Genomic DNA, 144179 nt, shown 5'->3' with positions numbered 1-144179 from the left:
TTTTAAGTCACTAAATTAATTCTTAATTAATTTATGACTTACATTAATCAAATAATATTATTATTCCTTTAATATATTACTCTTATAATATACACTACTAGAAAAACAGCCTTTTACAACGCTCATTGCGCGTTGTAAAAGGCTTAGACGACGCGCAAATGCGCGTCAAGGAAGACCCTGTCATAAAGAAAGACAATGCGCATTTACGATGCTCATTTACGACGCGCAATTACGACACGCGTTTACGACGCGCGTTTATGACACGCAATGCGTATCAAGGAAGGCCCTGTCATAAAGGAAGACGACACGCATTCGCGTGTCGTAACCTTACGACGTGCGTGGTAATGACACGCAATGCGTATCAAGAAAGCCCCTCTCAAGAAAGGTCATGTCATAAATGAAGATGACACACATTTTTGCGTATCATAATTTTAAATGTTTAAAAAAAATATTATTTATAGATTTACTTATTTTCAAATTAAATTTGTATTTAATGTTTCATAATAGAAATTAAAATATAATATACAAAAAATAGAATCCATTGCATAAAGTTAATGTCATACAAATAATCCTTCACAAAAATTCATTTCAAAAAAATCACATGTCAAACAAGTTACCTAACATTACATGTCAAACAACACTACATGTTAACACTAATAACACTTAAAACATGATTTTTCTTACATTTGGAGCACCCACTATTCCTATATCAGCAACCAACTTTAGGTCCAATTCCAACCACCTGTAAAAGAACAATATTGTAAAGGAACAACATTAGAAAAGTTAATTAATATATACATGTACAATATGCACTACTAGAAAACAGCCTTATACGACACTCATTGCGTGTCATAAAAGGCTCAGACGACGCGCAAATGCGCGTCAAGGAAGGCCCTGTCATAAAGAGAGACGACGCGCAAAAAGCGCGTCGTCTATAGACGACGCGCATTTACGACGCTCATTTACGACACGCATTTACGACACGCGTTTACGACACGCGTTGCGTATCAAGGAAGGCCCTGTCATAAAGTAAGATGACACGCATTTGCATGTCGTAACCTTACGACGCGCGTGTTAATGACACGTAATGCGTATCAAGAAAGCCCCTATCAAGAAAGGTCATGTCATAAATGAAGATGACACACATTTTTGCGTATCATAATTTTAAATTTTTTTAAAAAAATATTATTTATGGATTTACTAATTTTCAATTAAATTTGTATTTAATGTCTCATAATAGAAAATAAAATATCATATACAAAAAATACAATCCATTGCATAAAATTTAATGTCATACAAATAATCGTTCCACGGAAAGATAAAACAAATCAATAGTTGTAACAAAAATTTACAAACTAATTAGATACAAGAAATATCAAAAAATATACCCTCAAATGCTTTTCAAAGTCTAATCTCCATGTCAGCTCTTCAACTCACTTCTCCATCTTCAACTCACTTCTCCAGTTTGTTCTTAGGTTCTCTGAGGGCTCCAGCATCTCTTGCAGTTTCAAAGGCAGAAAGAAGAACAGAACGTGATATTATTTTGCCATTGGAAAGCTATGTTAACTTTTTTTTTTTTTTAAATTTAGAAAAATAATCTGCTTCTCTAAGATATTATCCAACAACAATGCTAAAACGTGTTTAAAAGTTAAATGCAAAAAAGAGAACCTGTTCTATGACAATTCCATTAACAGGCCTAGAAAGAATTGCACGTGACTTTATACCCCTTTCAGATTGTGGAGCTTTTTCAGACTCAACTCCATCCTACAAAATACATCAATCAAGAAAAATATATAAGTAAACATGCAAAACCACAAAACTTACAATAAAACATAATATTATAGCTATTAACGATATATTAACCACACCTTTTGCCTCGACACTGTTGTTGCAAGCTTAGAAGATTTCACTTGCTGCAAGGTAACCTCCACAACTTTACTCCCACACACAAAATTCGGGTGTGATGTGTTTATGTAATCCATCTACCCAAAAAAGCAATATTTTCAGCCATGTCACGATAAAAATAAAAAATAGAGATAATGATACGTACCTCCATTTCAACTATTTGCCCAGTCATGGTTTCAGAAGGTTGAAGACCATCACTTAAAAAATTCCCTATGACATCATCCATTCTCTTTCTGAGAACAGTAAATCTCTATAACTCATTCACCATACATCGATGGCCCATCTAAAACATGAACAAATCAGTCAGCTCAGTGTCCAATTATATGAATCTTGCACATTGAAGGCTTGGATCTAGTAAACAAGCAATCTGTGAGTGAGGGGTTATAAAAATAAGACCTACTTCAGGTATAAACAATGCAGATCTAGGGCCTGTTGCATTTTGTATGGCAGTTCTGATGTCATCATCAGTCAAGTCCTCACAAGGGTCAACTTCCTATATCAGTAACTCGATTGATTAAATATATTTATTGCAAACTAAGGGATTTGGGCGTTAAATATTAATAGGTGAAAATGTGTATTCTTGCTCCTCCTGACATCTCCTCATGTGTGTATGGAAACAACATGTGATTAACAGCAAAACCTGTACAACTCCTCACAACAACAGGCGCTTCTTTTTATGACTTTTCCAACTATCATTAGGTTAAGAATCACTTGTGCAGATGTCTTTTCTGTTCTAACTATCTCTAGTAGTGGCATCACATGAGCTGGATTGTAATCATTTCATTTAATAAAATAAAAAAAAAGAAATTATTAGTTGAAAATGTTATATAATCTTAAGATAAAGATGTGGATTATTTTGTTTAACCTGAAGAAATTTGCCCCGATAACTCGATCTTGAGATTTGATTTTTATCCAATTAAATTGAGGTCAATGGTGGATGTGTTGGTTGCTAAAATGCAATGAGGAGGAAAAATGTTTTCAATTTCACTGAAGATTTTTTTTCTTCAATGGAATGTTCTCAATTACAGCCTGCATTCCCAAATAGATGATAAGAAACAGGGATAACAATGAAACAGTAGATCCAACTATTAACACAACATAATGGAATAAAAAAACTTGCATTCAAAGATAATGGTTCATTCTTTCGAGAGGAATGAAACTCTCCAGAAATCAAAAAGATAACTACAATATTCTCTGTCCTTGACAACCAGGGAACAAAAGGGTTAAATACTCACAGACACGTAGTGATCCCCAAAAGGCCTGTCTGGACACAGATAGTGCTAACACCACAAAAGGACAACTAAAGTGTGCACAACAATAAAAAAGTAAAAATGACTAAACTGCCCCTCTGTGATTCTCATGGGTTATGTTCCTGTGAATTGGGCTGCCCCTTGGCGTGCTTTGTTTCTCTTCCTTTGGTAAACCAACATTTGTTTGGGCTCATCAATAGAGTTGTCAAATTATGTGTTCATATTTTACGTTTTTATTAATTTAGCCACTTGACTATTTTCTCTAGTGATTAAACTATTACGACATAAAACAAGTAGTATTGATTTTTTTTAGAAGATCATACCTCTATAACCATATCTACATCTTTGAATTGTGAGTAATCCAATACCCCACTAACTAATGAGCTTGTGCTAACTTCTTCCTTGCTACCAATCCATTAATATTTCCTGAAAAAGTCATAAAATATATAACTAATATGTCACATAATAAATTGGCTACAAAATTGTCCTCTAACCTAACAGCACAAAAAGAAAAGAAACCATGTTAAAGAGATGAACTTTCATTCTATTTCTAGTTTTCTACCAAAATCACTCAATGAAATCAGTGCCTACCATCAGGATTTGCATTTCCAACGATTTGAAGTGCATCTGAGTTGGCAAGGTCAACATTCGCGGGTGTGACAGTTGGGAAGCCTAATGTATGACATTAGCATTGTCCTAATACGAGCTTCAATGTTTGATGGCTAATCTCCAACATGAACTTTTGTTGTACCAGGTAAATCCACAAGGGTAATGTCAAGTACATTAGGTGAAAAAATCTTTAAACGAATTTGTTTATCAGAGACACCCTTGTTTCCTCCTGCTTCCCTATCTGTCTCAGCCTACAGTATTCAGACACCCAACTAAGGTGTTAGTGATCAGACTTTGTGTTGGTTGACATAAAATAAAGTTTAGCTTTTTCATAGAGGCTTAAAGAATCAACACTTATCAAAGCTCTAACATTTTTTCCTCTTAATGAATCCTTATACACAAACATATAATTGATTCAGATGAGTTATACCAAAGACACTCTCTCTAGCCCTGAATAATCTAATCACCTAGCTGATGTGCAGCTTATGAGTATATACAAAAATTACTTGAACATGAGAGGATATATATGCATTGCTGGACTAAAAGACAAAGACTCGTTTTGCTAGGTTTAACAGGCAGTTAGACAAATTCTAAATCATTATCCATATCAATTAAAATGTCACGTTCTTTAAGCTCCAGTAAAATACACTCAGGGTTCTATCAGACATGTAGTTTTGAGTGTTCTGAAGTTGACGAATTTAGGCAGTGTGTTATTAATCTTGGTAGGTAGAAAAAACTGCTTTTGGTCTAAGTATATAAAGCCCTTTATTTTAAATACAAAAGATCTCAAATATACATGATAAGGTTTCTCACAAAGTGTGATCTTATGCTTGTTTTCTATATATAATCCAAAGAAACACAACCATTAATTTAACCAAAAGAAACTCAACACAATTTAGATATCATGATTTGTTACTTACCCTTTTTCTGTCGGAAGGACGAGGTGCTAATTCCTTCTTGGTGACAACATGCCCTTTGTTTAGACCCACAAAGAGTCCTGTGTTTGGCTGTTTTGGAGCCATTGGAACCTAAAAACATAAACATATATTAGCGTAAAGCAACATACACTTCACAACAGATCATCAACTTAGCCTATGCAGTTTTGATTCAATATGACCTGAAAACCTTACAAGCCTCAGACTACAATCAAAATGCGCAATATATATTCTTATTAAACATGAAGCTGATTACAAGATATAAATGAGTTTATGCGTGCCAATAAGTTTGTAAACACCAGCAAGCTTATAAGCACATGGAAAGCATCTCGGAACTATAAGAAGATGCGGGAAAACTAAAAGTACAACGAGGGCAGAAAAACAACCTGGGCAAGAAGAATTTGAGACCAAGTAAACTTTAGTTGTTGTACATTGTACTTGCTTCTTGAAAGAAACCCCCAAATATCTTGCCTTAATTGTTGTACAGTCGGAGACTAGGATACAGTCAGGAACACATCTCCTCGTTCATGTTATTCTTCGCCTCCTCCAACCATCATCCTTCACCACCTCCTCCGATTTTCATGGACTCGATCCGCTACTCCAGCCTCCGAGCGGAACCCTCAAGTCGATCAAACCTCGGTGGTCTGGAATATCACGTGATGTACGTCAACGAGGATGTGAGCCTGGAGTGGGCCCTCAATTCTTAACTCCACACCGGAGAAATTGATCTGAGATACGAGCTTGGTTGCGTTATTCCTTTAGGATAAACAAAAGGGATTCGGTAGTAATGGAGGCGGATTAGGTTTTACAGAGAAAAGGAGAAGGAGAGAGTGAAGGTCCTCGGCTGGTGGAGAGGATGAATTCGTTATTCCTTCCCAAACAGCAACAAATCATTCAAAACTAGAAAAAGATATGTGAAGAAATGAAAAATAAATTGATTACCTGGGTCTCTAACGCAGAAGTTCCAAAGGTGATGACGAGATGCAATCGGGAAGCTAATGGAGCAAAGTTACGGTTCTTCGTCTATGTGTTTTTCGATTTATTTGTGGGGAATTTGAAACAAACGAGAATCAAGATTCACATTCCTAATATTGAGACTTGAGAATATAATTAGGGCTTTTTCTAACAATTTCAACATCGAGTGGGAGATATGGTGGTTCTAGTGGGTAAAAGTAAGTGGGGGAAGAAGTAGGCGGCAATAAGGAAGGAGCGTTCATAATTTGGGCAAGAGGGAAAGGAGAAAAAAAGGAGGGCGGGGTTTTTAATTTTTTCAGAATTTCATTTCCCCCTTTCCCCAACTATGGAACGCGCGTTCCATTAAAAAATATAAAATGACATCCTTAGACGACGCGCATTTTATTATAGGTGCCCTCCGTGTTTTTTTTAAACACTAATTTAAGGGCACACAATAATGCGTGTCTTCTATCCTTAAATTTTTTGAAGAGATAACGTTTTTTTAATGTCACTCTCCTTTGCGTAACATAAATCAACGAGTGTCGTGGTTTGCGCATCGTAAAAGGGTCTTTTTCTTGTAGTGATGTATGAATAAGTTCCTTAGTTTATCTATTTTATATGTAATTTCTCATCAATAACAGGTCTTGTTGCTGAGTTATTCCCATGCTGCCCTTGGTTGAAGTTTTACATTTGATCCATGTAAGTCTAATCAATGGCAGGTCTTAGGAATGAACCACAAACAAACCTAAGAACAGAAACAATTGATTAAGGACTAGATTCCCTTACTAAACCTGTTTGTTGTAATAGAATAATTCCAAAAGCCAGCATAAGAAAACATCCAAAGTAAAAAAGATCCGTTGTTGAAAGCGACTTCAACTTCCTATCAAAACAATAAAAGGTTGGTTGTTTTCTAGATTATCAAACTATTTAGTGTTTATTTTAGCATGCATGCAATGAATAACATTGAAAACCAAACCAAACCAAAAAGAGCCCAAGTCAAAAAATGCATGACATCAACATGTAAGGACTGCTTACTATTTTCGTTCAGATACCTTCAACAAATTCAACCAATATTATCAAATTGTTCATTATTCTGTACTTTTATTGAACCAATGTTATCAAGATTCAAATCTATAGAGCACCCATGTCTTAGACACGCGAAGCGATCTAGCAAGCATGTACAGGTGGTTGCTGACATGTGCAAGTCATAAAAACATAAATAACATTCTTTTTCATTAGTTTTTTCAAAATCATCTTCCATTTTTTGAAACTGAAAACTGGTTTGAGGGTGCTGGATCCTTTTTAGCTCCATTTCAACTCTCATTTGAAATTATTATATTAAAAGAACATTAGAAAACAACAAATAAATAAATAAATATATAAAGTTTTTTTTACCTTGACAGCATTGGTGAGTATCCCATTCTTCCCACAAACATGTTTCCAATATAAATTCTCGCAAGTTTCTTTATTCAAAAATCAAGCTTCCCATAAAGCCCTAATCCTTTCTCTAGCTAATAACAACTTATGAGATATTGATGTTTTTCGTCTTTGTTGACTGCACACCTCGACTACACCTTGTCCATGTTCCAGCCAATCAACAGGCACCATGTAACATCCCGAAATAGCGAGAGTAGAGTTGAAGGGCCAAAAGCGTTAATTGGGAAAGAGTGACTCGGCGAGTCCATGGATGGACTCGGCGAGTAGAGTCGCGGCTTGACCGCGTGTTAAGTAGCCGACTCGGCGAGTCGATGAGATGGACTCGGCGAGTAGGCGCTGGGTGGAGAAAACCCTAATTCTCGGGGTTGAGCCCTATATAAGGAACATTATGTTCCTTCCCCAGCCTCTTTACTTCCCTCTTGAGTTCTAGAAACCCTAAATCGCAGAGGAGCTCCATTGTTGAGTGGATTGAAGCTTGGAGAAGTAATCTTTGAAGGAATTTGTGGGAATTGAGGGCTTGGGGCAAGGGGCTTTGCTTGGAATCAACTTCATTGCAGTTGGGGGCGTCCATTGGAGGTAATATCTCGTTCTTGGTCTGATTGTATGTTGTTTCTTCATTTTGGGGTTGTGGGATCTTGCCTATGGATGTAATTGGAAGTCTAGAGGGTAGATCTGAGGTTGCTACCTCAGATCTGGAGAAGAGGAGAATCAGAGAGCATGAAAGTCCCTGTGTTGGAGTGTTTAGTGAAGCTTGCAAGTCCCAAACCCTAGTTATGTGTGAATATGGCCTAGATCTCTATGGATTCACGTAAAGATTGCCACTTTACGTGATGGATGAATTGTAGGAGGCTAGATCTATGTTTTGGATCATTTGCATGGCCTGGAATGCTTCTGAATGGATTCAGATCGGTGGTACTCGGCGAGTCACATGGGTGAACTCGACGAGTTGCTTGAAGATGAGCTGGGACTCGACGAGTTGGAAGAACAACTCGGCGAGTCGGATGAAGATAGCCTTGAACTCGGCGAGTTGTATGAACAACTCGGCAAGTAGGTTGATGATAGCTTTAGACTCGGCGAGTCTATTCTTGGACTCGGCGAGTCTTGTCGAAGAGTTTCGATATTCTCTGGTCGAGTCGAGAATCGGTGAGTCAAGGGATGACTCGGTGAGTCGTGTGCGAGTGGACTCTGAGTTGTTGGACTCGGCGAGTCTCGGGGTGACTCGGCGAGTTAGGTCGCGGATGGAGTGAAGTCTGAGTATGGGAACTCGGCGAGTCATAGGGTTGACTCGGCGAGTAGGGTCAGTCAGGAGTTGACTTTGACCTTGTCTTTGTCCAAGGGTTGACCAATGGTGTCCAGGGGCATTTTGGTAATTATTATTTGTTGTTTTGAGTTCAGCGCATTGGTGGTTGACCAGTGGTGGAGATCGTATCAGTGATCGGAGTAGCTTGGATTATCTGTTCAGTCGGCAGCTTCGAGGTGAGTTATCCTCACTATATCAACGGGGTCTAAGGCACCAAGGCCGGCCCTTATCGGATTGAGATCCGGGTAGTTGTTTTTATGTTGCTGCTTTATCATGTTGCATCCTGTGAGTTAGGATGGTATATGTTAGTGACCTGTTAGGTCGGTATCCTGGTTAGGATAGTGGCATGTTATGTGATCTGTTGATCTGCTTGTTATCTGTGAATTGTTAGATGATTGTATGTATATGTGCACATGGATGTTTGGACTGGAGTTGGGTTGAGGCGGGTCCTGCTGTGTGCAGTAGGCCAAGATACCCAGGGGGGACCGGTTGTCCCGTAGGCCCAGCGAGCGGTCCAGATAGGCTGTAGGTCCCGGTAGGGGCGGACCAGACGTGCCGAAGGCTCGGAGAGTGGACCAGACAGACTGAAGGCCCGGTGCGGGCGGACCAGTCATACCGTAGAATCAGAGAGTGGACCAGGTGGATTGAAGGCCCGGGAACGGGCGAACCAATCACACTGCAGACTCGATGTATGCGGATTGACTTAGAGGGTGGACCAGATGGACTGTTGGCCGGTGCGGCGGACCAGTAACACAGTAGACCCGGAGAGCATGGTTGTTCTGTGATCGGATATGTTATGGCATGTTATGCGTGTATGGTATTTGTGGTTGGTATTTTGGGGGTATCTCACTAAGCTTTCGGGCTTACAGTTGTGGTTTCATGTTTTTCAGGTTCTTCAGGAGATCGTGGCGAGGCGAAGGCGTGATCGTACCGCTCCTCATAATTTTGTGGTGTTAAGATTCTGGGAATACGATAAATATTTTATATTGAAAACCTTTTTGTAAAGAATTATTGGAATTGAGATGCTTTTGAAAAATTTAAAATTGGTTGTGTTTTTCGGTCGTTACAAGTTGGTATCAGAGCCTTGGTTTGAGTGAATTGGAGGAACATTCGTGTGACTCCAGTCTCAAATCGAGGAGGGTTTTAAAAAGAGAAATTAAAATGGTTTTCAAATTAATTAAAAAGAGGACGCGGAGGTACGATCAGCTGGAGCCAGTAAGTAACCCCAAAATACCATGCATGTTATTTGCTTTTGAGCTTTGATAGAACAGCATGCTAGTGTTAGGCTAGGGATCTTCAGGATTTCATGATATGTTGCCTGATTTGTGATGCCTGTAGCCTAGGGTCCCTTATGGGAGATTCTCAGTGTTTCTCTAGTGGTGAGGGTTGATTATTGTTATGCTTGTTCTCTAGGGTATTGTGGTAGTACTTCATACAAATGTGGGTAGGTGTGGAAGGTAGTATGGGCCCGTACTACTGAAAGCACAGGACCCATACGCGTATCAGGGAAACCATGATCTCTAGGGTGGGTTGAGAGAGAGTTGGATCCCAGGGTGTGGGAAGAGTCTGAGATTTTGTGTGGTGTTTCTTTTCAGTATGGGGATTCCGAGGCATGATGAGAGTGGATCCGGGTCAGGATCGGGAGCTGGAGAGAGGGTTCCGGGCGAATCGGTGCCGCCCGAGGTTGTCGGTCAGATGAGCACGAGCGAGTTGGACGCGAGGATTCGTGAGATCCTGCGTGAGGAGATTGCGGAGTTGTTCCGGGCTGAGTTGCCAGAGCTGTTTGGGTCGATTAAGACCGCCATGGTTGAGTATTTTGATGAGCGTTATGCGGCTCTCACCGAGACAGCTGCCGCGGCGGCTACAGTAGCTGTAGCAGCGGCAGGGGGAGGAGCTAGTTAGGGTTTTGAGTATCGGGACTTCGATAGGACGAAGCCTCCCACATTCGACGGAGTTCAGGACCCGATTCTTGCCATGAGGTGGTTGTCTAACGTGGAGGGATGTTTCTTCACGTGTTCATGCCTTGCTGATCATAGGGTGAGGTGTGCTCTGAACTTGTTGAGGCTCGGGGCGAAGGATTGGTGGAGATTGACCACGGGGTCATTTTCGGAGGCGCAGAGGGCTGCGGTTTCATGGGATCAGTTCAGAGAAATGTTCAGTACTCGTTATGTTCCGCAGGTTGAGAGGGAGAGGTTGGCTCAGGAGTTCCTTGAGCTGAAGCAGGACTCGGAGTCGGTGACTGAGATCACCAGGATGTTCACTGAGAGGGCGATGTTTTGCCCAGAGTTCGCTTCGGAGCAGGCTCAGATGTCTCGATATCTGAGCATGCTCAAGAGGGACATCAGGCAGTTTGTGTCTGCGCAGAGATGCGAGACCTTGTTGGAATTGCAGGAGGCCGCTAGGCGGCGTGAGTTGGAGATTGAGTTGCAGATGCGTGAGTTGAGGCAGGCTCCGGTGCAGTCGCAGCCGGCGCCGAAACGGTCCAAGACCGTTGATGTTAGAGTGGGGGATTTGAGCAGCCACATTTGTGGGAAGGGTCACACCGGGATTTGTAGGACCGGTGGTGCATGCCGCAAGTGCGGAAGGGATGGGCACTATGCGAGGGATTGTCGGCAGTCAGCGCCAGTTCGGGATTTGAGGATCTGCTATCATTGTCATCAGATTGGACATTTGAGGGCCAATTGTCCACAGTTTGCTGCTGGATCGGTGCAGGCTCCAGCACCGGCCACTTTGAGGATCACAGGTGGAGGTCAGGGTGGAGCGGAGCCCCCAAGGGCTCAGGGTCGTGTTTTTCAGCTTGTTGCAGAGGAGGTCAGGACAGTGCCAGAGACAGCTGCAGGTATGTTTCTTTCTTGATGTCTTGTTATCTTGTGATTATTGTGGTGTAATGTTCATGAGCCGGTAATTGTTTGGTTTTCGTTGTGATATTCTTCGTTTTGCGGGTTGTGGTTTGGGTTATGGATTTGTGTTTCGGGTTTTCGTCTTGGTATCCGTTGCTCCCTGAGGGTTTGATATGATTATGGTTAGTGTTTTGGTGCTTTCGTTGGTTATCGATCGTAAGGGTTGTTAGTGGAGATGCAGCATTGGGTTATACGTCAGATAGCATCTTCGTTTGTGGAAGGGATAATTGAAGATCGGATTCTTCTTGAGCGGATTGATCAGTGAGGAGATGTGTTTTGCTAAGGGTTGTTTATGCCGGTGGAAGCGGCCCGTGTGTAAGTGGTCTCTTGGTGCAGGGTTGTTTTGGAAGGTCGTTGATGGCGGCTAGCGGTTGTTAGTCAGTGTTATAGCGGGGGAGAATTGGAAAATTCTCCGGGAGATCGATGAGTATTGGAGGGTGCTTAGCTGTTGGGATTCAGCAGTGTTCTGTCAGCCTAGAGTGTAGGCTGATAGGAGCGAGTGTCGGACATGCGGGGAGGGATACAGACCTAGGGCATTGGTTGTGGAGGCCTGGAAGCAGGCCGGGATCGAGTATGTCGACAGAGTTAGAGTTCAGAACCCTAGAGGGATAGAACGGTATGCATGGGAGGAATTCCGAGGGGGATAGCATGGATTGTTGTTTGATAGTGAGCGGTCCGGATAGACTGAAGGCCGGAAGGCGTACCAGTCAGACCGAAGGCTCGGAGAATGGTCCAGCCAAACTGAAGGCTCTGAGAGCGGTCCAGATTGGCTGAAGGTTCTGAGGGAGTGGTCCAGATGGACTGAAGGCCTGATGAGGCGGTCCAGTCATGCTGAAGACTCTGCAGGTATTGTTGGATCAGTTTGAGATTGCTGATTGTGGATGTTGCAGTGTGATTGCGTTGGAAGGTCTGGCCCCGGGTAGTGATTTTGATGAGTTGAGAGAGTGCATGGGCTTGAGAGCCCCTGCAATAAGAACCTGAGTATGTGAATAGCGGTTACGCAAAAAGGGTGGTGTCGCGTTGGGCGAGCACCGTGGCACTTGTTGGGGTGGCAATGTAGCCAAGTGGATTCCTTGGAAGAGGAAGAGAGGAAGGTGTGTAACTCCGAAAGGGAGTGCAAGTTCACGAAAGTGAAAGCTGCAGAGCAGAGTTATGATTAGAGTATTTCGGGTATGGTTTTGAGCATCGTGTTCGCGGCAGTGAAGTAGGAGCTCATCCGGTTTGGGATGTCTGCTGAGGTTGCGGAAGGAATTCCGCAGGTGTAGAGCCCAGAGGCTTGGAAAGGATGCGGGGGGAGAGTCCTGGACTCTTAGCATGATTCTGTTCAGGGTATTGGTTATGTATTAGTGGTTCATCCTGGGGGATGTTTGTGGGTGTCATCAGTGTGTCGGGTTTTCCAAACCTGAGGATGCTGGAGCTAGTTCAGCATGTGTATGGGTTTGTAAGAGGAGGACTCGTGGGAGTGCTCTGTGTTAGAGAATGGGTTTTCCATCGTCACGGAATGGATAGAGTGGGATTCGGATCGGGGATCCGATGGTTCATGGTTTTCTAGTCTTTATGAGTCGAGTGATGGTTGTGATTTGGAGCAGTGTTGCATTATGGGTAATTCTCAGGGGTTAAGCGAAGATATTAGAGGGTGAATCTGGTGCCATATTTGAGACGGTGGTCAGGACACCGTGAGGGAAGGAAAGTGTATTCGAGTTCGTTTGGGTATGCCTTGTGGGACCTGGTCTGGTTGAGTCCAGGTGGAGCATTGTGGGAGTATCCTTGGAGTTGAGCTGCTATAGGCTTCGAGGGCGAAGCCTAATATAAGTGGGGGAGAATTGTAACATCCCGAAATAGCGAGAGTAGAGTTGAAGGGCCAAAAGCGTTAATTGGGAAAGAGTGACTCGGCGAGTCCATGGATAGACTCGGCGAGTAGAGTCGCGGCTTGACCGCATGTTAAGTAGCCGACTCGGCGAGTCGATGAGATGGACTCGGCGAGTAGGCGCTGGGTGGAGAAAACCCTAATTCTCGGGGTTGAGCCCTATATAAGGAACATTATGTTCCTTCCCCAGCCTCTTTACTTCCCTCTTGAGTTCTAGAAACCCTAAATCGCAGAGGAGCTCCATTGTTGAGTGGATTGAAGCTTGGAGAAGTAATCTTTGAAGGAATTTGTGGGAATTGAGAGCTTGGGGCAAGGGGCTTTGCTTGGAATCAACTTCATTGCAGTTGGGGGCGTCCATTGGAGGTAATATCTCGTTCTTGGTCTGATTGTATGTTGTTTCTTCATTTTGGGGTTGTGGGATCTTGCCTATGGATGTAATTGGAAGTCTAGAGGGTAGATCTGAGGTTGCTACCTCAGATCTGGAGAAGAGGAGAATCAGAGAGCATGAAAGTCCCTGTGTTGGAGTGTTTAGTGAAGCTTGCAAGTCCCAAACCCTAGTTATGTGTGAATATGGCCTAGATCTCTATGGATTCACGTAAAGATTGCCACTTTACGTGATGGATGAATTGTAGGAGGCTAGATCTATGTTTTGGATCATTTGCATGGCCTGGAATGCTTCTGAATGGATTCAGATCGGTGGTACTCGGCGAGTCACATGGGTGAACTCGACGAGTTGCTTGAAGATGAGCTGGGACTCGACGAGTTGGAAGAACAACTCGGCGAGTCGGATGAAGATAGCCTTGAACTCGGCGAGTTGTATGAACAACTCGGCAAGTAGGTTGATGATAGCTTTAGACTCGGCGAGTCTATTCTTGGACTCGGCGAGTCTTGTCGAAGAGTTTCGATATTCTCTGGTCGAGTCGAGAATCGGTGAGTCAAGGGATGACTCGGTGAGTCGTGTGCGAGTGGACTCTGAGTTGTTGGACTCGGCGAGTCTCGGGGTGACTCGGCGAGTTAGGTCGCGGATGGAGTGAAGTCTGAGTATGGGAACTCGGCGAGTCATAGGGTTGACTCGGCGAGTAGGGTCAGTCAGGAGTTGACTTTGACCTTGTCTTTGTCCAAGGGTTGACCAATGGTGTCCAGGGGCATTTTGGTAATTATTATTTGTTGTTTTGAGTTCAGCGCATTGGTGGTTGACCAGTGGTGGAGATCGTATCAGTGATCGGAGTAGCTTGGATTATCTGTTCAGTCGGCAGCTTCGAGGTGAGTTATCCTCACTATATCAACGGGGTCTAAGGCACCAAGGCCGGCCCTTATCGGATTGAGATCCGGGTAGTTGTTTATATGTTGCTGCTTTATCATGTTGCATCCTGTGAGTTAGGATGGTATATGTTAGTGACCTATTAGGTCGGTATCCTGGTTAGGATAGTGGCATGTTATGTGATCTGTTGATCTGCTTGTTATCTGTGAATTGTTAGATGATTGTATGTATATGTGCACATGGATGTTTGGACTGGAGTTGGGTTGAGGCGGGTCCTGCTGTGTGCAGTAGGCCAAGATACCCAGGGCGGACCGGTTGTCCCGTAGGCCCAGCGAGCGGTCCAGATAGGCTGTAGGTCCCGGTAGGGGCGGACCAGACGTGCCGAAGGCTCGGAGAGTGGACCAGACAGACTGAAGGCCCGGTGCGGGCGGACCAGTCATACCGTAGAATCAGAGAGTGGACCAGGTGGATTGAAGGCCCGGGAACGGGCGGACCAATCACACTGCAGACTCGATGTATGTGGATTGACTTAGAGGGTGGACCAGGTGGACTGTTGGCCGGTGTGGCGGACCAGTCACACAGTAGACCCGGAGAGCATGGCTGTTCTGTGATCGGATATGTTATGGCATGTTATGCGTGTATGGTATTTGTGGTTGGTATTTTGGGGGTATCTCACTAAGCTTTCGGGCTTACAGTTGTGGTTTCATGTTTTTCAGGTTCTTCAGGAGATCGTGGCGAGGCAAAGGCGTGATCGTACCGCTCCTCATCATTTTGTGGTGTTAAGATTCTGGGAATACGATAAATATTTTGTATTGAAAACCTTTTTGTAAAGAATTATTGGAATTGAGATGTTTTTGAAAAATTTAAAATTGGTTGTGTTTTTCGGTCGTTACACGCCACATTGATAGCCTCCACACAGTTAAAACCACAACTGAATCTCGCATGATATGCCCTTGGAAAAGTAACAATAAACTCTCCACAACACTGAGAAGCTCGATAAACTGGGACCCCTTCAGACTTCAAAATTTTAGGGCTCAATTGACTAACCTGTTAAGATCAAATCATTTATTCATTATCCAACACTATATCGAGACACTACTTATTGCGAAAAAAAATCTTATGAGTTGATGGAGTAGATCTGTTTGTTCCTTAAAAAACAGATAGATGCTTCCTCATTGCATCTTCCAAGGCATTCACATGGCTTCTGGGGTACTCCATGCCACATATTCAGGTCGCGCCAATGCATATAGTTTACCGAATAAAGGTGGTGATCATCAACATGCATTTCCAAAAACAAATAAAAATATAAATACACATAAACAAAAAAGAAAAAAGAAAAAAGAAAAAAAAGTATAGTTGAAGTTATTGGTGGCCTACAACTTTAACATATAAGGGACTCAAAATTCTTACTTTCTATCTATGTAGGAGTAAAATTAAATTTTTTGTCCCTGTATATAGCTGAGTTTTGTAATTTTTGTCCCAAAAAGGTTTTTCTTGACTTTTGGTCCTTATTTAAGGTTCATGTAACGACTTTGGTCCCTGTTCCAAGTAAAATGACTATTTTTGGTCCTTAAGATAGCTGATTGTTTTAGTTTTGGTCCAAAAATAGTCATTCTACTTGAACAGGGACGAAAAACATTATAAAAACCTAAATAAGGAGTAGAATTACAAGAGAAAACTTTTTGGGACCAAAATTGATAAAATCAACAATAATCAGGGACCAATAATGTAATTTACTCAAAATGTAAATTAAAACTTTAGAGAGCTTGTGATAATAACATATTCAAAGTTCAAATACACATCAATATTCATTCTATGATTGGCAGAGAGTACAATTTCTTGTAAACTAATACATTTGATTGTGCCATATACCTTCTGTAAATTGCAAAGATGCTCACAGACCGTTGTTGGTCCTCCATTACATAACAGTTGGATAGAGATTGATGAAACACTGATAGCTGGAATATGTCATGTAGTTTTCTCCTCAACCCACTGGTATCCAAATACAGTTAAAAATGTAAAATAGTGTACTTAAGACTTTAATAGTATTTAACGTCTAATGAGGATAATGGAAAAGGATAAGCATGTGTAATACAAGACATTTACAGTGTCAAGTTGAAAGATTTACACATTGATTTATATTTTGTGGTAAAAAAAAGAGGTTTTGAAGTATAGTACTGATCAGAATCGGCAAATGTACATCTTCAATAGTGAAATGACCTCCTTGTAAGAAAAAAGGGCAAATGATCCAAGCATCCATTTCACCAAGTACTGAAACAACTGCATCTGGTTCCTATAAGAAAAAGGGAAAATGACCAATATATTCTAAAAAGTTCCTTAAGAAAAAGCTACCATAAAGTGTGTATACTCACCTCTGGAAAATGACCTCTTAATGTCGAATCACCACGTAACACCAATGTGTAATCGTTGTTTCCAATTGATTTTGTAGCAGTAATCAGGTTTTGACAAATATCTGTTATCAGTGCACTAGCCTATACGAAAAAGAATACTTAGTCTATTCTATATTGCATGAAAAAGAATATTAACGATGATGGATGTGGATGTAGATGTGGTGTACCTTATTAGAGCTTAAGGCTCAATCAATGACCCAAATTCCACCTAAAATTAATTGCCATGTCAGCATATACCATACTCCTATATACTTGACTATGATTCAAATAAAAAGTAGACTAAAGATGATATACATACTATAAGTTGAAACCTGTGAATACACCCTTGTACACCAAGGTTTAATCAAAATTGCACTCAGGTAAGAAGGGAACAGAAAAAAGAGCAGAGCAAAACAGAAACAGTGAACATGGAAGAATGAAATGTGGACAGGGGAAAGGAACGGTTTTGGGAAAATCGCTTGTTCACCAAGCTTTATTAGAAACAAGAACGTAAAAACTAAAACTAAAATACTTCTACTTACCCCCTATATATACTAAAAAAGTTAGACTCCTAAAACAACTCAAAAACGTTTAAAAAACCAAAATTTCCAAAAATACCCTTGGGACTCTTTTTGTCCCAGAATCTGAATTAAGCCAACACATACCAGGCAGAATAAGTGCTGCAGCCTAAATCCTAGTTTATGGGAAGTGTTGGTCAGTGTAATAAATATTTCTTGCACAATCAGCACAAAATAAGACTGGTAGAATTGACTACAAAACTCCGAGTTCTGCAATCAAAATCAAATAAAAAATATGAAATAAAACAAATTAAAAGAGCCTGGTTTTAATAATGAATTGTAGTAGTAGCACCTTAAAGTTTTTAAGCATCTCCAACTTGTGATAAAATATTCGCTTACTAGTACAATAGTAACCTGCAATTAGATAACAAGTGTTATAATTGAGTAAACCTATTAGAAGCTTCTATGGCTAAGGAAAGTGACAACTCAGCTAATGAACATGAACTTGCAATCTCCATTTCCCCAAGAGTAACACCTGCATATCAACCATATCTCCATTTTAAGTCAATATGTTTAAATAAAAGCACCATATATATTCAGAAAAATGTAATATCCAATCACCATTTTTAAAAGCTTTGATAAAAACTCCCTCTACAAATGAAAAAACCATCCATCTGAAGCATTAATCTGACCATGAGCTGCTTCGAGTTTTAAAGATAATTTTTCCCATGATTTTATTAGTTTTTCCCCTAAAGGTCTGTTCCTTTTTACACCAGGCTTCTGCGTTCCAATTTTGACCACTGTACGAACACCCTTTTGTAAACCACTAAATAACACGTTCCAATTCTTGTCACTGACTGATTTTCTTAATATGGCAAGAAAAATCTCATTGTCCTGCATTTGTTCACCAAAAGACATCAGGGTTTAGTGTTTAAGTTTAGGATTTAGGGTTTAGATAGACTGTAACTTTAAGGAGAAGGTACTTCTAAAGAGACTTTCAAACTCCTGATAAAGGGGAAGGCATAGAAACTGTGCATTCATAGGTTTAAAACCTCCCAACAGATCCGCAACATCACTTTGCTGGCTCAAATTCTGCAGCATAAATTTGAGCAAAAATATATTATATGCTATTTATGTCATTAAAGAAAATTTAATCAAATAGACCATTTTACCGACATGTCCAATTAAACTATAGGCTACGAATGTTACAGAATTAGCTTAGTTACTAGACTAGATTATTAATTTCAGTTAATTCTCAGTTGGTGTTTTATTTTCACTCAATATCATATTATCTCACTATGAGTATCTTGGTTTTTCAGTTTAACAAAATTCATTAAACAATTCAAATAACGATTCAAGGTTATCTGAATGAGAAAAGAAATACTATCCTAGTTGAGTTAATCAAGCATTGTGCCAAGAAACAGAAACACTAGATATAAAAATGAAGAAACCCTAGTCAATGTAACTCTTAAGATTAACAGACACTAATTGATTTAGGCCCTAAAATTAACAAAGAAGTTGTGCTAGCATCCATGCTTGTACAAGGAGATTAGAGAACTAACCAATGAGTGCATACTTAGGAGCTAATAAACTGATGGTGCCTGCTACGCGTGTATGCAAAGAATCAAGAAAAGAAACATAAAAAAAGAACTTAATTAATCGACTAACAAGAAGACTTATTGGATCAGTGATTTTATCTATATCAAAATTGATTTATTTCAACCTTTTACAAAGTCAAAAGCATCAAAACAAAATAAAACCCACCGATATTAGAATATGAATGAATTAGGGCTCACCCGAATATGAGATCTATCCATTCATGTAAATGTGCAGAGACATGCTCACTCTCAAGAGCCATGCGATGCCTATGTACAAAATCAACAGGGTTTTCGGCCCAAGGAGGAAACTTAACACAATCGGACGTCATCGATGGAGAAGTGCAGAGTCTCTCTCTCTTTCTCTCTCTCTCTCTCTCTCTCTCTCTCTCTCTCTCTCTCTCTCCGCCTTCACCCGCGTCTATAGTCTTCCTGAGTTCTGAGTACACACAAATCGATTGAACATCGATGGTCGGCATGAGAGACGATTGAACATCGATAAAGACTTACATAAAAAATCGTATTTAGGGCTATGATTAGGGTTTCGATCTTTCAAGAATCTGATTCCAAAGGAGAGAAAGAGAGAGAGAGAGAGAGAGAGAGAGAGAGAGAGAGACGAACTGCTTAAAGGATTATTAGGGTTTTGTGGGAGAGGATTTTAGAAGGAGAAGAAGGAGATGATCAGGCGAGGTGTTTAATTTTTTGGGATTTCATTTCCCCCCATCGCAGGCAGAGAACGCGCCTTCCTAAAAAAATATAAAACGACACAGTTACACGACACGCTCTTTATCATTGGTGCCCTCTGTGTTTTTTTTTTGGACACTAATTTTAGGGTGCGCAAAAAATGCGTGCCCTCTATCCTTCAAATTTTAGAAAACTGACATTAGTTTTTACCACACGCACAAATTCGTGTCCTCTATCAGCGCGTGTCATTGTTTGCGCGTCATTAAAGGGCTGTTTTCTAGTAGTGATATTAATAATAATATCTCTTCTCTCTTTATAAATCACCCAGTCAAGTTGCTATGGTGAAGGCAACCCAAAAGGACCATGCACAACCGGGTCAAGTACTTACCAAATATAGTTACAGGCTTAGACACTAATCCAACAACAAATTTCCCGACCAAAGAACTCTCTCGAGTGGATTGAAAGTGGGCCCTCTTGGTCAAACGGTACACAATAACCCATATCATGTCGAATCCCTTAGCCGTCTGAGGAACCTTAGTGATGAAATCCATATTGATATGTTCCCATTTCCACATGGGAACCTCCAATGGTTGCAGCTTTCCATGCAACCTCTGGTGCTCGACCTTGATCATCCGACAGGTCAAGCACCTCTCAACATACCAGACTATCTCTCTTTTCATGCATGAGCACCAATCACTAAGCCTCAAATCCCAATACCTCTTGGTAGCCTCAAGTTGTATCGAAAACCTGGACTTGTACGCCTCCACCATCACAGTTTGCATGACCCCACCAAAATCCGGCACCCAGGCACATCCATATCAGGTCAATAATCCATGACTGTTAGTGACGAATTTGTCAACCTCGCCCGTGAGTCTCTCCTGCTTCCAATTCTCCTTCTTGACTCCCTTGGACCGAGCCTTCCTAATCAAATCAAGAAGCAGAGAATCAACCGGTATTCCCATACATAGACTCTCAATAGAGGAACTATCCGTCTTGAGGATCAAAGCATCAGCGACCATATTCGCTTTCTTGGGGTGATACAAAATCTTGCAGTCATAATCCTTGACCACGTCAAGCCACCTACACTGTCTCATATTCAGATTTGGCTGATCCATGAGATATCTCAAACTCTTGTTATTCGTGTAGATAGTACACCGGACCCCATACAAATAATGCCGCCAAATTTTTAGAGCAAACACCACTGCTCCCAACTCCATATCCTGAGTCAGATAGCGAACCTCATGCGGCTTCAGCTACCGAGACTAAGTTAGCCAAGTTGGATTGAGACCGAGTGCGTTCCTCACGACGTGACCATGGGTTGGTCACGACGTGAGGGTCAGCTAATGGTGATGATGACTGTTGACTTTGACCCAAACCATTGTCTTGTTGACTTGAGTCGACTTTTCGTCAAAATTTCTAGTTCTAGAGTATAGACTAAGGTTGGAAACTATTTGATTCAATAAGTGTGTTGTAGCACTTGTTGTGTGACATTGAGTTGTGGTTTATCGGACTTCATGAGACATGTGAGTCTTCTCAATATATTGTGTAGGATGTTAGTTGTCTTTGTGACTATTGCACTGTATGCTAGGCAGGGACTGCTATGAAAGGCTGGAACTGATGTTATGTATGATATGTGGTATCTTGGCGAACCCACTAAGCTTCATGCTTACGGTTTTGTGGTTTGAATATTTTTATGTACTTCCAGTTTCAAAGGGAATGACCCGACTTGACCGCATAACATCCATTGATGTTTTTTTTTCGCACTGATTATTATCGTTTTACTCTGATGTTGAAAGATACATTTTACTCTGATTGGTTTTAAAACATATGGTTGTATAGATTTGATGGTTTGAAAAATTAAAATTTTTATCAGTAGATTTGAGATGTTACATTTTAACCTTTTTACCGGTAAATCAGTCACCAACATAATATAAAGATTTTTTCGCAAATAAATACAAAATATAGTATTTTATTAAAGATATATTATATTTTTTATTTTTTAATATTATTTTAATATCTTAATATTTTTTTCGTCTAGCAAATTGTATTATTATATATTAATCTTATGATATTTTATTTTTCTGAAAAATAATATATGTTATGGAAATAGTATTTTTATTCTGAAAAATAACTGTTTTTATAATATTTATGTCTAACAAATTGTATTATCATACATTAATCTTATTATGTTTTATTTTTTTGAAAATAATATCTATTATGAAATATTTTTTCTTTCTAAAAATAACAGTTTTTTATAATACATTTGTCTAACAAATTGGTATCTTACACTAATCGTACGATATTTTCTATGTCTGATAGAAAATATATATTATGAAAATATTATTTTCGTCTACAAAAACCGTTTTTATAATAATTATGTCTAACTAATTGTATTATCTTACATAAATCTTATGATTTTTTATTTTTCTGACGGATAATATCTATTATGAAATATATTTTTCTTATAAACATAACCATTTTTATAATACGTAAAAGATTGATATCTTACATTAATCTTATGGTATTTTATTTGTCATACAGAAAAGATTTATTACGAAAATAGTTTTTTTTTTTTTTTTCTAAAAGGAACCATTTTTATAAGACTAATATAAGATAATAATATATTTGACAAAAATATTATAAAAACGGTTATTTTTAGATGAAAAATGTTATTCCATAATATATATTATATGTCAAAAAAATATATATATATATAATAAGATTAATGTATGATAATAAAATTCGTTAGACATAAAGATTAGATAATATATATTATTTGTCACACAAGGAAAATATCATAAGATTAATGTAATATACAACACGAAAATATCATAAGATTAGTGTAAAACAATACAATTTATTTGACAACACTATTATAAAATCGATTATTTTTATAAGAAAAAAAATTATTTTGATAATAAATATCATCTATTAGACAAAGATAATATCATAAAATTAGTGTAAGATAATACAATTTGTTAGACAAAATAATATGCCAAGCTAATAAGATTATATATATATATATATATATATATATATATATATATATATATATATATATATTATATTTTGGATTTATTTGCAAAAAAGTGATTATATTCTGTTGGTGACCGATTTATTGACATTTTACTGATAAAATTGTAAAAATGAACACAATCGATGGTTCTTGGAACTTAATTGACTAAAAAAGTAAGGATGAACATCAGAATTGGGTACTTGCTTTCGGACAGAAACCGCCTCGGAACCGCTACCCGCTGGGTACCCGTCGGAACCGATATATATATATATATATATATATATATATATATATATATATATATATATATGTGTGTGTGTGTGTGTGTGTGTGTGTGTTATTTAGGCTAGTTTAGAGTACATTGGTCCAATTTTGTTAGTCTTTGATCCGAGTTGATATGTTTTTGATCGAACTAAATTGCGTTTTTATTGATAAAAGTTAAAAAAAAAAAAAAATTGATGTAACCGGGTTACCTGCTCTTGGATTCGGAACCGCCAGTTCCGAGACTGGTTCCAAAATTTTAAGAACTGCGTAGACTAGTTCAGGTTGCGGTTCTAACTTTCTAGGAACCATTGGTTCCGATTCTCGTCAAATGAGGTAGGTACCCGCCCATGCTCATCATTAAAAAAAGATAAAGACTAAACTGATTACGAGGCCGAAACATAAAGATTTTCCAATAGATTTCTCATTCAACAACACATAATTCAAAAACTTATACGACACACAGTTCAATGACATAATTCAATCCGCTAAACCTAAATCATATGATATGTAATATTTTTATTATAAACAGACTACCCCAAATTTCATTTTATCGTATCAAATTTTGAATATCAATCTGGGTAAGCAATGAAATAAGTTGGCAAGAGTTTTTGCCATCGTTTGATAAGTTAAATTACGAGACATGTTCAGTTGTTACTATAAATATATTTATGTTTATGTAAATCACATATTAATTAGACATGTTCATCTTGTTTTTCCATGGTAACTGTAATCTGAAATGTGTTGATGGTTATGCTTTGCATTATAGCCCATATCCTAATTAGGGATGTCAAAAAGTTTTGTCTGACCCCTAACCTGTGGGGCCCGGATCCCATATGGGGGATATTTGTTAAAAAAAGTTGAGGACGGGGGTCGGGGCGGGGGCAAGATTAACCCCCATTTTAATTTTTAGGGGCGGTGACGGGGATAGGCAGTCTCGTTCTGAGCCCCTCATTGGGGCCTATATATATATATATATATATATATATATATATATATATATATATATATATATATATAAGAGAGTAAGAGAGAGAGGGAGAACTAGGTTCAAATGTTTCTAGCAGCTATTGTGTGCATGAATGCACCAATAGGAATTTAGGAAATAATAAAATAAATAAATAAATAAGAGTGATTTAGTAATTTGATATATAAATTCCATAAATATTTCCTATAATCTAGTTGTATTGACTTTTACCATAATTTCTCCCATATTTATCTAGGATCGTTCTTTTTCTCTCACCCCACTTGTGTTTGTGTGTGTACGAGAGCACATTCTTCATCATCGACAAACGCTCCTGCATCCCTCATCATCATCATCATCTCGTGCTGCGAGTGCTCCAAGATCACATTCCCTCTTCCTGATGGAAATCTTAAAGTTTCCACATCCATTAGCTATAAACGTGATCGAACAAGATTTGAAGATGACAATGTTGAATTGATGTCAAGGGATCAGATTGAGAGGTTTTCTCCTTCTAGAAAATATGGAATTGACGCCTTACAGGAAACTCATTTGCGCTATTGTTACTGTGCTTTCTTCAGTACCTTGGAATTCGTCTTGATCTGTAAGCAAAACATTTTAGTTTATACTTTACTTGTGTACATTTTTGAAACTAGGCAATAACATAAACTTTTGTCTATTCTTTTGTTTGAGATTAACATTATTTCAATTTCACTACAGTCCACAAACTACTATTGGAATTGCTATGGTTCTAGGCCACCGTTTTTTTGTCCAGGGGTCTCATGCATCGCATGACAAATTTGTAAGTTATCATTTCTCTTTGGTCAAGAAATTTTTGTATCTTAGATGTTAATACTTATTGCATATAGGCCTTATTTCCTTTATTATTCTATTCTACTTTCAAAATGTAATCTTTATCTGATAGAATTTAATAGATAATCTTTATACATTTTGCTGCAGCTGATTGCTACTGTTGCTCTTTTTCTTGCTACAAGGTCGGAGGAGACACTTTGCCCTCTGAATGATGTATTGAAAGTGTCCTTTGAAATTTTCCACTAGCAGGATTTCAATGTGCTCTGCTATTTACTCCCCATTGTGACTTGTTAAACTTTCTATTATCATTCAATCTTTTTATATTACTTTGTATGATTACTTTATCTAACGTACAACTAACTATTCAAACAGAATTGGTTTGATGAATACCGAGAATGAGTGCTTGAAGCTGAGCAAATGGTTTTGACAACTCTAAACTTTAAGCTGAATGTGTAGCATCCATACACACATCTCACATCCATTCTTGACAAAGTAGGGCTTACACAGTCACTTTTGGTAAACCTGGCATTGAGCTTGGTCATTGAAGGGTAAGCCATCCATTTATTCCCTTTTATAGAGTTAATAAAATAGATGAATTAGAAATAGAATGTTGGTTGCTTTTTCATTTTAACTATAGTGGTTATGAGCTGGAGATGGAGGCTGAAGCCAAAGATTCTAAAGATGAAGCAGGAGGCATTTTAACTATAGTGGTATGTTCTTGATAATACAAGTTCTTTAAGAATATTCAAAACCATTATGCAAGAATAGTTTATTTTGTAAGAATATTATTGTTGTATTATGATAGAATTGTAATTAATTATTTGTATGTTTAATGTGCAGTTGTTATAAGTGTATCACTACAAATTATTTGGCAATGAATTTTTGATAGAAATGACTTGAAGACCTGATGAGAAATGATTGAAGAGTGAATTAAAGAATGATCATACTCACTGTTTAAGAATGTTGTTATTTTTTTAAGAATTATACTTGTTATTCTTTCAGAATGTTTGTTATTATTCAATGAATTACAATCATACAATGTAATTATTTGGTATATTATTAGTTCAAGAATCGATTTTGTGTATTCTTTCGAAATGTATTTACTAGTTTATGATTGACATTCTGTCATTCTGATATATAATAAAATCGAAAAATATATTTACTAGTTTATGGTTGGCATTCTATCATTCTGACAGAAAAAAATCGGATTTTTAAATTTGAATTAATTTAAAATATTCAGATTTTTAAAAATAAATGAATTAATTATTCCTAAAAATCCGAAAATTTTCTTTTTTAATATAGGTTAACTGACTAAAATGCCCTTATGCTGAAATTTGTATGTTTATATGGTACATGTTATCCTATTCTAATATCATAGACCCTCATATCAAGACCTTTGATTCTATTCCATCCGACGGTCCAAATCTGTGTATTCTGGCACATAATAGTTAGTAAAAACAAAATAACTTAAACATATATATATATATATATATATATATATATATATATATATATATATATATATACACACACACACAAATATAATAAACAATAGCAAAGATTTTGAACTTCCAAAAATCAACAAAAATAATGTTTTAAGTTGTTAGTATAACGTTTTTAAGATGTGATAACATTTTTGTTTTTAACGTGTAAAATTATGTTATAAATGACTTATTTTGGTCCAAAAAACAACTTATTTTGGCCCAATAAAAGAATATTTCAAAATCGATTGTGGATGGGGAAACGGAAGGAGGGGTAATCCAGGAATTCGTGGCAGGGACGGGTGTGGAAATGCTGGAAATTTCGAAGGCGGGGGCGGGGACAAAGGAATGGAGAAATTTTGAAGGTGGGGTCGAGGGATGCAATCTCCTTTTCGTTTGTAAACTATTATTGTTAGTTGAATTATGCCATTTTCTAATAGATATTAATCAAATATAAATACTGATTTTAAAAAATATATACATATCAAAGGAGAAGAAAGGCTATGAATTTAATATTTGAATATATCATTATTTGATTTATTCATTTCAATTTTCATATGTAAAATAAAAAATAAAAAAGTTGAAATTATATAAAATAAATAGGCTTTGTTTGATACTAATATATAATTATATTATTTTCATAACTATGAATCTTTAATATATATTAAAAATAATATGCAAATTATATAAAAATTAGAACGGATAATAATTTGTAAAATGAAGGATCACATGTAAAATTTGTTTGTAAACGATTGGATTATTTATATTTAATAATACAAAAAATCAAAATCATTAATAATATAATTAATAATACACAAATGAAGGATCATAGATATAATAATATATAACACAATGGACCATAGATATAAAGATTGTTTATATCGTAAACAGTAATGAATTAATAATAATGGTCAAGGTGGTTTAGGAATCTTAAAAATAGTACTCTTCCTAGGTCTTGATTTTTGTTTTCTATGAAAATTGTATTGTTTGACCGTAAAAGGTCAACATACCCAATTTTAAATTAAGGCTATTCGTAGTGGTCTCGGTAAGTCATTCGGATACCTCGACATGTCGAGTTCGGCTCGACAATTCGGTGGAAATGTGCCAATGAAAGAGAGTGTATGGTTTAGGGAAAATAGAAAGAAAGAAGGGATTAGTTTTTGATTAAATGAGTTGTAGTGAACAAAAAAAAGAAAAAACTTGCATCCAAATTCAGGGAGAAGATAACAAGTTTTTCAAGATTTGATATAAAAGGTCCCTAGGGTTTGGTCTACTAACAAAACATACCCCCTAAATTTTCTTTATAAAAATAGTTTCTGAAATTACAAAATTAACCCTTAATTTATAAATCCTAATTATTATTCTAGTTAAATGAAATTTTAGTTAAAAAAATAGTATGTTTGAAATATTTATTTTTATATTAGTTATTTAAATTTTTTTTTGATATGACAAGTGTGACAACCCACGTCATATAAATGACAAAAATTAGAGAAATTGTGACAACTCCTAGGTGGTGCTGATGTGCGTCGTGGTAAGTGTGACACTACACCATCAGCCTAAGAGAGTTTACATAAGTGATCAAAATTAATTGTTTATAGTAGGATGTAGATGTTATTTGTTGTCCATTTATGTGTTTGGTTGCGGTTTCAAATCAATATGTATACTAAACATCTTTAATTTAACAAAAAATAAGTTGAAAATTGCTATTTAACTTGTTTTTGGAAGGTCAAACATATTTGGAGAGGGTGTTACTCACATAGTGAGATTCAAAAGTCTGTGTTATTTCACTTGTATGAATTTAGTTTCAATAATGTAACTTTTTTAAGTTACTATCTTTTTAAAGTTTTAAAAAATATATGTTTTTTAGTAGCATTTTAAAAAAACAATAATATTAAGACTGCAGACTCCATATTTTTTCTGAAGACATGCCAAAAAAAAAACTACAAATATTTTTTTTAAACAAACAACACCTAAGTCGACTTTTGATTCTAAATTTTGAAGGAAAGTATTGTCCACCATTTAATCGAACCGATGGTCCTCAATTTGTAATCATCAATTATGGCATACCAACTTTGGTGGTTACATCCCATAGTTATTTCCACCATCTATTTTGGGTTTTAATTGGGGATGCCAAAAAAATCGATATGAATTAATTTTGGGATGAAAAGTTGAGATAGTAAAATGACAAATTGTCCTATAACTTATAACACATGTGGTCCGTATGTGATTTATGTTCATGTTCGGTATCTTATCTCAAAATTCAAGGTCCTATTCGTTATACACCGACTATTGATTGTTACAGCTGAGAGATTTAGGATGAACTTTGTATTAGCTTAAAGAAGCATATTCCAAAAACGAAAATTTTAATTTACTAAAAGATTCAAAGGCAAAACTCTTTTTCGAGGTCAAAGTAGTAATTTCACGCACGATAAGAATACTCTCGAGTCAAGTATTTGGAGTGTGGAGTGTGGACGCATATAAATTACTAGGACCACTCACCGTTGATTCCTATCGAAGAGAGAGAGAGAGATAGAGAAGAAAACCCTTCGTCCGGCCGGCGTATAATCTCTCTCGTAAGTAGATCGATTCCTTTTAATTACCATTTCTTTTAGATCGATTACAGGTTTCTTTTTCTTTTGTTCAACTAAAGATCGAATCTTACTTATTGATTTTTTTTTTCGTAGTAGCAGATTCAATGGCGTCAGATCCCAAAAATTTCGTATTCGATGATGTTATCAAACACAACAAAACCAAGGATTGCTGGCTCGTTATCGACGGAAAGGTCAGATCTTTTCTAATTCGCTTTTGACTTCGCTGATTTATACCTAAGCTTTTGTGCTTTGATAGCTTGATACGATCTGAGCTTTATTGATTTTTATAGTAAATTTTTGCGATTTGACTCCGAGTTGAATCTAGGTATCATATAAGGTTATCACTCATCATCTGTGCTCCTATTGTTTGATTTTGGAGTTGTTAGCAACAGCTTTTTTTTTTTTTTTTTTTTTGGCTAAACATGTTTATCTCCTTGCTTTCATTGGTGATTGAGTTTTATTGAACCTAAACTGAATCTAAACGTCAATAGGTTTATGATGTAACCCCATTTATGGAGGACCACCCTGGAGGCGATGAAGTTCTGCTAGCAGCAACTGGTAAGTATTGAATGAAATATTACACACAGACCCAATGAAGATGAAAATCTCATGTATTGATAAATGATGTATGCATGATTTTAGGGAAAGATGCAACCGACGATTTTGAGGATGTGGGACACAGTGATGATGCTAGAGGCATGATGCACAAATATTACATTGGCGAGGTGGACAAGGCAACTGTTCCCAAGAAGCGTGCTTATGTTAAACCTGCTGATAGCAACTACAATCATGACAAGACTTCGGAGTTTGTTATTAAGATATTACAGTTTATCGTGCCTCTTGTGATCTTGGGTTTGGCTTTTGTGGTCAGATCTTACACCAAAGAGAAGTCTGCTTGAAAGAGAAAGAGAGAGCTTGCTTGCTTCCCTTTCATTATTTGAGGTTTAGATGGTGTGTTGTGTTGTGTTGTGTTGGTTTTAATTTATGGAGAATATTTATGTCTATTAAAAACATGGTGACTTTGGTTATTTGTTAGATGAATATGTCGTGAGGACAGGTTTCTCGTTAGTTATTTATTGTCCAAGAATTGCTTATGTGTCACAATTTCAACATCATCTTTTTCAGCCTCCATTATGTCATCCAAATGAATTGCAAGGTAGTGAATAAAAGAACCGATCATCTTTTAAAAAGGTGCATAATCATTGCGAGAATGATTATGCCATTTTGGAGAACTGTAGATGTTTGTTTCAAACCACATATACATCCATTTATTGAATTTTGCATACACAAATTGGAAGATGCCAAAATATGGTCTTTAGTAGAGATTGAGAGATTTTGTATCTTTTATTTCAGAGCTCCGGGATATTGGTCCTAAAATGACCAATGTAGGGTACAAATACAAGAAAAGTTTAAAAACATTGTTGTTAAATAAAGGTAGCAAAACATTACATTGAGTAGCTAGAGCTTAGAAGCTGCATCCTTGTCCAAAAACCATGTTAGGTCTCCTTCAGGTGAAACCATTTGAACAGGTAAAACCTCAGAATGTTGACCATTTCCAAGAGACACATGCACTGGATGTGCTTTACCAGCCCCAGCTACAACAAGTGCAATGTTTGCAGACGCATTGATTACAGGGAAAGTAAATGTGATTCTTTCTGGTGGTGGCTTTGGTGATTCCTTGATAAATGTAACCCACTTGTTCTTCTCTTCAAGTAGAGGATGCCCAGGAAATAAAGATGCCACGTGTCCATCTGGGCCCATACCCAATAGCATAACATCAAACTTTGGAATCCCGGTTGTTTCAGATGTGGCGATTATCCCGTTGTGAACCAGATGCTTGATACAGGTCTCGTAGTCTTCAGCTGCACCCTCTGCTGATAAGGCATCGTTAATGGCGTACACATTTCCAGGAGGAATCGGCACCTGAGCAACACAAATTGGAAACTAATTTATACAAGAACAGGACAATGCTTTTTTTTTTTTTTTTGTTTTTCATATACAAATTGATAATCTTGATAAACATACCTTGGAGAGAAAACCATCAAATGCCAGAAGGTAATTGCTATCTGGATGATCTTTAGGAACCACTCTTTCATCCACCCAGAACATATGCCATTTCGCCCAATCTATCGAATCAATGTAAGGTGCTTCAACTAGTTTCCTTTAATTCCAATTTCAAAAACAATCATCAAATATCAGTCCCAAATTCAGTAAGAACAAATATGCTTCTTTTTGACGTTTACCTGAGCGACTTGATCAAAGATCCACCAGACACAACCACCGTGAAGGAACCCTTCTGTTTGACGAATTTTTCCGACAAATCGGCAGTGTATTTTGCAAGAGACACCGATAGAGCTTCTTCAGAATCAAATACCTGTACTTTCTTCTTCTCAGTTGCCATGTTCGCAGACGTTGACGCTTTTGTCTTCAAACAGCTGAATCTTTTCGAGCAGTGGGTGGCGCCGATTGCTTGGATACTGTGATTTGGCGGTGGGGAAGAGAGGATCGATCGATTCGTCACCGGAATCCACGACGACGGAGATCGTGCCGGCAATGGAATTGGAGAAGTGCGTTTGAGTGTGCGCAGGGGAGCAAAAAGAGTTTGCGATGAAGATGCCATAGATACGATGTGCACCCTTTTGTTGACTTCAACAGACAGGGTCGATCCACCGGCGTTAAACCTAAAACTTTTCACGTGTCCGTCTGATCACTTTTCTTGGTGGGCCAGAAAATAATCGTTGAGCTTAGGATTCTCCACCGTTGATCATAAAAATATTTTAATCTATAACTGATGTAAATCCAATACTAGTCAATCTCGTCTTTTTAGTTCTTTTAAAAGATTTTAATTTTTTAAAAAAGCTTGAATTAAAAAGACTTCCAACGAAAATTTTAAAAGATTTTATTTAACATACTATAAATCGGTTTTAAATATTTAAAGTTTTCATGTTTTTATGTTGTTATATGACTTCATTATACAAATTGTAACTATTAGTTGTCATAATACCGAGTAGTTTATATCAAATACAAATTGGAACAAGCATCTAGTTTTGTCAAATCGTACCTAGATCTAGAAATAGTTTTCAGGTGTATCCAAATTCCGCTCAATCATTATGCAACACATATGACACCCCAAAAGTCATAGCACGTGAGATTATAATATGAAGATAACTTCTTTTAAATGCTTTATCTCATGTAGGTTCAACATTAAACCATTCAAGAGGTGATCGATCATCTACATTACTATTGCTAACAATTTGCATGTGAACAATAATTTTAATATTCGGTAAGTGTAAGTTGATTGTTTGTAGTTTTCTAAGACGTTTTTGTTTACCATCAGGGAGGTTTATATTCGATTCCTCTCTCTTCCAGGGGCGGATCCAAGGGGATCGGTAGTGTAATTTTTGTTTACAAATCCCTCAAAAAAAAATTCGGTGTAATATATATATATATATATATATATATATATATATATATATATATATATATACACGCATCCCTCTACTTATAAACACAAACAAACAGTAGGTTTGTTGGTTAAGGTGTTGACTTATTGAAGTAAAGGTCTTGAGTTCTATTCTTGCTTCTTATATATTCTTTGATTATTTTTGTTTTATTTTTCCATCTATTATATCCCACATCGCTAAACACATATAAACTCAACCATTTATTTCTATTATATAAATCTGTTATGCTCATGCTTTATTTGATATCTACTTTGAGTCCCACATCGATTTAAGTATCAAAATATACTTCAACTTCATGTTTATATAACAAGATTTGAGATTAGCTAAGGATTCTATTAAGATTTGGGTTTAAAACCGAACCCAGGAAACCCAAGTCTCGGGAAAAAAATTTGGTTACCCTAAAAAAATTGGGATACCCCTTTACTTTGATCCTGACTCCGCCACTGCTCTCTTCCCATTTTTGTATACAGGTCTCAAAACTTGGGAACTATCATGTCATAGGTTTTTGACAAAATTGCAAAAATGGTCCCTGTGGTTTGTCAATTTCTATGGGTAAGGTTCAAAAAAAAGTTTATTAGCAAAAAAAATCCCTAATTGATGGTTTTGTTGCGATTTTGGTCCCAACCTCGTTAAGTTTAACACCATGGCTGTTAACTTTTGGCAAATGATGGATTTATCATTGGGACCATTTCTGCAGTTTTATCTTTTTATCAAACTATAAGGACCAATTATGCAATTTTTCTTTTTCATTTTATTGAATTATTAAATAATTGAATTACTTTTTTCTTTTTAACTTTTTTCTTATTGTATTATTTTTTTATTGGATTATTATATATTAATAAATATTATTTTTAATATAATATATTTATATTTTAATAAATATTACTTTTTTATTATTAATTTTTTAATTTCTTCTTTATTGCATTAATTCTTTTTTATTGGATTATTATATATTAACAAATATTATTTTTAGCATATACTAGTATTTGTCTATTAGTAAGTGTTACTTTATTGGATTATTAATTTTATTTAATTATTTTTTTTATAATTTTTTTATTGCATTAGTTCTTTTTATTAGATTATTATTTTTATTTATAATAAATAATATTTTTTTAATTGTTTTTATTTTTTTAAATTTCTTTCTTTATTGTTTCAAATAAAAATACCAAAAAATCTCACCACCCCACATTCTCTAATTTATTTTAAATATTGGAAGATAACATATTTTGGACACTACCACCACCATCACTCTGTCATAACAAACAACTATCGGGTCGTCTCCAACCCTGTTACTATACATATAAATATATAAGTTCAGTAATTATTCACGATGTGAGATCATCATGTGTATTTTAGTTTTTATGTATTCACATATATCTAAATTTGTTATATATTTCAATAAACTTATGATTTTGACATATATAATTTCCCTAAAATTATTTCTACATGAATTACCAAATTTGAGTATTCGTTGTTTGGCGGTCAACCGAACGATTACTGAATAACGAGTTCTATAACTTTTTCACCACCTGCAGTGGCTATGGTGGTCTGAAAACCCTCGATCTAACATTGTCGTCATCGATGGTAGTATTTGTAATGAATAGTCGGCTGGAGGAAGTATGATTTCTGGGTTTGTTTCACATTGTGTGGGTAGTCAACTAGTGTAGTTTTTCTCGAGAATGGCCGAATGTAGTCGATGATCGATGATTTCCAACGAGATGATACGACGACGAAAGGTGGTAAAATGCAACAAATGGAGGAGCTGGCCCGGAGTGTTTGGTATTTTTATTTAAAACAATAAAGAAAGAAATTAAAATAAAATAAAATAAAATAAAATAAATATTATTTATTATAAATAAAAATAATAAATTTAAATTAATAATCCAATAAAAAGAACTAATGCAATAAAAAATTAAAAAAATAATTAAATGAAATTAATAATCCAATAAAGTAACACTTACTAATAGATAAATATTATATGCTAAAAATAATATTTGTTAATATATAATAATCCAATAAAAAAATAAATACAATAAAGAAAAAATTTAAAAAAAAAAAAATCAATTCAGAAAATAACATAAAAAAGTAATATTTACTAATATATAAATATAATATATTAGAAATAATATTTATTAATATATACTAATCCAATCAAAAGAATTAATGAAATAAAAAAATTAAAAAAAATTAATTAAATGAATTTAATAATCCAAAAAAGTAACACTTACTAATAGATAAGTATTATACGTTAAAAATAATATTTATTAATATATAACAATCCAATAAAAAAGAATTAATGCAATAAAGAAGAAATTCAAAAATAATAATTAAACGAATTAATAATAAAAAAGTAATATTTATTAATATATAAATATAATATATTAAAAAATAATATTTATTAATATATAATAATCCAATAAAAAATAATACAATAAGAAAAAAAGTTAAAAAGAAAAAAATAATTCAATTATTTAATAATTCAATAAAATGAAAAAGAAAAATTGCATAATTGGTCCTTGTAGTTTGGTAAAAAGATAAAACTGCAGAAATGGTCCTAGGGGTAAATCTGTCATTTGCCAAAAGTTAACAGCCATGCTGTTAAACTTAACGAGGTTGAGACCAAAACCGCAACAAAACCATCAAATAGGGACTATTTTTGCTAGTAAACTTTTTTTTGAAACTTACCCATAGAAATTGACAAACCACAGGGACCATTTTTGCAATTTTGTCTAGGTTTTTTCTTAAGTCTACCCATCCAATTTTTCTTTTTATTGTTTTGGCTTATATTATATTGACAAAACTTTAAAAATGGTCCCTGTGGTTTTCGAAAATATCAAGTTTAGTCTCTAAGTTCAAAAAACCTCACAAATGGTCCTTGTGGTTTCAAAACTTTTAACAATGGTCCTTCCGCCTAACGCCGTTAGCTTTCTACCGTTAAGTGAGAGGTATTTTCGTCATTTCAACACTCAGCGACCATTTATGAGGTTTTCTATTTTTTTTTTGAAAAAAAAAGAAAAAAACATAAAATTTAAAGGGGTCCCACCTCTCTCTCTCTCAATAAAGAAACGGGTTAGGCCCTTATCCACCCAAAGCTTTATCATCTCCTTCACTCTCTTGAGAGTCACTACCATCGCCATCCTTGTTCTTGATTTCAACCTACAAATCAGAAAGCAAGGTAGAGAGAAACCCCATGATAGCATCATTTGTAGTTAAAAGATACCCCATGAGAGCACCAGAACAAAAGGAAACAATAAAAGCCTTCCCTACTACATTTCTTGCTTCAAGAATCACACCCCAAAAGTCCTTATAATTCAACCTCCATTGTTATGATGGAGTACAAATGTTCGGTAAAAATGTAGAAATGTAGAGGCGTTGATGATACGTACTGTTCTTATCCAAATTCTCCGGTTGTGGCACCTTTTACTATGTGTTTTACAAGAAAACCCATTTGATGAAATCGAAATTGGTTTCCGACCATAAGAATCTGTTAAATTAAGCACCATTGGAACCACATCGCCATCCTCACCATCATCCTCGTTTGATAGATTAACAACACGGAGACCAGATATGAATGAAATATTTGATGGGATAGGTCAAACAAAGTTGTATTCTTGAAACATATCCAACTGATTAACCAGCAACGGAAATCTCATAATTCCACTGCTCTATTTTCTACCCAACCTCATTCCTTGATTTTATTGTTGATTCGACTTGTCTATGAATCTCCTCAAAAATCTCATTTGAAGTTGTAATGAGAATGTGTCACACCCCCGAACCGGACGGCGGAAACGTCCGTGGGCTCTTGTGACTTAAATTGAATACCATCACAATGAATATACATGAATCATAACATAATTCATCACCATGCATTGAAATATTACAACTGATATTGTTTACATTCAGTATATTGCTTTAGACATTACAAATTCATAACATAAACTGTTCGATAGATAATCTAAGCAAAACACCATGACATAACTTGGTACTTATTCTTCGGCTTACCTGTTACCTGAGAATACAAGTTATTTTGAAAAACGTCAACATATGAAATGTTGGTGAGTTCATAAGTAATGTTGTAGTAAAATGATTTGGTGTAGTTTGTAAAACCCAGAAAATCCGATATTTTCTGAAAATATCATTGTTTATAAAAAGTGTGAAGATCCGTGAATATATGCTTGTTGATTTTTAAAAACATGTATAATTGTTGAACTTTTGTGTAAATCACGCAAGTGAAATTGTTGAACTTCCCGGGAAAACCCGATGTTTTCCCATCACAGAAAAAAATACGGTGACTTGTCTATTGTTATACCAATACGCCGAATGATTTTGATTACCCGGGTGGCATTGGATTAATTAGGGTTGTGAGTTGTTATAACCACGCATTAAAGAGAATGACTTGTTTATAACTACAGTTTACGAACGATCCTTAAAGGCGTCGGCCATTACTACTCACTTAATCCACCCACCATGATTACTCTTGTTTATCGTCCTGAATCTGTTACTTTGATTTCTCATAAGCCCAACAACCGAGGAGATAGGAGAGTACGAAGTCTCTTTATTTCCATGAGTTATTCTAGGCTATCGGGAATGCGAAAGACACTTGGCCCCACTCGCATTTGACTTCTCGACCTCGCTAGCAGTACTAATGGGCCATTAGGGCCCAATAACACATTAGAGCTATTGAAAGTCCTTTTACATGGAATTGGGTCATAGAAGGCTCAATATCACGTAAGCATATTCCCTTTGGGCCCAAAGATCATGTTGATGGGCTAGCAAGGCCCAACAAACATGATTTGAAACTTCTAAGCCCAAAGTTTTGTAAGTTAGTTCATCATAAGTATTGCATGTTTAATGAAATGCATGGATTTATCGATTTTTGTTTTGTTATTGATTCGAGACCGAATCAATTTGTTTTGTAACGATATTTGTTGTTGAAAGTGTAATTGTTTTCCATTTCGTCGATAGTCGTGGATCTTGTATTTGAATTATTGATTTAGTTTGTTTGAAAATGGAGTTTGGTCCTTTTCATTTCCTTCCTTTTATAAAATTAACACTTTTGGTCCTTTTACATAAAAGAATTTCATTTTTAGTCCTTAAAACACTTTTCTTGATACTTTGGTATAATTTATTTGATGAAAACACGTTTTTAACCCAAAGTTTATTTGGTTGACAGCTTCAGCCCCTCTAGAATAGGGATTCTCGGTTAAGGACCCATTTTTCATAACTTTTATAGTTTTGACACAAAATCTAAAAGGTTTGCATTTTTAGTCCTTTTTGGTAATGAAAAGCATTTTTGAACCTTATAAACATTTTGTTATGCTAATTACCCCCTGTTTTACAGAAAATTGCATTTCCAGCCCCTTAAACTTATAAATTTCACATTTTGAGGCTTATTGGGCCGAGAAGCCCATAATTAGCCCATTAGGTTAAAAATTTACATTTTTAGTCCCTAGAAATTTCTAACATTCAAAAAAATATTTATAGAAACTGTTTTGAATCTCTTTAACCTTCAAGAAACCGTGACGTGTTACCCCAAGTTTGTATTTTTGACATTTTAAGCCCAAAAATGGGTTTTATGTTATAGTATGTTCATCACAACCTTATCAAATTATTTTTCTTGACTTGTTTAGTATAAAATAGCTTAAGTTATGTTTATTTCCTTTCTCGTGTCTTAGATCTCGGGTTTACACCCTTTTTGGTTAACATATTCATCACATAACACATGAAATCACACACATACATGCATCAAATCACACATAACATACATATACACATAGATCTACACATTTTCTTGTATTCTCCCCCATACAACTCATGAAAACCGAAAAGAAAGGGGTATGAAGCTCACCTTGAGTGTGGTTTCGATTTTTGATGGAAAAGATGAAGAAGAATTCGATCCTAGCAACCTTTCTTGGAGGATCTCGAACTTAGATGTTGCTAAAGTGAAAGATCATGAGTTTGAATGAATTAAGAGATGATTTTTGAATGAAATGAAGTAGCTAGATTATGGATTTAACATCATCTTACCTCAGATGATGTGTTTGTGTGAAAAATCTCCTTGGAAAGCTTCCTAATCTCGAAAACTTGGTGAAGAAATGAGAGAGTTTCTTAAGTGGATTTTTGAGTGAAGTGTGTGTGTGTGTGTGTGTGTTGGTGTTGTTTCGGCCGAGATAAAGAGAGAGGAGAAGAGAGAGGTCTTGAAGTAATGTGTGCATGGAGGCATGGGATAAGTTGCATGGAATACCATTATGTAAAAATGAGGTGGCCATGAGAAGTCAACTCCCCCTTTCCTTTGGGGTTTGGGCCGAGAATGGAGAGGGGAAAAGAAAAGGATTGGGCCTTGTATGCTTAAGCCCATTTCATGGTTATGTTGAGTGATGTTTGGCCCAAATAAATATAAATATGATTTTTATGACCTATTAGAGCTAAATTAGGTTAATTATGGCCCAATACGATCCATTTAAATATTTTATTTCATTCTAGGCCCAATATGGCCCAAAATATTAAAATAGATGAAAGTGGGTCCAAATTAAAGCCCATTCAAGAGTTCTAAGCCCATGATAGTCAAATCGGCAACTTATTGGCCCATTGGGCCCAATAAGGAAATCCTAGTCCAAAATGGACTCAAACAAGGATTTCTAGGGTTTCCAATTGTTTGTTGGCTACTTGCAGTGCATGTATGAAGTGTTTGATTGAAATTTTGTTGTTATTGAGTAAGCATATTACATGATTTCACATTGTTGGTTTACATATGTTATCATTGTTAAATGTTTACAAGACATCGAATTTCCTAGTTGTGACAGAATGATACCAATGGTACAGGAAATGATATTTGTGTTTGAATTAAAAACAAACCCAAAATTATAGTTGTTTGATATAAGGAATAAGCACTATTGTCTATGAATTGCATTTGAAATCCTTTGAACCCACGACTTACTTTGGCAATATATCGAACACTTGATAGACATGTTTGAGGTAAGAAGAGGAAGATCCATCAGATCACGGTGAGAAAGAAGACTAACCAACCTTTTTTTTTCTTGGTGTTTTGTCAAAATCGGAATCGATTAAAATAAAGAACAAAGGAAAACCGGGATCTACCTGTTGACTAGGTTGCACCAGGTGCAGAAATGGAAAGATAATAGAAATTGGGTGGTGTTCGACAAGGATCTATGGGGAAGCAGGAGTGACGACGACATTTAATGGTGGTGGGTTATGACAGGAGGAGGCAGAGGGACTGCCGTCATCGATTTTGGTGGTCATCGTCACCAGTGAAGTGAGAAATGCGGGAGAGTGACGAGGGGAAGTGGTCTTGGGTGGTGAATGGAAGCCTTCTCCGGTCAATGACAAAAGATGGAGAACCACGATGGTTCTCGGTAGTTACAAAACACCAACACCACCCTTGATGGTGGTATTTCTCGGTAATGCAAGAAGAGGGTTGTAGATGGTGGAAGAAAGAGCTCCGGCAACAGCAGTAGGGTAGGGATGTTGGTTTCCAGTGGGGAAGAAGGTGGTAGCAGTGGTGGTGCTATGGTGGAGTAATGGTTGTTAAAGGTGGATAAAATGGGAGGAGGGTAAGGGAGGTCTTATAGATCGTGTGTGTGTGTGTGTGTGTGAGAGAGAGAGAGAGAGAGAGAGTGGGGCCCTTTAATTAAATAATTATATTTTTTTTAAATAGAGAAAACCTCTTAAATGGTCCCTGTGTATTGAAATGACGAAAATGCCCCTCACTTAACGGTAGAAAGCTGACGAAGTTAGACGGAAAGACCATTTGTTAAAAGTTTTGAAACCACATGGACCATCTGTGAGGTTTTTTGAACTTAGGGACTAAACTTGATATTTTCGAAAACCACAGGGACCATTTTTGAAGTTTTATCTATTATATTTTTCTAACAAGCTGATAAAAAATAAACAAATTTTCTCCAAAAAAATTTTTTTTACAATTTGTTTTTATAAGTTTTTTAAAAATTGATTTTTTTTTTTTTTAATTTTTTTTTACTTTGTTCTTTTTCATATTCATTTTCTAATTTTTTTTAAATATTTGTTTTCATAGATATAGAATTGTAAAAACTCGTTTGCTACATATTGCCCCTATTTTGATAAAAAAAAACATTTTACAAGCTAAATTCTTATTGATATTTTTTAACTAGTTAGTATATTTTATTAATATATAAATAAAATGATTACAATTTATAGAAAATTAATAATTTGAGAAATATAACATGTGTATAAGAATGACAAATTCGAATAAATGACAAATTCGAATACAAAACTTTATAAAACATTGTAGGTAGATAATGATAAAAATTTTAATTGTGAAAATTTGAAATAGCTGATTCAAATGAATAGTGATTATATTGTTTGTTATTATTTTTTTTCTTCATGTTAACCACTTCTGATGCCATTAGAGGTCATCCACTTTTCAAATCTATTTTATACATATTAAATATAGCCAAAATATTTGTTAACATAAACTGATCGGTGGTATCTCTAGGTCTTGTTGGTAATTTTAATGAAATCAGGCCGTTTAGCATTATCAAAACTAGGTGTGAGACCCATGTATTACATAAGTGTATTTAAAACAATTATATATATATATATATATATATATATATATATATATATATATATATATATATATATATATATAAACATTTGAAAATTTTGAATTTATAAGAAATATAAAATTATAAGGAAAGTCTATTAATAGAATTGATATGCATTTATTATTAAATTTAAATACCATATTGAATTAATAAAATAGGAAAACCATAAAATTACATGTGGAATAAAAATTAATTCAAAATAACTACAAAATGACATGTGGCAAAATGAATGTGAGTGTGACAAGTGGCAAAAAAAACCTTCATTTATTAGAGAGGATTAACTTTGAAACAACTAGATGCTATATTGTAAGTTAGGGAGTACGGGATGCATAAGTTGGATTGATCTCAACATAAGTACGAGGGTTCGGGTCTGGTTAGTATTTTCTTACCAAATCAACCACAACTTGTTTGTTTGTTTTCTTGTTTTTCATATATGTGGTGTTGTAAAACCATATTCGTTTCATCCATGTAGTATTGTTATTACAGCATTAAAAACATGTAAAAGTTTGTGTTTGTACATATATATTTGTTTTTTCACAAGCCAAAGTGGAAATAATTAAAGATAATCCTACTTCTATTATACATAAACAAAATTTCCACAATATCACACCTAGACCTAGTGTTACCTAAATTTTACATAAAATTTGCAAACATATATTTAGTGGGGGCGAGTCAATTTGAGAATATCCATAAGCATGATGATGAGTCCAACATGTATTAGTGAAATAGTGAGGCCGATTGAAAGGGTTGGTATCTCCGAATATACTTACTGGTGAAGCTTACAAGTTGAACCCACTTAAATATAATTAAAACAACACAAGACACAACCACTCCAATCCACCATCACTCCTATTCCTTCTCTTTCTCTTGTTCCTACTGTCATAAACTGCCTGCTTTCCTCCAGCAGTCTGCCGGGGTCTTCCTCTTGTGGGTAGATATGTAACCACGTACGTCACTGCTGCAATTACTTCTGTCTTCCATTCTATGAGAACATCATCAGCCTTTGCCATTGAGTACTATGGCCCAGAAAACATGTATGCCTCTCCATCGCCGTCGCCACATGATGTATACGACAGAAGATACTTCTTCATATTACCTCCGTTCAATCCCAGTCACCGATTTTGCAATCCTTTCGGTTGTCGCCTTCCTTCTCCTCCTCTCTCTCCTCTCCCTATTCCGCATCTTTCACCTCCGTCTCAAATCCCGTTCTTCCCTCCACCTCCGGAGTTTTAACAACCTATGGACCATCCGCCTGCTTCTCGTCGTTTTGGTCGCCTGTTGGGCCGTTATGCAGATCTTCCACCTCCCCTTCATCCGAGAACCCTTAACGTTCTCACAACAAGCCTACCTATGCAAATTCCACATCGTGCTTTCTCTTGGTTTTCTCCAACCTGGTTTTCTCGTCACCCTGCTTTATCTAATCAACCTCTTCATCAATTAACGAATATTGTTGCAGGCCCCGTTCTTTACACAGCAAAACAGAGCAAAGATGGAGAGTAATTTTGAGGCAATTTTCTGATTGTCTTCTCTGTAAAAACTGGAACGATACATGCTATTTAAGCTACTAATAAGCTAGAAATGTGGAAACATGAAACCACTTGATTACTACTTCCTAAAGAAACGGGAAAATGGCCAACATGGCCTTTTGACAGCTTCCTACGAAAAACTGAAACAAACACAAATGAAATAAACATAAATGGTCCCCAAACTTTCTGGATTACACCAACAAATTCCCCCTAATCTAGAATGATAGATGCTCTTCATTCCAAGCATGTTCCTCATCTCCTTGAACTTGTTCTTTGCTAGTGGCTTGGTGAGAATATCAGCTTGCTGTTCCATACTTGCAACAAACTTAGCAATGACATCTCCACGTTCAATGCAGTTTCTAATGAAGTGAAAGCGTGTGTCTATATGTTTGCTACGTCCATGGAAGACCGGATGTTTGACCAATTCGAGTGTGGACTTGTTATCAATGAGTATCGTTAATGGACCCAACTTTTCACCTGTTATTTCTTGAACAAGTCTCCGGACCCATATGCCTTGGCATGTTGCCAAGTTTGCAGCCATGAATTCTGCCTCGCATGAAGAAAGTGCAACACACTGTTGCTTTTGAGAGCTCCATGTCACCAGATTTTTGTTCAAGTAAAATACCATGCCACTTGTGCTTCGCCTATCATTCACATCCCTTGCATGATTGCTATCAGAGTATGCAATTATGTGCTTCTTTTCTTTGCTTCGTGTGTACACCAAACCAAGGTTAAGGGTTCCCTTTATGTACCTTAGGATTCTTTTCACTGCCTGATTGTGTTGTTCGGTGGGCCTTTCTAGGAAGCGACTTACAACTCCAACAACATAGGAGATGTCAGGTCGTGTGTGGCACAAATATCTCAGCCCTCCCACTATGCTTCTATATTCAGTGGCATCCACAGGTTTTCCACTCTCATCTTTGGTGAGCTCCGGGTTATTATCCATTGGGGTCTCTGTTGGGTTGCAATCTAGCATGCCTGCCTTTTCCAATAGTTTTCTTGCATAACCCTCCTGTTTTAAGCTTATTCCACGCAACTCTTATGATACTTCAATTCCCAGGTAATATGACAGCAACCCCAGGTCACTCATCTCAAACTCTTGATTCATCTCCTTCTTAAAGAGTTCAACTTCTTCCTTGCTTCCTCCTGTGACGATAAGGTCATCAACGTAGACCCCTACAATCAATGAGTTATTACCTGTTTTCCTTGTGTACACTGCATATTCATGAGCACATCTAACGAACCCAAGCAGCTTTAGGTGTTTATCGAGACGTGCGTTCCATGCCCGGGGGGCTTGACAGAGTCCATACAAGGCTTTTGATAGCTTATACACCATCTCCTGTTTGTTTTTCTGCACGAATCCTTCAGGTTGGGATACAAACACCTCCTCTTCTAACTTGCCATGTAGGAAGGCTGATTTCACATCCAGGTGGTGAACGAGCCACCCATTGATACCTACGAGAGCCAAGATTATTCTCACCGTCTCCAAACGAGCCACAGGTGCAAATACCTCGTCAAAATCAACGCCTTGCTTTTGAACGTAACCCTTAGCTACTAACCTGGCCTTATGCTTCAGAATATTACCAAGAGGGTCTCGTTTTACTTTAAAGACCCATTTGAGACCAATGGGTCTTCGATCATGTGGCAGTTTAACTAACTCCCATGTGTTGTTTCTTTCTATTGCAGACAATTCTTCTTCCATTGCTTTCACCCACTTGCTTTCTTTACTGGCTTGAGCGTATGATTCTGGTTCCTCATGGTCAGTTGCAAGTAACAGCTCATCCTCCTGTCTGTAAATGTCTGACAGCCTCCTGTATCTTTTTGGGGCTCCGCCTCCTGTTGATTCCGATGAGGTAGTGTTTGAACCCGTTGAGCTGTTTGGTGTGGTAGGGTTTTCTTCCGTCAATGGTAATGGGCTATTATGGGGACTCTCTTGGGCTAGGTCCACTGAGTCAGAGTATTCTTCATCATGGGCTTGTTGAATTGGGCTCTGTTGTGAGATGTCTTCGTAGGTTACATTTCTTAAGTGGCTGCTACCTTCCCCATTATAAGATCCATCGTATTGTTCTTGGCTTATAAAATCATCACCATACCCTTCAATCACAAACGGCACACCAAGATTATCTTTAAACTTGACTGAGTTTCTCCATGACCATTCTCTATCTTCCTCGAAGCAAACATCACGACTTACACAAATTGTTCCGTTGTCGGGGTCACGTAAACGATAGGCTTTGCTTCCAAGCTCCGTTCCCAAGTACACCAATGGTTTGCTTCTGTTTTCGAGTTTCCTTAAATGCCCTCTTACAACTTTTGTGTGGGCTATGCAGCCAAATACCTTCAGGTGCTCCAGATTTGGTTTCCTTCCAGACCATGCCTCATACGGTGTTTTTTCTTTCAGTGCTTTGGTTGTCACACGGTTTAATACATAGACAACATGCCTCACAGCTTCCCCCCATAAGGTTTCAGGAACTCTCATGTGTTTTAGCATTGTTCTTGCCATTTCAACCACCGTCCTGTTTCTTCTCTCTACCACCTCGTTCTGCTGTGGGGAGAACGGTGCTGTAAGGTGTCTCTTTAGACCAGTTGCCTCGCAGTAAGCGGTAAAGTCTTTAGACGTGAACTCACCACCACGATCAGTTCTGAATGTTTTCATTCTTTCACCTGTTTCATTCTCTACTAGGGCTCGAAATTTCTTGAAGATCTCAAAGGTTTCGTCCTTTGTCTTCATCAGGTATATCCACATCACACGACTAAAGTCGTCAACAAGAAGTAGAAAATACCTATTCCCTGAAGGCGTTGCGGGTGTGATGGGGCGACAAAGATCTCCGTGAACCAACTCGAGTTTCTTGCTTGCTTTGTACGAGGCTTGATGTGGGTATGGTGTCCTTGTTTGCTTTCCAGCCAAGCACCACTCACAAGGTCGAGAAGGATTGATGATTCGTGGCAAACCATGTACAACTTCATTCTCTGACATTAGTTTAAGGGTAGTGAAATTTACGTGCCCAAGTCTTGCATGCCATAGCCAATCTTGTTGTCTTCCTTCTCCCAACAAGCATTCACCCTTCACCTCTTCCAATGCAATTTTGTACAGCCTATTTTCTGACCTTTTCACCTTCATGAGTAATCTTCCGGTTTGATCGTGAATCCATAAGAACGACCCAAGCATCATGATTCTATCACCGGTTTCTGCCAGTTGACCCAAGCTTATGATATTGTTACATAGGCTTGGGATGTAGTATACCTCACTTAGTAATCTTTGTTCTCCATTATTGCATTGGAAAAGAATCGAACCCTTTCCTTCTATTCTCACTTTTGAGCCATCTCCAAAACGAATATACCCTTTTATTGTCTTGTTTATCTCACGGAACTTTTCTTCCTCTCCGGTCATGTGGTTACTGGCCCCATTATCCAAATACCATATCTTGGATTTTGTAGCTTCATAGCCATTTGTTTTCAGTTTTGGAGTCACCCGCTTTTCGTTCAAATACACCTCTTCATGTACTTCACTCTTACTGTATGCAGCTAATAATAGGGCAGGTTCTTGATCATCAAATCCCTGCATCAAATTGGCTTCTTGAAACCTTTCCTTTCGTGGGTTCTTGCACTCTGCTGCATAATGGCCTTGTTCCTGACAGTTGTAACACACCACTGTGCTTTTGTCTCGACTTGTTGTGTTCCGTCCTCCATCACGACTCGAATGTGAAGCTCCACCACGGTGACCCCCACGGTTTGAGTTACCTCTCCCCCGGCCTCTCCCACGACCACGCGAGCCGGGATTGTGTTGCCTGGAGTCCCGCTGTGATGATTTTTGGCCTTCATCCTTCTTCTTCTTCGTTTTTTCAAGCCATTCCTGATGGGTCAGGAGTAGCTTTCCTTCGTTAAAGTCGCTTTGACCTCACACCCGTTCCTCATGTGCTTTTAGTCTCCCTATGACCTCTTCAACTGTCATAGTTTCTAGATCTGCAAATTGTTCTATGGTGGACGCGATTTGCACAAACTTGTTAGGTACTGCGCGAAGCAATTTCTTGACAACGTATGCCTCTCCCATTGTCTCTCCTAAGGCACGAACATTGCTAACTATGTTCGTGACTTTGGCAGCAAACTCGTCTACTGTTTCTGACTCCTTCATGCTCATCATTTCAAGTTCAGTCTTCAACGTCTGAACCCTAGCCGTCTTCACCCGATCAGCCCCTAGATACATCGTTTTCAGAGTTTCCCATGCCTCCTTTGCTGTCTGCTTTTCTGCCAACGATAGGAGTATATTTTCTGGAATACCCTGGTAGATAGCCGCCATTGCCATCTTATCTTTCCGGACTTCAACGACTGTATTGGCTGTTCTTGGTTCTACTGCCTCCCAAACACCTTGAGCCTGCATGAAAACTTTCATTTTGATTGCCCAAGCAGCATAATTACTTCTCGAGAGCATGGGGTAGTGTAAGGTGATAGAACCATCTTTGTCATTGTTGTTTCCTGTCATCTCTGTCACTCGTGGTTGATACTTGGGCATATACCAGATTTTGCTCTGATACCAAGTATTGTTGCAGGCCCTGTTCTTTACACAGCAAAACAGAGCAAAGATGGAGAGTAATTTTGAGGCAATTTTCTGATTGTCTTCTCTGTAAAAACTGGAACGATACATGCTATTTAAGCTACTAATAAGCTAGAAATGTGGAAACATGAAACCACTTGATTACTACTTCCTAAAGAAACGGGAAAATGGCCAACATGGCCTTTTGACAGCTTCCTACGAAAAACTGAAACAAACACAAATGAAATAAACATAAATGGTCCCCAAACTTTCTGGATTACACCAACAACGAAACCCGTCTGAAAAATGGTATGTACTCGTTTTGGTTAAGTTAATAACCCTACCAACGTTGATTCTACAAATAATCTTGTTGTTCTTTACGCCATTGAAGGAGCAACTGCCATGGGTGTTATCTGTTGATAGTTTCGGGAACAAAAGGATGATTTGCACATACCCATTGCTAAGCAGTGTTGTTTTTTGTGCGTTTGCTATCGTATACTCAATGGGGTTGTTGCTAGCTTGTTGGCGGGTGGTGTTATTGGTGATCAATAAAGCCATCAGGTTACGAATTAACATGCTTGGGATGACAATGATGATGGCACTCTTGGTTCAGATTTTGTTCCTTGGGGCGGAGTCGTTATGGATGCCGGAAAACATAGGTGTTAGCGTGGTGTCTTTGGGGATATTTTTAAGTGTGGCGGTTTGTGGTGTGGTTGGGGAGATTGTGTTGGTGATTAAGCCCATAATGGAAGCTCTGGAAACAGGAAAAACTACTTGAATCCTGGTGTGTAGGGATGGTGCAATTTGCAAAGAGACCAATACCAAATGTTGGTTAGTTTGAACTGGTGTCGGATAACCGGGATCCACTATATATATATATATATATATATATATATATATATATATATATATATATATATATATATATAGGTTTAGGTTCATGTGAGACTGCCTAATTTTGTGAGACGGTGAGACGCATTTTTTTATTTTCTTTATTTTTTTATTTTTTTTTAATTTTTTTTAGTTAATTCAAGTTCCGAAAATAATATTTAAAAAAAGAATTTTTGGATTTTTCCATTTATTTTGCATTTTAAAATTATTTTTTAGAATATTTCACGTATTTTCAAAAAAAATGGAATTTTTTTTTAATTAATTCAAGTTCCGAAAATAATATTTAAAAAAAGAAATTTTTAGATTTTTCCATTTATTTCGCATTTTAAAATTATTTTTTAGAATATGACAGTGTAATATTCTATTACAATATTTCACGTATTTTAAAAAAAAACGGAATTTTTTTTTTAGTTAATTCAAGTTCCGAAAATAATATTTAAAAAAAGAATTTTTGAATTTTTCCATTTATTTTGCATTTTAAAATTATTTTTAGATTTGGTCTCACGTTCTCACAAAATTAGAATGATCTCAAATAAACCTGAACCTATATATATATATATATATATATATATATATATATATATATATATATATATATATATATATATATATATATATATATATATATATATATAAGGTTCAAATGAGAACAAAAAAATTAAACCCTAAACCCTTTATAAACATCTAAAGTTAGAAGTTCTTACGGTTCTTAATCTTTTTTGGTCTCATTTGAACCACTCCCTATATATATATATATATATATATATATATATATATATATATATATATATATATATATATTTTTTTTTTTTTTTTTTTCCGGCTTTTGGCTCTGGCTGCTTTTTCTTGGTGATGCTGGCCAGCTGCTAGGAAAAGTTAAAAAGAGGGAAATTTGTTCTTTTTGGTGCATAAAAGAGAAATATACCAGAGAGTCCATTTTTGTTTTGAAAAAAAGGTTATTTTTGTAAATTTTCTTTAAGACTTAATTTATTTTTTCTTCAAAAATTCCAACTTTTAATAATTATAATTTGAGACCAGATCACATCACCGACATATAAATATAAATAGAGTTTTTATTTTTTTGTCTCATAAAATAAAATTTATTTTACTAGATTCGTGTTATATATTTTAAATCTAGAATTTTTGTAGCTTTAATCTCGAATTTTATTATTTATAGAAAAATTATTTTATGGCAACTAAAAATCAATGGCGTAGCCAAAGTTTTGTTTTAAAATAAGTCAAATAATTTTCAAAATCTGAACGAATGGCAAATTTTTTCATAAGATAACAAATATAACTATATATGCATTATATATGCATTGTAAACTAAATTTTCTATTTAATTTTAACACAATGTTGTCTTAATAGAAATATATATTGTACATACAGTATATATATATACAGTATATATGTAACTCAAATTTGTATAGGTAGGCCAATACCCATTCTTACACCTATATGGCTACGACTTTGTTAAAAATACAATTACAAACAAAAATCAATTTACTTGTAACATTTAATAGATAAAACTTGATCTTAAGTCCCAAAATATAAATTGTTACATTTTACCATCTTTTTCTCAAAGTCAATGCCACAATTTTTGCTTCCAATTGAACAAATTTTAATTTACACACATAACGGATAAAAATCAAATTGACTAATTATTAAATTCAAAGAATAAAAATATATTCCTAACAAAATACTTATAAATTTATCACTTGTCATTCTTTTACACTTTATTTGTGCCGTGATGTTCACTTTTTATTCATCATAATTTTGCTTTCTCGCTCATTACCTTTACCTTTTTTAGACGAAAAATGTCATACCAAATTGTAGCAATCCAAATTTAAAAACGTTGCTATTATCCCAATAAATCAGTTAATTAATAGTATTTAGTAAATTACTGAAATCGTCTCTATGGTTTGGTCAAAATTGCATGTTTGGTCCGTAATTTTTTTTGCACTCGGATCGTCCCCGTGGCTTGATTTTGTTGCGTTTATCGTCCCCCACGTACATAAAGTTAAGGACCAAACGTGTAATTTTGACCAAACCATAGGGACGATTTCAGTAATTTACTCTTAATATTTAAATCTCACCCAAAATAAATTGTCGCCCCTTTTTCCTCTATATGTCCATTTCTACTTGTCGAAACCCTAATAATATCAACGGAATCTACACATCATTATGTGGTCTATAAAGCATTATGATTCGGCTCCGTTTGTATGATTGTGAATTTAGGGTTTGTGGCATTGATGAGCAAAGAAGGTTCAGTAAATCAACTTTTGTATTTTCTTTTCTTTCTGTTTGCTAATTTTGATTAAACTTTTTTGAACTGCAGTCTATGATGCACGAAAACTCCTCTTAGGTGAATGGTTCACGTTCCTGTTTCGGAAACTACATGGAAACGGATATGCCCCAAAAAAACGATGGAAACATTTCCTTTAAGTATTTGGTAGCAAGGAAACATATCGGCAAAGTTTCCTTGAAGTTTCCTTTTAGGGTTTACATGGGTTTTTTTGAGTTTAAATCCACAAAAAGCTAATAGGCTACTGTTTTTAAGGCTATACAATACGTCAATACGTATTCGGGATTCCCTAACCGATTGTTGTCTACTGTCTTATCTAGACGACTACTGGTATCGATTAGAGACGATCACACTTCACAAGGATCATCACCATTCTCCTAATTCCTAAACCCATAATCGATTATGGTTTCTCAAGAAACACAGGGACCATCAACTACATCAATAGACAAACCTACATTGCGGGACTATGTGACTAAACTGGAATTTTTTTTTTTTTGAGTAGGAGGATGTTGGAAATTTAAATGTAACATTTGCGGTGAAACCCGACAAGAATCATATTCTAGAGTTAGAGCAAATTTTTTTTGGCATAAAAGGTAATCTACTAACTTATTAGTTATTAGAAAAATATATGATGTATTGATGTAGAATGATTTGGTGTTAGAATTGTTTATTGTATCTTTGTTCGTCAATGTAAAGTATAAGACAATTGGTGGGATTGTATTTGGTGTTAGAATTGTTGATTGTATTAAATATTCTTTGTTCATCAAATACCCTTTTAGATAATGTAAAAGTCAAATGATTGTATTAAATATATTTTCTTAGAATATTGAGTCAAATGAGTTAAAATTCCAAATTACACGTTAGCTTATGAGTCACCAAGGGTTGAGAGATCTAAGAAAAAAAGCTTAATCACTATTGTGGTTTCCTATAACAATTTAATTTTCTGTAATATGGCATAATTATATTAAAGAGTATGAAAGGGAAAGTTGATGATGTGTCATCGTCAACAGTAAAGCGCAATATGAGAAATTGGTTGTGAAAATCAAGCAACCAGCTAATAATTAATAGAACAAATAATCAATAATTAATAGAACAAATAATCATAGAAGTTTGGGTTTCATTTGAAATATATTTTTGTTTCGATGTTTCTGTCATATTTATATTTATGATTATTAGATTTTGCATATGTTGTTTATCTCATAATAATTATATAAGTGTTTAATTCTGTTTATATATCTGTAGTGTTAACGTATTCCTTAGGGAGAACGTCAAAAAAAGAGAAGTCTAACTAATATATATATATATATATATATATATATATATATATATATATATATATATATATATATATATATATATATATATATATATATATATATATATACCACTGCCACATTCAAAAAATAAATATAATGAGAAAAACTTATTGCTTGACATTTAATCATTTATGGTATAAATCTTACATTTGAAAAAGAAAGTATTAAGTTACCATTAAGTGAATATTGATTATTGATTTTGTATACGTCTATTCTACATTGATTACTAAAATTTCCGTCCATCATAATTTTAAAGTTCAAAATAAAAACACATCTCAAAGCTACAATACTAAAATATGGCGAGTCCTTTATTAAAATTTGGTTTTTTTTTCTCATGGTGATGTTAAATACTCGAGGTTATTCTCTATTTTCTATCATGATTCACGTTATTCTCAATATCATGTTTCTTCGTATGTTTCCATAGCTTATGAATAACGCATAATTTTATGTCGTGACTTTGTATTGCAGCTGTAGTGGTGGAAGTTGATAAATTTGATGTTGGAAAACAAGTTGAAGGCACGAATTCCAAAGCGAGGCTCGAAAATGTGATTCGAATAAAGATTGTGTGCATTTATGTCCGTCTGGTACAAATTTTGAAACGTGTGACATATTAGGATACTGTTTATGTATGCATGTAACATCATGAACATGACCCTATAAGTTTTTGTCTTTTTAATGAAAAATAAGCTTTTCGGATAATTAATTATAAAAATAAATAATTAAAAGTTAATAAATAAAATATATGATACATATAATAACATAAATAAATTATAAGTTTAATAGAGTTAGATTGAGAAAGTTGAGATTAAGGGATCAAAGTAGTCTATTTGTAAAAGTTAAGGTTTGATTTTTGTTGACCAAATAGAACTTGAAATTTAGAAATTATATGTGAAATGAATATTTAGAAAAATATTAAGTTATTAGATGTGAAACCAGTATACAACTCGGATTGATTAATAAAATATTAAATATGAAGATGTAAAATATTAAATATCAAGATATAAATTTTTGAAATAAATACAAACGAAATGATGAAAGCTACGTCTTTTTGATTAATAAATTTTAAAAAAGATATGTCGTATTTATAAAAAAATTGGCAATGCACGGAACAACAACGCAACATATTACCCATTTATACTAAAAAGAAAATCAAATAATTTTTGTGTCTAATAAAGTTGTTATATTTTCTGATTTTTGTTAACAGTTATGTTCCGATAACTCAAGAAAAAGTTGGTTGTATGACATACGCAATGGTAAAAAGAAAATCACATGACATTATTAATTTAGGTTATCCGATAATGAAATATTATTTAACCAAATTTCGAAAATATAATGATTTTAATGTGCTGAAAAACAATATAATTTTATGTTACCATAGATGATATAATATGTTAGCTGTTTTTTAAGAAATTGTCATAAACTTTTCAAATAAAAAACTTTTTGTTAAAACTTATGTTCCATAACCGATAGCTCAAGAAAATATTGGTTGTGTAAAAAAAAAACCTACATGACATTATTAATTTAGGTTATCCGATACTGAAATATTAATTTAACCAAATATAGAAAACATAATAATTTTAACGTATAAAAATACAATATAATGTTTTTTTAGCATAGATGATAATATGTTGGTTGTTTTTGAAGAAATTACTATAAAATTTTCAAATAAATAATTATTTTTTGTTATATCATGAGTTCATATCTATATTTTTTAAGAAATTACCATAAAATTTTCAAATAAAAAAAGGTTTGATAAAAAAAACGTCTAAAAACTAATTTATTTTTTTTGTTACATCTCTAAAAACAATAAATAAATAAAATTTCCTTCTTGTTATTTATTCCTATAAGCGTAAAAAAAATAATAAAGAAACATGTAATTTATGTTTTTGTTTTATCTTTAAGGACAATTTAACCCCAAATTACATTTCATATTTATGCAAGGAGCCTTACCTTTTAATTTTAAAAATCTTAATTAAGACAAAGGTAGTAATTCTTGAATGAGAATTACACAAGTGAAATTATACAAACTCTTTAATTCTATTCGTTCCCATCTTGACACTAATCAGATAAATCTTAACTGATTTTAGTTTTAAAAACATGGATTCTAATGGTCTAAACTACATTCAAATATTATCCATTCTAACCAAATTAAAATTCTGATGGATTGTTTTTTATAATTTGGCTTCAACAAACAAAATATTTTAATATATATATATATATATATATATATATATATATATATATATATATATATATATATATATACATTTGAAAATTAATGAACCTTATAAATAAAAGCACATTGCTATTTACAAAAACTGTCTCACGCATATACGCTTGGATACACTCATGTAATGCTACATAGTTTCGTTTTTTTGACAACATCACAATAACATTTTATATGAATCTTATAGAGAAGATAAAATAACTATGAACATAGATTTTAGAAAAAAAAATGATTATTAGGGTTTAAGAGATAGTTTTATACTCTTTCCTATTATATTGGATGAAATTCATATGAAACATAAATAATCTCCAATACAAGTTCATTTTGATTCATTCACATTCTGTTTTGGAAAAGAGATATGTTTAGCGTATGATAGAATTACTTCACAAAATCTTCATTATAATACTAACATTTCAACAATATAGATTATGTCCCTTATAAGAACTATTGACCATTTTGGTCACTAATCACTTTTGCACCTGTCTTTGTAAAAAGAAACACTTAGACTAATAGGAAACAAAATATTATTATTTTACTTTTAATCCTTATTTTAATATTTAATGTTTTGATACTATGGCTTGAAGCCATTTAATATTTCAAATCACTTTTCCTTAACCTCTAATATAGAAAAAGTAAGCAGTATGAGATGTGAAATTGAAATAATGTGCATGATTAATTATATGTGGGGTGACAGCTATCGATCAAACCTGTAACCCAAAACTGACCCAACCCACAAAATTAACGGGTTTTGGTTGAGATTTTTGACTCACCAACTTGTCAAACCGTCAACCCATTTATTTCATGGGTTGGGTTGGGTTGCATGTTTGGGTTCGCGGGTCAATCCGTCAACCCATATATATATATATATATATATATATATATATATATATATATATATATATATATATATATATATATATAACACATTTGAAAAAATAGATATATTTAATTATTAATGAAATTTGGTTTCCTTCCGTATTCGTATGTGGCTAATCTGTGTTTGCGGTTCCCTAATCAGAAAAAGAATAAACACATGTTGTTATTTTTAGATACTCACGAGTCACGAATGAAGAACGCATCCACTTTGTATGAATGTTTTCATTTTTCAATTTTATTTGGATGTTAATGACTTTATGAATCTATGTTGAAAACCTCTTTGTTTTATGTTAATTACTTTAATCACTTTATGACTTTATGTTGAAACAACCTCATTTTTTAAAATGCGTTGCTTATTTAGTAAACGGGTTATATGGGTCGGGTTCGACCCACTATTTTGTGAACCCGCACACTTATATACTTAAACGGGTTATATGGGTTGAGTTGGGTTAAGGTTTCCAACACACTAACCCGTGACCCACCAACCCGTATATTATATGAGTTGGGTTGAGTTTATGTTTTCTGACCCGTCAAACCGTCAACTCATGACTCGTCAACCCGAACTCAACCCAATTGACAAACCTAATTATATGGTAAATTGAAATATCATATAAGAAATAGTGTATTATTTTGGAAATGATATAGGATTAGTTGTGAATTTGAGCTGACAACAAATTTTGATGACATATTAGGAAAGTAATTGAAATATAGCATATATATATTCTTCATTTTATGGAACTATATTGTTATTAATAGAATGAATACGTTAATTCCATTAATTAATCATTTAATACAAAAACACCACAAACTGACATATGGAATTAATTTTATTCAAAAAAACCATAAAATTACATGTGACAAATGAATAAACAACATGACATGCGGCAAAAATTATTTTCATTTATTAGGTTAAAGTAGTTAATTTACAAGTCAAGTTGGTAATCTAGATGCAAGCTTTTGAAATTCAAGGACCCTTAGACCAGAGGGAGTGGTGCGGCCTGGACCGCACTCCCTCTGCCACATAAGCCTTGAACACCTCCCCTTGGGTGCTCCCTCGGGTGCACTGTGGCTTTCAGAGGGTGAGATCTATGGACAATTTTGATTGGCTGCTCACATTTGACCATTGCAAATGGTCCAAAATTTGATTTTTTAATTTTTTTTCACTTTTAAACTTTAACACCTGTTTAAACCATTCAACCCTTCTCATTTTTTATACTTATCTACTACATTATCTTTCAAAAAAATCAAAACATGTCTTCCTCCGATTCTTTTGAAGAGTTTGATGTTATGTACGATATGTTTGTCGTTGCTGCTACATCTGCGGAACAAATATAAGAAGTGGCATGCAGTTTATTTTAAATCGTTTAATGTATGTTTTTTTGAGTTTGTAGGTTTAAAATTTCTAGTGTTTTTTTTTTTTTTTTTTTGAAGTTTGTAGGATTTCTATTTTAACAATGGAAGGTAATGTTATTTTTATTTTGAAGTAATGAAATGAATGGTTCTTATTAAAATTATAGTTTTTATTTAATTAACAAAAAAAAACCCCAAAGTGTGGCACCACCACACTTTTGTGGTAATGGGTGAGGTGACGCTTATGTGTCATTGCGGTTTCATGAGGGAGCACGACACCACTCCCTCCAGCCTTACTAGCCAAATGCTCGTATTTTCTTCCACAGACCAATGTGGGATGATGAAATCTGCCAACTTACAAATTTACCCTCTAAATTTCCAACAAACCCCATGGAGAAATCCATCCATCTTGTAGCATTTGTCTTGAGTAAGTTCATTCTTCTTGCAATGTGTGAAAAAGGAAACTAGTCCTTTCTGAAGTTCTTATACGTTTTGATTTTCGTTCATTATGGGTTGAGTTTTTTTAGTGTCATTGCTCCAGATGTGGAAAACCGTAGATGTATTTTAGGATAAAGGATTGTCTGTTGCTAGAGAAAATACTGTTCACAATAGAACTGTGTTCATTAGCATAACTATCATATGTGAATCTTGACCTTCACTGACGTTTATTTAGTCTCTTTTGATTTGAAAAATATGTGGTCCGTTGCTTTCTTGAAAGCGCTCTTTAAGTGCATTCCATATTCGGAAGCAATATCAAGATATATGACAAAATCAGAGATTTCTTTGGAAATGGAATTAAGGATCCAAGAAATTACAACATTATTATTTCTAAACTAGGACTTAAAACGAACATGATCAGTAGTTGAAGGTTTTTAAACTGAATTAAGGATCCAGAAAACTACTTACATAAACAACTACCACAATAATGTGTAGTTGTAAACCTTCAATTACATGGATAAATAAGTTAGATGAAGATTCACATTAAAGCTTGAATTTAGTTGGTTGTTGTATGTGTGTTGAATATATTAAATTTGAAAATTTAGGTGGCCTTTGTTGTTGCTGTTCGTTCAATAGGTAGGTGGCCTAAGACTGCAAACCTTAACTACATTCATTTAAACATACTATCATTGTTCAGCAATAATGAAATGAATTCAAATCTGCTTTTACTTACTTTTTTTTTCTGAATGAACATTACAAACAATAATCTGAGCGGACTTGATGATAAAATAAGTACTTACTCTGTAACAAAAAAATAAAATAAAATAACAAGCTGACCTTTACAATTTCTTTAAACACCACTTCACAACAAATCAAATTTGAAAAAAACACAAAAATTACCAACATGCCATCAGTCATCTCATGGGCATATATATCTATCTGCCCTATCTTTTATCGTTCTTTCCCTCATCATGTAAGGGTGTGATACATGTAACCATTGCAGCCCTTTTTGTTGTTTATGCATATCAATCAGAAGAAACAAATTAAGAATAAACAAACAAGAATCACCTATTTAATAAATCCATCTTTCTTATTATTAATGATGCCTTGTGTTTGAACTACGAATAGTCAAACCATGCAAAAGCTTGGTATATCCAAGAAAGTTAAGTTTCCCATCCGTATTTCTTATCCAATCTTTCAGTATCGCGTGTGCTGATGGGCCCACATTCATTTCCTACATATCGCCATGTCATCACATTTGTTAAAAAAAAATGAAAATCATAAAATTAGGTCGAGATAAAAAATAAAAAATAAAAAATAAAAAATAAATCACCTGTGCTAATGCATCTACTGAAATGACACGGTTTCCTTCTAGTTCAAAATAGTCGAAAGCTGTACTTGCAATCATCTCCCAATTCTCAAGAGCTTCAAGTTGATGTGGACTAATTGCAGCAGCACAAAACTCTTCAAATCCCATTCGGGTATAAGAAAGTGGCTTCATCTTCAATCAAATAAATAAACCATTTTTATTAATCATTAAATGACATTATAAAACGAATAAAAATCAAGAAATCTTTATTACCGCATCCAAGATATCAAGTACCCGCGATTCTTTCATGGCAGCAGTCGAATGTTTCACCAGAGCCTTCACATTTCAATTATGTTAGTTATGAAAGTTTCACAATGAAAAAAGAGTAAATTACATTTTCGGTCAAGTATAACTGATTTTTTTTCAGTTTTGGTCCTTATTTGAGGTTTTTGTGCTCAAATAAGGACCAAAATTGCAAAAATAAGCTATACTCAGATACCAAACATGTAATTTAGTCTTAAAAAAATAAAAGGCCTCCATCAAGAACAAACTAACCATTCTAAAATTGTCGAGAGAAACACACCCATCTTTCGGATCCAATAACTCAAACTGAGCCCTTAAGTAAACAATCTCATCTTCAGTCAAAGCTTTCGAGAGAGCCTTGCAATAATCAATATAATAACCACAAATTTAGCAACCCTTTAACTTCTAAAAATTGCTATAAAAAAACAAAAATTAGAAATATTCTATAATTAATAGATACCTTAAGTGCTGCGCGCTTTAAAGGCGAGGCCCGAAGATATGTTTTCACTAATTTATAAATCAAAATGTCTAGAGGAATTGCACGATTTTCATCTCTTAGCCATGGGTGAGCTGTAAAAAGTAAAAACAATCAATCAATTACCACCAAATTATAAAAAGTTAGTATAAAAACTGAGGAAATAATTAAAATAATGAAGATCTTACTTAAGGCTTGTGAGGCTGTCATTCTTTTTCTATGATCTTTATTGAGAAGTCTTTTGACAAAATCTTTGGCTTCTAGGGTTACAGAAGGCCAAGGTGAGTCATTAAGATTAGGATCGGCTCTTAAAACAGATCGGAAGATTCCGGATTCAGTTCTAGCAAAAAAGGGTCGGCTTCCACATAATAAAATATATGTTATCACACCAATACTCCAAATATCAGCTTCTACATTGTATGATCTATGGAGCACTTCTGGTGCTACATAATACGCGCTTCCAACAATATCATTCAGCCGTAGCTCTGTACATTCATTCACAACATTTAATCTTTTTTCTTTTTTAATAATTTATGAAAAGAAAAAAAAAAAAAAAAAAAAAAAAAAAAAAAAACATTGTTTTCCATGCATGTGAAATAAGAAACTTGCCTGGTCTTGCATAATCAGACAAACCAAAGTCTATAACCTTTAATGCCGAATCTTCCTCTCTTGTGCTAAATAGAAAGTTCTGCCCAAAAAATCATTAATTAGAAGAAATGGGTTTCTCAATTTCTAATATCAATCGATTTAACAAAATATATATTATATATACCTCTGGCTTTAAGTCACGATGCACTACACCTTGAAGATGACAAAAGGATGCTACACTTAGGATTTGTACAACTATGGATTTAGCATCATTTTCTGTATATCTTCCACCTCTGTGACATGAAAATGTTAATAAATATGTTACAGAATAAGAAATAAATACAAAAACTATGGTGTTTTGATTATCACCTGGATAAAATCCGGTCAAGGAGTTCTCCCCCTTCACACAGCCTGTTGTAAAATATATATTAGCTATGGAAGAATGATATGGTTAAAACAAAGGAAGATGATATATACGTACTCCATAACTATGTATACGTTCTGATCATCTTCAAATGCATCATGGAACTGGACCATGTGTTGATGTCCAGATAAGCCCTTTAATAACTTCACCTCCCTACGTACATCTTCAATTGATATGGCTGTTGTCATCTGGTAAAAGAAAAGAAATATAAGTTGTAACCCTAAGTTCGATTTTGAATCAAATTGATCACCATCAAAGTGCAAGACACAAAATTGAATGAAGAACTAAAGAATGTGAATCAAGGGCACCTTAGCTTTTGAAATGATTTTTACAGCAACGGGTTGATTCTTGAGAGCTCCCTTTTTGCCCTTTGCCCAACAAGTATGCCCGAAATGCCCTCTTCCGATCTCCTTCCCCAACTCATACTTTGACCCGAAATTCCTCTGGTACCCGAAACTCTTATCCAACGCTCGTTCTCCCTCTCCGCCTTCATCTTCCGGTATCGTCCCCGTCGCCGCCGTGTTCCCTTTTCCCTTTCCGTTACCCTGCCGTTTCATAATCGCCGACATGATCGGCTTCGCCGGAGACGGAGGTGGGAAAGGCCACTTGAACATCCGCCTCGGCGTCCTCGCCGGTGATGGCGTCGGGGGTACCCCCGCGGGGTACGTACTGTGCCATGGACTTCCGGTGAAAGAATGACTCGGAGTGTTGGTGCTAGACCTCCCGTTGGTTCCGTTGCCTACGGCAGGTGACGGTGTACGCGGTTTTGGGGTACGCGGTCTGTTGGGGACGGTGGATCCGGCGTTATTGTCGTCGTCTTTGACAGCCGAGTCTGCGACGGCGTCTTTGCTACAGCAATGTCCCATCAAGGGCTAGCTAGGATTTAGTCTTTTTCCGGTGGAAGATCGTTTCAAAACTCAAAAGTCCACTGATAGGTTGTTACGACAATTTCATAGTCATCACCAAACGTAGATTGGTGAACATTAAATATATATTTTGAGTGTTTTATATGTAGACGTAGATGATTACGAGAGAGAAAGAGAGAGATACAGAAAATTCAAATGGTTTAAAATCTACAAGGGTTTGATTTTCGATTTGAGAATTAACAGTAAGCAGACTACTTAAACCAGTCAAGATTTATAAAGCCGTAAACTTTGAACAAGCAAACGTTACCACCATCTTACAAACCCCCAATCCTCACCGTCCGATCTTTATTTAATCTTTCATTTCTTTATTTTAGATCGTCTATTTTTACATTCTCAAAAATAAATTTACCCTCTTCCTCTTTTTTTTTTAATAAAAAGATTATTTAATTAAATATACTTATTAATATTAAAATTCTAAAAGTCAAATTAAAAGTTTTTATATAATGATTCATCTATAAGTAAATAAGTAGTTTTGAATATATTACATTTTAGCTTATCTTTTTCTTATAAACATAATATACATTGTTCACATTATACAGATTAATTTTAAAAAATTAATAAAGTATGATTTGACTTTAAACAAAGTACCAATAGTGTATGAATCATACACAGTTAGGTTGTATACACATTTAGGTCGCTTACACATTTAGGTTGTATACGATTTGGCTTTGAGTTCTATATTTATAAATTATGAATTTGTGCTGCATTCTTAGAAAGATCATATCTCTTATCATATATCCTTAATAAACGTCACCTCGGCTAAGGTTAAGCGGTGTCCTACAAGTTTTGTCATCGGTAATCCGATGTGGCAAATGTAACCGGCTGTAAATATCGCGCATTGATTTATTTGCCGGCGATCGAAGTTCACTGATGTGTCTCTCCTTTTCTACTGTTTAAACTCTCAGTTTTTCCCTCTTTTTTCTACCTTTTTTTTCCCAAGAACACTACACCTTAATCCTCAAAAACTCATAGGCAAAACATTAAAAATCTAGGTGACGTCGGTTTGCCACTAGTAGAAAAAAAGCACGAAACCGTGCAACCTAAGTAGGTAAGTAAGGACGGTATTATGCCTTCATTAGAATGGTATTTTTTTATTTGTACTTAATCCACAATAAAATAATTGTAAGGATATTACAAAGCTCAAACAACATAACCACCCTTGAAAATTTATGCATCAAAACACATTATTTGTAAATTTGTCGGGAAGTATAAAAAATCATGTCCTTTTGGTTGTTATCGAATAAATTACCAACAATACATACAATGACTCTCGTTATGGTTTCTCATCAACCATAATAAATTCCTAGCAACAACCTCCATCAATTTGTATAACAACAAATTCATGCTCTCTTTTATCTCAAACCATATATATTCACACAAAATGAATTCAATCTATCATTAATTGGGTTTTAATTTAAGGTTTTGATTACAAATCATGTACTAGGGACATCAAAAACATTTTGGGACGGATAGATTTATCAAATGATGGCATTAATATAGAGAATGAAAACACGATATACATGCAAGATATGTGATCATCACAAGGCTTTGGTTTGTGAGTTTGCATGTCTCAAATTGATTTTCATTCACACTTGGTGTTCATATGCCCATTCACACTTGGTTTGGCATGGAAGTCGTGGTTTACCTAAGAAAGGAATGATCGTATCTTCAAGAATAATCATATGTTCAAGAAGAAGTTTGTAGTCATTGGGGTCTTAGCCCACAGCAATACGGTATAAATATGGAAGATGTCTACTCAATCAAGCTCGTAAAGAAAGTTCTCAAAGGTAGTTCGTCCTTTTGTATATAATCGAATTCTCATGTTACTTAATTTCTTAAAGGCAGTTTGTCCTTTTGGGATGTCAATTGACAATAAAATGCCATGGAATGATGAAAAAATGTTGTAGAATAATCAGCACCCTTTTGATTATATGATATCTAATGTTTTTATTTTAATCTTGTTTAAAATATTTCCATATTGATATCAATATTGTTAAGGACAGAAATCTAAAATCCTATGTAACTTTTTTTCTTTTGCATCTAAATGATCATGTAATTATTAATTAAATCATTTTTATTAAGTTTCTTATAATATCTCTAATTTCATTAATTATAAGTGTCTTTTTTTTATATTTCCTTGGATTTTCTCGAATATATAGTAATTCTATGGTTAATGTAAAATTACACTCTTGTAATCAAACTTTAAAACATTCTCATCGATCATCTCCAACAACACTTATTATATTGTCTCCAACAACGACAACCATGTAAACCCTTCACAGTGATTAACTTAGACCACGCCACTAAGCTTGTCCGAGAAAATGCATTCATGGAAATCTAAAAAACAAACAACCCTCACGAGCTATGATTTATATAAACTCGTGGATTGCTTTCATCCACCACCTCCCCCACTGATTACAACACCACACGCACCACAAATCCTGCCAACTCAATGTGGTGCGTCAAGATAAACTCATATTTGATGATCTTCTAGGAACCCTCTCATCCATGTGTACCCCCGACTCCCCATTGTATCCTACACAACAACAGCCACTATAACATGTGCATCGTTACATCGACATGTGAATACCACTCCCGTAGTGTTCTAGGACAAAACACTTATTATCCAATATGTGAAGAAAAATAAAGAAGACACAAGATGTACATGGTTCACATGATTACAACAATCGTGTTACCTCTACGGTCGAACTAGGAAGATTTATTATTGATATGATTTGGGTGAAGATTATAATTACATTGATTGGGGTTTTATATATAAAGATAAGTACACATAATTGAAATTGTTTATGACAATACGAGACACTAGCATAGTATCATCATTGGTTTAACATTTTATATTATTCACAACTCCCCCCCCCCCCCCCCCCCTCCCGGGCACGAGAAGAAATCACTCTCTACAACTCAACAATCTCTTACCTAAAGGCTAATAAACAAATCAATTGTCTTTCAAGGCATGTATCTCTCATAAACCCAAAAAAATGTATTCTCCTCACCTCTTTGGTATGTCACATTCTCATCCCTCGTCTAAAAGGTCAACCTAAGTTGAGCACACAATTTCAACTTCATTGTTGTTCACCATCTTTGGTAAACATATATATGTTGGATTCTTCATACCATATATTTTCTTCAAAAACTATGTATCATAACTAATAAGTTCTTTAAATAAGTAGTACCGCATATAGATGTGCTTAGTCATATCATGAAACATTGGGTTCTTTGTAAGATAACTACACAATAAAGAATATAGTCTTCCTTTTCTAGGCTCAGCTTTGATATGAAGTTTTTTTAACCAAATAAGCTCCTTACAGTCTATCTATATATATCAAGAACATTTCCCAACCTGTCTTACCATTTGTTATAATTAGTAGCATTTTTGTCGTTATTGGAATATCCTCTTCATTTCCATTTGCAATAATATATATATATATATATATATATATATATATATATATATATATATATATATATATATATCCTCTCTAATAAATGAATGTTTTTTTTCTCACTTGTCAATCTCATATGAATTTTGACACTTGTCATTTTATGGTATTTTTGAAATAAATATTATCCACTTGTCAATTCCTAATTTGTTTCAGTTTTTAAAATTAAGTCATATACTTATATATGTAAAGTATTAATTATAATATATATGATATTAAATTTGAATGAATACGTTTCTCTTTTTCTTATTTTAAAATTTTATATTAAAAAATATTTACTGTTTATATTTTAATGTTTAATTTTTTTTTAAATTAACCCGTGTAATTCACGGGTCTTACACCTAATATATATATATATATATATATATATATATATATATATATATATATATATATATATATATATATATATATATATATTCCATATGGTTGACACAAACTCTATTTCATTTTTGTCCTTGCTTAATTTTCAATATTTACTCGAAATTATATAAGACATCTTATAGAATTTAAGGACCTACCTTGTGTTGGAAAAAAAATGTGTATTAGTTAAAAGAAGAAGGGATGTGTTTGAAAAATTGTTGCAAAAATCGGCTTTAACAACTGATTAATCGTTTGACGATCTTGAACCGATTATGATTAGGGTATTTGGTGGAAATTTGTCAAAACCGGTCAAACTCAGGCTTGGCGATCCTTGGTGGTCATCGGCGGGAAATCTTTAAAAAATTCATTTTTTTTAATTTTCAAATATTACACCAAATTTTTAAATTTTCAAAATTTCAAATTTTTAAAATTTAAAATTTTCAAATGTTTATTTTTTAAGATATATTAGTTTTTTAAATAGTTTTATTAATGGTTTAGGGTCCCCGATTAATTCCCGACTAATCGTTTAACATCAGTCGACCATCGAGCTACTGCCGAGCGATTTTCACGACCTTGAAAATTCATTTGATTGGACAGCTTTTGGGATGCTTGGACGTGATTTGGACTAGAATTATAACCACCACCGAAGGTGGTGGCCGCCGTCGCGAGCTGCCGTTGACCACCACTACCCGAGGTGGTAGTAGGTGGTGCCCGGCCAAATGAAACCCTAATTGACCTAATGAAACCCTAATTAATCTAAAAGCTTAATCTTGGACTTAATTAGCACGCGTTTGGATTGTTAGACTTGAATTTTGATTGTTGTCTAACTACATCACATGAATGGCCTAGTGGAGTGATGGACTTAATATATTAAGTCCTTAATGGGTTAAGTGAGAACACTTAACCCTAATCGTCATTTTATGTGGAAACCCTGATTTCTCTTGGGCCTTGAGTTGGGCCTTACTTTTGGGCTTTGGTGATTGGGCTATTGATGGGCCATCCAAGAACAAGTTTTTGGACTAAGAAAATGTGACATCTCCATTTTCACGGCCAGAAAAGACCTATTTTGTTTATGCTTTATAAAAATCAGAGTCCTTCTTTTAATAAAAATGTTGCGGAATTTGTTCCCAGTAAAACATGATAAATACGTTATCAAAGCATTTCCGAAGAAATGTATTTTTATTCATTTTAAAACATTTGGGATGTCATTGTCAATACAGAAACATGAGCATAAACAGAACTTACATTCATTTACACTAGTGATCTACACCTCTTTAATCTCTCAGTGTAATGTAACTTCGTATCGGCACTTGTGATTCAAATAAGCTTGAGTGGGTCAGGTTGGGAAACCTAGTGAGTACATAGGGTTTTCAACCCATAATAATATAATTATTATGTTTAAACATCAAACAATCAACCCAATTACCCATCCCCATTATCTTCTTTACTCTTAAGGATCTACCTTAAGAATTAGCTATTCCCCGTTCATTCATTCCTAAGGATCATCCTAAGGAATCGGCACGAAATCCATCGTAGCCAGGGTTTACTCAACAGGCACTAAGTCGCATAGTCGCCAGGGTTTAGGCACTAAGTCTCATAGTTGCCATGGTTTATATAACAGGCACTACATCGCATAGTCCTCAGGGTTTAGGCACTAAGTCTAATAGTCGCCAGGGTTTATACAACAGGCACTACGTCGCATACTTGCCAGGGCTTAGGCACTAAGTCTCATATTCGCCAGGGTTTATACAACAGGCACTACGTCGCATAGTCGTCGGGGCTTAAGCACTAAGTCTCATAGTCGCCAATGTTTACTTATATCCCCTTTCATCCCTCCTCGTTCATCTAATGTTTTACACAACATATTCATAGTTATAAAATACATATACAGTTTAAATCATTTAAAACATGTATAAAATCGTTCATCCAGCATAGATAACAAATATACGGATAATATGCACATATAGAACGTAATTTATATAAAATACTTCATATCTATGTGTAAGCTAAAAGTAACTATGCACTCACTTGTTAAAGTGACGATTCCAAACTCGGGCAGCGCTTCGCTTTTAACGATTCTATTTTCCTTCGACGAAACAGCGGGTTTTATTAAAAACTGGGCTCCGCTGGAGCAGAGCTTCTGAGCCGAAAAGCTCTTTTCTCGGAGCCTTTGTGCGCTCCGGGGCTTTCTTCTAGCGCTAGGGAAGTTTCCTAGGCTTTAGGGGGGGTTTAGGGAGTCTAGAGAGAAGTTAGAGAGAGAAAGAAAGGTTTATGGTGTGAAGAAAATATGAAGAGTTCATCTCTTATTTATAGGGGTTGTGTCGTAGAGTAGTCCCTAAGTTTCGTCCGCATCTTCCACGTACAAGCTCCGTTTTCTACGTTCTTTATATCCACGCATTGGTATTTATGAGTACTACAACTTTCGTTTAGACATCGTCAACTAATTCTCATTCTATCTCCGATTTGCAAAACTGTATCGAATTTATCGCGCTAGAAGAGTGAGGACTAAGTTTCGTCCATATCGTTCGCATACGAGCTCTATCATCGACGTTATTTATATCCACGTGTTGGTATTTACATGTACTATAACTTTCATTTAGATCATGTTGGCTAATTCTCACTCTATCTCAGATTTATAAAACTGTATCGAATTTCCCGCGCTCGAAGAGTATGGACTAAGTTTCGTCTGTATCTTTTGGATACGAGCTCCGTTTTCGACTATCTTTTTATCGTTGAACTCCTATTAATGATAACTTCATTTCTCGTTTATACCTTTTTGGTTAAAAATCGACCGATCTAAAATTCAAATTTCGGGCTGTGTACTGTTATGCTAAATCTTAGAAAAAATCATAACTTCCTCATACGATGTCAGATTTGGACATTCTTTTTATGCACACTCTCGGTTTAACATATACTACGACTTTCGTTTATATTGCTAAGAGTAGAAATTATTTTATCATAAATTCACTTTTTACGATTCCCAATGTCGTACCGGTTTTGCCATAAAACTTTGACGGGTCATAACTTCTTCGTTATAACTCGGATTTCGACGTTCTTTGTATGTACGAAACCCTTGTGACATATACTATGACATGGTCAAGATTATTTATTCTAATTAATCTTATATAAAAATTCATTTTTGACGCTTATCATATCTAAATTGACTAGCCCGAATCTGCGGGCGTTACAATTATCTCCCCCTTAGGATGATTACGTCCCGGAATCATCAACGAAATAGGGCTTATTTTATGATTTCATAAATTATCTCTTCGTCCTAGGTAATAGTCGTAACTCTATGTTTCTTTGAATGAGTATCTAACTCCTGGTTTTCTTGACTGCAAGTAGTGCTCGATCTTGCACCTGCTCTCTATCTCATGTTAGACTTTCAATCGTGAACTTCAAGTCACAATCTCGATCCTTATTGGAGACTCCTGCTCCTTTGGAAAACAGTCTTTACTTCGATTACTGTAATAGATCAATGGGACATGTTCTAATGACATCTCGTCGTATGATGCAACGCTTAGACTCAGGTATTTTAGAGTCGAATTCCAGAACAGACTACACCTTCCTTCATGTTCTAATGTGGTATAATCACATTCTATCATGTAACACTTCTAGCTACATTTCCACATTTTGTGCATGTTACAAATTTCCATTTTATGGACACTCCATCATGTTCGGTTGCAGATCTTCTTCTCTTTTTTTGGTCTACCAATAGGGACACGATACTTTGGTGGTATCAGCTTGTAAGGACATGTGCTTTTTTCCCACAAAAATCTCCCATTAATAGGTTCAACTTTAAAGACATACATTTCTTTCCAAGTCTTGAGCCAATATGTTGGATGAACCCATGTCTTAGGTATTCCAACATTTTCATTGTTGAGCCTGATATCCCATATAGCTGCTATACTATGTTTGCATGGTATGCCTATTAGTTCCCACCTGTTACATGAGCAAGTTTGTTGTTCCATTTTAACCACACACTGATTAGTACCTTCACTTGTAACCTGGTACTTCCCATTATCACAGAACACTGCCCTACACTATATTGCCTTTTTTTAAGGGTCTTGGTAGCTGTAGGAGTTAATGGGCCATTAGCTTTATCAATTTCTTTTTAGACCATGACAATTTTCCTCATGATATACTCCCTAATAAACTCCAAGCAACTGATAATTGGCTTATCACCACCCTTCACTATCTTGCTATTCAAACTCTCACGCATATTATTCAAAAAGCATCACAATGTGCCCTCTGTGATAAAACACAATTATATTAGATTATATTTAAAAACTATACACTTATCAACATAATATTATATACCTAAGAAGTGGGATATGGACCAGTGCTTAGGTGGAATAGAATTAAGCCAGTGATATGCTTCACTGTTAAGTTTCTTTAGTTCTTCCATGACACTGTTGAGTTGTGGTATGGTGGTACATGTTACAAAATGTCAAAGACAATCCTTGAATTCCTTGCCCCTCCATTTATGTTTCATGTTCTCATGAAGATACCTTAGGCAATATCTATGCTCTGCTGCTGGGAAAAGTTTTTCAAGTGCAGGCAATAACCTCTAAATCATCATAAAAGTGAAGTTGCTTATTGAATTGTAAAATATGCAAGTGAAAGTGAATGGAGAACTGGATTTACCTTTTGTCTGTCTGATATGAAGGTGAAGTTAGAGTTTTCATACAAACCAAGATCATCTCCTAAGTTAGTTAAAAACTAGGTCCAAGAGTTAAAGTTCTTTGCTTCAACAACTGCATATGCCAAAGGGTATGTGCAATTGTTCCCATCTAAACCCTGAATTAATCATGTCAAACATAGTAATAAGCAAACAATTAATTTGTAACATCCCAAAATTTAAGACCAAAAATTTCATTTTAAGTTCAATAATTATAAAACCATTTGTCTGAAAACATCCATAGCTTCAACTCATATCAAAACCAATGTATCAATAGTCAAAAGGTGTCATGATAAAACAACATCAGAGTATAACTCCCAAAGATCTCATGTGCGGAAAATATAGTGTGATGCGATGCGATCATGCCAACGCCTTTCCCTTCGAAGAGGAAGTACCTTAAACCAAAATGGAAAACCGTAAGCACAAAGCTTAGTGAGTTCCCCCATCATACCATATACCATATAATAAACATACTGTCAGTCATATCTAGGTGCCCGACCTACCCTGCTGAGCATACCTGGGTGCTCAACCTACCCATATCAGGCATATCGAGGGTATCCGACATACCCGTGTCAGGCATATTTGGGTGCCCGACCTACCCTGCCAGGCATATGTGGATGCCCGACCTACCCTCCAGATTATCTCAACCGGTTACAGGGTGTATTTCACCCCTACCACTACCACATAGTAACCTATCATAACCATATTGTCAGACATATCTGGGTGTCCGACCTACCCTCCGGTTTATATCAACCGGTTACGGGGTCTAACCCACCCCTCCTACCACTATCACATAATATCGTAGCATACTAGCACATAAATCATAACAAATAGTGGCATACCGGACAATTATCATAAAGACAATCATCTTTACTATAATCAGCTACTAGTGGACTGACATTGGTGTCTTCGACCCACTTCTACTGGAAGGTAACTCATCTCACAATCGAAAGTCAAATACTTCTACTCACGCTATCAGATGCACCAGACTACTCCACACCTAAGAAATCATGCAATGAAACCCTTAGACTTACCCTACCTCTCAATAATCGACAAAAGTCAACTTAGGTCAAAAGTCAATGCCTCGGGTCAATGGTCAGCTTTTTCTTATCATTTTGTCCTCACGTCGTGACCTTCCTTGGCTCACGTCGTGAGATTCAACTCGACTTGGGTCGACGCAATGAGTCAACTCAGTTCACTAACCTTAGGATTTCAGATCGGGGTTGTCGCCATGCTCACGTCGTGAGACTATATTTCTCACTTCGTGAGAACTGTTCTATGAGCATTAAGTCCTTAATCCTTTAATATGTGTGTTGGGACTTTCCAGAATACCATATCTAGCTTAAAGGACCATAAAAATGATATCTTTTCAGTCATGCATTTCCTATGCATGACTTAAACACTAGTTAGGTCAAAAGATGGGTGTAAACAGGCCCGATTCTAAGGAGGGGTAACGTGTGCAGCCGTACAGGTCCCAGAAAAAAAAAATAGGGCCCGAGTTTTGCAAAATTATATGATTAAGATATTAATATATTTAATGTTTTCAGGATTTTAACACAAATATGTGTCAGTTTAGCTGGTTAAAGCGGCGTGTGTTTAAATACAATAAGCACCCGGTTTCGAATCCTTCCAACATCAGGTTTATTCTTTTTTTTTAACGTTGGTTGGCTTATTCAGTTATTCTCACTTTATTGCGTTTGGCAGAAGGATGCATATATGTTAAATATTCCAAGTTACAATTTTTACCCTTAATTTATGATCCATGCTTAATAATTTCAGAAGGATGCATATATGTTAAATATTCCAAGTTACAATTTCTACTCTTAATTTATGATCCATATTTAACAATTTCTCCTGCTTATCAATTCTCTTTACTAAATCAATTTCCAAAAATCCTACATTTAGCCCCTGAACTTTTATAAATTTATATTTGTCATTTTTTTTATTAATTTAAATTAATTTTTTAGTTTTTCTTTATGACAATTCAGCCTTTAATTTAAATTTCTTATATATATATATATATATATATATATATATATATATATATATATATATATATATATATATATATATATATATATATATTATTTAGACCCCATTTTCATTTTTTGTTCTCGTTTAGATGTTACATATGTTATTACTCATTAAAATTGTAACGACGTAAATTTTTGATTTCTTGAAAACATGTTTTCATCCAAAACAAGTCATAAAGATCCAATGTATCATATCATAATACAAATCATATAAATCCCAAGATCATAAATCCCCCATCAGTGTGTACAGATCACGTCGGCGCCTTCCCACGGTCCTCGCTATTACCTGAAACACACCACACAACAACTGTAAGCATAAATGCTTAGTGAGTTCCCCAAAATACTACTTACACACATACGCCTTTCCAGGTCATGACCTTCCGGTCCATGTGTCTCAGGGGACTTCCGTCCCAACCCGGTAAACCTTCCGATCTTACCCGCTTCGACCTTCCGGTCCACATCACAATGCCTTCCGGCCCATAACATAAATGTCTTCCGGCCCATAACGTAATGCCTTCTGGCCCATAACATAATGCCTTCCGGCCCACATCAAGCATAGCATACATAGCACATATAAACGGCTAACTTAATCACATACAATACATACAACTCATAACATATCCGACCTTCCGATCACACATAGGTACCTTTCCAGGTACAGTATAGTGAGAAGACTCACCTCGTAGAAAATCTAGAATCTTGCGTGCTCGATATCTCCAAATCTCGAAACGACGACCCAAGCCCGCCTAATCACAACGAAATATCATTCTAATTAATATAGGCTTCCAAGACTAGGCTACACCCTTTTCATTATCCCACAGAGGGTAAAAGACCATTTCACCCCTCCTTGGCTCAAAGTCCACATATTGACCAAAACCCTAAAAATGAGCAAAAGTCAACATCTACAGTACGCGGGGCGTACAAACTGATGTACGCGGGGCGTACATTGACAACTCAATAGTCGGGGTCTCCACCCAGTACGCTGCGCGTACTGGGAGTTACGCCCAGCGTAATAGTCAGATCTATACACACTTCAGTTCTGGTCTTAATCGGTTAAGCCACTACTTCAATTTCTAGATCCGGCCTTATTTAAGCATCCTTACTCATAAAGTCGGAACCTTTAAGCCTTGGCATGGCTGTAAAGGCTCTTACACTCCTTAACACCTTTCCATTTCAACTCAAGGATCTAGATCTCATGCATGGCTAATCATTCATGTCTGCAATACATTTCCTCAACTGCGACACATGGAAGGTGTCGTGAATCTGTCCCAGCTCCGCATGTATATCTAAACGGTAGGCTACCATGCATATCCTCGCGATTACCCTGAAAGGTCCAATATATCGAGGCCCAAATTTCCCCCTCTTCCTGAATCGAATTACCCCTTTCCAAGGAGAGACCTTTAAGAGTACAAGGTCAACAACCTGAAACTCGAGCTCGGACCGACGCCTGTCCGCATAACTCTTCTGGCGACTCTGAGCGGTCAACAATCTCTGCCTGACCTGCTGTATTTGCTCTGTCGTCTGAAGCACAATCTCCATACTACCCATTACCCGATGCCCCACCTCTCCCTAGCAGATGGGGGTCCGACACCTCCTCCCATATAACAGCTCAAAGGGTGGCATACCAATGCTCGAATGATGGTTGTTGTTGTACGAAAACTCTGCCAAGGGTAAATAGGTGTCCCAACTCCCTCCAAAATCCAAAACACACGCTCGGAGCATATCCTCAAGCGTCTGAATCGTCCGCTCACTCTGCCCGTCCGTCTGTGGGTGGTATGCGGTACTGAAATGCAGCCTTGTACCCAACTCCTCGTGAAACTTTGATATGTGCATAATTAGTTCATATTAAGTATACATTTTTATTCATTTATTAGCTAAATTATTGCATTTTATGGACAAAAGGTACTTAAAAGTGTTTGAATTATGTTTTCAGTCCAAAAATGAAGCTCGGAAGCGGGAGAAACAGTTAGAAGTTCGAGAATGGAACAAAGAAGAAAAACATTGAAAAAAGCACCTACTCGGCGAGTTGGGTCGACTACTCGGCGAGTCCGATCGAAGAATCGAGAAGATAAAGACTCGGGATCCCAGAGAGTTATCACAATACGAGGAATGTGAGATGGACTCGATGAGTCGCCACCTGACTCGACGAGTCGATTCATATATATATAAAGATAACTCCACAAAACGATATGAAAAAATTCGGGGACGGTTCAGAAGAGTTTTGCTACGATTAAGAAGTCAGAAAAACCCTAGAAGACGAAGTCATAAGCTAGAATTCAATCCCGAAGGAGAATTGAGGCAAATTTCATCATCCCACTTAATCTTTTGTTTTGTCATTATGGTTAAACAATTAGAATCTGTTTGTTTGCTGTTATTTACTTCAATTATGAGCTAAAACCTTTAGACTTCTGTTTGGGGATACAAAATTGATAATATGGTTTGATTGATTGGTAGGATTAATTCTAAGTTGGTGAATTTTGTTATTTTAGCTTGCTAAAGAACCTTGTGTGTGAATAATAATTAATTTTCTGTTAATAGGGAGATAATTGATTAGCATGAACATCTACTGATTATTAACCTCATATGCTATGTGATCACTATTGTCATATGTCTAGGATTAATGAATATGAAACTAGAGTTAATAAGAAAATTGAGTAAATTCATGTGCAAGCTTGTGAGATGACCATCAAACAAGAAGTTAATTAAAAGAATAAATTAGTTAACTATTGCAAGTCTAACTTAACCCGAATAATTAATCTAGTAAATTTAATTAAATTAGACAACTGGCCACTGTTTAAGTTAGTTTATTTGCTAATGATTAGTGTAGTGAATGCGAATCTAATCACTTGAATCGGTAACTAACAAAAGAATTAATCCATTGCACCATTACCTTGAAAACAACCATAAGATTAGTTGAGTTGAACTAAACAGAAGTTCCTTCCCAATTATTGAATCTATTTAATTCTTTGTTTTCTTGTTTTTAAATTAGTAATAGTTAGCAAGTTTCTAGTCTTGTAAAACTAGAGAAAACTCATATTTATTAATTAATTTAGATAAAATTAGTTTTTAGTTTTAATTTGTCGTTCCCTGTGTTCGATACCCTACTTACTCAACTATATCACAATTGATAGGTTCACTGCCTTTTGTGTGTTATTTGATAATTAAAAGTAGGTTTAAAACTAAGTGAGTTTGCACACATCAAGTTTTTGGCGTTGTTGTCGGGGAACGGTTCTAAAATTAGCATTAAATTCTAGTTTAATCGATCCTTTGTGTGGGATTTATCTTGCACAAAGTTATTTAAAAAGTAATTCAGTAAGTAGAATTAGTTTCAATAAAATTCTGTTTTTAGAATAACTAGAATTTTTTTTTTTTGCCTTCAAATCGCCGAGTGCATTCGTGAAGACTCGGCGAGTACATCGCTGTTTCAGCTTTAATTTTTTTTATTTCGTTTTTGTTCCTTTTACGCGTTTTTTTTTGTTTTGTTTACAGTTGTTTCATGACCCGAGGATCTGATACACCTCTGGTCCCTCCTTTTGAAGACCCGGAATCCGCACTAAGAAGGAGCAAACGCAAAACTGTTGGAGAATCCACTTCTTCAAAGAACTCACCACTCAAAAACTTAAAGTCCATTTTCAGCAAGAAGAGGAGCAGCAAAACAGGAGCATCCAGTGCCTCGTTGACAATTGAAGACCCAATTCAAGAAGATATCGAGTACGAGACCGAGGAAGAAGAAGAACCCACATACGAGCACGACTCCGGATTGGAAGACGATTTAGCTATCACTATGGCTAATATCGATGAAGTCCCCATGGGGGAATGGAAGAAGAGGATGCGTGATGACACCGGGTCGGGACTTGTGCAGCCCGCAATTCCCGCGACTGCTACTTTTGAACTAAAAGGCCATATTCTCGCTCAACTCAAGGAGATTCCTTTTTACGGGAAGGATCACGAAGACGCCTACAAGCACTTGGACGAAGTGAATGATGTGGCTGACTACTTCAATGTACCGAATGTTCCACGCGAGACCCAGCTTCTTCGCATGCTTCCAGTCACGTTTAAAGGGGCTGCAAAAGATTAGCTATAGTCACTTCCTCCCGGATCGGTCACCACATGGGCCAAGATGAAAGTAGAATTCATAGACCATTTTTGCCTGCCCTCCAAAATAGCCAAGCTAAAGAAAGCCATTGCCAACTTCGAGCAACAACCCGGAGAATCTCTTTATGAAGCTTGGGAAAGGTACAAGAGCTTGCTTAGGAATTGCCCACACCATGACCTTAATAGCCAACAAGAGGTCTCCATTTTCTATGATGGAGTCAATGTCACTACAAGGCAATTGCTTGATTCCCAAGGCCCGCTCACGAAGAAGGCGCCCCCGGTAATTAAGGAGTTAATCGAAGAATTCTCTAAGCACTCTAGAGAATACCATAATCCAAGAAACGAAGTAAGTCGGGGAGTAGTGAACTCGGCAAATGATAGCATGGCGGCGGTGATAGCTAAGCTTGATAGTCTTGATAGAAGAATGACAAAAATGGATCAAACAATCCATGCTATTAGGGTGGGATGTGAAAATTGTAGAGGGCCCCATCCCACAAAGGATTGTGATTTGGATAAGAATGGAAATAAGAAAGCTCAAGTCTTCTATTCAAGTGGCGATCGATACGACGAAAATTGGCGAAAACCTAAGAAGGAATGGCTCCCATACGAAGAGTATAAGAGGGCTAAGGAGGAAAAATACAAGCAGAAGGAGAGGGGACTATATCAAAAGGAAGAACCGGTAGAAAAGAAAACCGATTTAGAAGAATTATTCACTAGATTCATAGCCGTATCCGAAAAGAGATACAGTGATCACGATGCTGCAATACACGAGACCAAAAATATGCTAAGGAATGAACATGCATCCATTCTCAACATTGAGAAACAGCTGGGACAGCTTGTGCATCAAGTGAATGATAGAAGACCGGGTCAACTTCCAAGTAACACCGAACCCAATCCAAGAAGGGAGAATGTTAGTGCAATAACCTCCAGCAAGGAAGAAATAGGCACAGATGCACTGAGAATCTCCAAGAGGAAGGCAGAAAAGGTAGAAAAAAGCGGCTCCAGCAAAACCCGATCCAACTCGCCGAGTCACTCCATTGGACTCGACGAGTCTATGCATAAATGACAAAACTGTCAGTCCTTTAAAGCCATATAATCCTCCTTTGCCATACCCAATCAAAGCCATGCCCGCGGAAAAAGTTGAAGCATATAGAACCTTCATGAAGCATGTTAAAGCCCTACAAGTTAATGTGCCATTTGTGGAAACGATGCTCCAGACACCCAAATACTTCAACTTGCTAAAAGGTCTTTTTGCTGCTAGGAAAGATTTGGCTGAAGTCGCGGAGATACTATTGAGTGAGCTACCCGAAAAGAAGGGCGATCCGGGGAATATTATAATTTCGTGCCAGTTTGGTAATGAAGTTGTCACCCAAGCATTGACCGACTCGGGTGCAAGCATCAATCTGATGCCTTTCTCTTTCTTTAAGAGGTTGAATTTACCGGAGCCAAGACCGGTAAATATGAAGATCCATTTGGCAGACAAGACAATAATTCATCCACAAGGCGTTTGTAAGGATCTCCTTATTAAAGTCGACAAGTTTATATTTCCGGTAGACTTCGTGGTTGTTGATATGGAAGAAGACCCCGAAATTCCAATTATTTTGGGGAGGTCATTTTTAAACACCGCTTGTGCTTTAATTGATGTATGTGAGTCTACATTAACGTTGAGGGTGGGTGACGAGTCCGTAATATTTAAAGTTATACCAGAAGCCAAGCAAGAAGAGGAAAGAAAAGAAAATATCTCATTTATCCATTTGGATGATGAGATATTACAAAAAGAACTTGCACTTTTGCAAAAAGAAGATCCAAGCAAGTTTCTGCTACATTCTGGAGAGGATGGAGATGTTAACAAGGACTTGGAGGAGTTAGAAAAGCTACTGGAAGGAGCCGACTTAGAAAACACCCAAGAAATGATGGAATATGATCAGACTCGCCGAGTCACTTTACTAGACTCGACGAGTCCAGTCGAATTTAATAACGACTTGGACGATTTAGATCTGCTTGTTGCTAGTTCTCTGCATATTCTGGATTTGGATATTTTTCATGATTCTTTAGAAGAACAAATAGCAGGAGGAGAAATGGAAACGGAAGTTCAACACGCCGATGTAGCATGTCTTGATGCAATCCCGCTTAAAGATGGGGTGACCACAGAAAAAGAGGAGGAGGCAAAGGAAAGGAGGGTGGAAGCTGATCAACCATTCATTACCAAACCTAGAGCACAAACTTTCACAAAATACGAAGTAATTAAGTTTAAAGAAAAGGAGGTGCAAGAGAAGGTGAAAAAGAATGGGGTGAAGAAGAAGAAGAGAAAAAGGGAAGCCCAAGCAGCTGAGGATGATGTTGTGAAAAAGAAGAGAGATGAATTAAAAAGGGCTTATAAAAAGAAGAGTCACGCTTACAAGACAAAGTACAAACCACAAAAGATTAGGCGTGCATTCCCGATACTGGAAGATGACAAAACGTAGATGGGAAGGAGTCCAGCTAATGACTCCTTAAAAAGAAGCGCTTGGCGGGAGGCAACCCGTTGTTTAGAGTTTGCTTTCTTTTATTTTAGTTTTGTTTGATTTTTTTTCCGAATCATCGAACATGTCTGCTTGAGAGTGTGCATGGACTAAGTGTGGGGTAAAATGAATTTTCTTTTCTAAATACATGACAAAATTTTATAAATTTTGAATTGTTTGCAAGAGACTCGCCGAGTCTGACCATGACTCGACGAGTCCATATAGATTTCAAAAAAAAAATGGCATCGCGACCAGACTCGCCGAGTCTGACCCTGACTCGACGAGTTGGTATTATTCACAGAAAAAAATAATAATAAGAATTACTTTTACAACTGGTAACTAGGGTTTTAACCCTAAAAGAATCAGTTTTTTTTAAAACCCACTCGCCGTGCCTCTCTCTCAATTCTCTCTCAAGCATTCATCTTCCTCTTCATTGTTATTCAAATTTTTCAAGTTCCATCGCAAAAGGTAACTAATTTCTTCCTCTTTTCTGTTAAAAGCATGATTCTAAGATTATCTATGATGGAAATTGCATAGAAAAACCCGATTTTGAAAAATAGTAAATTTCTAGGGTTTCGATTTTTCATGAATTATGATGTTTTGCATGCTTATTCTTGCCTAATACCTTTTAAACATGTGCCAAGACAAAACTCTTGAAGTGATTTTGAGATTTCATGGTCCAATTTAGACCGACCCGTTGACTGAATCGAGCAGTTCTTGCGACTCGCCGAGTCGTCCATGGACTCGACGAGTCGTGTTGGGGAACACGTGCATGACTTCTTTTAATTATAATCTATGTTTCTGGGTTTTGTATCTTTGTTTTGCAGAAATAATGTTCAACAGGGGGCAAAGTTCTAGTGGACACCAAGGGGACTTTCCTTGGTTGAATTTCCCACAAATCGAGTCCGCTTCAACGATGCGGAAGTGGAAGAAGAAGTTGGCCGACATAAGGAAAAAAGAAATTTAAGTGCCCAATAGGATAGATTGGGATTGGTTGTAAAGTGTATGCTATGAAGAGGAGTTAGCTCCTTATCTTTTAAAGGAGTTTACCCACGAAGGAGAAACGATGATTTGTGAGGGGTGGAGTCGGGTCTTTCGAATTCAAGAGCCGGTGTATTTGGAGCTATGCCTAGAGTTCTTCTCCACGGTATCTTTCACGGGGGGAGTTGATTGTTATCACCCAGCAAGTTTTAGTTTCTGCCTTGGGGGTGAATTTCATCAATGTTCTGTGCTCGACCTTGTCTGTCGATTGGGAATTTATGACCAGCCCTTGGTCTCAACAGCTATCTTTCGGGCCTTTTTGGAGCAATCCCACATGGTGTTTCCTGATGGAGTGACGAGCACGGGTTGGTGGAACACGATTGGCAACAAAGTTTATATTCCGAAATCGGCACAAGAGGGGAGCATTCGATCGCCTACACACCGCCTTATTCATCGTCTCATTTCATCCACTATTAACCAAAGGAAGGATGATGACAAGGTTTCCAACCTTGATGTCTTCTTCTTATGGAGCATTATCACACCCGACATTTTTTGCAATATTCCTTGGTGTTTGGCTTCATATCTATCGGAGGGTGCGGTCAAGGATCGCAAAACTTCTCGAATTAATGGTGGTATGTTTGTCACCCGGCTAGCCAACTCGTTTGGGTTGATGACCCGTGGTGCATGGAACTTTATGACGATGATTCCTTCACCTCCATTCAATCCAATTCTTTTCCGGTGGGCCAGGATTATTGAAGACTATGGTCGTGGTCATTATGTTATCCTGCATGATGATCCGGTAGTTGGTCCCGAAGCACCGGGAAGGAGGGTCCGATCGAGGAGGGAGCGGGATGTGGAGGAAGAGCCGCCGGTGATTCCGGTTGATAATGAAGAAGTACCAATGGATTGGTACAATGTGGAGATAAGGCGGTTACAAGATCAAATGGCGCGGGGCATCAATTTTAGCAATCAATCACATATCCGGCTTTTCGACCACTTCAACATTCCACATATCGATGGTGGTAACTTTCCGTATATTCCATCGTGGGAAGAGGTGATTAGTACAAGAAGGAGTGGTGCGGGAGGAAGTGGAGTAGCGCCGGATCATGACGATGAGGAGGATTAATTTCTTTGCGTTTTTATTTTTTCTGAATCATCCGCTCACTCTGCCCGTCCGTCTGTGGGTGGTATGCGGTACTGAAATGCAGCCTTGTACCCAACTCCTCGTGAAACTTTGATATGTGCATAATTAGTTCATATTAAGTATACATTTTTATTCATTTATTAGCTAAATTATTGCATTTTATGGACAAAAGGTACTTAAAAGTGTTTGAATTATGTTTTCAGTCCAAAAATGAAGCTCGGAAGCGGGAGAAACAGTTAGAAGTTCGAGAATGGAACAAAGAAGAAAAACATTGAAAAAAGCACCTACTCGGCGAGTAGGGTCGACTACTCGGCGAGTCCGATCGAAGAATCGAGAAGATAAAGACTCGGGATCCCAGAGAGTTATCACAATACGAGGAATGTGAGATGGACTCGATGAGTCGCCACCTGACTCGACGAGTCGATTCATATATATATAAAGATAACTCCACAAAACGATATGAAAAAATTCGGGGACGGTTCAGAAGAGTTTTGCTACGATTAAGAAGTCAGAAAAACCCTAGAAGACGAAGTCATAAGCTAGAATTCAATCCCGAAGGAGAATTGAGGCAAATTTCATCATCCCACTTAATCTTTTGTTTTGTCATTATGGTTAAACAATTAGAATCTGTTTGTTTGTTGCTATTTACTTCAATTATGAGCTAAAACCTTTAGACTTCTGTTTGGGGATACAAAATTGATAATATGGTTTGATTGATTGGTAGGATTAATTCTAAGTTGGTGAATTTTGTTATTTTAGCTTGCTAAAGAACCTTGTGTGTGAATAATAATTAATTTTCTGTTAATAGGGAGATAATTGATTAGCATGAACATCTATTGATTATTAACCTCATATGCTATGTGATCACTATTGTCATATGTCTAGGATTAATGAATATGAAACTAGAGTTAATAAGAAAATTGAGTAAATTCATGTGCAAGCTTGTGAGATGACCATCAAACAAGAAGTTAATTAAAAGAATAAATTAGTTAACTATTGCAAGTCTAACTTAACCCGAATAATTAATCTAGTAAATTTAATTAAATTAGACAACTGGCCACTGTTTAAGTTAGTTTATTTGCTAATGATTAGTGTAGTGAATGCAAATCTAATCACTTGAATCGGTAACTAACAAAAGAATTAATCCATTGCACCATTACCTTGAAAACAACCATAAGATCAGTTGAGTTGAACTAAACAGAAGTTCCTTCCCAATTATTGAATCTATTTAATTCTTTGTTTTCTTGTTTTTAAATTAGTAATAGTTAGCAAGTTTCTAGTCTTGTAAAACTAGAGAAAACCCCTATTTATTAATTAATTTAGATAAAATTAGTTTTTAGTTTTAATTTGCCGTTCCCTGTGTTCGATACCCTACTTACTCAACTATATCACAATTGATAGGTTCACTGCCTTTTGTGTGTTATTTGATAATTAAAAGTAGGTTTAAAACTAAGTGAGTTTGCACACATCAAACTTCTTCCAAAATCTGGAAGTAAATCGCACGTCTCGATCTGAAACAATCGACATCGGAACTCCATGTTGCGATACCACCTCCCTCACATATAACTCTGCCAACCTCTCAGCAGAAGATCTCTCACTGATACCAAGAAAATGAGCGCTCTTCATCAACCTGTCCACAATCACCCAAATTGCATCGACTCCTCTCGCAGTCCTTGGCAATTTAGTGATAAAATCCATGGTAATCTGTTCCCACTTCCACTCAGGAATCTCCAGTGGCTGCAGCTTACCATGCAGACGCTGGTGCTCGGCCTTAACCTGGCGACAGGTTAGGCACCTCTTGACAAACCATGCAACATCCCTCTTCTTACAGGGCCACCAATACTCCCTCTTTAAGTCCAAATACATCTTAGTGGCCCCGGGATGGATCGAGAACTTCGATCGATGTGCCTCCTCCATCAAAATGGTACGCATCCCGCCTATAAATGGTACCCAAATCTGACCCTGAAATGTCATAAGTCCCCGACTATCGGTAACGAACTCCGACACCTGCCCAACAACCCGCACCCACTTTCGGTTCTCTGGTCTCGCAGCCTCAACCTGGGCCCCTCGGATGGTGTCCAATACCGGAGTCATCACCATCAACCTCATACAAATGTCTCAGATTGGGGCGCTCTCCGACCTACGGCTCAAAGCATCGGCTACAACATTAGCCTTGCCCGGGTGGTACAGGATCTCGCAATCATAGTCCTTCACCACATCCAACCATCTCCTCTGGCGCATATTCAGGTTTGGTTGATCCATCAAGTACTTCAGACTCTTGTAGTTCGTGTATATGGTACACCGAACCCCATATAGATAGTGCCGCCAGATCTTGAGGGCAAACACCACAGCCCCCAACTCCAGATCGTGGGTGGGATATCTCGACTCATGAGGCTTCAGCTGCCTCGATGCATACGCTATAACGTGCCCTCTGTGCATAAGCACTGCCCCTAACCCAGATGTAGATGCATCACAATATACCACAAAATCCTCCATCCCTTCCAGGAGTGCGAGCACCGGGGCCTCGCACAACTTCTGGCGTAGGGTCTCAAATGAGGACTGCTGCTCCGGACCCCAAGAAAATGCAACACCCTTCCGGGTCATCTTGGTAAGTGGCACGACGATCTTGGAGAAATCCCTAATAAACCTCCGATAATAGCCGGCCAATCCCAGAAAGCTCCTGATCTCAGTGGGTGATCTCGACACCTCCCATCTCATCACTGCCTCAATCTTGGCCGGATCGACCAATATCCCTTTCTGGTTAACAAGGTGTCCTAGGAACTGGACCTCTCTTAACCAGAACTCACACTTGGAGAATTTGGCATACAACCTCTCCGATCTCAGAACTCCAAGGATCTCCCTCAAATGCTCCTCATGCTGCTCTCTAGACCTCGAATATACCAAAATATCATCAATGAATACGATCATCGACCGATCCAGCATCGGCCTGCACACCCTCTTCATGAGATCCATGAACGCAGCTGGGGCATTGGTGAGCCCAAAAGGCATCACCACAAACTCGTAATGTCCATAACGAGTTCTGAATGCAGTCTTCTAGATATCTTCATCCCAAACCCTCATCTAATGATAACCCGACCTCAAGTCTATCTTGGAGAACCAAGATGCCCCCTGTAACTGATCGAACATATCATCGATCCTAGGTAACGGATACCGGTTCTTGACCGTCAACTTGTTCAACTCCCGGTAATCGATACACATCCGGTGTGAACCATCTTTCTTCTTGACAAAAAGGATCGGTGCTCCCCAAGGCGAACTACTCGGTCGAGTAAACTCCTTCCCCAACAGCTCCTGAAGTTGCGAGGATAACTCCTGCATCTCCGGCGGCGCGAGGCGATAAGGCGCCTTGGCGATAGGTGCTGCTCCCGGAATCAAGTCAATACGGAACTCCACTTGTCTTTCCGGAGGCACACCCGGCAGTTCCTCAGGAAAAATATCCGGGAATTACGCACTACCGGAACCTCATCAACTGAACTTGGCCTCCCAGTGGCCACTCGTGCGTCCATCACATAGGCTATGAATCCACTGCAGCCCTGCTGCAAACTCTGCCTCGCCCTGGCAGCCGAACAGAACGCTGACCCACACCGGGTCCCCTCGCCATACACAGTAAGCACTCCCCCACTAGGGTCTCGCATAGTCACCAGCTGTCTCTTGCAGTCAATGACCGCTCCAAACTTACTCAACCAGTCCATGCCCACGATGACACAGACATCTCCCATAGCGATAGGAACTAGGTCTATAGGAAAATCGACACCAAAAATCTCGAGCACACATCCTCGAATCACGTCGGTGGCATATACCGCCTTCTCATCCGCTATGGAAACCCTCAGAGGTCGACTCATCACCTCTTGCTCAATACCAAGGTGCTGACTAAAAGCCAGAGATACAAAAGACCGACTCGCACCCGAGTCAAATAATACCAAGGCAGGTACAGAATTCACAAGAAAAGTACCTACGCATATCATAAAATAAGCACAACATCTCAGCATAAAAATAAATACACGAAAGAATACATACCAGCCACGACATCTGGCACCGCACAGACCTCCTCCGCAGTCAACTGAAAAGCTCTCCCACGAGCCTTCGGAGCCTCGGCCTTCGCCGGTCGAGCCTCGGTAATCCTAGTAGCCGGCGCAGATCCCTGGTGTAGCTGAGGGCACTCGGCCTTCCAATGGCCAGTCTGGTTACAATGGAAGCAAACCATAAATCCCTTGGGGCAATCCCTGGCGATATGCCCCTCCTTGACACATTTGTAGCAAGCACCCGATCGACAGGTCCCCTCATGACCCTTGCCGCACTTCTCGCAGGTGCGGCCCTTCTGGCCTCCAGTCCTCAAATCAGTGGACTTGGTCCGCTTGGCTGCCGGATGAGACTGATCCGGCTGCCGATCCACCCTCTGAGACTTGGCCTCCTCCCTGGCCTGAGTCTCCAAATCAATCTCCCTTTTCCTGGCATTTGCCTGGAGCTCAACAAATGTCTGGTACGTCGAGTTCGAAACGAACTCCCGGATGTCCCTCCTCAGAATACCTAGATACCGGCTCATCCGAGCCTGCTCAGTAGACACTTGCTCAGGGCAGAACATCGCCCTCTCATGAAACTTCCAGGTGACCACAGTAACCGAATCATTACCCTGCTTGAGGGTCAAGAACTCCTGAACCAACCGTTCCCTCTCCACCGGGGGAACATACTCGTCTCTGAACATGGTGGTGAACCTCTCCCAGGTCACCGCTGAAATCTCTACAAGAGTGAAGTTCGCCGTCACGAACTTCTACCAATCCTTCGCTCCTAAGCGGAGCTGGTTCAAAGCGAACCGTACCCTCAGATGCTCCGGACATGAACAAGTATAGAAGCATCCCTCAATTTCAGCAATCCATCTCATCGTAGCGATCGGATTCTGCGTCCCATCAAACTCGGGTGGCTTCGTGTTGCTGAACTCTCGGAATAGCAACGAGTTACCTCCCTGAGGCCTGGTAGCAGCCACAGCTTCCGTAGCTGCAGCGGCTGCGACCTCAGTCACCGCGGCGTACCGCTCATCTCTGGAATCTCGGCCCGGATTGCCGCAGCCACCTCATCGTGGATCATCTGAGGAATCTCCTCGTCACTCACACCGCTCGTCTCAGGTATGTGGCGTGTCCTAACCATGATGCCTCTGAAATACAACATAAAGATATCAGAGACCCAATCGAGCATACTCGCACTCGATAACGCAACCATACACGACCTCCGATACCCAAAGGATTCTTACTTGGACTGCCCACTAATCCGGTGTCTTCAGTAGTACGGGCCCTATACTACTGACTACACCGCATCAGCGTTCACCCCAAGTCCTCCTCCTTGGACCCCGGATCACGAGTACTCTATTCTTGCTATGCACTGATTACCTACTCGCTCTCAAAGCATCTCATAGCATCAGATTTCCCCTAGACTAAGGCATCACAAATCAGGCCACGCTAGTCCTAATATGAATACCTAGTCTACTCTAGCATGCATAACATATCGCAACATATCTTATAACACATATTGTAAGGGTATTTTGGGGATTTTACCGTTCGCGCACTGGCTGACCGTACACACTGCTTCTCCTTTGGTTATTACAAAATCTCTTATAAAATCTTTATGCCTTTATTAATTGAAAAATTCCTCAAATCCTCGGTTTGAGTTCAGTTATGCCCGAAGGTGCATCCGAATCCCTCAAACCAAGGCTCTGATACCAACTTGTAACGACGTAAATTTTCAAAACAAATTTTTGATTTTTTGAAAACATGTTTTCATCCAAAACAAGTCATAAAGATCCAATGTATCATATCATAATACAAATCATATAAATCCCAAGATCATAAATCCCCCATCAGTGTGTACAGATCACGCCGACGCCTTCCCACGGTCCTCGCTAGTACCTGAAACACACCACACAACAACTGTAAGCATAAATGCTTAGTGAGTTCCCCAAAATACTACTTACACACATACGCCTTTCTAGGTCATGACCTTCCGGTCCATGTGTCTCAGGGGACTTCCGTCCCAACCCGGTAAACCTTCCGGTCTTACCCGCGTCGACCTTCCGGTCCACATCACAATGCCTTCCGGCCCATAACATAAATGCCTTCCGGCCCATAACGTAATGCCTTCCGGACCATAACATAATGCCTTCCGGCCCACATCAAGCATAGCATACATAACACATATAAACGGCTAACTTAATCACATACAATACATACAACTCATAACATATCCGACCTTCCAGTCACACATAGGTACCTTCCCAGGTACAGTATAGTGAGAAGACTCACCTCATAGGAAGTCTAGAATCTCGCGTGCTCGATATCTCCAAATCTCGAAACGACGACCCAACCCCGCCTAATCACAACGAAATATCATTCTAATTAATATAGGCTTCCAAGACTAGGCTACACCCTTTTCATTATCCCACAGAGGGTAAAAGACCATTTCACCCCTCCTTGGCTCAAAGTCCACATATTGACCAAAACCCTAAAAGTGAGCAAAAGTCAACATCTACAGTACGCGGGGCGTACAGACAAATGTACGCGGGGTGTACATTGACAACTCAATAGTCGGGGTCTCCACCCAGTACGTTGCGCGTACTGGGAGTTACGCCCAGCGTAATAGTCAAATCTATACACACTTCAGTTCTGGTCTTAATCGGTTAAGCCACTACTTCAATTTCTAGATCCGGCCTTATTTAAGCATCCTTACTCATAAAATCGGAACCTTTAAGCCTTGGCACGGCTGTAAAGGCTCTTACACTCCTTAACACCTTTCCATTTCAACTCAAGGATCTAGATCTCATGCATGGATAATCATTCACGTCCAAGATTACATTTTTATGGATCTACAACTCAAATGGACCAGAAATATGATGGATCTAAGCTAATGGAGACCACTTGCTCATAAAGTCTCCACCTTTGGGACCAAAACCCTAGAAAATGGTCCATAAAGCATAACACAAGATCTACAAGCCAAGATCCGAACTTTTTACCTTAGAAACAAGCTCCAACCTTTGCTAAGCCCGGATCTACACTTGAACACCAGCTTCTAGCCTTCACAATGGACTCCTCTTCTCCTTTGCTACCTTGAAATGACACCACCAAGCTTAGAACACTCACAAAAGGGCTAGGAACGAAGGGACACTCTCTTAGGGTTTCTTTCTGAAGGATGGTGGCTGAGGAACCAAGCCATCTCATTCCTTTTATAGCCAACAACTCAAATTAGGGTTTTGGGTCTGGATCGGTTACGCCCAGCGCAGCCTTAGGTACGCCCAACGTACCCGAGGGGGAATGCGTATAAATGAAGAGCGCGAGTACGCGCAGCTTACTCCTCGTACGCCCAGCGTACTCGCACAACATAAAAACCCTAAAATGACAACAATTAAAGATGAAGGGCTAAATAAAAGGGTACCTGGATTTCGGGCTGTTACACAAATACTATGATTTTTCTAAGTTTATTGCTATAAAGTTTATCGTCGTTTTAAAAAAACTTCAGTTTATATAATTAATTCATTACATGTTAGGGGATAATGGCATTTTTTCCGGCTCATCCTGGATATTTGAATCCTCAGGACCGACCCTGGGTGTAAACGTCAAGATTCAAACTTGGAGTCCAAAACTTGCACCAAAATCTAGATCCAAGGGTTCTAATACAACAAATGACTCAATGGTCCATAAAGTTGCCAACTTAATGGACTTCATGCATGGTAACCCAAGATCCCATGCAAAGAAGGTAACCATAACCTAGATCTAGCAAGCTTAACTTAAAAAGATAAGATCTTTATGACTTATAGAAGCTCACAAGCTCAGAAAATCCACAAGGAGGGGTTTATCTCGCCAAAAGGAACCACCACAAGAGCTTTTTCTTCTTCTTCTTCTTCAAGGAAATCAAAACACCATTAACACATCAATATCACCAACAATGGTTCAAGGGCTCAAAAGGGACGAATCTAGGATTTTTCAGTGACTTGGGAGTGAAAGAGGCTGAGGATGGACAACCTTAGTCTCCTCCTCTGTTTTATACTTGATTTTTAGGGTTTAGAACCATCAGGACTGACTCACGTCGTGATCTTATGCCTCATGTCGTGAGGTTTGAAAACATGAGTCAAACGATCAATAGTCATTCTCACGACGTGAATATGGCTTACGTCGTGAGCCTCTTCTAAATGAAAAAAAAAATAGTTTTAATACCTCAGAGTCCGGATGCTACATAAGTTATGTCAAACATTATTGAACTACGAAAATATGATTATGCACATACCATTGCTGTCAGGATCATACCATGGTATGGACCCTTCATGAATGCACCATCAAAAATGAAATTTAATGAGATTGTAATAGATGCAAAAATATCTCTTTTATTTTACAAAAAGGTTCGCCTCCAAAGTGCAGGGATCCGAGGATTTTCTCAGTTCCTTGTAAATTGGGGAACCTTAGTTTTCCAAAATCCGTGCTTCATCTAGGAGCTTCAGTTAATGTCCTTCCCTATTCTGTTTTTGAAAAATTAAAAATGGGAAATTTACAAAAGATCGGGACAATTATCCAATTGCCTGACCACTCAACAGTACACCCAAAAGGTGTACTATAGGATGTTCTTGTCCAAGTGGATAATTTGATTTCTCCTGGTGATTTTTACATTTTGTACATGGGAAACTTGGACAGTTCAGATGCAAACTCAATTATTTTGGGAAGACCTTTTTTGAAAACTACTAAAACCAAGATTGATGTTTTTGTTGGTACTCTTTCTATGGAGTTTGATGGTGATATTGTGCACTTTAAAATAAATGATGCTAAAACTCCAATTGATAAATTTTCTATTAATTATCTGGGTATCACCAGTCCTTTGTCTGAGGACTGTTGTGATATTTCTAATGGTTTTATGTAAGATTTATTTTAGACAGGAAACCAAATAATTATACATTAAAGGAGCTGGCAGAAGATAAGCTTGAGGAGGTGGAAGAGGTTGAGCTGGAATATGCTAAGAAAAAATCAAAGACAAATTTGAACAGAAACAAACTTTTGGAAGAAAAAGAGGGAAAGGTGATTTTTGGTAAGAATCTGAAACGAAAAGAATCTGAAGGGAAGATTTCTGGGAAGAGAAAGAAGACCAGAAAGAGAAAGAAGTCTAGTAATTTGAAAGATATATCTAAAGACAATCTGGAGTTTTTCCCGGTAGTTGAACAAGTCCCAGATCCACACATCTTTCCATATTTGAAGGAATCTGAAGTCACAAGGAAAAGAGTTGAGCTTCAGAGAAGTCTCAACCACACCATTTAATAATCTGGTTGGGTAAAGTCGAGCCAATGACCTTAAAAAATGACGACTTTCTGGGAGGCAACCCAATGAGTAGTTTCTAGTTTTATGCTTTCAATAAATAGATGGTCGTAGTTCCAAGCAAGCTTGGGGAAATCAGAGGATCTTCAAAGTCGCTGAAATTCAGATTTTTCGCCACATTATCGTCAAAATCAGATTTCTACAACCTTATCAGGTACATTCATTCCCAGCTGCACCTTTTTGCCCTTATATTCTTTATCGAGTTGTTCATTCCTCTCTAAGCATTGAAGACAATGCATCATTTTAAGCTTGGGGAGAGGGTTAGTGTAACATTTTGCATTTTTGTTAAAATTTTTAATTTTTCAGTTTTTTAGTTAATTTTTTCAAAATTTTCTTTTTGCATTTGCATACTAAAAAATTCGAAAATCCAAAAAAAATATTTTATTTTATATTTTTATTTTTCTTGCATTCATAATAAAAAAAACTCAAAAAGATTTTATTTCTAGTTATTTTTATTTTTATTTTCTGCATTCCAAAAAAAATCTTTAAAATCTTCAAAAATATTTTACATGAGATGAGGATATTTTTTACATTCGATAACTTTGTTAAGATGAAGTGTGATAGTTACCGAAATTAACAGTCTCATTACAATCAATTTTAAGAATTATCTTTTCAAGTGCTTTAAATGTTTTCAATATGAACCAACATAAGAGTCGGATAATTTTTACAATGGAGGTGTGGGATGGAAAAATGAACAGTGTTTTGAAAATAATTTCCTTGAATACCTTAAAAAGAACCTAGATTGGATAACACTTATCATTCCTTGAAGTATTGAACCCTATAGTTTATGCACATTTTGAGGTTAGGAGGGAACTCTTGTTATACCCACACTTTATTATCATTTTTGAAGTATTGAAGATATGGTGGCCCTCAAAGTAAAATTCGTGCCTGGTCAATATATATGTTAGAAATGGTACATCAAACAACTTGAAGAAATCTGCAATTCAAAGTCAAATCCAAGTCAAGTTCAAGTCGAAATCAAGAAGCAAGCAGGTTAAATCTAAAGAGTTGATCAAGACAAAGAAGACGTGTGGTATAATGAGATTGATCCCTCGATAGTGGAATCATAGGGGTAAGCTTGGATTTTCTGTCCATAATGGAGCTTACCGCGTTTACTGGTCGAGTTCGGAAAAAAAAGGAGGGATTAGTCAAACTAAGTTTTTATAAACGAATTTTCATAAAATGATTTTTAAAAATACATTGTTTTAACAAATTTAATTCAACATAAAAATTATTTGCTCAAGCTTGGTTTAACTTATTAAATATAATTATGAATCGTTAATATAAAGTATTGAGACTGTTATCTAGGTAGTGATTTCATCGGAACTTCCTTGTTGTGAAATCTGTGACATCCCCAAAATCTCGGCCAGAAAAGACCGATTTTCATTTATGCTTTTAAATAATTTCAGAGTAAATCCTTTTGATTTGAAAGAGTTGCGGAATTTGTTCCCAAAAACAAAACATGATAAAACAATGTTTACCAAAGCATTTCATAAAAGAAATGTATTTTCATTATATAATCAAAACTCGGGTGTCATGTTCCGATACAGACCAATAAGCATAAACGATAACATTACAAGTCATTCAACAAATATATACATATACATACTTGTAAACAAAACAACTTCATGGTTCATCCATCTTATGCCCTCGCGCCACTTCCTGTAATACAAATAAAACTGAGTGGGTCAGGCTTGGGAGCCTGGTGAGCATATAGGGTTTTCAACCCACAATAATTAATTATATTTAATTTCCACCAACCAACAATAACCCAATTACCCATTCCCGTTATTCTCACTTTATGTCCCTAAAACAACTAACATAAGGGACCTAGTCTAAGAATATTTCATCGGGGCGACAACACATGCTTCGGGGGTTCCTCAGCAATATAAGTCAAATAAGGCAACCATGAGGGGGATGGAGTACAGCGAATGAACACCCAAGTTCATTAACACCTACAGGTGGCGAACTTGCTAATGTTCCACAAGACTGTCTAGAAAAGTCCGTGGTCGTCATCTAAACTCCGCTAGATGACTAAATCAAACAACAACGAGGCCTCTCATCTGTTTATTACACACCAACTATCTACCCATGTTCTACCCAACATATTAGTAGATAAAATATACATTTTTATACATAGTTTAAAAACCTGTATAACATGCTTTAATCAATACATATTCCACATAACAGATGAGGCACACACACACACATAACACGTATTTCATAGAGAAATAATCATATCTATAAGATAGAAGAAAGTGAATACACATTCACACATATAAACAACAAATTACTTAATACACTTAAACCATACTTGTATTATTATCGTGTTTGTGAAAGGTAGTATACACTCACTTGATCAGAAGATGATCGGACAGCACTACGACTTGCAGAATTAGTAATTCTCAGCAGATCTGGAAGATCTTCACAAAAATCGAACTTCTCTCGGGCAGAGCTTCGGCTCGGGAATCGCACTTCTCGGGATCTTCGGGATCTCGGGACTTGCTTCGGGGCTCGAGAATAATACCGGGGCTTCGGGGTATTTCTGGCACGCAAATCGATGCAAAATGGGAGATAGAAGAGAGAAAAATAGCAAATGAGTCGGCTGCCCTCGCATCCTATTTATAGGAGGCTGGAGCCTCGGAGTACGCGGGGTGTACTGCAGTACGCGGGGCGTACTGGTCCGAAATCGTCACTGCTTACGTATCCGAAGTGCTCGAGTGCGAGTGTCGACATTCCTCGGTGTACGCGGGGCGTACTTCGAATGAGTCCGATGACTCCTCTTCGGACAATGCCGGATTTTCCAATTAATTTTAAATACAAATTATTTAATAAACTTCGGAAATTCATATCTTCTTCATACGAACTCCGTTTTCGACGTTCTTTATATCCACGCGAAGGTGAGACTACGCTCTACAACTTTCGTTTAGACTCCGTCGGCTAATTTTATCTTTATTTTTATTATTTATTTTTAATAGGTCGGGACAGAAAAACTTCGTTATAAATTCATAACTTCTTCGTTTGACGTCCGTTCTCGCCTAACTTTTTATCGCTTCGATACCAACAACGAGATCTTCGATTCTCATTTAGATTGTTTCGGCTAAAAACCGCTTGATCTCAAATCGAGTATTCGGGCTGCATACTGCTAAGTCGAAACTTAGAAAAATCATAACTTCCTCATACGAAGTCAGATTTGAGCGTTCCTTTTATGCACGCTCTCGGTTTAACGAAATCTACGACTTTCGTTTAGATCGCTAAGGCTAAATATCGCTCTATCTTAAATTCATATTTTACGTCACTCGGCGTCGTGCCGATTCTGTCGCGAAACTTTGACAGGTCATAACTTCTTTGTTATAACTCGGATTTTGGCATTCCTTATATCTCCGGAATCCTTGTTTCGACCACTACAACTTTATGCAAAGATATCAGGCTTATCTCACACTTTAATTTTTACGCTTATTTTATTCTTAATTCATTAAATTATAAAAATCAAGAAAATAAACACATAAATCACATAATTCACAAATAATACATTTTTATTATTTCAAATTTAGTTACAAAGGTTAACCTAGACTATTACATTGTTAAAAATGGCAAGCCCAGAAACACAGACGTTACAAAATCTTATCATGTGACAAAAAAGAAAGTGACATACTTTAGTTTAAGTTTTCGTTTTATTATATTTTAAATTTTCATTAGGTCACATACATCTTTCCATTTGTTTATAATGTTTTATCTTTTTCTTACTTGAGGTCAAGTAAGGTTTAAGCTTGGGAGATTTGTTAGATGTCATTTTATGCATCTTATAAGGTAGTTTTTATTATCATTTTAGCATCATATTTTGTACATTTGCATGTCATTTATTTAAATAATGTTTAGCTCATGTCTTTCGTTAGAATTCCCGTACCGCTCATGTTTTTATGTCAATTTCAGATAGTTCGAGTGAAGCAGTGCTTTTGGAGCAGTTGGATGCACGTTTGGAGCTTAAAGTGGAGCTTGGGACTTATGGACTTTGTTGAGGAATGCTTGCAAGATGCTTTAGTCAAGAAAAATTCGATCGAATTGATCACACGAAGATAGAATCTACAATCTAAAGTTAAAGAATGCTGCTGGCATCTTTGACCCCCTGTCAGTATTTTGACCATATCTCGAGAACCGTAACTTCGATTGATGCGATTCAAAATGATCTAAAAAGTAGACGAATTTCGGACGACTTAGAAACAACATGCGATCACATGTTGTCTCTATGAAATCATATGGATCCTTTATGTGATCGCAGGTTAGGTCGCAACATGGATTCGAGGTTTTTTAGTGCCAAAAATTCATTCGGAAGTGAAAAATGAAAACCTGCGATTGCAGGTTGTGTACATGCGATCTCAGGGTGGCCAAAAAGCTCCAAAATAGCATCCTACTTCATTAAAAAGGCCTGAGACACGTTTTCTTCAAAACCTGCGATGGCATGCGCGTCATTTTTGCTGCTGAACGTAAAAATAGACCTTGATAGCCTTCCAGTAACCTAAGTTGGCAATTCCAGATGTACCAGACGATGAAAATACAATTTTGGAGGCGTTTCTTCTCCGATTTCAACGATTTCTGAAGATCTGAAGACTGTGGATCATCTCCTTCAAGTAGATTATTAAGATTAGTTGTTTGATATCTCTTTTCATTTGTTTTTATCAGATTTTAGCCATGTCTGGCTAAAATCCTAGTTTTCAGTTCTGCAAAGACAAGTACTTTTCATGTGATTGATCATTATATCTTTTTTTTCTATCTAGATTCTTCAGTTTTGTTCTTAATGAATGTTTGATTTTGATTCTTGTTAGTTTGATCACCTAGCTAGGGTTTTATCATTCTAGTTAATCAGTTATAGAATACGTAACTGTTCTTGTCAACCGGTAATAAGTAACAAGTAATAAATCGGTTTCGTGTTTGGGATTTGACTTTATTATAAACTATAAAAATCACATATTTACGCTTCCGAGCCTGTGAGAAGTATTGGATATTGCTGAGAATTTTACATAGAACTTAATGCAATTTTTCCAATCTTAATTAAGAGCTTGTTTGATTAGCCAGTAAAAAGTTAGGGTTAATTAAAGAGCTTGTTTTGATTAACTAGTTTAGGTAAAAGAGAAATTACTAGAGCTTGTTAGTTTTTCTCAGTACCTACTTAGATAGAATGCATCTCAAATAATAAGATATGGATTAGTTACATGATTAGGAAAGTCATAACAAAACTGAAAATTGTTTTTTATAGTGATTTTCGTTTAATTTTAATATCACTGCATTTTTAGTTTTTAGTTTATAATTAAAACCCCATTCTTAATAATTTATGTCTTGACTAGATTATGCCTGATGCAAAAAGGCATTGACCATTAGGCTGCACCCCTGAGGATTCGACCCTGCTTCCCTATGCTATATTTTTAGTGCAACCAACAGTGATAAATTTATTTGTTCAATACGTGTGTGACAGCGTGTTAACACTTACTCTTAAACAACACAAACATCAAAACTTCTCGACTCGAATAGTTTATTCACTATAAACCAGTTCGATTATACATCAACTTACATCAGAACCCTTACTACAATAACACTCTCTCTCAAATGAAAACAAGAACAAGATCATACTTATTACAGAATAAATTATATAACCCTAATCTGAGAAACCCTAATACAAAAACGAGAGAATAATGAGAGAAAATATCTTTGATCTTAATGAAGTTATCTTACAAATGACACCGGCCGGCTTCAACTTTAAATACTTCGGATATGAAGCAACCCATGAACCATAAATGACCGGCGTATAAACCCGAATTAGCCTTCCCTGTATAAAGATTTACACAATCTACCCACGAATAATAAAAATCACACAATTTACCCTTTAACAAATTATTGTTAAGATTTGATTATAGAAAATATATTTTAACAAAACATAACTTTGAAAATAAACCTTAACTGAATTAATTTCAGTTTGTCAATTATCAAGAGTATTTTCAACACCCCCCACAAACTGAACATTAATTCAATTTTATGATTTGTCATTTTTAAAAACATTTATTAAACCAAGTTTGTTAGAAATATATTCATGTTGAGAAGATCCAAGGGCTTTAGTTAAAACATCAGCATTTTGGTTTAAAGACTCAATCTTATTAACCTTTATAACACCATTTTCAACCTTTTCTCTAACAAAATGAAGATCAACTTCAAAATGTTTAGACCTTTCATGAAAAACTGGATTTAATACAAGTTTAATTGCTGATTCATTATCACAAAAAATATTAACAGGATTTAAACCAGTTATTCCTAAATCACAAAGTAATTTTAAAATCCAAATAATTTCACAAGTTACAGATCCTAAGGCTCTGTATTCAGATTCAATGGAAGAACGAGAAACAATACTTTGTTTCTTGCTTTTCCAGGATATAAGAGAACCATCAAAATAAACAAGATATCCAGTAACAGACCTTCTACTAAAAAGACACTTAACCCAACCAACATCAACAAATCCAATAAGACTAAGAGAATCATTTTTTTGCTATATGAATTCCTTTCCCTGGACAATCTTTCAAATATCTTAACAATTTGAATGCAATATTTACATGTGACTTATAAGGCTTGTGCATGTATTGACTTAAAATTTGGACTGCATATGAAATATCAGGTCGAGTCATAGTTAAATAAATCAATTTACCAATTAATTTTTGAAACTCTGTAATATTTACCACATAATCTGAGGGATCAAGATCACATTCTCTCTTAATAACAAGATTAGGTTCCAAAGGAGTTTTAACAGGTTTGCAAGCTAGCATGCCAAATTCATGTAATAATTCCAAACAATATTTTCTTTGATTTAGACAAATACCTTGATCAGTTTTAATCACTTCAATTCCAAGAAAATATTTCAGTTCTCCTAAATCTTTTATCAAAAATTGAGATTTTAATTTTTTTTTAACATTATCCAATTCAACTTTACAATTTCCAGTGATAATAATATCATCCACATAAACCAAAAGAATAACTATAACATGCTTAACTTCTTTAACAAACAAAGAGTAATCATTTGTACTTTGCTTAAAACCAAAAGAAGAAAGGGAAGAACTCAACTTCTCATTCCATTTCCTAGGAGCTTGTTTAATCCCATAAAGAGATTTAATCAATCTACAAACTCTATTATCCTTTTTAGAATAATATCCTCCAGGAAGTTGCATATAAACACTTTCAGAAAGATCACCATACAAGAAAGCATTGTTTATATCAAGTTGGTATAAAGGCCATGCATAATGAACAACTAAAGTTAAACACACCCTAACAGTAACAATTTTAGCAACAGGTGAGAATGTTTCTTCATAATCTATACCTTCTCTTTGACTATACCCTTTAGCAACTAACCTTGCTTTATACCTTTCAATTTCTCCATTTGATTTATATTTAATTTTATAAATCCAACAACAACCAATAACTTTTCTACCCTTGGGAAGATTTACAATTTCCCAAGTATTATTCCTATATAAAGCTTCCATTTCATCATTCATTGCTTTTATCCATTTAGGATCTAAAGCAGCTTCACTATAAGTTTTAGGTTCAATTTTTTTATTAAGACCAGAAACAAAACAAAGATTTTAAGAATTTAAAGATGAGTAATTAACAGATCTCTCTATACCATATTTATGTTTCCCTTCCACAACGTAATCACTAAATCTAGAAGGCATATGAATTGTACGTCCTGACCTAACTGTTTTGATTTTAACCCCAAATTGATTAAACAAAATATTAAAGTAAACAAGAACACAACCATAAACTTCATCTTTTGATTTTAACAGATAAACCCATGTAGCTCTAGAAAAATCATCAACTATTGTCAAAAAATACCTAAATCCTTCTGAGGTTGCCACTCTATAGGGCCCCCAAACATCCAAATGAATTAAACTCACCAAGTTTAGTAGTAACATGCTGACTAACAGGAAAAGACTCTCTAGTTTGCTTAGCTTTATGACATACATCACAAGGTGGAAGAACTTCATTACCAAAATTTAATCTAGTTCTTAGAGAACTTAAGGCTTGATCAGAAGGATGACCAAGTCTATTATGCCAAGTTAATTTGGGCACACAACACATAGAAACGGAATGATTAACACTACATGAATTACCTGAAGGTACACTATTGATGTAATAGAGACCCCCTGATTCTCTACCATTCCCCACCATCTCCTTTGATTGTAAACCTTGAATTTTATAATTATGTTCATTAAAAACAACCTCACAATTACTATCTTTACAAACCTTATGAACAGATAACAAGTTAACATTGAAATCAGGAACAACAAAAACATCAAAAAGAGTCAAAGAATCAGATACATTCACATTGCCAATTTTTTCAATTTTAGCCGAGGTTCCATTAGGATGACTAACAAGTATATCTAGTTTAGACACATCCACAATGTCATGAAGAGAAGACTCAGAAGCTATCATATGTTGATTTGCTCCAGAGTCAACAATCCATTTATGAGAACTATCAAATGAATTAAAAGCTTGAAACAAACATGCACCTGCCATATTAGCACTGGCAGATGCTTCCTCATTAAGTTGTCTGTCACCAAGAAGTTGTAAGAATTTGAAATATTGTTCCTTAGTGAGCTGATGAAATTCTGATTCCCTACTAGAACCAGAAGCACTAGAAGGAATAACACTCCCTGAGGTAGTAGTAGAGGAATTGGCAGAAATTTTTTTTATTGAAACCATTCTGATTATTAGAGTGATTATTAGCCTTATTCCTTGATTTAAAATCCTTAGGATACCCAGTAAGCTTATAACATTTGTCTATAGAGTGACCCTTAATTTCACAATTTTTACACTGAACATGTTGTGTTTTATTTTTATTAGAGTTATTGAAACCAGATCTATTATTAAACCTGCTATTAAAAGCAGTAGACTGAGACTTAGACAAAGACTGTGAAGACTGAAGAGAAGATAAGGATCCATTTCTTTGAATAGATTCTTCTCTTGAGAGAATAGAAAATGCAGTTTTAACATTAGGCAAAGGTTCCATTAGTAAAATATGACTCTTTACATGACTATAAGATTCATCAAGTCCAGATAAAAACTACATAAGTTTCATGAGATTAGAATGATCCTTTAATTTGACAGAAGCCTCACAAGTGCACTCAGTCAAGCTGGTAAGACCATCAAATTCCTTCCATAAGGAATCAAGTTTATAAAAATAGTCAGATAAAGAAATTCCATTTTGTTTAAGAGTATTAATCTGTTGATGTATATTAAACACAACTGAACCATCTGACTTATTATATGTTTCAAAAAGATTATTCTAAATATCCTCAACTACCTCAGAGTAAGCTTGACTTTGGTATATAGAATCAGAAATAAAAGATAAAAGCCAGGAACAAACAACAACATTAGCCCTATCCCACTTGGATTGTTTTGACTCATCAACACTAGTTTTCTTAAGAGAACCATCAATAAAACCTAGTTTATTCCTAGCTTTGAGAGCTCTAGAAATAGAACTCTTCCATAACATAAAATTTTCATTATCGGTTAACTTCGTAGTAACTATAGATGTAATAGCATTATCAGATGGGTGAATGTAGAGAGGATCATCAAAGTTAATTGACTCATCCTTTCCACTTCCACTTGGCGTAAAACCAGGATCACCAGCCGAAGCAGGATCACCATCCATTTAGACAACAAGAAAGAAACAACAAAAAACACTACGACAAAAACGACAACAGTACTGATCTAACGTCCAGATGGTCACCAAGTATGTTAGGGCCCAAGACAATCAATACAGTGTCAAAAACACGCAAGAAGCTAACACTAAACTGGTGTAAACACCACAATCAGGATCTATTAATCAGAACAATATTAAGACAGAAAAAGAAAAAAAGAAGGGAACAAGAAAGTCCTCACAACAGTTGGAAGAGACTACGAAGAATCGACTTTCTATGTCCGTTCTCTACTAGGGTTTATCGGTGATCAAACCCGTCCCTTAGAAAGTTATTTCAGACTAGAGATTGATCGATTATGAGAGAAGTTTGAAGATGGACAGAAGCGATGTCCTAACAGCCCAGGTGTTCGTTTCTCCTTAACTTGTTCCTACAAGAATCCAAACCAACTCGCAGTACCAGGAATCTTAAACAACAAAAAAAGAAACAGGAAAGATCTACACAAGAACAGAACCCTAGATCAAACAACAACAGAAATGATCTAAAAAAAATCAGAAAATACCTTTCTGAAAACGATGATCTGATGACGGAAACCACATTCGAGCGTCTAGATCAAAAAATCGAAGCCTAAAAGCTCGGATACCATCTTAAAAAACACAAACACCAAAACTTCCCAACTTGAACAGTTTATTCACTATAAACCAGTTCGATTATACATCAACTTACATCAGAAACCTTACTACAATAACACTCTCTCTCAAATGAAAACAAGAACAAGATCATACTTATTACAAAAGAAATTATATAACCCTAATATGAGAAACCCTAATACAAAAACGAGAGAATAATGAGAGAAAATATCTTTGATCTTAATGAAGATATCTTACAAATGACACCGACTTCAACTTTAAATACTTCGGATATGAAGCAACCCATGAACCATAAATGACCCACGCATAAACCCGAATTAGCCTTCCCTGTATAAAGATTTACACAATCTACCCACAATTAATAAAAATCACACAATTTACCCTTTAACAAATTATTGTTAAGATTTGATTATAGAAAATATATTTTAACAAAACATAACTTTGAAAATAAACCTTAACTGAATTAATTTCCGTTTGTCAATTATCAAGAGTATTTTCAACACTTACATATGCCCTTGTTGTAATGAACTTTAGATGTTAGCTCACACTCGACTTCTCTCTGAACACCAACATTGACTTTGATGACATAATCTAAAATAGAGAAAAACATGAGATGACAGTGGCATTTCAAATAAAACCAAAGGTCATCGATAATCTCTTTTTGTACATCCAATCTATATTCAATGACTTGGTAAATTAATAACTAAAACTTATTATTCATCAAACATCAATATTTAATTTAACAAAATAAATAATCCCAAACCTTTACATAACAAACCTTAAACATACCATTTTAATAATTCCACTATTATTTGTTTTAACCATTTTGTAACATCCCAAAAATACTGGTAAAAAAATTATTTTCAAAACACCCAAAATGATACAACCAATTTTTCCATAACCAAACATAGTAAAAATATCATCAACATTAGAGTAAGTCAAATAACAGTGCGGAATAAAATTAAGGGGATGTTGTGCAATCACGTCGTGCGCTTCCCTTTGGAATCAAAAGTACATGAAACATTTAAACCAAAAACCTTAAGCATAAAGCTTAGTGAGTTCCCTAAAATACCACATACCATAAATAACATCAGGCCCCACCCAACATACAAACAGGTCCCGCCCAACACACAATGCAAGAGTCACAAAAGTAGTTAGCATCCTTCATAGTATAGCGAGGAGACTTCTCACACAACCAAGAATTGGGTACTACGCACCACCTATCGAATCACACAAGGTAAACCCTTAGTCCACCTTCTAAAACAAGCATCTTACTAAAAGTCAACCCTAGTCAAAATTCATTTGTCAAAGTCGACGGCAATTGACCTCCACGTCGTGGCCATCCATTGGGCACATCATGGGAACTTTTTGACAAAACAATTACGGTTTCCAATTTCGCCGCATCGGGACACCCAACTCGCCACGTTGTGGGAACGAGTTGAAACAACTTATTTGCTCAAGCTCTTAATCAGTTAAGTCCTTAGCACATACTTTCCTGAAGGTTTCTAGGGGCTTAAAGGGCTCATAATAATCCTAACTTTATGGACATGCATATCCTTCCCCAATCTAGGTCAAATTATGAGAAAAGGGACCTAAAGTTCAAACATGATTACCAAAACTACAACAAATCCTATATCTAGAAGATATGATGTCTAGGGGACTATGGAGAGCCATAAAGTTACAAACTCTATTTCTTCTAACCATCCAAACTCCACTTATGAGGCATATCATGACACTAAACATAGATTTAAGAAGAGGACCTCAAAAAGGTGAAAGCTTGGACTTACAATGAGTCCAGAAGATGCACACAAGGTTGAAGATGGGTTGTTTGTTGGATCTATGCGCCAAACTCTTTTCTTTTTCCTACAAGAACATCACAATATGCAAAATGAGCTCCAAGAGCTTCAAGGAGGCTATGGTTTGCTCAATGGTACGTCGTGTCAACTAAATGAGACACACGGCCCATGCCACGTTGTGGCCACCCAAAAACTCCTAAATTACATTAAAAATTTATACCTCTGGATGTTACACATTTCTTTTGTAGTTTAGATAATGGTAAATCAATTGATAAGAATTATGTTTATTATCTATTATTAACTTAAATTTATTTAATAATCCTTTTTAGCAAACACTGTCAATCTATTTAAATTTAACTAATTTATTATAATTTTGTTGGGCTAAAATTTTGAATTTTTATTAGAATAAAAAATTAAATTTTAGCTTTGAATTAAACTATTATGGATTCTAAAAATTAATAAGGTAATCCATAAGAGTTGAACATTTATAAAAGTTATATAATCTAGAAATTTTATATTTCCATTATGATTTTGAAAACTAAAATTTTATTAATTTAGAAAAGTCAATAAACTATGACAGTTAATTTTCATAGATAATAAGTTGATGATATAAAAAGGTACCCTGACTGATATGAAATAGATAGCAAAAAAGGTTCGAAAAATGAAAAATGATTTTGGTTTGTGGGTAATTTGAGTTGTATTACTCATTGACTTTCCAAAGATTCACAAATTCATAGAAAACCTATGGGTAATAACTAATAAGATTACTTTTTAGCCGTTTAAAAAAATGCCTTTGGGATTATTCACGAACCAAATACCTTTTTTTTTCATTCCATCTTTCACATAAATTAATAAATCAATACATTGTTTTGTTTGGTCAACTTATTTTACACATACATACATACACTTAACAAATTATAGGTACCATTTTCGTAATTCATTATCTATGCAGGGATAAAAGCTCACTTTTTAAAATTTGTTATTGGAAGGGGCATTTATATTATGTTTTAGCATATACACCATTCCTATAAATATAATTATGCATAAGGACCTATTATGTAAATTACAAGAACCTTTTTTTAATTTGTTTTCTGCGTTGGGACCAAACATGTGAAACCTACAAACTGCAAAGATACGAAAGGTAAGAGATGAAAATGTCGGTGTTCAAAATTAAGTGGGTAAAAGTGATATTTTACAAAGTAGGGGATAGAAAATGGCATTCGACAAAGTAAGTGGTAGAAAGTGAGAACGTACGGAAGTTTAGGGATCAACTATGCTAAAATAAGAAAGTTTTGTAGCTAAAATTTAATATAAAAAACTTCATGGCTAAAATTTTAGATTATGTATGGCCAAAGTCTAACCTAACAAAATTTTAAGGTAAAAATATAAAACTGTTTTGTACCGTAGATGAATGTCTCAAATGCCCTATTTTTTTCCAAATCGATGTAGCCATATTGACTTGTAGTCAATTGGAATGTTTAATGGGCTCAAAAAAACCTTAAGAAAGGATTGATGTTGAGAACAAGCACACATGTGTTGTGGTAGCCCAACAAGAAAGATAAGATTTGAGGAACTTGGTTTGTGTGATGCCCTATTTTTTTTTTCCCAAATCGATGTAGCCATATTGACTTGTTGTAGTCAATTCCTGGAAAATTTAATTGGCTCAAAACAACTCCGAGGCTAAATATATGGAAGGTGGGTCTTAGGAACCATTTAATCTTTTTAATTTATGTAAACTTTCTATAGAAATTTTACAGGGACCTATTTTAAAAAATTACCTATAAAAATCTTTGAATTTGTATAGATCGTAACAAAATAAAACCACAGTAATGAAGAATATAATTTAGCCTAAGATTAATTTTTAATACTGGTTTGTTTCGATCGGATACTTCTTTATTGGGTTAATCGGAAATTAACAAAAGGTTCAAAGAAGTTAAAGACATAAATCCATGGGGTTGCAACGTCGTCGTTTCCGATGTTTGTCGTGATGTTATTTCTTGTCATCGCCGTGTCCATGCCGTCCATTCTACAATCTTGACTTGAGAAGTCAATGGCCGTGCTCATTCCGTCGATCGCCTGAGTCTCTCATATATTCCAACGTCAAGTCGTCAACAACCATTCACGTTGCCTTCGATAACAAGAAATGGGTTCTCTCCGGGTGTCTGTATCTTCCCTCGTCGTCATCGCCGCCGTCTTTCTTCTCTTCGTTCTCACCTCCGCCGAAATCCGGTTCACCGAGATTCGATCCGATTCAAACTTCAACATTCCGATAGACGAATTCGGATTCACTCACTTCGGCCGTCTGCACCTCAACTTGTCTCAAATTTCATTCAATCCTCCAGAACCCGATCTTTCCAGAATTGGATTCTTCTTGTGTACTCGTGACTCATGGATCCATGTCGTCGAACAACTCCAATCGGAGAAAATCCGTTGCCCTCTCGATTCCCCCGCCGTCAAACCCGTCTTTACCTTCAACCACCTCAAACCCACCACCACAACGCCTTCCTACGATGCCGTTTTCAACGTCACCGATACCAATCAATTCACACTCGTTTTTGCCAATTGCGCCGGCGGCATCAAAGTTTCCGTCAACGTCCTCTCCGTCATGTACAATCTAAACCCCCAAAACAACCGCCGCGATTACTTATCCGCCGGTAAATCAAATCTCCCTTCAATCTATTTCTCGTTTTTCTTGATTTATGCGTCTCTTTCCTGTATATGGATCTACACGCTGCATCACAGGAAGTCATCGGCTTATCGAATCCATTACTTTATGTTAGCCGTGTTGCTTTTAAAAGCCCTAAATCTCTTATGCGAAACCGAGGATAAATCCTACATTAAAAGATCAGGCACACCTCATGGTTGGGATGTTCTGTTCTACATCTTTAGTTTCTTAAAGGGTATCACACTCTTCACTCTGATTGTTCTCATAGGCACTGGTTGGTCTTTCTTGAAACCTTACCTACAAGACAAAGAAAAGAATGTGTTGATGATCGTCATCCCCTTGCAAGTCGTCTCCAATTTGGCTCAAGTGGTGATAGATGAAACGGGTCCATTCGGACAGGATTTATCTACATGGAGGCAAATCTTCTTGTTAGTAGACATAATCTGTTGTTGTGCTGTTTTGTTCCCGATTATTTGGTCGATCAAGAATCTGCGAGAGGCTGCTATGACTGATGGAAAGGCGGCTGTGAATTTGATGAAATTAACATTGTTTAGGCAGTACTATGTTGTTGTCATATGTTACATTTACTTCACAAGGGTGGCGGTTTATTTTTTGGAGATGATTACTTCGTATCGGTATGCTTGGACAAGCGTGTTCTTAGCCGAATTGGCTACACTTGCTTTCTATGTGTTTACTGGATACAACTTTAGACCCAAGACGCACAACCCTTACTTTGCCATTGACGATGAAGAGGAAGAAGCTGCTGTTCAGGCTTTGAAGCTTGAAGATGAGTTTGAGTTATGAGGTTGGTTGTAACTTGTAAAGGCTTGAAGATGCCAGGTCTAAAGCTATAAAAGTAGGAAATTTGAGATCCTGTTCTTGTAGCAATTACTTGTAAGAATCGTCAATATATAGTGATTATGTGCAACAAAAGTTTCATAAAGAATTTGGTTTGAGTTTATCTTATAACAAGCGATGGTGGGGCAAAATCTCTTGCTTTTGTGAATGATGTACAGTTTTGCTAATTGATTGGTGAAATGAGGTTTCAATATATTGCTTAATTACACAGTGTATTATTAAAGAAACCTTGGTCTTGAAGTAAGTACTAGTAGCTAGCATAGATCGTCGTTTCAAAGCTGTTGTCGCATTCGTAATGTATATTCACAAGTTGCATTAAAGGTTTAGATTACAAGTTGAATATATAGGCTCTAGGAGATAAAGATAAACACACTAACAGTGATGGAGATAGCACAAAAGAAAATCCTAATCCTACATAAACACTTTACACCCTCCTCAAACTCAAGATGGAATGTAATAAGCACAAAAAAGTGATGGAGATGACACAAAAGAAAATCCTAATCCTTACACAAACACTTACACCCTCGTCAAACTCAAGATGGAATGTGATAAACCAATTTGAGTAGGGAGAAAAAGAGAGTACCATAGATAAATTAGCTAAAAGTGTAAAACATCCATCGACTTTTATAACTTCTCAAGAAGTTTTCAAATTATGTGATTTTTAGATAACGGAGAGATATTGGTTATTTTAGTTTCATCAAGGCACCTAGTATAATCGGGATTAATTCAAGAAAAGTTGAGTTTCATTTTTAGATAACGGAGAGATATTTGTTAATCTTTTATCTTTATTTAAATGTTTGAAGCCATATAATAAATTATTAAATTATAATTAAAATTCACTACACCACTTTCTCACAAACACACGTACACTTTTTCTTCTTGAGAACAATCTATGACTGCCATGCACACAAAACAAGAATATATGCTTTGTTGAGAATTTTAATTTGTAGTTTGATTGGTTTTGGTTTTGATTTTCGGGTGTTCCTTGTTTTTTTATTTCAATTTTTGTTGGGGAGTTTGGATTCATTGTTTCTTCGTTCACATATTTTGGATCTTGGTGTGTGGTTTTTTTTAGTGTTATAAATGTTTCAATACATAAGCTATTGATCTTTCTCCTTGGAGGTGATGAGGGGATAATGAAACCTCGGGTGACCATGATGAAGAAGACGGAAAAGGAGGGTGGATGGGGATGGCTCACAACGGTGAATGGAAGGAGGACTGATGCTACTCATTTTTAATGTGGAGGACCGTTTTTGTCTTATTTCTAATATAAACTGTATTTGAACAAAAAGAAAAAATAAAAAGATATAAAAGTGACCAAGGACCAAATACGTAGAAAAATAAAACCGCGCATAGACCATAAGTAAAATCAAGGACAAAAAGTAAGAATCTAATAAAATAAAGAGACCTTGTAATTTAATTTTGTCATAAATAAATAAATATAAAGGCGACACAAGACACCAATTTCTAGAACGCCCGGGAATTTCCTATCCTCCAGGTCTTTCACGAATTCACCATAACCTCCTGCCTGTGCATATATAAACACCTTCAACCTGATGCTTCGATCATCAAACCACAGATAAAGAATCATCATCATTCATCAATATCACCAATAACTAATGGCTTGCACAACAAGCGGGATCTCTTCTTCCCCTCTTCTCTCAAACAACATCTCCAAGCCTTCAACCAAATCGGTCAGACCTCCTTGCTGTGCCTTACGTTTCTTTCCGCCTTCACGAACCCGCAGCAGACTCCCCGTCGTCAGAGCTCAGGCAGAAAAAGATACCTCCGTCGATGTTCAAGTCAGTAGCAACCAAGGCAAAGCTTCTGCTAATGGATCCGTAGAACGCCGCCCCTCATCCACCACCATATCCCCTTTTGGTAAGTCAATACTCAAAACACAATCATCCAAATCTAAACATTTCTGTTTTTTTTCCAAATGCAAATTAAAAAACGATCTTATTATGGTGTTGCAGGGTTGTTGGATCCATTATCTCCGATGAGAACAATGCGTCAAATGCTGGACACGATGGACATGATATTTGAAGACTCGATGGCGTTCCCAACGAGGACTGGTACGGCCTGGAACATTCGTTCTCCATGGGACATACAGGACTCTGAGAATGAAATCAAGATGAGATTTGACGTGCCTGGACTCTCCAAGGAAGATCTGAAGGTGTATGTGGAGGATGACATGCTTGTTATCAAGGGAGAACATAAGCAGGATGATCAGAATGAAGGAGGCGACAAGAGTTCCTGGACTAGACAGAATTACAGCTCCTATCAAACTCGCATTGATCTGCCGGATAATTGTGAGAAAGAGAAGATCAAAGCTGATTTGAAAAATGGTGTTCTCTTGATCTCCATTCCGAAGAAGACGGTTGAGCGAAAGGTGATTGATGTGGAAATCCAGTGAGTGTATTATATCAGTATATCATGTAGTTCACTTCAGAGTGTGTGTATGTATATATGGAACCTTAATTTTTCTAGTTTTTGGCTATAAAATAAGAGGAGGCTATAGTTGGTGACATTTTACATTATTTTACTTGTCTCTTATCTAATTGCTGTCGTTTAATTTAATTTATTCGGCTGTATATTTCTCATCAAATTTTATAAATTGTTTTTATTGTTTCACAAGATGTCAATGCAAGTTAATCATCGCATGTGATGTCGGCAGAACTTCTAAACAACGATTTATCGGATTACTAGTGAATCAAACAATCAATTAGGCCACATTTAATGTATTGAAATTATCATATTTAGCCCAAATTAAGAGAGCACTAAGATCAAGCCCAATTAGGGCCCAATGAAATCAAGTCCAGAATACTCCATTAAAATTTAGTTTCACTCTTTTCTATCATGTTGGACTCACCAGTCACCACAACGGCGTAACCATTTCCACTTCCACAAACAAAATGAAAAAAATTGGCAGCTTTTCGTCTCTAATCAACCGCCGATGCTTCGCCACCGCCAAAACCTATCTCAGACGGCTATCAACCAAGACATCCGATGGCCGAGACGAATGGAACGATGCGTGGGAAACAGCGTGGCTCCCTGAAGATTTATCCGCGAAAAACCGAGCACCATGGGAAGCAGACGTCAATTTCTCTATTGCCGATACACCAGAGGCTCTCGATCCAGATACGAAGGCGTTCGTTGAAGACATGAGTGATAATTGGGAGCAGAGGAGGAAAAAGGTCGGGAGTAAGAGCAAGCGACAGGAAGAAGAAGAAAGGCTGCTGAAGATGAAAGAAGAAGGAAAATCATTGTATAGTTTGGAGAATGTGAAAATGGATTATAGGGTTATGAAACAAAGGGTTCATGCTGGTTTATGGGTTAAAGAGATTGAGAAGATGGAAGAGGCTAAATTGGGTGATTCCAGTGGAGGCGCTGGTGATGATCTCGATAGATTCCTTGACAGCGCTTCTGAGTACTCTCTCCCTCTCTCTTTCTCTAGATTGAATTTAATTACAGGTGCTAGGGTTTTGTTTCTCGTGATTATTGCTTGTTTTAGAATCAGAATTTGTCAACAATCCATGTCAAAATTAAGACTCGTAATCCGTATGAAGCCATCGAATATAAAACATACATCATGTTTTTGCAGGATTTTCGACTCAAAACCTACAGATTCTTCCGATTTGAAGAACAAGCCAGATGGATGGGAAACAACGTCAAAGGCACAAGATGGGAACATCTGGGAAATGACCCAAAGAGAAGAAGACATTCTTCTTCAAGAGTATGAACGTCGAATCGCCTTCAGCAAATTCCAGGTTTCCACTCGTTTGGTTTATTAATTTGGCTAAATAATGGCGAGTTTTTTTTTTTTTTTTTATTTTATTTTATTGTGTTGTTGTGGGGAGTATGCAGATCGCTAGCTTTATAAAACAACACATATTCAGTAGAAGGAGACCGATTGATGGATGGAAGTACATGATTGAAGAATTAGGGCCAAATGCAAGAAGAGGGAAGGGAAGTGTTACAAGATTACCTAGTCTTGCTGATGCCTCCACTCAACCATTTAAAGAGGAGAAGATCCCAATTAGTACTGGTGTTCCGACTAGGGGAAGATAGGCCTGGTGCCACTTATTTAGAGCATCCACAATTTCCACAATTCTAAAAAAAAAAAAAAAAAACTCCACAATGGTATATAACTTTTCATCAACTTATTTCAGTAGACATGTAATAGATTGTTCATTGAAGGGTTAAAATAGCAACCGGCTTCCATTAATTTCTTTATTATACCAAAAATCTACCCGTTCGTAGCAATGTCTTGTGTCATCCAAATACAAAATTAAAAAACTTTCTGAATTAATAAGAAGAATATTGGAAGTACATTGCTATATCTGACTACATTTGTATTGGACGGGTTGGCTGTGATTGCTTTTCTTGGTAGAAAAAAACCCCAGAAATGCATGCAAGTTAATATCATTGTCACAATTTTTTTTTTTTTGAGATAAATGTGAATTTCCCTTTGAGGACTTGTCTGGGAAATACATTATTCCAAAACAGCAACGCACTTAGCAGTAAAGAATTCCTTGAGGCATGCTCACAAATTGAAAACTGGAAAGGAGAAGCAAGTGCATACAATTATGATTTATCAAAATATAAATTTTAGTGTAAAATGTTTATAGAGAGTTGTTTATTGAAATATGATTTGTGTTGTAGGCCCTATGTTTGTACTATGTAACATTCTGTTCTCATATTTTATTTCTTTTATTAAAAAAATGTATAACTAAACATATATTCAATTATAGCAATGTACTTTCAGTAGTTTCTCATAACCATGAAAGTACTTTATTTTTAGGCTGATAGGGTGTTGTTTAAAAAAAATGCAATGTCGTATTAAAAAAAAGTAGATCGTTATAATAAGCAAATCATTGTAAGTATTTTTTTAACCCAATCTATTCTAATAAATGAAGATTTTTTTGTCACATGTCACACTCTTATTCAATTTGCCAAATGTCTTTTTGTGGTTATTTTGAATTAATTTTTTTCCACATGTCATTTTATGAGTTTTTTTGTTTTATTAGATTTCATATAATATTTCAATATTATAATTACAATAAATGAATATCAATTTCATTCATGGATTTATCTTATAAATTCAAAATTCTTAAATTAAAGTGCATTATTTTTTTTAGTTAAATTATTTGTTTCAATTTATAAGATAAAAAAAATATTTCAATTTTAATAATTCATTATTTTTTTTTATTTTCTTATAAATCCAAAATTCTTAAGTATTTTTACCTTCATATTTATTTATTTTTTTAAAATTAACCAATATAATATATGGTCTCCCGCCTAATATAGTAGTATAACAAAACATACTATCATAAGAGAGATTTTATCATATACCATTCACATTAGAGACCACTAAACATAAGATTGGATAAATGCAAAAACTAGGAATGTAAGTTTCATATTATAGCATCATGATTTCAAATATATATATATATATATATATATATATATATATATATATATATATATATATATATATATATATATATATATATATAAAACATTCTGTTCTCATATTTTATTTCTTTTATTAAAAAAATGTATAACTAAACATATATTCAATTATAGCAATGTACTTTCAGTAGTTTCTCATAACCATGAAAGTACTTTATTTTTAGGCTGATAGGGTGTTATTTAAAAAAAATGCAATGTCGTATTAAAAAAAAGTAGATCGTTATAATAAGCAAATCATTGTAAGTATTTTTTTAACCCAATCTATTCTAATAAATGAAGATTTTTTTGTCACATGTCACACTCTTATTCAATTTGCCAAATGTCTTTTTGTGGTTATTTTGAATTAATTTTTTTCCACATGTCATTTTATGAGTTTTTTTGTTTTATTAGATTTCATATAATATTTCAATATTATAATTACAATAAATGAATATCAATTTCATTCATGGATTTATCTTATAAATTCAAAATTCTTAAATTAAAGTGCATTATTTTTTTTAGTTAAATTATTTGTTTCAATTTATAAGATAAAAAAAATATTTCAATTTTAATAATTCATTATTTTTTTTTTATTTTCTTATAAATCCAAAATTCTTAAGTATTTTTACCTTCATATTTATTTATTTTTTTAAAATTAACCAATATAATATATGGTCTCCCGCCTAATATAGTAGTATAACAAAACATACTATCATAAGAGAGATTTTATCATATACCATTCACATTAGAGACCACTAAACATAAGATTGGATAAATGCAAAAACTAGGAATGTAAGTTTCATATTATAGCATCATGATTTCAAATATATATATATATATATATATATATATATATATATATATATATATATATAAAACATTCTGTTCTCATATTTTATTTCTTTTATTAAAAAAATGTATAACTAAACATATATATATATATATATATATATACACACACACACACACTAGCCGTTTACCCACGCCAAGCGACGGGTTCGGATAGTTTTTCAGAAATTAGTTTTCAAGAAGGGATTCGTTCTTTTGGGCAAATAGTTTACTAAATCTAACAATTATCAATAAGAGTAATGCTAAGATAAATAAAATTAATGAGAATTAAAAATAAAATATTGGGATCATATATATATATATATATATATATATATATATATATATATCCCTATTCTAATAAAAGAATAGTTTTATTCTCCTTTTGCCATGTGTCACATTATTATGTCTCCTAATTAATATATGCCCTTTTCAACTCCATTTCAAATTTCAAAATTTTAAATTTTCACTTTAATTACATTAAATTAATAACATTAGAATAAAAATTAAAATAAAAATAATACAAATGATATAATTTCACATATTTATTTAAATCAATGATTAAAATTTATATAACTAAAAAAACTCTTAATTAATAATTTATTTAAAATAATTAATTAATAATTTTGTGTTTTTACTATAAAAATTTAATTAATTTTGTAACCGTGGTTTCCACGGGTTATAAACTAGTATATATATATATATATATATATATATATATATATATATATATATATATATATATATATCTTCCTATTCTAATAAAAGAATAGTTTTATTCTTCTTTTGACATGTGTCATCTTATTAAACCTCTTAATTAATGCATGTTTTATTCTTCTTTTGTCATGTGTCACCACATTATGTCTACTAATTAATATTTGCCACATGTCAACCTATTGATTATTATTTTAAATTTTAAATTTTCCACTCTATCTACATTAAATTAATAGCATTAAAATAAAATTAATACAAATTATAAAGTGATATAATTTCACGTATTTATTTAAAATCAATAATTATAGTTTTATATAAATAAAAAATCTCCTAATTAATAATTTATTTAAAATAATTGATTAATAACTTTGAATTTTCACTAAAAAAGCTTAATTAATTTTGTAACCGTGGTTCCCACGGGTTATAAACTAGTATATATATATATATATATATATATATATATATATATATATATATATATATATATATATATATATATATATATATTGATTGATTGTTAATTAATAATCATGCAATTCTATTTTATACATCATATTACCATTAAGCGTCAAATACACATTATCATATAAACAACAATAACAAATATTTTTATATATACAAAGGTGTTGTGTTATCACGAAAGATGAATTGTGAGACTCTAGATATCACATTTCAAGACTCTAGATAAACATTGGTAGCCGTGATTGTCTTTTTCCTAAATCAATGACGTTTTAACGTTATTATCACTCAAAAACTCATCATAAACTATATCGATAGTAGCTAGATTTCTTTTTTTTCACGACCAATGAGGCATTAAATTTGACATTTTACATTGTCTTTTTTGTCATTTTATATTTATTTATAAATAAACTTGGTCAAAACCAAAAAGTCATTTTTTATATTAATACATTTTAATAGCACAAAAGGTCATAAGCAGTTTTATAACTTATCTAAAAACATAATTAACTATGTTTTGATTTGACTATTATTATAATTAAGCAACCCAAACAACAACATAATAATCAAAATTTATTTTTATAATAAAGTTAGAACTTAAAGTCAATGTCATGAATATATATCATTGAATTTAAACAATTAGTTTCATGCATCACGACTATATTGGTAATTATACAATTTTTTCATAAAATGGCCTTGATATCGTATTCAAATTATAGTAGTAGTATAAAAATCTTCATAATCTTTAAGATTTTCTTACAAATAACCCCATTAGTTTGATAATTACTATTCGTTCCCCAGTCATGTTCTTGTCGGTCATGTTTATGTTTGTTTCTTAGGACAACCGTTTGTCACTTCAACCTGTTAAAATCATAAAGAATATATTAAAAAGCAATAAATTTTGGTTAAAAGGGAACTATCTTCTAATGAGTAATATCTCAGGTATGCCAAGTAATTAAAAAAAAAATTAACTAAGAAAAGGTTTAGTTAAAGATAATGAAATTTGCAACTAATTAAAGCATTGTAGTTTGGAAGCAGTATAATTTTAAAACATTCACCCAATTATAGCATTGTACTTTCAAAGTACAATACTTTAATAAGAAAATATCTACAATAAAGTTATAAAAAATAGTGTTAATGCAACATAATGCAATATTAAGCGTATGACCACCCCTATTACAATTTTCTTTTATTTTTTCTCGAATATATAGATGTTTAATGGCAAACATCTCTTTGAATATAGGGTGTGTAAAACATTTATATAAAAAATAAGAGTACAAGATTTTGATATGATAAAACCCAAATGAAACCACTAAACAAAAAGAGTTTTTTTTGGAACAACCACTAAATGAAAGAGTTAGTTGATCAAGGCTATTACCTGTTGGTTGAAGCCACAGCCACAATTCTTTAGTCAACACCACACCACACCATATTTCTCCGCTCCTTTCACATAATACCAAAAAAATCAACAAATAATATAATTGTCTCCAGGAGCTAAAGAAAAAAAAAAATTCTTATTATTGGAATAAATGTGAACTGTATAATATAAATAAAAATCAACAAATAACCTAATTGTCTCTAGGAGCCGGAAAACAAAAAAAAAAAATCTTATTATTGGAATAAATGTGAACTTTATTGTATAAAGCCCAAGAGATACCCCAAACCCATCCGGCTAAAACATACACCAAATATAATAAATAGCACCACATGAAAGAACTACACCATACCAAACATTACTCAAAGAGATCAGTCAAAAAGATATAAATTCAAAGTTAGTAAATCAAATATACATGTTCTTTCTAGAAATAAAAAATTAAAAGGCCATAGCCTAATTAGCATACATACCTTAACAAAATATCAATGCTTGCTTCAATAATGTCTAACCTGGATCTCAACCTTTAAAAACCAAGTCATCTCTGCAGTCACAAAACTAATGCTATGTGGTTATCTTACCAAACACATATCAAAGTACTAAAGTATCACATTTACAAGACACTCACACCTAAAAATCCAACAAAATAATAGGGTAAATACTTATCGGAGCTGGATTTTCTTTGAATTGTTCATTGAAGAAGAAAGAAATAAGAGTAATACCTACAAAAAGATAGAGGCACATGTTTGGGAATCATTTTGTACCAAGAGATCCACTGAAATGGAAATCAAAATAGGTTATTAAGTCGCATCTCAAAAAATTACAGATATACCCAAACTTGTACAACCTCTATTTCATGAGGTCCTATCAAATCCATCGCTTGCAACTGGTTGCACGATACAATATGCTTCCATTAGAGTGTACAAAGGTCTTTACAACCAAACACCCATGCTAACCTGGAATCAAGCCCAATAAAAACAAAGATGCACAAACGATTCATATCTTCCCATTCTTGTTGGGGAGCCAAGGCATAAAAATCAAAGCTTTAAAGGGATAAACATAACACCTATAATCAAAGAGTGAAGATTACAATTTGGTTATGCATACAGAGCATACATACAAGATTAAATCCATAAATTGTAGCAAAATATAAATAATCGTTACACGTCAATTGTAAATCTCACAGAGTTTTAAATGTTCACATGAGCCCCTGTTTTGTATCCATTAAAATGATCATCGGTATAAATATCTATACACAAGTACAATCACATAAATCGCTATTTATTCATGATAGAGAGAAATAGAAACAAAGAGAAAGAGTTTCAAGAAAGAGGATTCTTACAAGCATCCCATGAACCGTACAGGACCTGTAGACAAGGATATGGGATAGGGAGGAAGGGGAGAAAGACTATGAGAATATTAAAATGGGTCTAATTATAAGCACTACAAATCTTAAACTGAAACATCATTACCTTTCTCAAATAAGCCCTAAATCAGCGGTCATCGTTGTGTTGAAAGAGAAAAGCATCGGCATTTTTAGATGACTTTATCTCCCTGGATCTATTACCAAGAAATTGTGTGGGTATGACGGTTCTATACAGAGAGTGGTGGGGGTCTAGGGTTTTCAGAGAGAGAAGAAGAGCCTGAGAAGGTTAGGACCGCCATGTACATTTTAGAAGTAGTAGGTGGAGCGATTGCCATAAATTGTACATGAGGTTGGAGCTTCTAAAATTGAAATTAATGTTAAATGATGAGAGAACCCGATACAGAGATGGAGGAACGCCGTGAAAGATTGTGCAGAGAGAGCGAGATTAGTGTTTAGGCATTTTTTTAGAGAGAGACGGAGAGGGAGAGAGCTGTGTTAGTGGTTCAGTGGTGGCGTTGCAGGGTTGAATGATGGTGGTGAGTGGTCTTAGAGTTTTTCAATTGATGGAGGAACACAAGAAATGATTTCAGCAAAGGAGATGAAGAGCCTGATATAAAGGAAGATGAACCAGAACCTAAAGATTTTTGTCGGGATCTACGACTTAAAGGCAACTTAGCACGGATCAAAGGGTTGCATCAAAAGAACCTCGAGAGATACGGAAGCATATGCATTGTATTATTCTACTTTCAGCTAGAAGTTTTCGTTGATGGCAGTGGAAGCTCGATGGTGGTGGTGGTTGTTGTTGGCTGACGGTGATGTTTAGGGTATGTGGGAGACCGTTTGGTGGTTGGTGCTTCTTGGTGAATTGGTTTTCAGGCGGTGGTGGTTGACAGAGGTTGGAGATGGCGTGAGTGGTTGTGATGGTGAAGATCTCCAGTCAATTGATTGTGGAGGGGAGGCTGATGAAATTGGAGGATCGTAATAGGAGAGAGTTCCAGGATAAAGGAGTCAAGGAGATATGGCCGAGATTAAGGGGAGTTTGGTTTTGATAATTCCATTAAATCACGGGGCTTGATAAGAACTCAACTCAATGCCTTGACTTTTTCAGTATTGTAAACAATGCAATTAGACTTGTACCATTTAAAATTAAGCATTTGACTAAAAATGCTTTATAAGGTAAATAAATAAATAAATATATATATATATATATATATATATATATATATATATATATATATATATATATATATATATAAAAGGATTGGTGAACAAGAAGCTTTTGAAAATATAAATTTGACTACAAGTTTTTCTGGTTTAACATGATTACCACATCTTTTTTCGATTTTGCATTTACCTCCCTTAAAAGATGGATTTTACATTTACCTTTTTTACCAATTCACCCTGAACCGCTTATGTTGCCCAATCAATTATCTGCTTCCACCGCCTTCTTCTACAACTTTCATCTACACATGGCACCGTTCGTTTCAAGAGTTATCGCCTCTCTCATCATTATCTGTCTGTCTCTCCCGACGTTCTTCCGATAAGCACCTGCCTACGGCCTGTCATCGCCTTCCTCCGGTCTTTTCCTTCTCTTTTTGTGCAACGCAATGACTTCCGTTGTCTGTCTACAAATTGTTGAATCGCTAACTACCGTCTCCTTTGACGGCTTGCGGTTTTGATTTCTTCCTTTGACGTTTTCTGGTCTTCATCATTCACTTGTAATTCCTTTGATGGGTTCCGATTTTGATTGTTTTGTACAAAGAATGAGGCGATGATGAGCTTTTTTAGTGAAAAAAATTTGCATCATCAACCATGGGTGAACTTGAAAGCCGTATTTTGGCAAGGCAACTCGGAAGGCATATTGTGAGATCCCCATTTTTCACGGCCATAAAAGACCGATTTTGTTTATGCTTTATAAAAATCAGAGTACTTCTTTTAATAAAAATGTTGCATAATTTGTTCCCAGAAAACACGATAAATACGTTATTAAAACATTTTCAAAGAAACATGTTTTATTCATTTTAAAACGTTTGGGATGTCATCGTCAATACAGAAACATAAGCATAAACGGAACTTACATTTATTTACACTAGTGATCTACATCTCTTTAATCTCTCAGTGTAATGTGACTTCATATCAACACTTGTGATATAAATAAACTGAGTGGGTCATGTTGGGAAACCTAGTGAGTACATAGGGTTTTCAACCCACACTAATATAATTATTATGTTTAAACAATCAAACAATCAACCCAATTACCCATCCCCATTATCTTCTTTAGTCTTAAGGATCTACCCTAAGAATCAGCTATTCCTCGTTCATTCATTCCTAAGGATCATCCTAAGGAATCGACACAAAGTCCATCGTTGCCATGGTTTACACAACGGGCACTAAGTCTGCATAGTTGTCAGGGTTTATGCATCAAGTCTGCATGATCACTAAGGTTTAGGTATCAAGTCTGCATGATCACCAGGGTTTAGTCATCAAGTCTGCATGATCACCAGGGTTTAGGCATCAAGTCTGCATGATCACCTAGGTTTACAGTAAACCGGGTGAACACATCGTTCACAACACCTACAGGTTGCAAGCCTGCTAGTGTTCCACTGGACTGTCTAGAATAGTCCGTGGTTATCATCCATACTCTGCTGAATGACGGGGCCATCGTTTGGGAAAAGGCTTCTCACATCGTCCACCTCTCACCCTCACCTCGTGGTCTATAACACCTCTCAACTCATCATCCAACTCATATTCCATCTATTACATCTACCCATGTTTTACCCCAATATTATTGTAGATATAAAATACATATACAGTTTAAATCATTTAAAACATGTATAAAATCGTTCATCCAGCATAGACAGCAAGTATTCAGATAATATGCACATATAGCACGTAATTTATATAAAATACTTCATATATATATGTATGATGAAAGGGACCATGCACTCACCTGGTAAGGTGGTGAGTCGACACCCGGACAACACTTCGTTTCTCTTAAAATAATTATTCCTTGACGAAACCTAGTATCATTACCACTAGAGTTTAGTCTAACATTTGACGAGACTAATTAATAGTCTAGCTATTATTACTATTATATAAGCGTTAAGAAACACTCTTATATAACTCATAATAATAGCCCAAATACTCATTATAAGTTCCTAATAACGTTACTATATTAAAACATAAGCTATACTAAAGATAGGGTAGGCATAGCTCACTTACAGCGGGTTTTTCGCAAAAACCGGGCTTCGCTGGAGCAGCGTTCCCAAGCCGAAAGGCTCTTTTATCGGGACTCTGGGAGCCTCGGGGCTTCCTTCGGGTGCTAGGGGGTTTACCTAGGCTTTTAGGGGGGGGGGGGGTTAGGGGGCTAGAGAGAGAGAGAGTCTTGAGAGAGAAAGAATAGCTTGGGAATGTGTAAAGAATGAGGGAACCCGGCACCTCTATTTATAGGGGTGTTGACTGATGGACTCGCCGAGTAGGAGGACCTACTCACCGAGTTGGGGCATGTGGAAGCCTTCTGGTGGTGCCACGTGTCCAATTCTGGTGGTGCTACGTCACCCCCTATCGCGTATCAGCCTTCAAACTTAGAAAAATCATAACTCTCGCATACGAGCTTCGTTTTCGATGTTTTTTTTTCAACGCGTAGGTAAAATCAAGATCTACAACTTTCATTTAGACTATGTTGGCTAATTCTCGACCGATCTCAAATTTAATAGTATGAGGCGTTTAGATTGTTAAATGACCGCGAAGAATTCGTAACTCCTTCATACGGACTCTGTTTTCATCTATCTTTTTACCGTTGAGTTCCTATTAATGAGATATTAAGCTCTCATTTAGTTCGCGTAAGCCAAAAACCGCTCGAACTAAAATTCGAGTTTCGGACCGTGCACTACTAAGCCGAATCTTAGAAAAATCATAACTTCCTCATACGAAGTCAGATTTGGGCGTTCTTTTTATGGATGTTCTCCGTTTAATGTATACTACAAATTTGGTTTATATTACTAAGGTTAAAAAGTCCTCCAACGTAAATTCACTATTTACGTCTCCCGGTGCCGTCCCGGTTTTGCCGAAAAACTTCGACGAGCCATAACTTCTTTGTTATAACTCGGATTTCGGCGTTCTTTATATGTACGGAACCCTTGAGACATATTATACAACTTGGTTAAGATTATTTATTCTAAATAATCTTTTGTCGAAAAGTCGTTTTTGACTCCTATTATCTCTAAATTGACTAGCCCGTATCTACGGGCGTTACACATATCCGATTGGAATATGCAACCGATGTTTGCAGCCATACCGTCTTTCATCCCCTTTTTCTGAGCCTCCTCTCACTGAAAATTACTGTTGTATTTTTTATTTGGGCTTTCACCTAAAGCTGAATTCTGTTTTTATGATTTTCGATTTTCAAATTTCTGGTGGTTTCTTTGGTTACAACATATGAAACAGGTAAACACATTCACATCCCTATCCTTTAGTCTAAAATTCCCTTTTGTTTGATTTTTGAAAACTCTGTGATTGACATGTAAACAAAACATGGTAAACTAAATTACGTACAAAGAGTGTCTGATAAAAATTTCTGAATGAAACATGATATCATGGAATACGACTTTTCATTGATAATTAGGTCAATTGATTTAGATTACGGATTTTTGTAGCCATTTATGGACATTGGATCTGTTTTTTTAGTCAATTGATAACTCAATCAATTGATTTTGATTATTGGATTTCGTAGTCACTGATTTTTGTAGTTTTAAAATCAGTGCATCTTTGTTTCATTAGTCGGACAAGTAAAACTGAATTTAATTTCTATGTCCTTTTATAATCGATTAGATTTGTTATTTTAGGTTAGTAATAATTTTTAATCACTGATTAGTAACAAGTAATATTTGAATTGTGGAAATTGAAATATGTTTTACTTTTGTGATTGTTATGTAGTATTTCATTATTTTCTCCTGATACTCTAATATTCAGTGGAATTTTATGGAAACATGGATTTTTTGGCATGAATTTCTGATTTACATATAAAAAAACTATAACAAAAAACTTACTCAAATCTTTTTATAATTCTTGTTGCAAAAGTTATTCCACACTAAATAATTTTTCTCACTAGTAATAATCTTATTCTTGAAAATTTTGGTTTTTTATATAAACATTTGTATATTAATATTTTCTCTGGTTTAAAGTTAAAATTGGTATTATGTAACACCCCGTTTATTAAATGAATAAATAGATAAAGTTGATAAATGTATAGAAGCCCTAAAATGAATAATATTTGAGCGAGGCGTTAGTTTCGAGGAGTTAAAAGTCATAAATACAGAAGTCAGGGTGCGTTTGGTAAAATTGGATTAAAGTTGAAAATATATTATGAAGGCAGGGGCTAAACTGTAAGTGTTGGATTCAATTTGAGAATAATTTATGGAAACAGGGGCTAAGGAGTAAATTTCGGACTTCATTGGAAGCGATGTTAGATGGTTGGGGTTAAAAGAGTAATTTATGAACTTAAATTGAAAAGACTTTTGGAGTCTGGGACTAAAGGGGTAAATTCTGGATTTGAATTGAAAAAGGTTTTAAGAGGAGGGACTAATGTTAATATATTAGACACATGTTTAGATGGGACACGGGTTTAAACCCGGTACCCTTCCATCCCTATCATTTTAATGATACAACAACCCTAACCCTATCCTTATGAAGCTGCCGCCATGCATGCCCCTTCCAGCCGCCACCATCTTCGTTGCTCCGATCAGACCAAGCCGCTTAGCGGCCATCATGCCATTGAAGCGCTGCCAACGAAACCTGCTGCCGGAGACGTTGTGTACCATTGGAAGATTACCGAGACCGATGGAAGGGAACCGAGAAAGATGAAGCTCAAGCTGTGAACGTCGGGAAGGCCCTCGGTAAGCTTAAACCATGACCTATCACTGTGTGTGATGGTTGTGGGTATCGTCAGCCGTTGGATCGCCGTCGCTGGTGCTGTTGACGACGCCATGACGGTATGTTGCCCCCTAGCCGCCGTTGTTAGAGCCTTACGACCACCGAGGATCGACGCCATCGTCCCACTGCTACGTTGTCGCTGCTGTGGTGAAACGCTAGCAGCCGCCGCCATTGCCGATATGGTTGCTGCTCCGCCAATGCTGCCTCTCCATGGTTCTGCCGTCGCCAACCGCCACCGGGAGGGTGGCTGGATCTGTTGGCAAGCAAGAAAGTGTATGGGTGTTTGTCTGTTGTAAGGTGTGTGGTGTTTGGTGTGTTTATGTTGGCCGGAAAGCCACTGCCGCCACGAGCCACCGCCTGCCACCACTAGAGTGGCTGTGTGTGTGTGATTAGTTTAGTTTAGTGTGTGTATGTGAGGTTAATCGGGTTTTGGCTTGTAAAATGTAATAAGCTTTGAATAATGAAAATAATAATAACCACCACCGTGAGGTGGTGGCCGCCGCCGTGAGCCGCCATTGACCACCGCTGCCTGGGGTGGTAGTGGGTGATGCCCCGCTAGCAAACCCTAATTGACCTAGCAAAAACCCTAATGGGCTTACGGATTAGTTTTGGGCCTAATGGGTCGTGTTTGGGTGAAAAATCCTAAATAGGGTTTAGAAAACCCTAATTATGAGCATTGGGCCTTAGACCTATTGGACCCACTTTTAGGCCATTGGGATTGGAGTGTGTATTAAGCCCAAGTCACTCCATATCACTTATCTAGTAGAGTAAAGGACTTGATGGATTAAGTCCTTAATGGGTTAAGTAAGAAACACTTAACCCTAGTTATCATTTTATGTGAAACCCTAATTTCATTTGGGCTTTGTGTTGGGCCATCCAAGAACAAGCAAATGGACTAGAATAATTTATTGGGCTTTAGGGTAAGGTCCATATGAAGGATTGGGCCCAATTTGGAAAATTGGGCCATAGATGGGCCTAGATGGTTGTGTGATATTGGGCCCTTAGAATGACACATGTTGGACTAGACTGATCAATTGGGCCTTGAGGGAAGTCCATGTAGAGGCTTGGGCCTAGTTTGGAAAATTGGGCCATATGTTGGGCTTTGATCCCTAGCTGACTTTGGGCCTATGGATTTGGGCCTTAGGCTTGGGTAAGCCAAGCTAGGGGTAATGTAGTAATTATCCAAGTATGTATTTATAGTATGTGTTAGAACCCAATTATTAATTGGGTGTCATTTTGGTGTTGACAGTTTGGGAATCTGTCATCCAGCAGCTAGGGTTGAGTCTGGGGGACTTCAGCAATACCAGAATTGTGTCTACGGGACTTCAGCAGTGTGAGGTGAGTTTCCTTCCAGTAGGAACGGGTCTACAGCCACAATGTTGGCCCATTTAGTTAGCAGTAGTTCCAGACTTCAGTCTGATGCAGTAGTTCAGTATGCTTGGTGTCTTTGTGATACATACATGGTATGAGTTATGTGTTCCGGACTATGGTCCGGTGCAATATGCAGTATATGTGTTCATCTTGTATGCTATGATTATGTTATGCTATGTTCAGTTAGTTCCGGACCTCGGTCCGATGCAGTAGTTAGGGTGCTTGATGTCTTTGTGATTCAAGCATGTTTTGTGTTATGTGTTTCGGACTCTGTTCCGATGCAGTATGCAGTATATGTGTTCATGCTAGTTGACATGTTATGCTATGTTATGATTCAGTGAGTTCCGGACTTCGGTCCGATGCAGTTAGTTCCGAACTTTGGTCTGATGCAAGGGACAAGGTCCCAGTTAGTTCCGGACTTCGGTACGATGCAGTTAGTTCCGGACTTCAGTCTGATGCAGTTTCCGGACTTCGGTCCGATGCAGAGGGCAAGGCCCTGGTCAGCTTCTGGACTGCGGTCCGATCCAGTTTCCAGACTTCAGTCCGATGCAGTGGGCAAGGACCAATATTTGTTTATATGTTATTGTATGGTATGTGGTAGTTTGGGGGAGCTCACTAAGCTTCGTGCTTACAGTTTTAGTTTTGGTTTCAGGTACTTAGTTTTCAAAAGAGGAGCTCGGGAAGATTGCAGTGCACACACCATTTGTTCAACCTGGGATGTTTATACTCTGATATACTTGACAGTTGTTATGATATTTTGAGATACATTGCTTATGATATTTATATGAGGTTTATCGACTATGGTTTTTATTATTAAATTAAACGAAACTTTCAGACTGTGTTTTTGGGATGTTTTGTTGGATTAGTGTCTAAGTCCATAACTATTTTGGTATGTACTTGACCCGATGGTGCATGGTCCTTTTGGGTTGCCTTCACCAAAGCAACTTGATTGGAGACATAAATAAAGAGAGAGGTTATTATGATTTATTAATATGTTATAAGAATAATATATTAAAGGAGAAATCATATTTGTTTAATTAATATTGGTCAATAATTAATTAAGAATTAATTTTGTGATCAAGTGTAGTTAATTAAACTAGAGGGGCTGAATTGTAATTATGTGATAGTTGCAAAATAGGGCAATGGTTATCCTTGTTAAAGGATGGACGAATTCAAGGATAAGGATATCCTTAAAATCGTCCAAGGTCCAAGAGATAGGGATTTTCAAGGCTTATCTTATGGTTGCTTGATGGGCAAGTAACTAGATAAGGATAAGGACTGAAACCCTAATGCCAACCCTATATAAAGAGCCCTAAGGCCTTAGGATTTCATACACTTGATCCCTAGAGCATCTAAGGACGAATTTCTACCTCTTTCCTCTCTCTTTATACCTTCTCCACTTGCTTATGGTGTTTGTAAGCCATTAGAGGAGTGACACTTGTGACTCTAAGCCTTCCAAAGTCAATTCAAGGAGGAATTGGGATTGTTATTGCTACATAACAATCAAGGTGATATCATAAACCCATTTATATGTTAATATCGATTTCCCATATGCTAGAATTAGGGTTTATAGCCTTGGATAACTTGCATGTACAATAGAAAAACCTAGATCCAAGCATTAGGGTTTGTATGAGCACATAGGATGTCTTATGACCTAAACCCTTCAGTGGTATCAGAGCCTAGACTGGTTTCAATTGTATTGATGCATTACATGTTCAAAAAATTCAATTTTTTGGTTTCTGGAGGCTGGACTCGCCGAGTCCATAGCTGAACTCGCCGAGTCCATGCAGACTCGACGAGTCCAAGCTTGACTCGACGATTCAACTCGTCAGATGGAGCATATCTCGGGATTTCTTGCTGTTTTTGCTTTGGGATAGTTACCTTATCATATTAGATCAATATAAATCCGATTTTAAGATATATTTAACTATATTCTTGATATAATTGAAGATATTTATCAATTAATAAAATATTTGTTTCCTTATGTGATAATTGATTAATTATTTTGATTAAATTGGTAAAGTGTTTTGCAAGAAATCATTAAATAAATCAAATATGGATAATTATGTGATTAATTGTTAATTTAGATTATTTGTTATTTGATCCTTATTGTTATGAAAAGTTTCATATTTTCCCCTTTAGGTTTTATAGTTTAAATTTGAACCCAATAGTTTTGTTGTTTTGAAATTTAAATAGTTAAAACCCTAATGTTTTGAAAAAGGTTTCAAAACTTGCCCTCAAGTTTTGGAATTTAAATTTTGATTAATTGTTTAATTTTGATGTATATTTAAATTCTAAACCCTAATATTTGAAATGTTTCAAAACTTGTCCTCAAGTTTTGGACTTTAAAAGTTGATTAAAAGTTTAATTAGGAATGTTAAATTCTAAAACTCTAGTATAGTTTTGAAAAAGTTCAAATCACACCCTTATGGTTTTATTAATTAATTAAGGTGTATAATTAAAAGAGGTTTAATAAATCCATAAAGTTTTTGGTTTAAAATTTAATTGAATTAAAAGTATAATTGTTAAATTTGACCACCTAATATTTTAAAAGTGTAAAATACACCCTATACTATATATAACATTAAAAGTCTAACATTATATATATGTATGAGTAAAAGTCAGTCTTACCGTTAGTAGGCCTCATTCACGAAGCTAGTCTGTAAGGGGTGTTTAAGGAAATTGCCTATAAAATGGCGATTGAATGGGTATCCACTCTTACCCACCGCACTCTTGACTAGTGGAGGGTCGTTAGCCGAACGGGTAGGATAAGACAAATCCTTCCGTTATAAGTATAATAAAGTACAAAAGTAACTAAATGTCTTACAAACTCCCAATCTTAGTTACTTAGGCAAAAGTGAATTGATGCAATTCCATGAAATTACACTTTGTGCCCTTGCGAAGACGTTAGTGGAGCGTGTGTGGTTTACCGGCACACTAAATGGTTCTAAGCAAAGGTAGCAAAGGGTGACTCAATGTTTGTCATAGTTCGGTGGAGCGTGTGTGGTTTACCGGCACATCGAATAGGTGACTGTAACATGTGAGGGCACCATGTAAGTTTGCATGGTTATTCACACCCGCTTTGTGATCCTCGGCATCCCAGTCACAAACTAGAGGGGTATATCGAGATTTAAACATGCCATTGAAAGTTCAATGAATCTCAAAGGATCTAGGAGTTTTCATAGATTTAAAACTTAAATTTCTTTTTCGTTTTTCGTGGTGGAAATTAGTGAATCGTCATTCACTTACCTTCAAATATTCTGCAATTAGGGTTACGGCATCCCTCTCCCGAGTTGTAGAATATTGTGTTGGGTCCTGGCCTTAGTATTTCATTTGGGTGATTTACTAAGGACTCAATCTATCAAATAACTTGAATTTGTTTTTCTCCCATTTTGTAGATGTCAAAGTTCGACAACTATGGTTTTCCCAAATCCCGTGGAACAAGCTTTCCACATGAAGATGGTATTCCACAATTCAATCGAGGAACAAGAAATCATGCTTCACTTCCTCCTCCTCCTCCTATTGTTCTCCCCAACCCACAAGATCGAAGAATTGAAATGTTCAATCTCACTAAAGCCCTATTGGAAATGAAACATGAAGATGGTAAACCCGTGTGTGCCCACGTTCTAGGAATGAAATCACACATTGATAGGTTGATAATGTTGGGTGTGTCATTCCTAGATGAGTTGGTTGTGAATTGGGTTTTGCAGTCACTTCCTGAATCATATAATGAGTTCAAAAGAAAGTATTATATGATGGATCATGACAACAACCTCATTGATTTGTTGCTGCTGAATCAGAAATGATTTGGCGAAGCAATGGAGCGTATTTGTTGGGAAAGTCAACCGACCATGCTTCCGAGGACGTTCTAGGAGAACCGACCTGCGTTTGCTGCCAAAAGAAAGGGCGTTGGATACAAGTCTGTCCAAAGAGCCTGAAGAGTTAAGAAGATGGGAGAGTCAAAGAGTATGGCTACGCTTCAGGTAAAATCCACTAACTCCATTAAGTTCCTATTCATTAATTCTTAATACATAATGTAATAAGATTGCTTTTGAATGTTTTACAGGATCGATGAAAATAAAGGAAGCTTGGTGAAAGAGCAAGATGAATCTAATCACAAGGAATGGATTTTGATCGCATGGACTTGAAAATTAGATTTTGAGATTAGATAGTTATGATAGAGTTGTTAGAAGTTTTTCTTTTGAAATACATAGTTTTCAATGGATTTTGCATTATAAGGACAAATGTTTTCCGCTGCTTTTATAAATAAAATAAATTTCCGCTTGACTTATTTATTTATTTGTTTATTTCCTTGCAATAAAATCGTTATGAAAATTGGTGTTTGCATATTTCTGCAACAAATGGATATGATTCTTATTTATGGTGTTTATGGAAAAGTCGAGAATTTACCAAATAGGGAGAGTTTCTCATCGCCCAAGTTTCAATTGGACAGAAATTTGGAATCATGCAACTTGGTTGCACGATGAATGAGAAATTTCATATTTTGGAAATTAGACTAATTCATTGACAAAGTGTCAAGTGAAGGACTAGGAGATCGAGCACACAAAGTTGCGTGTTGATCAAGTCCACCATAAGAGTAACAAAGATATTTGTCTTGATTTACTAAAGGTTTAGTAAATATGATTATACTTACAAGATTAAGTGTAATTCTGAATTGATTAAAAAGGGTTAAATCAATAGCAGAACGAATAAGAAGAATCAAGTAGGCAGAAAGATAAAAGTTTCTCCATTCTAAGAAGAAGGGAGAGTACCTTTTATGCTTTATGATAGGTCTTAATGATTAAGAACCATATCTCAATTGATCCTCTAAGTGAGTCTTAGTACAATTGTATGTCTAAGAAGAGGAATCAAGAATTGAAGAAATGGTTAAATCAATAAGTCAATCATACTTCATTCCAATAACAAGTCTTAAAGTTAAGATTGTGACATCGAGTGAAAAAGTAAGGTTTATAACATTCATCAAATGTGGAAAGTTGTGATATCTTGGATAAGACATAGACCAACTAGGACCAATTTATGAAGAGTTTTGATAAAAGCTACACTAACTCTTGAATATTTGTTTGTCAAGAAATGTTTTGACAAGAGAATCTTATATGTCAAGGAGTTAGTGGGAGTCTTAATGGTCTTGAAAGGTTTCAAGAACAAATCAAATAAACCTCATCAATCATCACTAGCACACGAGTTGAGGTTTACAACCTATCGTGTTGACATTATTTTGTTTCTGTGCCAATCCAATCGAGTTAATTATGCATGTGAGTTCTATGAGTTCTCATTTTGAATGCATAAAAGGCAAAGCACCTTAATCAATGAAAGGTACATTGATAGGAAAGGGTGAGCTGCTAAACTACTTGCAAAACATGGTGGGCAACTGTGCTACCATAAGGCAAGAAATCAAGATTAAGAAAGTTCGATCCATATGAGTTTGAATTTGTCATAAACTTTGGTTTTAACAACTTCACATGGATAGGAACACATACACCGTTTAAATCTAAGTGTCATAAGATTTCCTCATTCATGAAAATGATTTTGAGGAAATGCTTTCATTAAGAAAGATTTTAAGAAGATAGTGATTGTAAAATTGCATTCTCGAATTCAATTATGGTTATGGTATCCCTTTCCATAATTTGAATTGTGAGGTTTGGCAATTGTTTACACACACATATGAACTATCTAAGGCAAAGGTGTATAAGTTTAAGAGGCCTTGATAAAAGATTATCAAAGCATTAAGTATTAGAAACATGGACTTAAGAAATTCAATAGGTATTGTTTTTCTGAAAGTTAAGATGTTTATGAATACATGTTGAAGCTAGTGGGAGCATAAGTGTTATGTTTTATAGTAATCATCATGATAGTGGGAGCATAAAAGTTATGATTGTATGATTATTATGGAACGTATTGCAAGTTGGCAATATTAATTATAGAAAACAAGAGTTATACCTTGCAAAGTTGTAAGGGTTGTAAAGTTGTTTTGCTATAATTAAGGGAGAGAATATTATGCTTCATTTCAAATCTAAAGGCTTAGGTTGAGAAATGTTAATAAATTTAGTCAAGGGTACATAGTGTGTTCTTAAAATTTCGATTATGATTACGACATTCCTCTTCACAATTCGAATTTTGAGAACATAGCAAATAAAACATTATGCGTCGTGTCCCATACGCTTCGGGTATAGGATCGATTGCAAATGATTTAATGTTTGACCATTCTAAAATTTTCCAAATGTCGAGCGCATTTAGAGGGAAAAGGGACTAGAATTGGTTTTGACTAAAATAATTAAACAACTATCAAAGGACAATCCAAAGTTCGACGAGGATTGGTCGCTTGTGAGTAGTTGGAAGTATAGTATTAGAAAGTATGGAAATGTTTCCATATTGGATGGACCATATCGATATCATTACGAATAGATAAGACTCTATTAAGAATGAGTTGTCATATGGAAAATATGGAAATGTGTCCATATTGGGAATTGAATATTGAAAATCTATGTCTAGATTAGAAACTTTTATGCAAGGGATGTTCAAAGGAATGTACTTTGAATGAGAGACATCATATCTAAGGATTTGTCTTGTAATAATCTCCGTTAGAGAACTTTGTAATATCATTGGCAATAGTCTTTGTGACTTTGGTGCAGTGACATTACGAAATGATCGTTGCATAGAATGTTAGAATCTAGCATATTCTATAAGTGGTAAGAATTTGATATTCTTACACTTATGAAAAAGGATCTGGAGTTGTGAAATGAGAATGATTGGAAATGTGTTCAATTTGATCTATTTCACAAAGTAAGAACCATAGGTAAACATTGTGTGCATGCTAAGAGCATGGGACAAGTGTAATAATTCAAGTAAGAAGTTGATTACCCGAAACGACAAATAATGAGTAATCGGTATGGTGATAAATAAAAGGAGTTTTATTTATACTCAAAGGTTTGAGGCCATATGAGATTAGTATTATTCTTGTGTTTCACATTTGCATGTTTTGACTTCCAAAATAATTGAGTTTATTAAGAATAATCGAATTATTCAAACGGGCCACAGGCGTTCATATGTTGGAAGTAGATATGAATGAAGACTGTCGTGAATTGGTGTGTGGATTGTATAAAAGAGTATTAGACATAAGCAAATGTTTGCTGCAACGTTCATGAGTGCTTATGAATATGATTTGAGCATTGGATTAAACCCAGGCTCACTTGGATCACTCCATGGATTGTATCACGAGTGATTGGTGAGACGATAACATCTTATATTCTTGAAACCGAGATGTGTGAGTTGTATCTTGCAAATCGGTTGCACATTGATAATATGTAAACGCACTAGTAACTTGGTGTTATAAAACATATTGTTGTGTGTGATTTGGTTAGTAAGTGCAGGCAAGCATTGTATAAAAGTTTATCCGTTCCTTTTATCCAAAGTAGGATAAAAGCTATATCTTTGGGCCCCTCGATGATTTAGTGATGACAAACGTAAATGCTCGGCCGGGCTAGGGCTAATTTGATTTGTTCAATTAGTCAGTCGTCATAAATCGGGAATCGAGATATAGTACAAAGAGAATGATTTGAAATCATATCTCATATGATATCTAGAATGGAGGAATATATGATCCCTTATCTAAGGACACGCGTATCTGATATGATCAGAGTTGACAGCGGCTTTGGAAAGATACGATTGCAGATCAGGATCTGAAGTCATACGCATAATAGTTTTTAGACTTATCCAAGTGGGAGACTGTTGGATTAGTGTCTAAGTCCATAACTATTTTGGTATGTACTTGACCCGATGGTGCACGGTCCTTTTGGGTTGCCTTCACCAAAGCAACTTGATTGGAGAAATAAATAAAGAGAAAGGTTATTATGATTTATTAATATGTTATAAGAATAATATATTAAAGGAGAAATCATATTTATTTAATTAATATTGGTCAATAATTAATTAAGAATTAATTTTGTGATCAAGTGTAATTAATTAAACTAGAGGGGCTGAATTGTAATTATGTGATAGTTGCAAAATAGGGCAATGGTTATCCTTGTTAAAGGATGGAAGAATTCAAGGATAAGGATATCCTTAAAATCGTCCAAGGTCCAAGAGATAGGGATTTTCAAGGCTTATCTTATGGTTGCTTGATGGGCAAGTAACTAGATAAGGATAAGGACTGAAACCCTAATCCCAACCCTATATAAAGACCCCTAAGGCCTTAGGATTTCGTACACTTGCTCCCTAGAGCATCTAAGGACGAATTTCTACCTCTCTCCTCTCTCTTTATACCTTCCCCACTTGCTTATGGTGTTTGTAAGCCATTAGAGGAGTGACACTTGTGACTGTAAGCCTTCCAAAGTCAATTCAAGGAGGAATTGGGATTGTTATTGCTACATAACAATCAAGGTAATATCATAAACCCATTTATATGTTAATATCGATTTCCTATATGCTAGAATTAGGGTTTATAGCATTGGATAACTTGCATGTACAATAGAGAAACCTAGATCCAAGCATTAGGGTTTGTATGAGCACATAGGATGTCTTATGACCTAAACCCATCATGTTTCAAGTTGGTATCAGAGCCTTGGTTTGAGGGATTCAGGCGCACTCCCGAGTGTGTCTGAACTCAAACTAAGAAAGTGGTAAAAAGTTTTTAAAAAGAAAAGAGTTTCAGAAAAGCAAAAAGAATTTATAGAAAGAAAAGAACTTTGAAAAGAGAAAAAGGGTGTGGTGCATGCAATCAGCCGAGCTCAAGTAAGTAAGTACTCCCAAATTACCCATACAAGTTCATGTTATGTTTATCAGTTCCAGTCTCAGTAGAACAACATGTTATAATAGGACTAAGGATCTAGGAGGATGCCTTATGTTCCTGCCATATGTGTTTCGGTTTTATGAGAATTGCATGCTAGTATTGAGTAGACAGCAGTAGGATAGCCTGTGTAGGTTATGCCTGATAGTATGAGCTTAGCATTGTATGCTAGTACAGTTTCTTGTCATGAGGATAGAATTGCTTGAGTAGTCTCATGTGTCTGAATGTTGCTTGCTTTGTGCTTTATGGGAGCTAGCCATTAGGTGAATATGTCACGTCACATGTGATCAAGGTTGAATAATCTCAGAGTGCTAGATTTGGCCCTATTGCATAGCTCTTGTTTGAGTCTAACCGTTGTAGGGACGAGTCTTTTACTCGAAGGATTATCTGAGCCTCGCCACATGTGATGATATTTAGGTAATGGCTTATTGGCATTACAAAGAGGCCTTCAGCAGCTGATCACTGTATTGTTTAGAGTCAGAGATTTCCCTAGGGCAAGCCTAGGATGAGAGTAGCAGAGATCAGTAGCAGTAGAAGTGACTTGGTGGAGTCGAGGCAGTACTTGAGGAAAGTACGGATAGATATGGAAGGTAGTATGGGCCCGTACTACTGAAAGTAGAGGATCCGTACTCGAATCAAGGAAGGCTGAGATGAATCCAGGAAACATGTAGTGTGTGAGATCCCTCGAGTTTGGATGAGTATTGTGATGTTAGTGATCGTATGTTGCTGAGTGTAGTGGCGCTACGTGGTAGACCAGATGGTAGTTTTGGTGTCGACGAGGGATTAGGCACGGACTCTGGAGTCGGGCAGATTGATGATCATATGAGGTAGTTCATTCCATCCGAGAATTACACGCAATATCATTGACTAGACTCTCTTGACCTTCAGTGTGATCAAGGAGGGCATTATAGAGATTTGTGATGAGAGTCCGAGTGCATTCTGCACTGAGATAACAGTCATGATAGAGACTCGTACATTGATATTTCGGGAATTCAGATTTTGTGAGGCTTCAGATTGTCATGGGGGTTAGGGACCCCATTGTTAACAGCAGATGGTTGGCAGATGTCACTAACACTTTTCGTACCAGATGTTGTCTCGAAAGGAGACAAGATCTGACTTACTTTCTGTCTGCTGAGAGATAGAGCACAAGATTGATAGGAAGAGGTTGGTAGCGAGTTGTGTGATGATGCGATTAATGCTAGGTCATGGGATGACTTTTAGACCATATTATGGGCAGAGTGTGCCCAGGAGATTGAGGCGCAACAGTTGGCGCAAGAGTTGTTAGATTTCCACCAGACGACCGAGAGTCCAAGACTGTGGCAGAGATCACTGCCAAGTCTCAGGAAAGAGCGTATATGGTACCATAGTATGCAATAGACGAGGAAATGAAGAAGGTAGGTTATCAGAACATATGGTAGAATGATAGCAGGGAGATCATGAGTACCTCGGGGTGCAAGACCCTGAATGATATGACTTCTAGAGCTTGAGAACGAGGCATGGACTTGGAGCACATTGGTAATAGGAAACCAGATCAGTTGCTTATATTGAAGGGTCTCGGGAGGAGACCCAAGATTCAGGATTTGCTTTTGAGAGGCCAGCAGGACCAGATTCGGTGCAGCACGTGCGGGAAACTGCACGATGGAGTTTTCCATTCCAAGGGTATGAGTAAGTGTAACTCTGAGTTATTCTATGTTGAGTATGAATTATATTTTCAAGTGATGTCATATGCCAATTGCATACCGAGAAGCATTAGTGAATAGTGATAGAGCAATTCCCCAGATTACGGGATTGGAAAAGTACATCGTCATCTTGGTTTATTCCAAGACTGAGGAGCAGCACGAGAAGCACCTGAGGGAGGTGCTAGAGACTTTGAGGAGGGAGAGAATTTTCGCAAAGTTCTCCAATTGTGAGTTATGGTTGCACAGGGTGCAATTTATTGGGCACCTTGTCAATCAGAAGGATATTCTAGTCAATCCGGGCAAGATAGAGGTCGTGATGCAGTGGGAGATTCCGAGGTCTCCAATTGAGAATCGGAGCTTCCTGGGTCTAGCGGGTTATTACCGGAGATTTATTCGGACTTTTAGAAGTTGTGTGATCTTTTGGATTAGCTGGTGTTGAAAACACTAGCAATGGTAAGTATGGTTTCTAGCAGATTGGTCATGGGTGGTGAGAAGGATTGGGAATTCTTCCAGTTTTGTGTGCTATAAGGCATTAGCTGAATCAAAGTGGGGGAGAATCGCCCAAGGATTCAGAAGCGGGAGCAGTTTTGAGACTAGGATAAGTTTTACATCCTTGTCTGAAAGGAAGACAACCCATGTGGCTGTATGGTTCAAGGAGAGTGTGATATGGAAGTTCAGAAAAACTTGCCAATGGTGAGATCGCGTTCTCGGAATGTTTGCTTGCAAGCCTTAGCGAATCCGGTTGGGGATTCCAGTCAAGACATGAGCTCAGCTGAGTGCGGGTCAAGCGCATGTTCGACCCGGTATTGATAGAATTAGAGTGTTGTAAGTCTGCGGGTGTAGTCGTATCATTCACTAGCAGTCAGATAGTATCAGAGTGTTGTAAGTCTGCGGGTGTAGCCGTAGCATTCACTAGCAGTCAGATAGTATCAGAGTGTTGTAAGTCTGCGGGTGTAGCCATAGCATTAACTAGCAGCCAGATAGTATTAGAGCGTTGTAAGTCTGTGGGTGTAGCCGTAGCATTCACTAGCAGCCAGATAGTATTAGAGTGTTGTAAGTCTGCGGGTGTAGCCGTAGCATCCACTAGCAACCAGATAGTGATAGAGTGTTGTAAGTCTGTGGGTGTAGCCGTAGCATTCACAAGATTAGCAGATAGTGATAGATAAATGTATGTCTGTGGGTGTAGCTGCAGCCTTCACTAGGTTGGTAGATAGCATGAGTGCGTTGTTAGGTCGCGAAGAGAACCGTAGTACCCACCATTTCGGGTATAGCAGAAAGGATATGGAAATCCACGGATTGGATTTCGGAATTTCCCAGACGGATTAGACCTGGTTAATCCAGTGATAAGACTGTAGAAGAGCCACTATAGAGATGAGAGCAAGGAAGCAGTGGACTGCTTAAGGTCATTAATGAAATGAGGCTACCAATGGTCGTGTAGCAATCACTTTAGCCTTGGGTTTGGTGACGTATGGACTAGATCAGTTAGATCAGAAAGTTATTAGAGCCTCAGTGGCATGGTAACTAGTGGCAGCTAGTTCTAGAGAAGGAATTGTTCAGAAGTCGTGTGAGGCGACTAAGCAGGGAGTCCTTTGGCTCCGCAATTGGACTGGAACCCGATATTTCAGATGATTGGCGAAAAAAAATTGAGACCAGGTAGGTCCCAGTAGAAGTTGGGAAGCAGCCATGTGGCGGCATACAGTTTCAGACAATTTAATGTTTCAGGCAGTTCAGCGTTCAGGTAGTTCAGTGTTTAGACGGTTCAATGTTTCAGGCAGTTTAGTGTTCAGACAGTTTCAGTGTTTGGCAATGTTTGTAATTATGTATAGGTTGCAAGTACGGATAGAATAGTTGGTTGAATTGGATAGTGACAATTCACTCATAGTGGAAATAGCGAAGCATTGACCAAGCATAAGTGAATCACAGGGATAATGGATTTGTGATTCTGTTTTTCTAGTGGGAGCCTTAAGTTATCAGGAGGTGAGTAAGCAGCTGAGAGACAAGAGGACTGGATCCGGTAGTAATGACCCAGTAAGAGTGGTCGGTTAGGGGTTCAGACCATCTCGAGATAGCAGAATTCAGATGAAGTAGATGTGATCTTGTTGCGAGGAATTGGTTCGCCTGCATGTGTTAGGGCTTTGCGATGTTGTTCGTAGCTACCCTGAGAAGGCTAGGGTGTACCCAGGTTTATGGCCATGTTACTTGAGTAGTTAGCGTGTAATGTATGATAATGAATGATTTCGAGGATGAAATCTAGTTTAAGTGGGGGAGAGTTGTAACACCCCATTTATTAAATGAATAAATAGATAAAGTTGATAAATATATAGAAGCCATAAAATGAATAATATTTGAGTGAGGCGTTAGTTTCGAGGAGTTAAAAGTCATAATTACAGAAGTTAGGGTGCGTTTGGTAAAATTGGATTAAAGTTGAAAATATATTATGAAGGCAGGGGCTAAACTGTAAGTGTTGGATTCAATTTGAGAATAATTTATGGAAACGGGGGCTAAGGAGTAAATTCCGGACTTCATTGGAAGAGATTTTAGATGGTTGGGGTTAAAAGAGTAATTTATGAACTTAAATTGAAAAGACTTTTGGAGTCAGTGACTAAAGGGGTAAATTCTGGATTTGAATTGAAAAAGGTTTTAAGAGGAGGGACTAATGTTAATATATTGGACACATGTTTAGATGGGACACAGGTTTAAACCCGGTATCCTTCCCTCCCTCTCATTTTAATGATACAGCAACCCTAACCCTATCCTTATGAAGCCGCCGCCATGCATGCCCCTTCCAGTCGCCACCAACTTCGTTGCACTGATCAGACCAAGCCACTTAGCGGCCATCATGCCATTGAAGCGCTACCAACAAAACCTGCTGCCGGAGACGATGTGTACCATTGGAAGATTGTCGAGACCGATGGAAGGGGACCGAGAAAGATGAAGCTCAAGCTGTGAACGTCGGGAAGGCCCTCGGTAAGCTTAAACCGTGACCTATCTCTTCCATCCTTCGTTTTTTTGGTGATTTGACACTGTATGTGACGGTTGTGGGTATCGTCAGCCCTTGGATCGTCGTCGCTGGTGCTGTTGACGACGTCATGACGGTATGTTGCCCCCTAGCCGCCGCTGTTAGAGCCTTACGACCACCGAGGATCGACGCCATCGTCCCACTGCTACGTTGTCGCTGCTGTGGTGAAACGCTAGCAGTCGCCGCCATTGCCGATATGGTTGCTGCTCCGCCGATGTCGCCTCTCCATGGTTCTGCCGTCGCCAACCGCCACCGGGAGGGTGGCTGGATCTGTTGGCAAGCAAGAAAGTGTATGGGTGTTTGTCTGTTGTAAGGTGTGTGGTGTTTGGTGTGTTTATGTTGGTCGGAAAGCCATTGCCGCCACGAGCCACCGCCGGCCACCGCTAGAGTGGTTGTGTGTGTGTGTGATTAATTTAGTTTAGTGTGTGTATGTGAGGTTAATCGGGTTTTGGCTTGTAAAATGTAATAAGCTTTGAATAATGAAAATAATAATAACCACCACCGTGAGGTGGTGGCCGCCGCCGTGAGTCGCGATTGACCACCACTACCTGGGGTGGTAGTGGGTGGTGCCCCGCCAGCAAACCCTAATTGACCTAGAAAAAACTCTAATGGGCTTATGGATTAGTTTTGGGCCTAATGGGTCGTGTTTGGGTGAAAAACCCTAATTAGGGTTTAGAAAACCCTAATTATGAGCATTGGGCCTTAGACCTATTGGACCCACTTTTGGGCCATTGGGATTGGAGTGTGTATTAAGCCCAAATCACTCCATATCATTTGTCTAGTAGAGTAAAGGACTTGATGGAATAAGTCCTTAATGGGTTAAGTAAGAAACACTTAACCCTAGTTATCATTTTATGTGAAACCCTAATTTCACTTGGGCTTTGTGTTGGGCCATCCAAGAACAAGCAAATGGACTAGAATAATTTATTGGGCTTTAGGGTAAGGTCCATATGAAGGATTGGGCCCAATTTGAAAAATTGGGCCATAGATGGGCCTAGATGGTTGTGTGATATTGGGCCCTTAGAATGAGACATGTTGGACTGGACTGATCAATTGGGCCTTGAGGGAAGTCCATGTAGAGGCTTGGGCCCAATTTGGAAAATTGGACCATATGTTGGGCTTTGATCCCTAGCTGACTTTGGGCCTATGGATTTGGGCCTTGGGCTTGGGTAAGCCAATCTAGGGGTAATGTAGTAATTATCAAGTATGTATTTATAGTATGTGTTAGAACCCAATTATTAATTGGGTGTCATTTTAGTGTTGACAGTTCGGGAATCTGTCATCCAGCAGCTAGGGTTGAATCTGTGGGACTTCAGCAGTATGAGAATCGTGTCTACGGGACTTCAGCAGTGTGAGGTGAGTTTCCTTCCAGTAGGAACGGGTCTACGGACACAATGTTGGCCCATTTAGTTAGCAGTAGTTCCAGACTTCAGTCTGATGCAGTAGTTCAGTATGCTTGGTGTCTTTGTGATACATACATGGTATGAGTTATGTGTTCCGGACTATGGTCCGGTGCAATATGCAGTATATGTGTTCATCTTGTATGCTATGATTATGTTATGCTATGTTCAGTTAGTTCGGGACCTCGGTCTGATGCAGTAGTTAGGGTGCTTGATGTCTTTATGATTCAAGCATGTTTTGTGTTATGTGTTCCGGACTCTGTTCCGATGCAGTATGCAGTATATGTGTTCATGCTAGTTGACATGTTATGCTATGTTATGATTCAGTGAGTTCCGGACTTCGGTCCGATGCAGTTAGTTCCGGACTTTGGTCCGATGCAGGGGATAAGGTCCCAATTAGTTTCGGACTTCGGTCTGATGCAGTTAGTTCCGGACTTCAGTCTGATGCAGTTTCCGGACTTCGGTCCGATGCAGAGGGCAAGGCCCTGGTCAGCTTCCAGACTGCGGTCCGATGCAGTTTCCGGACTTCGGTCCGATGCAGTGGGCAAGGCCCAATATTTGTTTATATGTTATTGTATGGTATGTGGTAGTTTGGAAGAGCTCACTAAGCTTCGTGCTTACAGTTTCAGTTTTGGTTTCAGGTACTTTGTTTTGAAAAGAGGAGCTCGGGAAGATTGCAGTGCACACACCATTTGTTCAGCCTGGGATGTTTATACTCTGATATACTTGACAGTTGTTATGATATTTTGAGATACATTGATTATGATTTTTATATGAGGTTTATCGACTATGGTTTTTATTATTAAATTAAACGAAATTTTTAGACTGTGTTTTTAGGATATTTCATATTATTTGTTTAGTCACTTAATTTTTTTTGGCTCTATAAGATCTTTAACTTATTTCGTTTCTAGATAATGACTACAACATGTTTCTCATATTACCTAATTTTGTTTGTTACCTAAGATTATTTTTCATCCATGTATGTAACTATGTTTTTACATGTTTTTTCATAATTTCGTTTTAACATTTGTTTTAAATGTTATTTTATAGTATCATCTTTACTGTATGTTCGGTAAAGAGTGGTTGAGAGCTTCTGGATTTTAGGTTTTAACAAAACGTTCGACTTAAATAAAAAGTTTTGTTTGATCATACGATCTTTAACTTTTACTTTAAACAAAACGTTTTTTTTTTTTAAATTGAGCTTTTAGAATTAATTTTCATAAAAACCCTTAAAAATATATTTATATATTCATCTTTTTTTACAATTTGTCATAGTATTTGTTACCCGATATTAGCAACCAACTTTCAATTTCCAACTACTAACTAACAACTAATTACGAACTTATGGATTCGTTAGCTCCTTTGGTATGCAGGTATATGCTAAATGATGAAGCAACAACTCTTTTATTCATTAAGACCTCTACTTTCCGACATTACCCCTCTATTGGCCTCTCTAATTCGGTGTTATTTAATATTTTTTTTTTGTGAATAATCACTAATGAAATTATTTTGTGATCGTTTTAATTATGTATGTCGACATGTTCTTGCAAAAGTGGAACCACAAGCGGTTGAGGGAGTCAAGGTCAGACCTCAGAAAGAGATCTTAATACATACTTTTCATATTTTTATTTTCTTACGGTTGGATATAATTGCAGTCGGCTAAATGCCATCTTTTCCATGATGAGACACTCTCATCTTTCTTCAAAGGATTAGCTTGTTCACTTGATGGTTCATTTCTTCTTGTGGCTGCTGGTAAGAGATAAATTAACCATTTAATTTGACTATTTTGCCCTTGCCAATAGTTGTACCATTTTCCCCTTTCTAACAGTTGGACCATTTTGCCCTTGCCAACGGTTGTATCTTTTTATGCTTTGTGTTTGAGTTAAAAAGTCTTTCTATATATTTGATAAATGTAAGAATTTGACGAAGAAGAAGCTTATGCTAACTAAGCAATCTACATGTCAAGTAAGATATGCCAAATCAGCCATTAAGTAGAACCCCCAGTAACCTCAAGGTAAGATAAGAAAAAAAATGTGAAGTTAGATGGTAATGTATAAAAAATCCCTTCTACCATGATGTTTCTGGTACATGAATATTTATTTTTTTTATTCATAATGGGTTCCCTGAAGTTGATATTTGATTTTCATCCTCTGGATGTAGGTGGTGTTTTGGTCGGAAAATGGAATAAGTAATCGATTTTCAAAAGAGTTTGGTGAAGAGTCGCCGGATGTCAGGAGTAACCATTAATGAGATGCGATGATCTATTCGAAGACTCATGTACCATTACTCAATTTTAATAACACAAAAAAGCAAAAAAACAAAACAAAACCAAAACAAAAACAAAAACAAAAAAAATTCTTTGAATTGTACACATTGTTTATGCCTAATGATGTCCTTTCAGCCATCATCATAATTCAGGTCTCCTGTTCAAGCAAGAAATCAACGCTCGAGGGTTGCTATGCTTTATTGTGTGTGTGTGTGTGTGTTTTTTTTTAATAGTGGTAGCTCTCTAAGAAGAATGGAATGGAGGAAGGAATGTAATTATTCATTCAGTTGCCAAATGGAATGGAATTGACCATTCCGTTCTTCGTATTTTGTTAATTTTCCATTGTTCACTGTGTAAATGTTTTTCTTTTTGTTTCGGTTCTATAATGGAGTGTAATGGATAATTGCAACGTAAACAAATTCTATTTATATAACTTTTAATGTCATTTTCAAAAAATTATTTCCAATTTTTTATCTTGTAACATTGTTCAAATGAGCGCCGGCGCAACCGAATTCCTTCTAGTTATTTATAAAATCATACTTTCATATTTCAAATAATAGTACTACAACATTATAGTTTTAATTTTTTTTTTCTAAATAATACAATATATTTTAAAAAACCTATTGAATTATAACATTTTACTTGTATTTTTTTATTAAAAAAGTAAAAATTAATTTGTATCTATATTTGCTATAGCTTAATAGATTAGATTTGTTTTTAGATGACATTGCAATCACTTAATAGATTTTTCTTTTTCAATATACATGGTTGTAATAAAAAGAAATTAAAAAGCAGAATGCTATAATATACTTCCATTGTTTTTTTCTTTATCACAGTACTAGGTGTGAGCCCCATGTATTACGTGAGTGCATTTAAAATAATTAAATATGTATAAACATTTGGGAAATTTGAATTTATAAGAAAAATAAGAAAAATATTGAATTACTAAAATTAAAGTGTTTTTTTTTTCTCTTTTAAATTTAAACAAATCATTTAAATAAAATAATCAAAGCAAATTAATCACATTTTATTTTATAATTATAAGGAAAGTTTATTAATGAAATTGATATGTATTTATTATTAAATTTAAATATCATATGTAATTTAATAAAATAGGATAACCATAAAATTACATATGGATTAAAAATTAATTCAAAATAACCACAAAATGACATGTGTCAAAATGAATGAAAGTGTGACAAGTGGAAAAAAAAATACCTCATTTACTAGAGAAAAGAAGACACGCAGATTGTTGTGTTGTTTCACATGGGGATTTTTTTATGTTAGTGGAATCAATGGTTAATTGGATTTCACAGCTGCTAGATTCACTTGTAAAATAAACAAATGATTAACAGAGGTAAACAACGAACAAGGTTAAAATTAAACCAAAAAATTGCATAAGCTTATGTATGTACATATTAGAATGGAATACAACATATATATATATATATATATATATATATATATATATATATATATATATATATATATATATATATATATATATATATATATATATGAAATTCATATGCGCAGCTAATTAGTACGGAAGTATTGTTTCGAAACAGTAGACACCATCCAACTCCGGGGCGAACCGGGGACTAATCTGCAGTTTTGGTGAATTCTTCTTGATGTCGGGCGATGGCGTCGGTGGATTGAGATGGCCATCCTTGGAATCCTTTTGAGTGTTGGTGACAGGAAGCTTTTGTCCAATGGATTCAGCGCAGAAGGCATCAATTGAACTGAAAATTGACATAAGCATGATGATAGTTACTTGTTAATGATGATGATTTAATTGGAAGAAGTTGGTTGAGGTAGAAGAGACGAACTGCAGGGTATAAATACGAGATAGGGGTAGGGATTAAGGATTAAGGAAGGAGGAAGATGTGGAAGAATCGAGAAGAAAGAACAAGCGAAACAACGTGTTGTTTCCGTAAGGGAGAAGCATCTAAAGTATTCCAGAGTGTAGTGTTCAGCTGGTCAAAGAATATGAAATCTTCCAACCATCTACTTCCAAGGCTTCCCCTCATATTATCCCATACAATAATAATAATAATATTAAAAAATTTACAAAAATATTTATATCATTGTCAAAGTTATATAGTTCTGGTCTAAAAATTTTGATGGTGTACAGGTCTAATTTATATACTTGAAATTATTATTAGAGTATCTTTAATTCAAGTTTATTTATAGTTTTTTTGCTATTTGCTTGACCACTTAGTATTATTAAGAATCATTTGAGAGAATAATTTTTTTTTTAATTTTTTTATTGACCATTCAATATATATTGAGTGGTCAATATAGTTTAAAGGTTTGTCCAATCTAACTCTTTATATTTAAGAATATTTCATTTTACCTACATAATTTTATTTTAGTTGAAATAATATTTATTTCTTTAATAAATAATTATTTCTATTAGATGTTACAAATGTTTATATATTATAACTACAATAAAGTTTAATACAAACAATTTTTAATAAAAATATAACGTGTTTAAAAACAATTAATTAAATGAAGTTTTAAGAAACAATCTATATACATGTGAATCAATTAGTTAAACTTAAAAAAAAAAAAAAAAAAAAAAAAAAAAAAAAAAAAAAAAAAAAAAAAACTATGTTGAGGTTAAACATTGGAAATGTAATTTAATTAGAGCTTAAAACTAATAGAATGGTGAGTTGACAATAACGTTAAGTTACAAGATAACTTAATCATTAGAGATGCTCTTATATTTTTTAAATTTGTATTTTTAAAATTTTTATATTTATATTAATGTTTTTAACTAATTAAAAATATTAAAATGGCTCTCTCTCTCTCTCTCTCTGTGTGTGTGTGTGTGTGTGTGTGTGTGTGGCACCGTCTAGTGGCGATTACATGTTGGGAGCAGTGTTGAATTTTTTCAAAAACATAAAGGAGATTTCAAGTAAACTTTAGAAAATTATGGTATTTATATGTAAAAATTTTTTTGCCATTGGGGGCACATGCCCCCACTCCTAAAGCACTGCATCCACCATTGCCACCATCACCGTTCACTGCCACCATCCGTCTGCTGCCATCATTGTTCACCACCATCATCCACTTGCCACAATCCGCCCTGCCACCATCGTCGTTCTCCACTACCATCATCGTTCGCCATCACCCTATCAAGAACACATACACACACACTCTCTCTCTCTCTCTCTCTATATGCCACCATTGCTACCCGCCAGTACCATTCACCGCCAACCACCTCCGTCTCCCCCACCCTCACCTCTTCTTCCTTAACCTGATGACCCTTCACCACCAAACCACCGTTCATTATATTTTTGCCAAAAAAAATCCTACCAGATGCCTTTCCCTCCTGGATCTTTCCATAAAAACGAACCCAAAAGCTCCGTCGAGCTCCACCATCCACAAAGACCTTGAATGTCAGAAAATCGACAGATTTAAAGAAGACGACTTCAATTTGAAGGGTTTATCACCTCTTTCTTCTTCCTTGGGTATGAATTTGTAGATCGGTAGGTTTAAAGAACAGATCGGGTATGTCGGTCTCGTTTGCAGATATGAAAACAAACATATGACGTTAGGATGACGTTACTGGGGAAGATGAAGGGGCGTGGTATGTGAGCCGCGCCACTGGAGTTTGCATATGGGTCGCAAGTTGCCGTTACTAGAGTTTGCTACGAGGTGGGCGATATTGCAAAAGTAGGAGGTGGCAGTGGTGGTGGTTTCCGAGCACCGATAGAACAGAGGGAAAGGGTAGACCGGTTATGGTGATGTCAATAAATAGATGGTAATTTCTTTTTCTTTTTCTTTTATGTAAAATTATAATAATTTAAATAAAGTAAATGAAAAAGGAATTATTTAAGGATATATTGGTCATTTCAAGTTCGGTGTGGACCAAAACTACAAAAATACCAACTATAAGGACAACACCGCACAATTTATATAAAATTGAATTATTGATGCACCACCAAATATTTATGGACAACAACCATATATAATTCGAACAATCACATAAACAATTTTTACAATTTTATCAAAAAAACCATTTTTTTTCCGTTACATTTCATCCCCAGAACGACCAATAAAAAACATATTGTACTTCTAAGTTTTGATGAAGGATGTACTCACAAGTATCTTTGATTTTAGTATTTTTTTCGGGTCTTAATAAAAACCATATTGTCCTTTTAAAGATGTGCTCGGTGCACACAAATATTTATGATTTTAGTATTTAGAGGGTGTGATACGGGCCCGTTATAGGGGCATTATGCCCGTCACGTCACCCAAAACGTCGGTATAACACCAGCTACACCACCCCCTTTCTTGTTAAGGGGGCATTATGGGGCTTCCGATCATAACGACGACGAGATGAAACATGAAATCTGTTTGGCTATTCGTTTTTTGACCGTTGGGGTTTGAAGAACTAAAAAAAGATAATTAATTAATTAATTTGTATACCTATAAATACATAATATCAACCATTTTCAATTCAAACAATTCCCCTCTTTGTCTATATTTTCTACAATTTCAAAAATTTTCAAAAAAAAAAATTATGGATCATTTCTACTCGTCCGGCGATGACAATGACGATATGTCGATATATTTATCACTACGATGTACCAGTATTGTACCAGCGAGCTACTACAATCAGACACAACCTTTCTTAACAAGACGTACGATGTTAAATAGAAGGGTAAATTACGTCAATCGTCCCTCGTACATATGTCAAAATGCACGTTTAGTCCATATTTTCAAAAATTAACTCGGACCATCCCTAAGTTTGTTTTTTCTTGCGCGCTTAGTCTCTCTCGACATAAAAATACTAATTTGACCTTAATAATTACTTTTTTAGTTTAGTTTTATTTATTTATCATTTTTAGAATTAAAAAAACAAATATCCCCACCAACCACACCCTTCACTCTTCCCTTTCGTCTTTCATATCCGGCCAACAACCTCCCTCCCTCCTCACGTCCTTCGTCTTCTCCGGCAAGCTCAAAGAAATCAA

The 144179-nt window shown here is 36.2% G+C and overlaps 5 protein-coding genes, 1 long non-coding RNA gene, 1 other non-coding gene and 2 pseudogenes across 18 annotated transcripts; 5 read left to right on the top strand and 4 right to left on the bottom strand.

Annotated features, from left to right (window-relative positions):
• The first annotated feature begins 23583 nt into the window (after positions 1-23583).
• Positions 23584-25378, top strand: LOC145066608 (cyclin-T1-4-like; annotated as a pseudogene).
• Positions 25379-28569: 3191 nt separating this feature from the next.
• Positions 28570-29796, top strand: LOC145070769 (cytochrome b5-like). Of its 3 annotated transcripts, none has more exons than XM_079017732.1 (4): positions 28570-28710; positions 28825-28919; positions 29220-29286; positions 29371-29796. In XM_079017732.1, exons 2-4 carry the CDS (start codon positions 28833-28835, stop codon positions 29625-29627), a joined length of 411 nt encoding a protein of 136 aa, XP_078873858.1. In that variant the 5' UTR covers positions 28570-28710; positions 28825-28832; the 3' UTR covers positions 29628-29796. The 3 variants fall into 3 exon arrangements, with proteins under 3 accessions (XP_078873858.1, XP_078873856.1, XP_078873857.1); XM_079017730.1 differs by having other exon boundaries at positions 28822-28919; XM_079017731.1 differs by having other exon boundaries at positions 28573-28710; positions 28828-28919.
• A 246-nt stretch (positions 29797-30042) lies between these two features.
• On the bottom strand, positions 30043-31412 carry LOC145070768 (putative 6-phosphogluconolactonase 4, chloroplastic). The gene is made up of 3 exons (XM_079017729.1): positions 30972-31412; positions 30754-30889; positions 30043-30651 (listed from the first exon to the last, which is right to left on the bottom strand). Exons 1-3 carry the CDS (start codon positions 31346-31348, stop codon positions 30187-30189), a joined length of 978 nt encoding a protein of 325 aa, XP_078873855.1. The 5' UTR covers positions 31349-31412; the 3' UTR covers positions 30043-30186.
• Positions 31413-57056: 25644 nt separating this feature from the next.
• On the bottom strand, positions 57057-60448 carry LOC145065664 (CDPK-related kinase 6-like). Its single transcript, XM_079012698.1, has 11 exons — positions 59660-60448; positions 59409-59539; positions 59297-59338; positions 59112-59220; positions 58949-59027; positions 58528-58824; positions 58325-58434; positions 58117-58221; positions 57835-57897; positions 57586-57753; positions 57057-57486 (listed from the first exon to the last, which is right to left on the bottom strand). The coding sequence occupies exons 1-11, from the start codon at positions 60215-60217 to the stop codon at positions 57349-57351; spliced, it is 1800 nt and encodes a 599-aa protein (XP_078868824.1). The 5' UTR covers positions 60218-60448; the 3' UTR covers positions 57057-57348.
• A 14535-nt stretch (positions 60449-74983) lies between these two features.
• Positions 74984-75090, bottom strand: LOC145071698 (small nucleolar RNA R71). The gene has a single exon (XR_013690704.1). It is a non-coding gene; the product is annotated as a small nucleolar RNA R71 (small nucleolar RNA).
• A 27865-nt stretch (positions 75091-102955) lies between these two features.
• On the top strand, positions 102956-104649 carry LOC145066581 (protein CANDIDATE G-PROTEIN COUPLED RECEPTOR 7 pseudogene; annotated as a pseudogene).
• A 1355-nt stretch (positions 104650-106004) lies between these two features.
• Positions 106005-107172, top strand: HSP21 (heat shock protein 21). Its single transcript, XM_079018243.1, has 2 exons — positions 106005-106416; positions 106512-107172. The coding sequence occupies exons 1-2, from the start codon at positions 106155-106157 to the stop codon at positions 106949-106951; spliced, it is 702 nt and encodes a 233-aa protein (XP_078874369.1). The 5' UTR covers positions 106005-106154; the 3' UTR covers positions 106952-107172.
• A 218-nt stretch (positions 107173-107390) lies between these two features.
• Positions 107391-108801, top strand: LOC145070646 (protein GAMETE CELL DEFECTIVE 1, mitochondrial-like). The gene is made up of 3 exons (XM_079017601.1): positions 107391-107965; positions 108140-108305; positions 108403-108801. The coding sequence occupies exons 1-3, from the start codon at positions 107451-107453 to the stop codon at positions 108604-108606; spliced, it is 885 nt and encodes a 294-aa protein (XP_078873727.1). The 5' UTR covers positions 107391-107450; the 3' UTR covers positions 108607-108801.
• A 3783-nt stretch (positions 108802-112584) lies between these two features.
• LOC145069968 (uncharacterized) lies at positions 112585-115755 on the bottom strand. 10 transcript variants are annotated; one of them, XR_013689764.1, is made up of 8 exons: positions 114832-115755; positions 114702-114726; positions 114544-114608; positions 114207-114425; positions 114082-114134; positions 113833-113903; positions 113366-113430; positions 112585-112848 (listed from the first exon to the last, which is right to left on the bottom strand). It is a non-coding gene; the product is annotated as an uncharacterized LOC145069968 (long non-coding RNA). The 10 variants fall into 10 exon arrangements; XR_013689763.1 differs by having other exon boundaries at positions 114207-114608; positions 114702-114767; XR_013689761.1 differs by having other exon boundaries at positions 114544-114726.
• Between the last annotated feature and the right edge of the window lie 28424 nt (positions 115756-144179).

This window comes from Lactuca serriola, chromosome 8 (genome assembly GCF_051521515.1).
Source record: "Lactuca serriola cultivar US96UC23 chromosome 8, Lser_US96UC23_V15, whole genome shotgun sequence".
Taxonomy (NCBI): domain Eukaryota; kingdom Viridiplantae; phylum Streptophyta; class Magnoliopsida; order Asterales; family Asteraceae; genus Lactuca; species Lactuca serriola.
Note: the sequence above shows the minus strand (reverse complement) of the source record. Positions and strands in the feature narration are given on the sequence as shown.

Excerpts from the sequence above, each read along its gene's own strand:
- LOC145070769 (XM_079017732.1), top strand. The coding sequence starts at position 28,833 with ATGGCGTCAGATCCCAAAAATTTCGTATTCGATGATGTTATCAAACAC. Across the intron at positions 28,920-29,219 it reads GGCTCGTTATCGACGGAAAG|GTTTATGATGTAACCCCATT; the intron begins GTCAGATCTTTT and ends AAACGTCAATAG. Across the intron at positions 29,287-29,370 it reads AGTTCTGCTAGCAGCAACTG|GGAAAGATGCAACCGACGAT; the intron begins GTAAGTATTGAA and ends GCATGATTTTAG.
- LOC145070768 (XM_079017729.1), bottom strand. The coding sequence starts at position 31,348 with ATGGCATCTTCATCGCAAACTCTTTTTGCTCCCCTGCGCACACTCAAA. Across the intron at positions 30,890-30,971 it reads TCTTTGATCAAGTCGCTCAG|GAAACTAGTTGAAGCACCTT; the intron begins GTAAACGTCAAA and ends TTGGAATTAAAG. Across the intron at positions 30,652-30,753 it reads TTGATGGTTTTCTCTCCAAG|GTGCCGATTCCTCCTGGAAA; the intron begins GTATGTTTATCA and ends TGTGTTGCTCAG.
- LOC145065664 (XM_079012698.1), bottom strand. The coding sequence starts at position 60,217 with ATGGGACATTGCTGTAGCAAAGACGCCGTCGCAGACTCGGCTGTCAAA. Across the intron at positions 59,028-59,111 it reads ATCGTGACTTAAAGCCAGAG|AACTTTCTATTTAGCACAAG; the intron begins GTATATATAATA and ends TTTTTTGGGCAG. Across the intron at positions 58,435-58,527 it reads GACAGCCTCACAAGCCTTAA|CTCACCCATGGCTAAGAGAT; the intron begins GTAAGATCTTCA and ends TACTTTTTACAG.
- HSP21 (XM_079018243.1), top strand. The coding sequence starts at position 106,155 with ATGGCTTGCACAACAAGCGGGATCTCTTCTTCCCCTCTTCTCTCAAAC. Across the intron at positions 106,417-106,511 it reads CACCACCATATCCCCTTTTG|GGTTGTTGGATCCATTATCT; the intron begins GTAAGTCAATAC and ends ATGGTGTTGCAG.
- LOC145070646 (XM_079017601.1), top strand. The coding sequence starts at position 107,451 with ATGAAAAAAATTGGCAGCTTTTCGTCTCTAATCAACCGCCGATGCTTC. Across the intron at positions 107,966-108,139 it reads TTCCTTGACAGCGCTTCTGA|GATTTTCGACTCAAAACCTA; the intron begins GTACTCTCTCCC and ends ATGTTTTTGCAG. Across the intron at positions 108,306-108,402 it reads TCGCCTTCAGCAAATTCCAG|ATCGCTAGCTTTATAAAACA; the intron begins GTTTCCACTCGT and ends GGGAGTATGCAG.